At 41.1% G+C, this 144179-nt stretch overlaps 2 protein-coding genes and 2 pseudogenes across 3 annotated transcripts; 3 read left to right on the top strand and 1 right to left on the bottom strand.

Annotated features, from left to right (window-relative positions):
• Positions 1 to 38380: 38380 nt before the first annotated feature.
• SH3BGR (SH3 domain binding glutamate rich protein) lies at positions 38381 to 100454 on the bottom strand. 2 transcript variants are annotated; one of them, XM_057697575.1, is made up of 8 exons: positions 100173 to 100441; positions 93037 to 93222; positions 78086 to 78166; positions 57238 to 57312; positions 56611 to 56703; positions 47258 to 47287; positions 42053 to 42214; positions 38381 to 38814 (listed from the first exon to the last, which is right to left on the bottom strand). In XM_057697575.1, the coding sequence occupies exons 1-7, from the start codon at positions 100428 to 100430 to the stop codon at positions 42086 to 42088; spliced, it is 852 nt and encodes a 283-aa protein (XP_057553558.1). In that variant the 5' UTR covers positions 100431 to 100441; the 3' UTR covers positions 38381 to 38814; positions 42053 to 42085. The 2 variants fall into 2 exon arrangements, with proteins under 2 accessions (XP_057553558.1, XP_057553559.1); XM_057697576.1 differs by lacking the exon at positions 78086 to 78166 and having other exon boundaries at positions 100173 to 100454.
• Positions 100455 to 106752: 6298 nt separating this feature from the next.
• On the top strand, positions 106753 to 107611 carry LOC130830367 (U2 small nuclear ribonucleoprotein A'-like; annotated as a pseudogene).
• Positions 107612 to 108259: 648 nt separating this feature from the next.
• On the top strand, positions 108260 to 142628 carry LCA5L (lebercilin LCA5 like). The gene is made up of 11 exons (XM_057697574.1): positions 108260 to 108346; positions 109134 to 109180; positions 110647 to 110712; positions 120809 to 120965; positions 126061 to 126389; positions 132592 to 133106; positions 135736 to 135873; positions 136125 to 136209; positions 137590 to 137696; positions 137861 to 137978; positions 141898 to 142628. The coding sequence occupies exons 5-11, from the start codon at positions 126071 to 126073 to the stop codon at positions 142626 to 142628; spliced, it is 2013 nt and encodes a 670-aa protein (XP_057553557.1). The 5' UTR covers positions 108260 to 108346; positions 109134 to 109180; positions 110647 to 110712; positions 120809 to 120965; positions 126061 to 126070.
• LOC130830369 (protein tyrosine phosphatase type IVA 1-like) lies at positions 117613 to 118217 on the top strand (annotated as a pseudogene).
• Positions 142629 to 144179: the final 1551 nt, after the last annotated feature.

Here is a 144179-nt window from a genome sequence, read left to right as displayed (position 1 = left end):
TACACCACATTAACAAACTGAAGGATAAAAACCACATGATCATCTCAATAGATGCAGAAAAAGCTTTTGACAAAATTCAACACCCATTTATGAAAAAAACTCTCCAGAAGGTGGGCATAGAGGGAACCTACCTCAACATAATAAAGGCCATATATGACAAACCCACAGCAAACATCATTCTCAATGGTGAAAAACTGCAAGCATTCCCTCTAAGATCAGGAACAAGACAAGGATGTCCACTCTCACCACTACTATTCAACATAGTTTTGGAAGTCCTTGCCCCAGCAATCAGAGAAGAAAAAGAAATCAAAGGAATCCAAATTGGAAAAGAAGAAGTAAAACTGTCACTGTTTGCAGATGACATGATACTATACATAGAAAATCCTAAAGATGCCACCAGAAAACTACTCGAGCTAATCAATGAATTTGGTAAAGTTGCAGGATACAAAATTAATGCACAGAAATCTCTTGGATTTCTATACACCAACAATGAAAGATCAGAAAGAGAAATTAAGGAAACAATCCCATTCACCATTGCAACAAAAAGAATAAAATACCTAGGAATAAACCTAAGCAAGGAGGTAAAACACCTGTACTCAGAAAACTATACGACACTAATGAAAGAAATCAAAGAAAACACAAACAGATGGAGGGACATACCATGTTCTTGGATTGGAAGAATCAACATTGTGAAAATGATTATACTACCCAAAGCAATTTACAGATTCAATGCAATCCCAATCAAATTACCAATGGCATTTTTCACAGAACTAGAACAAGAAATTTTACGATTTGTATGGAAATGCAAAAGACCCCGAATACCCAAAGCAATCTTGAGAAGGAAAGACGGAATCGGGGGAATCAGCCTTCCTGACTGCAGGCTATACTACAAGGCTACAGTGATCAAGACAGTATGGTACTGGCACAAAAACAGAAATATAGATCAATGGGGCAGGATAGAAAGCCCAGAGATAAATTATGGTCAACTAATCTATGACAAAGGAGGCAAGGATATACAATGGAGAAAAGGCAACCTCTTCAATAAGTGGTGCTGGGAAAACTGGACAGCTCCCTGTAAAAGAATGAAATTAGAACACTTCCTAACACCATACACAAAAATAAACTCAAAATGGATAAAAGACTTAAATGTAAGGCCAGACACTATAAAACTCCTAGAGGAAAACATAGGAAGAACACTCTTCTACGTAAATAACAGCAAGATCCTTTTTGACCCACCCCCTAGAATAATGGAAATAAAAACAAAAATAAATAAGTGGGACCTAATGAAACTTCAAAGCTTCTGCACAGCAAAGGAAAATATAAGTGAGATGAAAAGACCACCCTCAGAATGGGAAAAAATATTTGCAAATGAATCAACAGACAAAGGATTAATCTCCAAAATATATAAACAGTTCATCCAGCTCAATATCAAAAAAATAAACAACCCAATAAAAAAATGGGCAGAAGACCTAAATAGGCATTTCTCCAAAGAAGATATACGGATGGCCAAGAAGCACATGAAAAGCTGCTCAAAATCACTAATTATTAGAGAAATGCAAATCAAAATGACAATGAGGTATCGCTTCACACTGGTTAGAATGGGCATCATCAGAAAATCTACAAAGAGTAAATGCTGGAGAGGGTGTGGAGAAAAAGGAACGCTCTTGCATTGCTGGTGGGAATGTAAATTGATACAGCCACTATGGAGAACAGTATGGAGGTTCCTTGCAAAACTAAAAGTAGAGTTACCATATGACCCAGCAACCCCACTACTGGGCATATACCCAGAGAACACCATAATTCAAAATGACACATGCACTCCAATGTTCATTGCAGCACTCTTTACAATAGCCAGGACATGGAAGCAACCTAAATGTCCATCAACAGATGAATGGGTAAAGAAGATGTGGTGCATACATACAATGGAATATTACTCAGCTGTAAAAAGCAATGAAACTGGGACATTTTTAGAGACATGGATGGACCTAGAGACTGTCATACAGAGGGAAGTGAGTCAGAAAGAGAAAAACAAATATTGTATATTAACACATATATGTGGACCATAGAAAAATGGTACAAATCAATCGGTTTGCAAGGCAGAAATAGAGACACAAATGTAGAGAACAAACATATGGACACCAAGTGGGGAAAAGCGGGGAGGGTTGGGGGGGGGAACGAATTGGGAGACTGGGATACCAAATTGCACACTCTAAATATATGCAGTTTATGGTAAAAAACAAAAAAATAAAAAGTTAAAAAAAAAAAGATGTGGTACAGATATACATATATTGGAATATTATTCAGCCATAAAAAAAAACAAAACAATACCAGTTCCAGCAACATGGATGACCTAGAGATTATCATATTAAGTGGAGTCAGAGAAAGACATATATCGTATGATATCTCTTACATGTGGAATCTAAAAAAATGGTACAGATGAACTTATTTACAAAACAGAAACAGAGTCACAGATTTAGAAAATAAATATATAGTTACCAGGGGGAAAAGAGGGAGAGGGATAAATTGGGAGATTGGGATTGACATATACACATTATTATATATAAAATAAATAACTAATAAGGACCTACTTTATAGCACAGGGAGCTCTACTCAATGCTCTGTAATAGCTATATGGGAAAAGAATCTAAAAAAGAGTGACACAACATTGTAAATCAACTGTACTCCAATAAAAATTTTAAAATAAAATAAAATGATACAACGTAGATAAACAACAAGGTCCAACTGTATAGCACAGGGAACTATATTCAATATCCTGTAATAAACTTAATGGAAAAGAATATGAAAAAGAATATGTGTATATATATATATATATATATGTACAACTGAATCACTGTGCTGTACACCAGAAAATAATACAACATTGTAAATCAACTGTATGTTAATTAAAATTTTTTAATTTAAAAACTTTTTAAAGAGTTTAGCCTATGGATTTTGCATAAATATAGAAAATGACTGCTCAAAAATGTTTGTAGTAGCACTATTTGTTATAGCAAATAAGTCGACGCTACCCCCAAAGCCTACAATATAAACCTGGTTAAGTCAGTGTAGTAATACTATTTGGTTTTTCAAATAAAACAAGAAAAATTTATGTGCGCTGATATGGAAAGATTGCCTGGATATTTTAAGTAGAAAGAAAAAATCAGAACAGAATGTAAATCCCATACTATGCTATATTTACTATACTATACCTAGTCTTCTTAACCATCCTACAACTTGGTTTTTCACTTATAGGAAATATATATTTGAATTCCAGAAGAATATATGAAAACTAATTTAATAGTTTTTATTAATTATGAGTAAATTACTAATATTAGCCATTATTAAATGGTTACTTCTAAGACTGGGAAAAGGCTCAGCAAGAGAAAGGGAATTTTGACTTTCTCTTCTGTTTGGACTGTTTTTTTACCATGAACATGTATTACATTTATAATTTTTTTTAACTGATGCTAATATTGAAAGGGATGCCAGTGGTGGAGGCTCAGTTTGTAGGTCAAGGGCACTTGGTACAAAATTAGAGGATTTTTTCCTGTAAGTCCTTGTTTATTGCTATCTCAACACAGTTTATACCCACACTTTGGGGCCTTTACCCCTTCAAGAAAGTTCTTGACTTTCCTTGGGTTATTACTACACACGTGTACAGTTAATTGGGTCTTCTTGAGTGTGGTAGGATTCGCCCCTGCCCTGTAGCTTCTTTTTTGTGTGTGTGTGGCGCACGGGCTTAGTTGCTCTGTGGCATGTGGGATCTTCCTGGATCAGGGATCAAACCTATGTCCCCTGCATTGGCAGGCAGATTCTTAACCACTGCGCCACCTAGGAAGCCTCTGCCCTGTAGCTTCTATTGCTGCATTACTGAGAGCATCAGAGACAGGGACAGAGAACTACAGACACCTCCCTATTCCCAGCCAGGTTCATAGAGGTGTTGGGTCCTGCCACAAGGATCTCTGAAGGCAGGATATCTAGGAGCCAACAGCCCTTAGCAAGCTGGTTACTTTTCCCAAACATGTTGCCCAGAGAAACTCCTTCAATTTTTGTAGCCCAAGAGGGTGGAAGAGGCACAACACTTGTGTCTACAGCCCAAGAGTTCCACAACTCCCTTCCACCCCATGCCAGCCCCATAGGGAACTCACCTAATTTGGAGCTCCAGGGGGAGTTGCAGGGAAGCCCTTGTTTTAAGGCAATGAGAAGCCCCCACCCACTATGAGGAAGCACTTATGCCTCATTTAAGCTGAGGGCTTTGAAGGCACCAAGAGTTGTGCTGGGCACTTGGAGTATATTTACATGTGATCCGCACATCGCCCCTGTGGGTTAGGTTCTAGTATTCTTCACGGCTCTCCTGATGAACCAAGGCTTCTCAAGCCACACAGCCACAAAGCAGAAGAGCTGGGAGGCCTGCCCGTTCTTCCCCAGGGAGATAGGCTCATGACATCACACAGGGGCTCGTGGCAGACCCCGTTCTTATGACCTTATAACTTGAGGAACCAAAACCCAAGTCATCTGCTGGAAGACACAGTCCAACTTCCAACTGTCTTCATGCTTGAATTTAGGAGCCACAGGATACTCTGCTGTCAGGGATTTGTACCCACAATTCTAGCCTCCAGGGATGGAAATGGGCTGGACCCTGGTATGATTCCCTGTCCTTAGAATTACCCTTAGTGTCCCCTTTACCTTGCTCTAGACCCCAGGCCAGCAGTTATCCAAGGAACACTGTGCATTTCTAATTCTCCTCTGTAGGAAAAAGAATTCCCTTCCCATTACCAGGGCAGAATCCTGTATAAGGAGCAGAATGGTTTTGCAATACCACAGTGAATCCTATGGTGAGGTGTCAAGTCCAGAAGTTGAAGCTAACATCTTGAATAACTGCCAATCCAAGCCAAGAGATAGGCTAACTTTTACTGTACACTTCTACCACCACATTCTCTACCGTATAATAGTTTCCAAAGAAATGCCACATGATCTGACAAATGTACCCAAAGTTGACCCATTAAGCATGTACTGGTTTTATAAAGCAGTGTTGAACCCTTACTGTCACAGGGCTAAGCACATCACACAGATTATCTCATTTAATGCTCACAATATTCTGAAGGGTGGTATTATTTTTATCCCCATTTTAGAACTCAAGAATCCAAAATATACAAAGAGCTCATACAACTGAAACAAAAAAACCCAGGACTTCCCTGGTGGTCCAGTGGTTAAGAATCCGCCTTCCAATGCAGGGGACTCTGGTTCAATCCCTGGGCAGGGAACTAAGATCCCACATGCTGCAAGGCAACTAAGCCCTCAAGCCACAACTGCAGAGCCCAGGCGCTCTGGAGCCCGAGCGCCACAACTAGAGAGAAGCCCGCATGCCGCAACTAAGAGCCGATGCAGCCAAAAATAAATACATAAATAAATAAATCCCAATTTAAAAATGGCTAAAGGAACTGAAGAGACATTTTTGCAAAGGAGACGTACCAGATGGCCAACAGGCACACGAAAAGATGATCAACATCACAAACTATTGCGGAAAGGCAAATCAAAACCACAATGAGGTATCACCTCACACCAATCCGAATGGCTGTCATAAAAAAGACAACAAACAAGTGTTGGTGAGGATGTGGAGAAAAGGGAACCCTGCACTGCTGCTGGGAATGTAAATTGGTGCAGCCGTTATGGAAGCCGTTGTGGAGATTCCTCAAAAAATTAGGAATCGAACTATCTATTCCATTTCTGGCAGTTTATCTGAAGAAAACAAAAACACTAATTTGAAAAGATATATGCACCCCCATGTTCACTGCAGCATTATTTACAATAGCCAAGACATGGAAACAACCCAAGGGTCCACTGATGCATGAACAGATAAAGAGGATGGAAATTTATTCAGCTATAAAAAGGAAGGAAGTCTTGCCATTTGTGACAACATAGATGGACCTTCTGGGTATTATGTTACGTGAAATGTCAGGTGGAGAAAGACAGATACCATATGATTTTACTCATATGTGGAATGTGAAGAAAACAAACAAACAAACAAAACAAAATGGAAACAAACTCATAGGTACACAGAACTGCTTGCTGGTTGCCAGAGGGGAAGGGGGCTGCAGGTGGGCGAAGTGGGTGAGGGGGGTCAATTGCCTGGTGATGGATGCTAGCTGGACACATCGCACTGATCACTGTGTAGGGTATGCAAATGTCAAATTATAGTGTTGTATACCTGAAAGGTATAAAGTTGTATACCAAGTTTGCCTCAATTTTTTTCAAAAAGAAATTGCCTAAAAAGGGGTTAAGTAATTCATCCAAAATCTTACACATGGAAAATAAAAAAAAAAAATGCAAGATCAAACCACAAAGCCTGGGATTCAGGATTCACCATTGTAACTTCCAACATAGCTGTTGTCATAGATCAAAATGAACTGGAATTCAGACACATTTTTACTGTCACTGAAACTTCCAAACTTAGCAATTCTCTTTCTTAATTCAAAATTAGGGACTTCCCTGGTGGTTCAGCAATTCTCTTTCTTAATTCAAAATTAGGGACTTCCCTGGTGGTTCAGTAGTTAAGAATCCATCTTGTGATGCAGGGGATGCCAGTTCGATCTCTGGTGGAGGAGCTAAGATCCCACGTGCCGCCAGGCAACTGAGCCTGCGAGCAGCAACTACTAAGCCCCTGTGCCTCAACTAGAGAGAAGCCCGCGCTGCACCTAAGACTCGACACAGCCAATAAATAAATAAATAAATAAATAAATAAATAAATAAATAAATAAATAAAGTAAGTAAGTAAGTAAGTAAGTAAATCAAAATTAAACGTCTTTTCAGGCTCAATACTTCCCATCCCAAACATTTTATTAACTTGGGATCTATTTTTCTCTTGAATTTGTAACACACTGATTATCTGTTAGTTGACAATTAACTCCCTAACCAATGGGACTAAAGTAGACAACTTTGGAAATCACGCATCATGAAAAAGGTACTACTTTTTTTTAATTTTTATTGAAGTACAGTTGATTTACAATGTTGTGTTAGGTTCAGGTGTACAGCAAAGGGAAAAAGATGCTACTTTTAATCCTACTTCATTTCTGAGTGGGGACCTGGTGGCAAAACCAGCTACAGCAGCACCTAATGGAAGCATAATATTCTCATAGTGGGGGTTATTTTAAAACAAACTCTGTAGAGAAGACGGCTTTCACAGTCCCTTCTAGACATTCGAGACAGGTTTAGCTACTGTGCAATTTGCACATAAAATGAGAAATAGTTAAAGAACATGTCCAGACTCTGTGGACCATCAAATGCGCTTATGTGGTAACATGTCAAATGAAGCAAAGATAACCTTTTAGGAGAGGAGCCCGAATCACATGGGGACATTTATTGGGTTTGCTGGCATTTTTCATTCATCTTTTCATAAAAGAAGTAATGGTGCAACAATTAAGACTCACAGTTTTCTCTCATGAGTCCTCGGGCTGAAGGCTTGTCATGCTCACTGTCACAGCCTGTGGCTTTCCTGGGTCCACTTGAACACAGAAAAGACCTTGATGTAGGAATTAGCCTCCCAGCCTGAGCCCCTTGAGCTCTGAGAGCCATTTCACTGTGGCAATGCTGTTGCCATAGTTACCAGGCCCTCCTAGGGTGCTTTCCAGATTACAGATATTGCTTGAAAATGAACTGGCTTTTTGGTTTCTATTCGCACAGATTCTACAGTTTTACTCTTGGATGAAAAACCATCGTGACCCTCTGACATCAAAGAAGAATCTGTCTCGGTTCCAGTATTCAGGAGTACTGTGAGCGTGGTATGATTTTATCAACCATGGTGCACACTGCTTGGTTTGACAAATGGAATTTATGCCTTTACGTAAATGTCTTTACATTCTGTCTATCTCACGTCTTGGTGGAGCTTCCTGCTGGGGAATTCTGTGATGAGTTAACATCAATAAGCAAAAGAAAAAAAAAGAAAAACACTCCTCTTCAAACACGTATTACTAGACTTCCTAGGTGGCACAGTGGTTAAGAATCCACCTGCCAATGCAGGGAACACGGGTTCAAGCTCTGCTCCAGGAAGATGCCTCGGAGCAACTGAGCCCATGTGCCACAACTACAGAGCCTGTGCTCTAGAGCCCGTGACCCACAACTATTAAGCCCGTGTGCCGCAACAACTGAAGCCCACACACCTACAGCCCGTGTTCCACAACAAGAGAAGCCACCACAATGAGAAACCCACAAACCAAAACAAAGAGTAGCCCCAGCTCACTGCAACTAGACAAAGCCCAAGTGCAGCAACAAAGACCCAACTCAGCCAGTAAATAAATAAATTTATTTATTTTTTTTAAAAAAAACATGTATTACTGATATAATAAAGTAAAAACTGCAGTGACACACTAAAAACCATCATTTATGTCTTGCAGGCATAAATTCTTTCCCAGTAGTCAGCATTGCTCAAGGTGAAGCACAGATGGACCATACTAGGTCTTAGAGGAAAGCAAAGATCCCTCGGGAGTGGCAGTGGGGTGGAATCATCAGTGTCACTTCAGCAGCCCCAGCTCCAGGGAGGAGTCTCTCAGAGAGAACCTGCCAGAAGCCGGCCCCACACACCAGCCAAGCTGAGGGCGGCACACGCCCGTGTGGGCACCGGGTCCCAGAGGTCATTATGAAGTTAAATCAACCCAATCCACACAAATATAAAACAATACCAGGGGCATTATTACTGACCTTGGAGTTTTACAAAACTTTCAAGTCTGGAGCACCGCTGAACCCATGCCAAGAGGGAAAGCGACATGCTTTGTTTTGCACGATTAAGATTTACACATAAGTGGCTATCAAAGCCCGGTGCTCAATGATAGTTAAGAGCACCAGCTTTGAAGTCAGGCAAGTCTGGGGTCGAATCCCAGCCCCTCGCTAGCCCTGAGGACTTAGGTGAGCCACAGAATGTTTCTAGGTGCCAACTTCCTCATGGCAAAATGGGAATGACAATACCAGTCGTATGAAAAACTGTAAAGAGATACTGTAGGTAAAACGCTTGACGCAACACTCAAGACACAAAATAATAAGCATTTGGTAAGGGGTGGCTGTAATAATAATAATGAGAAGAAAGAAGGCCAGGGAGGAGGAGGAGGAGAAGCAAGGGGGGCAGGAGGGGCGATGGAAGGAGGAGCACTGAGCAGGAGGAAGAAGAGAGAAAGAGGAAGAAGGTTCAGAAAAGGCGTATTTACAATGTTTAGAATCTCTGTCATGTAGAAACAGGGATGGAGATGGTGAGTCACGGCCTTAAGATAGGGAGTGATTTGTACATATCCTGACTCTGACGTGTATATATTCATGACCCTTGAAACATCTCTATTAGTTTCACCTGCCATTTAGACCATATAGATTCACTTCTCTGCTTATAGTTTAACTAAAGGAAAGAATCCACCCAACCACCCCTAAAGTTAACAAGAATATTATTTAGAAGATAAAACAAGGATCCAGCTTTAAGAAACTCTCAGTTTCGCCCACTTTCTCTGCAGAACAGTCGCTCTGTCCCAGTGTCCATTCTCCAGAGCATAGCCAAGGAGGAGGCCTCAGAGGCTGGGTTGTGACTCAGAACTCACTGGGGCCACTTAACCACCATCCTCATAAAATTGGCGCCTCCAAGTGCCACCAGGCACCAAGGGGCAGTAAAATCAAGTATTGGCTGGACTTCAAGGAGCAGGAAATATAAGAGGTCACCTGCTGCCTTTTGCAGCATTTGTTGGCTTCAGAACTGAGCCTGGGAGGCAAGGACTAAAGATTACCAAAGAAACAAGGCTTAGGAAAACAACGCTGCCCTGATTTTCATCTTTCACTGACATATTTCCCCAGCATATTTCCTTTTTTTAATATCTTTTTTTAATAAATTTATTTATTTATTTATATGGCTGCTTTGCGTCTTCGTTGCTGTGCACGGGCTTTCTCTAGTTGTGGCAAATGGGGGCTACTGTTTGTTGCAGTGAGCAGGCCTCTCACTGCAATGGCTTCTCTTGGTGCAGATCACGGGCTCTAGGCATGTGGGCTTCAGTAGTTGTGGAGCACGGGCCTACTTGCTCTGCAGCATGTGGGATCTTCACAGACCAGGGATCAAACCCATGTCCCCCGCATTGGCAGGAGGATTCTTAACCACTGCGCCTCCAGGGAAGTCCTCCCCAGCATATTTCAAGCTAAGAAGCAGGGTTACTTCCCTGATTCAGAGAGCAGGGCAGCTGTGCCATTTGAGGAATCTGGAGTGGCAGATCCAACTGTGTGTGTGCATGCATGCAAGTGTGCCCGCGGGCGTGAGTGTGCGTGTGTGTGTGTGTGTGTCCTAAGCATTTGAAATACAATTAGCAGTTAGAAATTGTTATAAGTCAACTCTCACTTTTATACACATCTACCACTTTATTTCATAAAGATACATGCTGGCCCAAATAGCAAAGAACAGTATACATTCTCAACCTCCAACAGATCGACTTGAACAAGTCTAAAGGTACACAGAGTAATAATGTCTGGGTGTTGGCCAAAGTTGTAGTGAAGAGCTCGTAACTAAGCTCCCTTATTTTACAGTGTGCCTGGAACAGATAACACGTAAGCCACTGGGAACATTATAACCACTGTAGGACACAGGTCCCTGGAAACTTCCAGGATCTTTTCAGCATCCTCATAGACTTAAGGTTCTTATACACTTGGCTTGTTCTATCTGGATAACAGCCAGTCAATCAGACAAACAGATTTACTGAGCACATACTGTATGCACTATTCTAGGCTCACGGAATACAACATGGAATAAACAATGTGGAAAAAAATCTCTAATCACACAGAATTTATAACCCACTAAGGTGAGACAGATAGTACACAGATTAAATGGTAGAGTAAGTTGAGATTAGCAGGAAAATAAAGCAGAAAAGGGAGATAATGAGTATCAGGAGGACAGGGAGTTCACATGTTCCTTTTAGAACAGCTTTATTGGGACATAGTTCACCCTTTAAAACTGCCCAGTTCTGTGGCTTCCAGCATATTTACAGAGTTGTGCAACCATCCCCACTATCTCCTTGCAGGACATTTTCACTACCCAGCACCACCACCCCCCAGCAGACACTCCCCACTGCCCCCTCTCCCCAGACCCTGGCAATCACAGGTCTCCTTCCTGCATATTGGATTTGCCTGTTCTTCACATTTCATATAAATGGAGTCCTACGATATGTGTCCTTCCGTGTCTGGATTCTTTCAATCACATAATGTCTTTAAGGCGTGTCCGTGTTGGAGCCTGTGTCAGCCCTCCATTCCTTGCTGTGGACGAAGGACACCCCGCTGTATGGAGAGACCACCACCTGTTTATCCAGTCATCAGTGGACTGAGCATCTGGAGTGTTTCCACCCTGTGGTTATGCAGTAATGCTGCTGTGAACATTTCTGTTCAGGTTTTTGCATGGACATATGTTTTCCTGTCTCTTGAGGATGCACTTATGAGTGGAACTGCTGGGGAAAATGGTAACTCTTGCTTAATCTTGGGGGAGAGAGTTCCATTTTAAAGGGAGTGGTCAAGGAAGGCCTTGTTGACAAGATGACTCTGAGCCTATGGAGGTGCTAAGATAAAATCAACTGTACGTGGAGGCAGAGGGAACAATGCCGGGCAGAGGAGAGCAAGAGCAAAGGCAAGAGCACACATGGTGTGTCTGAGCAACCGCCAAGTACACTTTTGTGGCTGAAATAGAACAAGGAGGAGACCACACGTCGACCTACAGTGCCGACCACCGACTGGGAAACATCACATTGAAGTACAACCTGTTAATGTTTTTGAGCAAGTGGGGCTGCATAGTCCAGCCTCAGGACCTGAACTTTATGACTCGGTTTATTCATAATTGTCTCCTTAATTCATGGATTCCAACTTCATCCAGTGTCATCCATGATCCGGCCTTCTCCTGACGTGTTTTATGAAGGAATACATGTAACGTAGGAGCACAATGACTGTAGAACAAAGAGGTCACTCTGTGTTCGGGGCTGGCGTGGACAGGTACCCCACTGCCCCAGCCAGGTGAAGGAGGTGGACTGGAAAGCCCATCACCAAGTTCTGGCAGAGCCCACTGTTTCCCAGCCCTGGAGAAGCAAACCAAGTGAAAGTTCAGAAACTGCTGCATGAACACAGACCTCAGCAGGCTGAGATGGTGGCCACTACGGTCCCTGGATCACCTCTTCATCTGCGCTGGTCAAACAAGACAACTAATGAGTCAGCTGATGGGCTCACCCACTCACTCCTCTCGGAAGTATTCACTGCGGTGGCCATCACACAGCTCTCCCAGGAAGGCCTTGCATTCATAATTTCACAAGGTGATAAGAATTCTAAACAAATGGTGTGTGTGAACGGCTAAGAGAGGCTCACTGGACACGGGGGACGTGGGGAAGGGCTGCAGTCAGGTGAGGCTGCACTGAGAAAATGATGTGTTGGCTAATATCTGAACAAAAAGGTTTTTCTAGATATGAAATGAGCCACAGCACTCTAGGACAGAGAGCAGCAGGGACAATGGCTTGGAAGCAGAAGAGAACATGGGACCCTTTTTAAAAAAGCAATTAACTATGGCTCAAGTGGAATGGGGAATGCAGACAGAAGACCAGCCCTGGAATTCACAGCCTCATTGTAGAGCCTTTTTGGACACACAGAGGAGTCTAGACTTCATGCTAAAAGCAATAGGCAGGAAAGGAAGGCTTTCAAGCAGGGAAGTGACATGGTAAGGTTTGATGTGGCTGGTAATAGAATAAACATAAGCAAGACCAGGGGCGAGGCATTCAGTTCTCTCCATGACTTTGGGCCGACTGAGCATGCCACTTTGGGATGTCCTACTATCCAGATTTGAGTCCCACTTCCGCCACCAATTCTATTTACACTAAAGAGTGTAAACACTCATTGACACGATAAATACTGAGCCAAAATGACAAAGTCAGACCAGTCCAAATTCAGTCACATGAATGCTGTAAATATTTTGAAAAAGACCCATATGAAGAGGGTTTGTTTGGCACTTCCCTGGTGGCCCAGTGGTTAAGACTCCATGCTCCCAATGCAGGGGGCTGGGCTTCAATCTCTGGTCAGGTAACTAGATCCTTCATGCTTCAACAAATATTCTATGTGCCACAACTGAAAATGATCCCGCATGCCTCAACTAAAGATCCCATATGCCACAACGAAGATTTCGTATGCGGCAGCAGAGACCTGGTGCAGCCAAGTAAACAAATAAATAATTTTTTTAAAAAAAAAACAGAGGGTTGATGTGCCTTCCCGTCCTTGCTGACTCATTCTTTTTAACTTAAAAATTATTTCAATCAAGTGAAATTATGCCACTTGTCTCATAAGGCAAAGCAACCATAGCAGATATGTGTGTATATACTCATGTTATTTGCATACAGAAACATACAAGCATTGCCATTTGGCTCTCCACTAAACATTTCATGAAGATAAACTTTTGCTTTGGAAACTTCTCAACAGGGGATGGGCTTTCTTCCATGAATGAAACGAGGGTTTGAGCCAAATTTAAGTAGATCGTAAAGGACAGCTACCCTTAGCTGACATCGAGATTATACTGGGGAAAGGAAACAGAACTCTGGGACCTCTATTGCATTACTATTTTTCATAAAAACAAATAAAACATTATCCGCAATTGCATCTTGGAAAAAAAATCGCCCATCATCATCACTTACCAAAAATATCTTTCCTTTTCTTAGGTATATTTCTAGTTTCTTCCTTCTCTTCCCCAAGATACGTCAAATGAACTATTAATCAAGAATAGGTGTTTACAAAAGAAGTATTCTTATATGAAAATGGTCATAATCTTTTAGAAAACTTGATCTGCCATCTATATCCATTGACCCTTGGGTCTGTGTGGATGAAAGAAGAAGCAGTGGCTCAGTGCACTACCATTGTGAGGACTGTGCATTTGATCTGCAAGCTCCCTGCTCTCCACTTCTTGCTCAATGTTTCCATCTCTTCAGTATTATTATTTTCTTCACACACGCACACACGCACACGCACAAACACACACACACAAAGCTTATCTTTCCATTTTATTTCCTGACACTTTTAGAATGAAAGCTGCTATAGCTTTTGCCCTTAAGGCCATGCCTGTCACATAAGATGACCAACAGGCACATGAAAAGATGCTCAACATCGCTAACTACTAGAGAAATGAAAATCAAAACTGCAGTGAGCTACCACCTGACAACGGTCAGAATGGGCAACACCAAAAAGGCTACAAATAGCAAATGCTGGAGAGGATGTGGAGAAAAGGCAACCCACCCACTCTGTTGGTGGGAATGTAAATTGCTGCAACCACTATGGAAAACAGTATGGAGGTTCCTAAAAAACTAACAATGGAGCTACCATATGATCCAGCAATCCTACCCCTGGACATATGTCAAGAAAAGATGAAATCTCTAATTCTAAAACATGCACACTCCCCAATGTTCACAGCAGCACTACTTACAATAGCTGAGACATGGAAACAACCTAAATGTCCATCAACAGATGAATGGATAAAGAAGGTGTGGTACATATACACAATGGAATATTACTCAGCCATAAAAAAGAATGAAATAATGCTATTTGCAGCAACATGGGTGGACCTAGAGATTATCATACTAAGTGAAGTGAGTCAGAAAGAGAAAGACAGATGCCATACGATATCACTTATTATATGTGGAATTTAAAATATGACACAAATGAGCTTATCTACAAAACAAAAACAGACTCACAGACATAGAGAACAGAACTGTGGTTGCCAAGGGGGGTGGGGTGGAGGAGGGAAGGATTGGGAGTTTGGGATTAGCAGATGCAAGCTATTATATACAGACTGGATCAACAACAAGCGCCTGCTTTGGAGCACAGGGAACTATATTCAATATCCTATGATAAACCATAGTGGAAAAGAATATGAAAAAGAATCTGTGTATGTATATGTGTAACTGAGTCACTTAGCGCACAGCAGAAATTAACCCAACATTGTAAGTCAACTGTACTTCCGTAAAATAAAAAAAAAATTTTATAAAGCTGCACCTGACATTTCAATTCAGAAGCACAGTCTTACCAAGGAGAAGAGCGGCCGGGCAGAATAGGAATCTCGACATTTGCCATTAATTGTTTAAAATCAAAGACTCAAACCCCAAGGAATTTGCAGGGTTCCTGCCCAGGAAGCCACACATCTTTGCCTTCAGTTGATTTTAGATGCAAGGCCCACAGTGGTCGCCTCCTTCCCTCCAACTCTATAGGCAAAAAGAGTAAAGACCAAAAACCAAAAGTCGAGCATTAAGTTTGTCTTTCATTTTTAAAGCCTGTTTTCTCCTTACTTTCTACTATTTTGAATCAATTAACCCTTAGGGAAAGAATCTCTGACCAAAATATGAAGGCAGAAAGGCCTGGAGCTGAAATCAACCACGACAAAGATGGTCTCAAGCCATAGAAGAAGCTCTTTGTCCCAGGAGGGAGGGGATATGGGGATGTATGTATAAGTAGAGCTGATTCACTTTGGTGTACCTCAAAAGCTGGTACAAGAGTGTAAAGCAATTATATTCCAATAAAGAGCTTTAAAAAAAAAAAAAACCTCTTTGGGGGGACTTCCCTGGTGACGCAGTGGTTAAGATTCTGCCTGCCAAGGCAGGGGACACAGGTTTGATCCCTGCTCCGGGAAGATTCCACATGCCACAGAGCAACTAGGCTTATGTCCCTCAACTACTGAGCCTGCTCTCTAGAGCCTGTGAGCCACAACTACTGAGCCCTAGTGCTCTACGGCCCATGTGCCACAACTCCTGAGCCCACATGCTGCAACTACCAAAACCCGAGCACCTGAAGCCTGTACTCTGCAACAAGAGAAGCCACGGCAATGAGAAGCCTGTGCACTGCAACCAAAAGTAGCCCCCGCTCTCTGCAACTAGAGAAAGCCTGCACACAACGAAGACCCAATGCAGCCAAACATAAAAATAAATTTTTTTTTTATTATTTTATTTTATTTTTTTGGGGGGTACACCAGGTTCAATCAACTGTTTTTATACACATATCCCCATATTCCCTCCTTTCCTTGACGCCCCCACCTCGATTCCCCCCCACCCTCCCTGCCCCAGTCCTCTAAGGCATCTTCCATCCTCGAGTTGGACTCCCTTTGTTATACAACAACTTCCCACTGACTATTTTACAGTTGGTAGTATATATATGTCTGTACTACTCTCCCGCTTCTTCTCAGTTTCCCCTTCACCCCCCGCCCCCTCCCATACCTCGAGTTCTCCAGCCCATTCCCTGTATCTGCTTCCCTGTTCTTGTCACTGAGTTCATCAGTACCATTTTTAGATTCCGTATATGTGAGTTAGCATGCAATATTTGTCTTTCTCTTTCTGACTTACTTCACTCTGTATGACAGATTGTAGTTCTATCCACCTCATTACATATAGCTCCATCTCATCCCTTTTTATAGCTGAGTAATATTCCATTGTATATATATGCCACATCTTCTGTATCCATTCATTTGTTGATGGGCATTTAGGTTGCTTCCATGTCCTGGCTATTGTAAAGAGTGCTGCAATAAACATGATGGTACAAGTTTCTTTTGGGATTATGGTTTTCTTTGGGTATATGCCCAGGAGTGGGATGACTGGATCATATGGTAGTTCTATTTGTAGTTTTTTAAGGAACCTCCAAATTGTTTTCCATAGTGGCTGTACCAACTTACAGTCCCACCAACAGTGCAGGAGAGTTCCCTTTTCTCCACACCCTCTCCAACATTTGTTGTTTCCAGACTTTGTGATGATGGCCATTCTGATTGGTGTGAGGTGATACCTCATTGTGGCTTTGACTTGCATTTCTCTGATGATGAGTGATGTTGAGCATCTTTTCATGTGTTTGTTGGCCATCTGTATGTCTTCTTTGGAGAAATGTCTATTTAGGTCTTCTGCCCATTTGTGGATTGGGTTATTTGCTTTTTTGGTATGAAGCTGCATGAGCTGCTTGTATATTTTGGAGGTTAATCCTTTGTCCGTTGTTTCATAGGCAATTATTTTTTCCCATTCTGAAGGTTGCCTTTTAGTCTTGTTTATGGTTTCCTTTGCTGTGCAAAAGCTTTTAAGTTTCATGAGGTCCCATTCGTTTATTCTTGATTTTATTTCCATGATTCTAGGAGGTGGGTCAAAAAGGATGTTGCTTTGATGTATGTCAAAGAGTGTTCTGCCTATGTTTTCCTCTAGGAGTTTGATAGTGTCTGGCCTTATATGTAGGTCTTTAATCCATTTGGAGTTTATTTTTGTGTATGGTGTTAGGAAGTGTTCTAATTTCATTCTTTTACATGTTGCTGTCCAATTTTCCCAGCACCACTTATTGAAGAGGCTGTCTTTTTTCCATTGTATACTCGTGCCTCCTTTGTCAAAGATAAGGTGCCCATATGTGTTTGGGCTTACTTCTGAGTTCTCTATTCTGTTCCATTGATCTTCCTTTCTATTTTTGTGCCAGTACCATACTGTCTTGATCACTATGGCCTTGTAGTATAGTTTGAAGTCAGGAAGCCTGATTCCACCAACTCCATTTTTCCTTCTCAAGATTGCTTTGGCTATTCGGGGTCTTTTGTGTTTCCATACAAATCGTAAGATTTCTTGCTCTAGTTCTGTGAAAAATGCCATTGGCAATCTGATCGGGATTGCATTAAATCTGTAAATTGCTTTGGGTAGTACAGTCATTTTCACGATGTTGATTCTTCCAATCCAGGAACATGGTATATCCCTCCATCTGTTTATGTCATCTTTGATTTCTTTCATCAATGTCTTAAAGTTTTCTGCATACAGATCTTTTGCCTCCTTAGGCAGGTTTATTCCTAGGTATTTTATTCTTTTGGTTGCAATGGTGAATGGGAGAGTTTCCTTAATTTCTCTTTCTGCTCTTCCGTTGTTAGTGTATAGGAATGCAAGAGATTTCTGTGCATTAATTTTGTATCCTGCTACTTTACTAAACTCATCAATGAGTGCTAGCAGTTTTCTGGTAGAGTCTTTAGGGTTTTCTATATATAGTATCATGTCATCTGCAAAGAGTGATAATTTTACTTCTTCTTTTCCAATTTGGATTCCTTTAATTTCTTTTTCTTCTCTGATTGCTGTGGCTAACACTTCCAAAACTATGTTGAATAACAGTGGTGAGAGTGGACACCCTTGTCTTGTTCCTGTTCTTAGAGGGAATTCTTCCAGTTTTTCTCCATTGAGAACAATGTTGGCTTTTGGTTTGTCATATATGGCTTTTATGATGTTGAGGTAATTTCCTTCTATGCCCATTTTCTGGAGAGCTTTTATCATAAATGGATGTTGAACTTTGTCAAAAGCTTTTTCTGCATCTATTGAAATGATCATATGGTTTTTATCCTTCAATTTGTTGATATGATGTATCACGTTGATTGATTTGCGTATATTGAAGAATCCTTGCATCCCAGGGATAAACCCCACTTGATCGTGGTGTATGATTTTTTTAATGTGCTGTTGCAGTCTGTTAGCTAGTATTTTGTTGAGGATTTTTGCATCTATATTCATCAGTGATATTGGTCTGTAGTTTTCTTTTTTTGTGACATCTTTGCCTGGTTTTGGTATCAGGGTGATGGTGGCCTCATAGAATGAGTTTGGGAGTGCTCCGCCTTCTGCAATATTTTGGAAGAGTTTGAGAAGGATAGGTGTTAACTCTTCTCGAAATGTTTGATAGAATTCGCCTGTGAATCCATCTGGTCCTGGGCTTTTGTGTGTTGGGAGATTTTTAATCACTGCCTCAATTTCTGTACTTGTCATTGGTCTGTTCATGGTTTCTATTTCTTCCTGGTTCAGTCTTGGAAGATTGTATTTTTCTAAGAATGTATCCATTTCTTCCAGGTTATCCAATTGATTGGCATATAGTTGCTTGTAGTAGTCTCTCATGATGTTTTGTATTTCTGAGGTGTCCGTTGTGACTTCTCCTTTTTCATTTCTAATTCTGTTGATTTGCATCTTCTCCCTTTTTTTCTTGATGAGTCTGGCTAATGGTTTATCAATTTTGTTAATCTTCTCAAAGAACCAGCTTTTAGTTTTATTTATTTTTCTTATGGTTTCTTTCCTTTCTTTTTCATTTATTTCTGCTCTGATCTTTACGATTTCTTTCCTTCTGCTCACTTTGGGGTTTCTTTGTTCTTCTTTCTCTAGTTGTTTGAGGTGTAAGGTTAGGTTGTTTATTCGATCATTTTCTTGTTTCTTAAGGTAGGACTGTATTGCTATAAACTTCCCTCTTAGAACTGCTTTTGCTGCGTCCCATAGGTTTTGGGTTGTTGTGTTTTCGTTGTCATTTGTTTCTAGATACTTTTTGATTTCCTCTTTGATTTCTGTAGTGATTCCTTGGTTGTTTAATAGTGAATTGTTTAGCCTCCATGTGTTTGTATTTTTTGCAGTTTTTTTCCTGTAATTGATATCTAGTCTCATGGCGTTGTGGTCTGAGAAGATGCTTGATATGATTTCAATTTTCTTGAATTTGCTGAGGTTTGATTTGTGACCCAAGATGTGATCTATCCTGGAAAATGTTCCGTGTGCACTTGAGAAGAAAGTGTAGTCTGTCGTTTTTGGATGGAATGTCCTATAAATATCAATTAAGTCGAGATGGTCTAATGTGTCATTTAAAGCTTGTGTGTCTTTATTTATTTTCTGTTTGGATGATCTGTCCATTGATGTAAGTGGGGTGTTCAAGTCTCCCACTATAATTGTGTTACTGTCGATGTCCCCTTTTATAGCTGTTAGCATTTGCCTTATGTATTGAGGTGCTCCTATATTGGGGGCATAGATATTTACCATTGTGATATGTTCTTCTTGGATGGATCCCTTGATCATTATGTAGTGTCCTTCCTTGTCTCTTTTAATAGTCTTTACTTTCAAGTCTAATTTGTCTGATATGAGTATTGCTACTCCAGCTTTCTTTTGACTTCCATTTGCATGGAATATCTTTTTCCATCCCTTCACTTTCAGTCTATATGTATCCCTTGGTCTGAAGTGGGTTTCTTGTAGGCAGCATATAGAAGGGTCTTGTTTTTGTATCCATTCAGCCAGTCTGTGTCTTTTGGTTGGAGCATTTAATCCATTGACATTTAAAGTGATTATTGACATGTGTGTTCCAATTACCATTTTCTTTATTGTTTTGGGTTTGTATTTGTAGGTGTTTTCCTTTTCTTGTGTTTCCTACTTAGAGAAGTTCCTTTAGCACTTGTTGTAAGGCTGGTTTGGTGGTGCTGAATTCTCTTAACTTTTGCTTGTCTGGAAAGCTTTTGATTTCTCCCTCAAATCTGAATGAGATTCTTGCTGGGTAAAGTATTCTTGGCTGTAGGTTTCTCTCTTTCAGGACTTTCAGTATATCCTGCCATTCCCTTCTGGCCTGCAGAGTTTCTGTAGAAAGGTCAGCTGTTATCCTGATGGGTTTTCCCTTATATGTTGTTTGTTGCTTTTCTCTTGCTGCTTTTAATATTTTTTCTTTGTGTTGAATTGTCGTTAGTTTGATTAATATGTGTCTTGGTGTATTTCTCCTTGGGTTTATTCTGTATGGGACTCTCTGTGCTTCTTGGACTTGGTTCATTATTTCCTTTCCCATGTTGGGGAAGTTTTCCACTAGAACCTCTTCAAATATTTTCTCAGACCCTTTCTTGTTTTCTTCTTCTTCTGGGATGCCTATAATTCGAATGTTGGTACGTTTAAGGTTATCACTGAGGTCTCTGAGGCTGTCTTCTAGTCTTTTTATTTTTTTATCTTTTTCCTGCTCTGTGGCATTTATTTCTTCCATTCTATCTTCCAACTCACTTATTCGTTCTTCTGCCTCAGTCATTCTGCTGGTTAGAGCATCTAGAGTATTTTTAATTTCAGTTATTTTGTTATCCATTGCTGTTTGTTTTTCTGAGTTCTTATGAACTGTTTCTTGTACTTTCTCTAATTTGTTATCGAGATTTTGTATCATTTTTACTATCATTACTCTAAATTCTTTTTCAGGCATTTTTCCTATTTCCTCCTCATTTATTTGGTCTTGTGGGTTTTTTTCCTGCTCCTTTGCCTGCATGGTGTTTCTTTGTTTCCTCATGGTTGTCCAAGCTTTTGGGGTTGCTTGTCCTGGTGATAGAGGTGTTTATAGAAGACGGTCCAAGCCTCAGACTAATGTCCAAGTATTGGATTAGACGAATATTCAGTCTAGGAAACACATACATGTATAAGACACACAATTATTGAATCCGTTAGGACATAAGGCTCTAGAAAGACCTGACAGAACCCCAGTGTGCTATCAGATATTCAGAGAGAAACCCAGCAGAAATTGACAACTGAAACAGAACAAATCAGAGACAAAAGCAAAAGCAAACAAACAACAAATAACACCCTACACATACAAACATCAATCCAGGGAGATTTTGTAAGCTAGGATCAAATATAGAAATGAGCTGGAGTACCACCAGAGAGAATGGAGATTCTCAGAATGTAATTAGACAACTGTACTAAGAACTAAGATAAAGACAAAAGCCTAATATTAATACCAAGGCAGTGCATCATCTGGAGAATAGAGCAAGGAGTCTGAGCAGACCAATAGTGTTGCTTATAAGTATGTTAAGATAAAATACACTTAAAATGGCTGGAAGAAAGGGGAACAGAAGAGCGTAATGTGGTTGGAAATATGCAAAGAAAAAGAAAGGAATAGAAGTGTATAAAAGAAAGGGATGAAAGGAAAGTATGAAAGATATTTTGTCCGTACTACCAAAAACTTAGCTAGATATAGAAGTATTTTAAAAAGCAAAAAAAAAAAAAAAAAAAAAAAAAAAAAAAAAAAAGAGTAAAAAATATCCTTATAAAATTATGTTGTAAAACTTGTAGATCCCTTAGGGCTAAGATCGTATTTAATAAATCAAAAAAAAAAAAAAAAAGAGAAAGGAAAAAAAAAAAAAAAAATCCAGAACTGATCCCCGAATGGACCAGTTCAATAGGTATTGATACTACTATTTCTGTTTCCTTAGCGTCTCAGCTGTAAGTGTCCTTTTCCTTGCCTTGGGTTTTTTTTTTTTTTTGCGTTATTCTGTGACCAGCAGAGGTTCCTTTATTGTTCGTCTGTAAGCCTCGGTGTGTGGGGAGGGAGAGGGTGCAATAGTGGCTCCTTCTCCTGGGAGGGAGTGAGCAGTGGCACACTGTTGCTTCAGTCAGGCTTGGAGGTGCCTGTTGCAGAGGGCGCTGGTGGCTCAGGCGTACACAGAATGTCTTAGAGTTGGGCCTCTCTCGGGGTTTTTTCTTTTTGATGCTGGTTTTTTTTTTTTTTTTCTCTCGGCAGCCTCCCTGCTGCTGGCGTTGCAAGGAGTTTTAATCTAGCCCCGCCCGAGCGCCTGAGGGTGCTTGTTATCCCTGAGCGCCTTATGTGGCCCCGCAGGGCGTCTCTCCGCTGCCTGTTGCAGAGGCGCAGAAAGAGAGAGAGAGGCTATGCGCGCGGCTCCTCCCCCCCGCCCGGGAGCCTGCAGCCTCCAGCCGCCATCATGGCCGGGCAGCTCTCAGGGATCGGCACTCCTCTCCGCGGACCTCCTCCCTCCTGTCCTCTCGGTCCATCACCCTACCGGCAACAATGTTTCTCCCCCGAACCAGCTCTCCGGTTCCCACGCTCCCGCTCCTGGACCCTCCGTTCAGCCGCGGATCGATGTCTCGGTCCGGGAACGCTGAGCTGCGCTGCGGACCCTCCGTCCATAAAAATAAATTTTAAAAAAAAGAAGCAGCTCTTCTGGAATTCACAGCTACAGCCTCCAATATCTGAAAAGAGCACTCACTGAGTGAATCCACAAGAATTCAATGGAAATACAGTGGCCAACACGTTGAGAGCACTTGATGTGAGGTCTTTGCACCCATTAAGTCATTTCTCCCCAACAGCAATTGTGAGGTAGATATTACCATATCCATTTTACAGATGAAGAAACTGAGGCACAGAGAAGTTGACTCACCATAACTCACTGGAGATCACACGTGCTAGGAAGAAGAGAACCAGGAACCAAAAGAGAAACTGTCTGACCCCAAAATCTGTGCTTGTAACTGCTATGCTATAATGTCTTCTTGTGCTTTGGCACAACCTGAAAAACTTGGAAATAGACTTTAACCAATTGTTTATGCCTAAAGTATATGCAAGCATCACGAAAGGATAAACAATGGGTTGTTGTTTTTTTTAATAATGAGGAGTACGTTCCGTATATATGAGTTAGCATACAATGTTGGTTTTTCTCTTTCTGGCTTACTTCACTCTGTAGGACAGACTCAAGGTCCATCCACCTCATTACGTATAGCTCCATTTCATTCCTTTTTATAGCTGGGTAACATTCCATTGTATATATGTGCCACATCTTCTTTATCCAATCATTTGTTGATGGGCATTTAGGTTGCTTCCATGTCCTGCCTATTGTAAAGAGTGCTGCAATGAACATTACGGTACATGTTTCTTTTTGGATTATGGTTTTCTCTGGGTATATGCCCAGGAGTGGGGTTACTGGGTCATATGGTAGTTCTTTTCTTAGTTTTTTAAGGAACCTCCAAACTGTTTTCCATAGTGGCTGTACCAACTTACATTCCCATCAAGGGTGCAGGAGAGTTCCCTTTTCTCCACACCCTCTCCAACATTTGTTGTTTCTAGATTTTTGTATGCTAACTCATATATACGGAATCTAAAAAAAAAAAAAATGGTACTGATACACCCAGTGACAAGACAAGAATAAGGATGCAGATGCAGAGAATGGACTGGAGGACACGAGTTTGGTGGGGTGGGGGGTGAAGGGGAAGCTGGGACGAAGTGAGAGTGTAGCATAGACATATTTACACTACCAACTATAAAATAGATAGCTAGTGGGAAGTTGCTGTATAGCAAAGGGAGATCAACTCGATGATGGGTGATGCCTTAGAGGGCCAGGACGGAGAGGGTGGGGGGGAGTCGCAGGAGGGAGGGGATATGTGGATATGTGTTTAAATACAGCTGATTGACTTTGGTGTACCTCAAAAACTGGTACAAGAGTGTAAATCAATTATATTCCAATAAAGAGCTTTAAGAAAAAAAAAACATTAGGGTAAGGATATGATTGACCTGGTGCCTATACATTTCTGTTCTGAAAATGACTTTTAGCCAGGAGTTATGTTCTAACTACTTAAACAGTTTCATGTCATGGGGGCCAAACGGTGAAAATGGACAATGGCCAAAACATTGGAACAGGGTCCTGGGGCCCCCTGCAGAGACAGGTGTGGACACTTGAGTCACTGGGCTGTGGGGCAGGGGAGAGGACGGTGTCCCAAGGGAGGAGCCAGGGCAGTATGCTATTTACCTTCTGCCGAAGACGAGTTTCAACATTTTGTTCATCCATGTGAGCAAACCAGGGACTTCCCTGGTGACCCGGTGCCTAACACTCCGTGCGTCCGCGGTAGGGGGCGCAGGTTCAAGCCCTGGTCAGGGAACTAAGATCCCACATGCCACGTGGTGCATCCAAATTAAAACCTATGCATATATATATTTATAACCAAACCAGTGCATGCCAGCAAGGTCAGCCCCACTTCTAGCCGACCCTGTCCTTACCGTGGTGCTGTGTGCCACGCTGAACTCTGGTAGCAACTGCCCTCCTATATTTCATGCCCACTTGAAGGAGGTGGATGGATATAGAGTCTTGAACACTGGACCCCACAAAGATCACTTTTTTCCCCCAAAAGATTCCCACAGCTCAAGAAAAAGGCTCCAGAATGCAGAATAGCCAATGAGCAGGGTGGGAGTGTTATTTATTGTGAATCAGCACGTGAGGAGCCAGATAATTAAATTTCCACCAGGTGCCAGTGGAGAATTCGTTTCACAGCAAAACGCTGATAACATGGACAATGCCGGTAGAAAGGGTAATCCCAGCTGATGAGTCCCTTATTTTCAACAGCATATCGTTTACAATAGTAAATGATACAGCGTCCCAGGGTGATGGGCTAACCCTTAGATGTCACTGCAGCAGGGTCTGACTTGTGTCCATGGCCAGAAAGGTTCTGCTCACCCCACAGAGGTGCTCTGGACAATTCAAGGATTCCCCCACAAATTGCGCTGCCTTAGCTGCTTGAGGAGGGGCCAAAAATAGCAGGAGAAAGTAGACCTGCCCTTTGGAGTCAAACAGAGCATTTGAACCCCAGTTCTACAGCTTCCTAGCTGTGTGCTCCTGGCCTGACCACCTAACGTTTCTGAGCCTCGACTTCCCCAGCTGCAAATAAAATTCTGTAAAAATAGCACTTAGGTCTCACAGTCATTGGAAGAATTAAATAAGGCAATCCATGAAAAATCCTTTAAAGGCTATCTGCACCTAGCAAACATCCATTAGGTATTAGTTCCCTTTCCTGCCCAAGAAATTCACTTAATGCTTGGGCTCAAGGCGCTGTGCTCTGGATCACAAAGGTGAATGACACGTGCATTCTGTCCTTAGAAACCTACAATTGAAACTCCCCTACTTGGTATTTACTCAAAAGACAGAAAAAGCATTTGTGTACAAAAAGGACTTGTCCAAAAATGTTCGTGGCAGCTTTATTCAAAGTAGCCAGAAACTGGGAACGGTTCAAATGTCCATCAACAGATGTGTAAGTACGCAAACTCTGATAATCCCATTCTCAGCACTGGAAGGGTACAAACTGCAACAGGAGGGAAGGAGGCAGGGCACAACCTGTAAAAAATGACATAGCCAGCACTCCCCCTTGCAAGAGCACCGGAATTACAACTAAATGCTGAACAATCATTGACAGAAAGACACTGGAACTCACCAAAAAAGACACCCCACAGCCAGAGACAAAGGAGAAGCCACAATGAGACGGTAGGAGGGGCACAATCGCGTTAAAATCCAATCCCATAAATGCTGGGTGGGTGACTCACAGACTGGAGAACAGTTATACTGCACAAGTCCACCCACTAAAGTGAGGGTTCTGAGCCCCATGGCAGGCTTCCCAACCTGGGAGTCCAGCAACGGGAGGAGGAATCCCCAGAGAATGAGACTCTGAAAGCCAGCGGGATTTGATTGCAGGACCTCCACAGGACTGGGGGAAACAGAGACTCCACTCTTGGGGGGCACACAAAAAGGTGTGTTCACCAGGACCCGGGGGGAAGGAGCAGTGACCCCATAGGAGACTGAACCAGACCTGCCTGCTGGTGTTGGAGGGTTGCCTGCAGAGGTGGGGGGCAGCTGTGGCTCACCGAGGAGACAGGGGCCCTGGCAGCAGGGCTTCTGGGAAGTGCTCATTGGCGTGAACCCTCCCAGAGTCCACCATTAGCCCCACCAAAGAGCCTGTAAGCTCCAGTGCTGGGTAGCCTCAGGCCAAACTACCAACAAGGTGTGAACACAGCCCCACCCATTAGCAGACAAGCAGATTAAAGTTTTACTGAGCACTGCCCACCAAATCAGATTAAAGTCTTACTGAGCTCTGCCCACCCAGCCCTACCCACCATCAGTCCCTCCCATCAGGAAGCACCCACGAGCCTCCTAGATAGCTTCCTCCACAAGAGGGCAGACAGCATTATCAAGCAGTATCAGCAGTATTTCGTCTTGTGGAACTGAAAACCACAGCCACAGAAAGAGAGAGAAAATGAAAAAGCAGAAGACTTTGTACCAGATGAAGGGACAGGATAAAAAATGACATAGCCATAGGACATGACAAAAACTGGTTAGAACCAACCAGGTTCAAGATGGCAGGAGAGCTGACTTCCAGTGGACCTTGAGCCTCATATACTCATTGTAATACATCAGCACAAGCTAAGTGGCACACCCATTGGTGCCACGACAGTTCTGAGGCCAGCCATCAAAGACCAGAAAGTGGGCAGTGGCCCAATTCCTAGAAACCACCCCCTTCCCCAAAATACTTGGAATCATCCTCCCGCTCATCAGCCTATGAAATTACCCAGCCCATAAAAACTAACCACCCCCTGTTCTGGGGCCTCTTACCTTCTGAGATGGCCCACACTCTGTAGAGGATGCTTCTCTCCACATAAATCCTCTTCTTACCTATCACTTGGTCTCTCACTGAATTCCTTCTGGGACAAGATATCAAGAATCTGAGCTTTATTTATTAAGTCCTGAGGCCAGGTGTGTGATGTCAATTAAAAGAACGTGGGTTTGGGACTTCCCTGGTGGTGCAGTGGTTAAGAATCCACCTGCAAATGCAGGGAACATGAGTTTGAGCCCTGGTCGGGGAAGATCCCACATGCCGCGGAGCAGCAAAGCCCATACGCCACAACTACTGAGCCTGTGCTGTAGAGCCCACAAGCCACAACTACTGAGCCCACATGCCACAGCTACTGAAGCCTGCACACCTAGATTCCGTGCTCCACAAGGGAGACCACCACAATGAAAAGCTTTTGCACTGTAATGAAGAGTAGCCCCCACTCACCACAGCTAGAGAAAGCCCACACATAGCAACAAAGACCCAATGCAGCCATAAATAAATAAATACATACATATATACATACATAATTAAATTTATTTTTTAACAAAAAAGAACATGGGTTCAAGTCCCAATCTGGGTTGTGTTACCGAAAGCCTGGCCTCTCTGTGCACTGGTGCCAAATCAAATCCTGAGAGCATTTTGGGTGAAGTAGAAAAGGGCAGCTTTATTGCTTTGCCAGGCAAAGGGGACACACCGGGCTTCTGCTCAAAAAGCTGTGTCTCAACCCCAGAGGATTTGGTAAAGGGTTTTATAACAGTGGTTCAAAGGTGGGGTCAGACAAGATTAGGGCATAAGCAGGGCTTGCACTCCCTTAATCTCATCTCAGGTGGTCATCTCTTCTCAGGTGGTCTTCTAGTCTCCTAATCTTCATGAGCTTCTCTGATCCCTTTAATCTGCCCTCAGGAGGTTTCTTGGCTGTTCCTTTGGAACTCAGGGAAGGTCATGGAGGCTGGAGTCTTGCCTATAGGAAACAGTGGACAAAAGAAGGCCTCCATGGCCGGCCCCACTCAGTTCCAGTGCTGGTGGCCCCACAGGCACTGTGAACTTCCCTTTTGAGCAGGGAAAGAAGTCAGACCAAAAAAAGTAAATAGTTGTTTTACTCATTGATATGAAGTTCAAGAAAGGGAAATCTATAGTGTCAGAAAGCAGTGTCTGGTTGCCTGGGGATGAGGTGGAAGGGAGGGATTAGCTGCAAAGGAGCATCAGGGAATTTTACCAGGTGATAGAATATTCTGTATCTTGACAGGGGTGTTGGTTATATAAATATGCACATTTGTCAGAACTCTTCAAACTGTATGCTTCAGATGGCTGCTGTGGTACAATATGAAATATTTCTGGTCTTTGTCTCCTGTTCTGGGCACAGAGCTCCCAAAGCCCTTGGAATTTCCTTAGCAATAAGAGTGGATCCAAAAGACCCCCTTTGAATCATGAGATGCCTCATGAGGAGTGGAAGGGGGAGTCTAGATGACTTCAGGATGGGAGCTGATGGCCAAGAAAACCAACCATGTGATTAGAAGGTTAGAACGTTCATCCCACCCCACCCCACCTCCCAGGAAGCGAGAGGAGTTGGAGATTGAATTCAATCACCAGTGGCAAATGACAATCAATTATGCCTACGTAAAGAAACCTTGATTTAAAAATAATAACTCAGATAAGTTTGGGGAAGCTTCCTGGTTGCTGAACCCGATGATGTACTGGGAAGTGGTGTATCCTTACTCCATAGGGACAGAGATGCTTCTGCTGGGGATGCTTCTGGACCTTGCCCTGTGTAGCTATTACCGAACAAACTTCATGTGCCCAATGCACAGTGAAGCCAGATAAACCGAAACATCTGAGTTTGGAGCAGAAAAAGGCTTATTGCAGGGCCATGCAAGGAGGGCAGGTGGTTCATCCTCAGAAAAACCCAGAATCCCCTGGTGGTTTGGGGGGGGGAAGTTTTTATAGGCAAAATTTGGGATGAGGGTTGCAGGGTGTGTGTCTTTTTTCTGATTGGCTGGTGAGGTAAAATGGTGGTGTTCCAAGAATCTTGCACTCAGCCTGAGTGTAAGGCCACCTGGGAGGGGGCCTTAATGATGCAGAAGAACTCAAAGATACCATGAGGGTGAGTCAAAAATTATCCACACTCTGGCTGTAGAATTTAATTTAACTTTTAGAAAAGACAAATACATCATTTTTTGACATAATCTCCTTGCTTTTCAATGCACCTTGTCTATCTGTCAACAAGCTTTCATATTCCCTCATTTAAAAATGTTTTAGGCTGCGCTGCGAGCCACAAATGCACCGCTTTTCCTCAGCAGAAGTGAATCTTCATCCTCGTAGGACTGCTTTCAGGGGACCAAACAGGTGAAAGTCTGATGCAGCAAGATCAGGACTATAGGGAGGATGCTTTAACACCTCAAAACGAAGTTTTTGCAGTGTCGACAGAGTGGGCAGACGTGTGCGGATGTGCATCACCATGCAAGATCACAATGCCCTTGGATAACAGTCCTCTGCGTTTAACCCGAAGTTTAGGTTTCAGCACAAACTTTTCGAAACCTAAGTCTGTCCTGGATTATTTCATAGGTAGAGCCATGGCTGATTTGCAAATGATTTGCCACATAATCCACTGTCACTCATCTATTTGACAGAATCATTTCACGTGTACACTCAATGTTGTCATCAGCCGTGGACGTGGACAGGCGTCTGGCTCCTTCTTGATGGTTAACACTTGTACGACCTTCCTTGAATTTCTCTAACCATTCATACACACTTCTTCAAGACAAAACACTTTCTCCATACTGCGCACAAAGCCTTCGATAAATAATGGCACCAGGTACACCCTCAGACCACAAAAAATGAATCACTGCATGCTGCTCTTCTTTCATGCAAATCACAAGTGGGACATACATTTTTGCTGGCACTGCAATTACAAATGAACTGATGTAACACGTTCACACCTGCACAGCAGTGACTGGGGAGACAGTACCCTTGAATGGAAAGCACTGATAAGACAGTGCAGCCAACAGAAATTTTCATATAACTGGAGTGTGGATAATTTTTGACTCACCCGTGTATTTACACTGTATTCCTTAAAGGGGAATCAGGACCCTGCCCCAAGGCTGCACTATTGTTTCTTGGCCGCTCCTTCCTTGTCTCTGTATCCCTTCCCTTCCCTGATGAGCAACTGTGTGAATCTGCCCTTTGGAACTCAGGGCTGGTCAAGGAGGCTGAATGAAACCTATTTCCTACCAACAAGGAACAGGACACAGAAGGCTTTTGTGTCCAGGATCCCCATAGGTTCCTGTTTCATACCTGTTCATCTGGCTGTTCCTTTGTATCTTACATAATAGATTATAATTATATGTATAGTGCTTCCTTGAGTCTTATGAGTCATTCTAGTGAACTGTCAAACCTGAGGGAGGGAGGAGAAGTCTCTGGATTTGTAATCCCCCAGACAGAAATGCAGAAAGCCTGAGGACCCCATCTTCTGCTGACGTCCAAAGTTGGGGCAGTCTTATGGGACTGAGCTAACCCCAAGAGTTAGTGTCAGAATCAATTTGTAAGACACCCACTTAGCGTCAGAAAACTTGTGAATTGGCTAGTGTTGCAAAAACAGCACAGGTGCATATTATTGTGTAAATTAAACCTCAATGAAGTTGACTTAAAAAGAAAAATCTACAACCAAGCAAAGGGTCTTCAAATTGTACTCTGAATTGAGTCCCCATGGAGGTCAAGGTCTCCTTAACTATACTCAAAGCAGCTCTTTCCGTCTGATTTTTATATGGAGATCCACTTAAACAAGGAGTTCCATGGCTTAAATATATATATATTTGAAAACCCCTGGTTCCTTTGTAAAAGCCCATCAGGACTGATCAACTTCACTGTCCCACACAGGTGAGGGAGAAAAAATTGGGTGTTTCCAGGGTCTGAATGCCTCCTGGCCTGCATTTCTTAAACCCAGCTTCACATTTCAGTCATCTGAGGAGCTTCTAAAAACACTTTGGAGCCTAGCCCCACCAAGAATCTTCATAGTGAGTCGAAGATGCCATCATTGTACTAAAAACATCCCAGGAATTCACGCCAGGTGGAGAAGCATCGACAGGTGTGTTGAGGAGCCAAGCAAAACTCCCATTCTCCTATCTACACATTTCACAGACAATCTCCACATGGCGGGGAAATTCTCCTGAAAGCACCCTGAAACACAGTCAAGGTGCATTTTTAGTGGATGTGACCTACCAGTACTTCAAGGTTTAAATCTCTATGAATCTAGTTAAAGGCTGCAGAAAGTTATCTATAGAGATACCTATCTAAGGACTAGTCCTTAGAGAAAAATAAAGCCAGGTTGGATTCCTCTGCTTTATTTTTACAGACTCTGAGGAGAAATTAGTCTGTGAGTGTGATGCTTTCTAGTAGGGGCTTTATCTTCCTCCCTAGATAACTTTTGTTTCTTTCCAGAGGTAAAGAAAACAAACGTTTTTTAAAAGATTTATTTTTGATGATCATTTTTTTAAGTCTTTATTGAATTTGTTACAATATTGTTTTTGTTTTATGTATTGGTTTTTTGGCCCTGAGGCATGTGGGACCTTAGCTCCCTGACCAGGGATCAAACCCACACCCCCTGCATTGGAAGGTGAAGTCTTAACCACTGGACTGCCAGGGAAGTCCCAAAAAACAAACATTTTTTATAACAGAGCGCAGAGAAAAGTGCCCTGCTACAAAACAAACTAAAATTCACGTCCTGGGACTAAGGTTTATTTTACCTCATTAAGTCATTGTAGGAGCCCGAAGGAACCATCCTCTCAGCTACAACTACCGTGAGGAGCTGGCTACTGTTGGTGCATCATTGGACTGCAGTGATGATGGACAGGTAAGCCCGGAGGAGTTCTGGGCACCCCTTCAGCATCAGTGAGTAGAGTGTACCTGAGGACAACCAGACTGGAAAAGGCAGATGACAGTGTTTAGTTTTCCCTCTCTGCAACCTAAGACTTGGGGTCTGAGGCCACCGATCAATTCCTAGAGTATTATCAGCTGACAGTGGTTCAAATCCCTCTAAAATTGGGGCTGGCATTGGTGGCCACCATGAGCAGCCCAAAAACTTGAGAATGAGGGGAATGGAATTGCCCTCTGATGTTTTTTTCTGTTTGTTTTTGGGGGATTCTTTTTTTGCTTGTTTGGCCATGCAGATTGCAGAATCTTAGTTCCCCGACCAAGGACTGAACCCAGCCCTGGAAATGAAAGCGCCAAGTCCTAACTACAGGACCACCAGGAAATTCCCATTTTATCTGATCTTATCTTATCATTTTATTTTATCTTATTTTATTTCATTTTATTTTCCTTTTTTAATTTTTAACCTCTTTATTGGAGTATAATTGCTTTACACTGTTGTGCCAGTTTCTGCCGTACAACAAAGTGAACCAGCTACATTTATACATATATCCCCACATCCCCTCCCTCTTGAGCCTCCCTCCCACCTTCCCTATCCCACCCCCCTAGGTCATCACCAATTATCAAGTTGATCTCTCTGTGTTATGCAGCAGCTTCCCACTAGCCATCTATTTTACATTTGGTAAGGTATGTATGTCAATGCTACTCTCTCACTTTGTCCCAGCTTCCCTTTCACCCCCCACTCCATGTCCTCAAGACAGTTCTCTACATCTGCATCTTTATTCTTGCCCTGTCACTAGGTTCATCAGTTCCACTTTTTTAGATTCCATATACATGAGTTAGCATACGATATTTTTCTATTTCTGGCTTACTTCACTCTGTATGACAGACTCTAGGTCCATCCACCTCACTACAAATAGCTCAATTTCATTCCTTTTTACAGCTGAGTAACATTCCATTGTATATATGTGCCACATCTTCTTTATCCATTCATCTGTTGATGGGCATTTAGGTTGCTTCCATGACCTGGTTATTGTAAATAGTGTTGAAATGAATATTGTGGTACATGTATCTTTTTGAATTATGGTTTTCTCAGGGTATATGCTCAGAAGTGGGATTGTTGGGTCATATGGTAGTTCTATTTTTAGTTTTTTAAGGAACTTCTATACTGTTTTCCATAGTGGCTGTACTAATTTACGTTCCCACCAACAGTGCAGGAGGGTTCCCTTTTCTCCACACCCTCTCCAGCATTTATTTTTTGTAGATTTTCTGATGATGCCACTCTAATTGGTGTGAGGTGATACCTCATTGCAGCTTTGACTTGCATTTCTCTCATGATTAGTGATGTTGAGCATCTTTTCATGTGCTTATTAGCCATCTGCATGTCTTCTTTGGAAAAATGTCTATTTAGGTCTTCCGCCCATTTTTGGATTGGGTTATTTGCTTTTTTTGATATTGAGCTGTATGAGCTGCTTGTATATTTTGGAGATTAATCCTTTGTCAGTTGCTTCATTGGTAAATATTTTTTCCCATTCTGATGGATGTATTTTTGTCTTGTTTATGGTTTCTTTTGCTGTGCAAAAGCTTTTAAGTTTCATTGGATCCCATTTGTTTATTTTTTATTTTATTTCCATTGTTCTAGGAGGTGGGTCAGAAAGGTTCTTGCTTTGACTTATGTCATAGAGTATTCTGCCTATGTTTTCCTCTAAGAGTTTTATAGTGTCTGGACTTACATTTAGGTCTTTAATCCATTTTGAGTTTATTTTTGTGTATGGTGTTAGGAAGTGTTCTAATTTCATTCTTTTACAGGGAGCTGTCCAATTTTCTCAGCACCGCTTATTGAAGAGGCTGTCTTTTTTCCACTGTATATTCTTGCCTCCTTTGTCAAAGATAAGGTGCCCATATGTGTGTGGGTTTATCTCTGGGCTCTCCATTGTGTTCCATTGATCTATATTTCTGTTTTTGTGCTAGTACCATACTGTCTTGATCACTGTAGCCTTGTAGTATAGTTTGAAGTCAGGGAGCCTGATTCCTCCAGCTCTGTCTTTCCTTCTCAATATTGCTTTGGCTATTCAGGGTCTTTTGTGTTTCCATACAAATCGTAAAATTTCTTGTTCTAGTTCTGTGAAAAATGTCATTGGTGATTTGACAGGGATTGTGTTGAATCTGTAAATTGCTTTGGGTAATATAGTCATTTTCACAATGTTGATTCTTCCAATCCAAAAACATGGTATGTCCCTCCATGATACATCTGTTTGTATTGTCTTTGATTTCTTTTATCAGTGTCTTATAGTTTTCTGCATACAGGTCTTTTGCCTCCTTAGGCAGGTTTATTCCTAGGTATTTTATTCTTTTTGTTGCAATGGTAACAAAATGGTAATTTCACTTTCTGATCTTTCATTGTTAGTGTATAGGAATGCAAGAGATTTCTGGCATTAATTGTGTATCCTGCTACATTACTAAATTCACCAATTAGTGCTAGCAGTTTTTGGTGGCATCTTTAGGGTTTTCTATGTATAATATCATATCATCTGCAAAGAGTGACAATTTTGCTTCTTCTTTTCCAATTTGGATTCCTTTTGTTGCTTTTTCTTCTCTGATTGCTGTGGCTACAACTTCCAAAACTATGTTGGATAATAGGTGAGAGTGGGCACCCTTGTCTTGTTCCTGTTCTTAGAGGGAATGCTTTCAGTTTTTCCCCATTTAGAATGATGTTGGCTGTTGGTTATTTTTTGATGGTTTAGCTAAGAAATCAGCACACAGTGGATTACAGCCAACAAGTATGAGTCACCTTACTCCAGGGCCTGAACGTCTTGACCGTGGCAACAAGTATAAAGACAGAACACATAGACCAGAGAAGCCCAGGGAAGGAGGTGCTCTGAGGACAAGGCCCCCACTGTCCCACCACCAGACCAGACACTGTCCCAGGGGTGTGACTGTGGTCAAGGGCAGAGAGGAAAGGGTTGTTGGGAGGCTGGTCCTTGCCTTGTATGGGGGACACACATACATCTCCATCCCAGAGTGTAACCTCACAAGAGGACTGAACATCCCCTTGCCTCAGCTTCCTCATTCGTGAAATGGGTACCATTTCCACCTCGCCAGGTTACTCCACAGATCCTGTGGAGCCCTTAATATAGAGCCCGACTCACTGCGGCTACCCGATAAACGTCAGCAAATAAAAGTACTATGAAACACAATAACCAGCAGCCTAATTTTAATCCTAAACTGTGAATTTGCTTCCTGTGAGTCAGTGAGAAAAGGCGTCATGCTCCTGAGTTGACAAGATGTGTGTGCTGGACTTGACCAAGTTCCCTGCACGTTCTTCCCTGATTCCATGACCCCTCCACACTACTCACACCCACCTGGCAGAGCCCTTTCCCAATCTGAATCTTCCACCCCAGAGAGCATTGCTTCTTCTTTAAACAATCTCCAGAGGTCTGCTTCCATTAGACCTACCCAACCTACTGATGTGTTTTAGAGATTTCACAGCTTATTTTTTTCCTACTTACGAGAAAGTCCTTCCAAAGCAAATAGTCAAAAAGCCGAGTATTTCAGGCACCCGTGAAAAGAAGGCTTTTGTGAGGGACATGAGTCTATTTCCAAATATTTGGAGATATGTTGTATTAGGACTAAAGGGCTTGAAACAGAGGAAGACAACCATCCTCTTGGCCAGTCAGGGTTCTGTCTACACTTCTGTGAGGAGCTAGAGCCATTTACAGGCTAAAGGACAATCCCATATCTTGAGCAAAATTGTCAGTAGGTATTCAGTTGTTGACCCACTTTAGACTCCTTGTATGTGATGCGAGAGTGTAAAATTCAAACCATCAATGACTGGTTTTAATGGCTTTTAAGAATGCACAACATTTTGCCCAAAATAAATTGTCTTGGATGAAAGCATTATAAATGACATACTAATTAACTGACCAATGGATGTGGAGGGGTTTTGTTTGTTTTTCCTCTGTCTAGTGGACAAATACTTTATGCCCACCTTCCTTTTTTTTTTTTTTTTTTTTTTTGCTTTGCTCGAATAACTTTATCCTTGGCATGTATTATAAGAAAACACTCCAATATCAAATGCTTTACACACAGAGAAGTTTGTCATAAAATTAACTGTAAGTGTAACGATGTATGCCCACCTTCCGACCTCAGCAGTATCCTAACTCGGCACACAGAGCCAGAGGGGCTCCAGGGACAGCAACGCTGTATCAAGAAGCTTGCCTTTTATCGCCATCTAGTGGCCCTTCTCTATTATTACAACTCACTAGGGTCACCTTACACTCACCACCCTTGCACAGGTTTGACACGCTGTTTTTTAAAGAAAACCTTTCTAAATATTCCTCAAGGAACTCTGTAGGCAATACATTCCACTCCCTTTCTACACCTGTCACATTTAATCTAGAAAACCCAATGGCGGGCTTCCTAGGTGGCGCAGTGGTTAAGAATTCGCCTGCCAATGCAGGGGACACGGGTTCGATCCCTGCTCCAGGAAGATCCCACATGCCACGGAGCAACTAAGCCCGTGTGCCACAACTATTGAGTCCATGTGCTGCAACTACTGAAGCCCACACGCCTAGAGCCCGTGCTCCACAACAAGAGAAGCCCCCGCAATGAGGAGCCCGCGCACAGCAACGAAGAGTAGCCCCAACTCACCGCAACAAAAGAAAGCCCACGCACAGCAAAAGAGACCCAACACAGCCAATAAAATTAATTAATTAATTTTTTTTAAAAAACCCAATGGCAACAATAAACCCTCCTTATTGCATATCTTGGGTACTTGTACCAAGGGAAGATTTCAACCCAAAGAAATGCAAGGAAACCCCAAAGGGGAAAAAATAAAGAAAGCATTTACAGGTCAATGGTTAGAAAAATGCACTCAAATTTCTGTGTACGTGCTTTTCAAGTTAAAAACTAAAAAAGAAACAGTTACGTTGACTGTTCAGGCCTCTGTAGACTAAACAACTCTACGAACCTCTATTAGCTTCAGATCATTGTAGACTTATTCCATGTCTCTGGTCTTTTCTCTTTGTTTTTGCAGAAGGATTTTGCTTATTCACTTGAGTTTGTTGTTTGAGTTATTCTTTTTTACATATTTATAATGCTGTTTAGTTTCTAGAAACTTGCTACATTTATAAAATGCGGATTTTTTAACTATATTTTGATATCACACAGCCCATATTTGTCACTGTGTCTCTGGACTCACTAACCATTGGAGGTTATAGGTGAAGCCAAATCTGGAAGAGAACTGATACAACTTACATGGTATTATCGATGTAAGTGATTTCTGCATTTTAATAATACTTGATGGAAAATGAAATGTGAGTGAATACAGAATATTTACTAGACTATTAATTTCCTGACTACAGAAAGACAACACAAGAAAAAATTCAATTTAAATAAGTCATTTACTCTGCGTATTATTAGCACAAATATTTATCATCATTTAAAAATATCAGAAATAGGAGGAAAATTGGCACCTACCTAAATAAATCTATCTCCATCCTTCTCCACCACAAGAGATAAAGACCAGCCAAAGCAACAGCAAAAACTTAAGGCCTATTTGGGTGTGAAGCTGCTTTAACATTGTGATGCTTTTTAGATAGGACATAATTTAATGCAACAAAGTACAAAATAGAAACTAATTTTCAATCATACGAATTTCCATCCCACCGCAGTCTCTCACCTTGTGTTTAACTAGGGAGAAAGGTCTTCAAAGTAGTCTACTTCAGCAGTTTGGAACAAAATCATCTTAATTCTCTTCAAAATGCCTTTTTGTTACTAGGGTAACAAGAAAAGAGCTGTTTGCCAGAGTTCCTGTGAGCCACACGACTTCTGCCCCCGGAGACTACATTCCCCAATGACACCAACAGGCTTAGCGGAAAAATCAATAGGCAGACTCTCAGGAGGAGGAAAAGTTTATGGCCATTCCAAGCTGATGGCCATCATGGTCCTTAATTAGGAAAACAACACGGAGAAGGGCCCTTCTGACCGTACAGAAGCAACGTTGGCTGCAAGAAAAATACACGAAGCAGCACATACGCAGATAGGGAAGAGATGTCAGCAAAATCTTACCAGAAAGAAAAAAATAACTACCAGACACTGAGATGGGGCAGGTGAGCAGAGAAACGCTTCAAACCTACCTGGTGAACAAGTCATGGCACCGGACCAGCTCTTGGTGAACAGACACTAAGCATCAGGAGGCAAAATTACAGTCACGGGCTCTGCACGTAGCAGCCATGGCTGCAAATCAATCAACGCAGGAGAAGCAGAAGCAACCACTTCCTCCCGCGTAGAAACTAGCAAAGGGCACTGGGCTGGCAAGCTGATTTTTCTGCATCATGACCCCTACACATGTGGACGGTAGTGACATTTAAACAAGGCTTCAGAGACGATGTACACAGCGGCATGAATAATACAAAATACGACATAACGAGACAATCTGTGTCATTTGAAAACATGGACCAAATAATCAGGACAACGAGAAGCATCCATCCTAATGGAGATGGAAAAGTTCTGCTGAGGATCTGGACTCTGCAACACACAGACTGAGTTCAGGTTATACACGAAGAGACTAGAAATGAAATCTGCTCCTTGGGACCAGATATTTGCTACTCATCTTTATTTCTATGATTGTTCTCTGGAAAGCTCTTTATTTTCAAAGCTAATTCTGAGAAAAGTAGCCTAAGGCGCATACCAAGAAATACTTTTGTCATATCACAAAGAGAAGTGCTATATTTTGAATTCATTTTTTTTCAGGGTATTAGAAGGTCTATTCATGCAGAGGAAAAAAAAAAAATTAAGCAAAGGCCACAAATGTCAGGCCCATGAAGGTATATGCATGTGTTGTCTTCACGTCTGATTTCATATGGATGTGATTAAGTAGGTACACGCATGGCGATCTAACCGTGTCAGATCACACAATTCCTCGGTGAACCCCGGATGTACTGACAGACGTGTGCTAGCTTCAGGCCAAAGCATTTTGTTGAATTTGGTTTGGTGGGAGACAGTTGAAGTGGTGCTTCATGGCTTGGGTTTCCTAAAAGAGAGGGGAAACATTAGGGAGGAGACCATTAAAGAGAAGCAGAGAAGGTTTACCACAAACTTAATTAGTTAACACGCAATCAAGGGAAGTATTGCATTTTATTCTAGAAACTGCTACTCATCAAGGGCAAAGAGAGGAAATTAAATTTTTTCTCACGGAAAACCAGACGACGTTTATATCCTTTCTCTGTACTAACCTATCAAACATCAGAAGGAAGCTGACATCTTCCACAGATGTAGAGAACACACTTAGGGACACCAGCGGGGGAAAGGGTGGAGGGATGACTTGGGAGATTGGGATTGACATACATACGCTAAGATGTATAAAATAGATAACTAATGAGAGCCTACTCTTTAGCACAGGGAACACTACTCAGTGATCTGTGATGACCTAAATGGGAAGGAAATCCCAAAAAGAGGGGATATGTGTATACATACTGCACTTTGCTGTACAGCAGAAACTAACACAACGTTGTAAAGCAATCCAATAAAAATTAATTTAAAAAAAACATTTTTAAATGCCAAAAAAAGGACTTGAGAATGATTAGAAGGAAAGTGTTAGGTAAATACTAAGCAGATATTATCATAAAGGGATGCAGACATTGTCTCCTAATACTGGTAGGAATGTCTATGGGCCGCTTCTCTTATACTTTTGAAATTCAATGGTCATAAAATACCATTGCTTCAGGCAAGAAAATGTAAGAATGTAAAAATAAAGACATACAGCCTTTGGAAATAAAATTGGATTTCAACATTAAAAAAGAAGAAGAAGAAGAAGGAGAAGGAGAAGGAAGTTGACCTCTTCAATTATAGTTTCCCCACTGCACTTTCACGGAAAATTGAGAAGCTGAATTTACAGCTTAGTCCTGGGGGAGGAATTTGAAAAGGTCCACGGTTAGACTAGTGGACAGTATTAAGCAGCAGCCTTTTAGGAGACAGAGCTCAGTCTCAGACTATACACTGTTTTTCCTGGGGCATCAATTTAGCAACAAACACAGGAAAGGAGAAATCTTTCATAGTTCCATTCGTTGCCACAGTCTCCCTAGAACCATCTTTTCAAATAAAATGCCTGGCAGAACCATGAACTATGAGATGGGTTTGTCTTTAGATACTGAATGGTTTGCCCAATGAAATGCATGATTTCACTGCCATGCTGCATTTTCAAGAAGGACATTGGATCTCTCTGGGCATCAGGGATGGGATTTAGGAGGCTAATTCCCACCTTCACCGTCAGGCATTTTGACCTCACGACAAACTACTGTGGACTAAATTCCAAACTAGGAGCCATCAGAGAAACAGGCAAAATGGGCTGAGTGCAGCTGTATTTGTCTCTTTTTTTTTTTTAATCAGCCTATAAAACCATCTAGCTACGTGAAGCACTCCCTCTCAGCTTGTCATTTCACATTCAACATGTTTTTATAATTAAGTTGCATAATTTTAAAAGAACTTTACAAGCGGAGAGAATAGAAATGAATTTAAACAGTATTCATGAGTCTTTTACTGTTGGGGGGGCGTTGTATAAATATCAGCATATTTTCCTTTCCCATCATTCTTCAGATAAAATTTCAAAAGTAAACTTGACAGTTTTCTTTTTTTCAAAACTGAGTCCCAATCCATTCCTTAGGAACAGGATTGGGGACACTAATCAGACGGACAGCAGACTTCTCAACAGTAATTTTTTATTTTCTTTTATTTAGAAGAAAGTTAAAAATAAAAGAAATGAGATTGCTTCCAAAAAGACAATCCTTCGGCCCTACAATAGAGGTCTATATGTCCACAACACAAAAGAAACCACCTGGGAAAACATCACATGATGGGCTGGATTTGCTTTGTAATTTGAATAAAGGCGTGATGAAACTTTCATGATCCAATAATAAAATGTCATGGCTACTCCCCATCAGCTCCAAGATTTCCTAAAAATATATTCTTTTTTTTTTTAATATTACTGTTTTATGTATAAGTATATTAAGACAGGAGAGTCATGCTATTCAAATTAGTGTTTGGTACACAGAGTGGAGCTGTTTGTTAGCCAATATTTACAAGCACCAGCGGTTTCTTTCTCCTTCTCCAGCTGAACCCTTTTGTCTGCTCTTCACTAGACAGGCTCCGAGTGTGACCGCAGACCTTAACTGAAGACCTGCTGTGCGTCCAGTGCTCACTCCCTCATTCTCTTTTTCCTCCTGCTCCCCTGATATCAACAGCCCCCAAATCTATCTTATACGTTTCAGTGGAGGCATAATATGGACAGAAAGGAGACTAAAAAACATTTTTAATTAACAAGAACTCAGCACCAGTGCAAACTGTAAGCCTCACTGCCCTACAGAATAAACAACTGCCCTCAAATCTGGTTGCTAGGTCAAATAATGTCAACAAAAACATACCGTTTACACGGGTATTTGCTAAATGTCTGTTAAACCAGATATTTTCATAGCTGTTAATGATCTCTTGGTGTTTTCATACCTACCGTCTTCTCTGTATGGCCCACAATATTTGAGCACTTCCCCTGTGTTCTCAATATCCACTATCAGCATCTTATTAATAGATTTATGTAGCACTCACCAAACTGCTAAGAACTACATAATTCTTGTGCGTTGTCAGCAGAAGTTTAAAATTACAAGGCAGCAAGCGTGCTTGTCAAACATACCTCAAGTGACTTCACCCTGTCCCAAAGCGTTTCTACATTAGTGTTCTGGCTGATGTTGAATAAGTGAATATTTTGGTATAAATCAATGAATGTACGTGAGTAAATGTAATATCAAGCACTTACGACTGAATCTCTGGTAGCAATATTTTTTTTCACGAGCAGCCAGCGTGGTGATTTTTTTAGGTTGTAAGTTATTGCTGTCGTTGAGAACATGGATTGTAAACTCCCCCAGGGAAGATGTAAGTATGTTGGCTGGCAAAGGAGGCCATGTGATAGAACGCTGCGAACAGAGCACATCCTGTGCTTTCACTTAAATACAGAGGAGGAGCAGGTACAAAACAAACTCCTCCTTACCTCAAAGCTATGCCTTCTCCTAGAAGTCACACCAACCACAGCCTTCCTCGCCCTAGCACCCAGCAATGGGTCCAGCAGAGTTCACCAGCCCTGTGGCTCCAGGAAGGGGCAGTCCAGGGCCTCGGGAAGACAGGCAAATAGATCGAACTGGAATCCATGTCTGTCACCAAGTGGAATGTGATCCAGACAGCAGACTGTAATAAACAAGGCTTCAACCCCAGAGCGAAGTGGCTACCTGGACAAGTTGAAGAATACAGCACGAAAGGGCCTAAGAATCTTCTTCCTCCTCTTCTTCTTCTTCTTCTTCTTCTTCTTCTCCTGGCTCCTCCTCTTCCCCTCTTCCAGCTTCCTCTTCCTCTGCTTCCCCTTCTGCTCCCTCTGTGGTTACTTCCTCTGTCTTATTTTAACAAAAATTACATTATTATTGAGAAGTGTAAGGGTCAACAGAGACAGTGAGGAAAAAGAGCGTAAAATATCAGAGTAGATTTGAGGGCCTCCCACAGTCCCCAACCCAACACACACAAACACACAACACACAACATACACAACACACACACACACACACACGTATCATCTTCCTAAACACAGACCCCTAATCTAGGATGGCTCTGCAGGGCAATGCATTAATTCTAATGAGTTTCATGGTTCCTCTTAAGCATATAGTCTTTACTCATATTAACAGACTGTTCTCCTCCAGGTACCTTTAAAAATTCAGAAGGCAGTTGGAAGAATAAAATACAAAAAGAATCTCAGGAAATAGAATTTTGTCAGAAAGAATGAAGCTTTTAAATGTATTTAAGCTGGTTATATTTTGTTATAGCAAGCTAATTTCTTGAAGTCAAAGTTATCAGCAACCTACATATAGTCTGAAACTACCTGCAAATTAATAACGTTTGTCTTATTTAAACGAGATTTTAAAAAATGGAAGCTTGCCGAACGAGAGAGAAACTAAAGAAATTATTATTGGAAAGATATAATATATAGATATTAAAAAGTCACTGTAAAGAATAGGCTAAAAATAACTTTGAGATCTAAGAATAGGGATTAGTTTGATAAATAATATTAAAAATAATGAAGCAGATCTATATTTACCATCCCCCCCAAAAATATGTAGATTAATTACATGAATAAAAATAGATTACAGAAGAGTATTCATCAAGGTTTGATAAGTGTGTGTGTGTATGTGTGTGAGAGTGTGTAGCTAGTGGTTCTCTCTGGCAATGGTGTTATAAGCTGTTTTTATTTTCTGTTGTTATCTGTGTTTTCTAAATTTTCTATAAAGATCATGAATTTTTTGTAATTTCAAAAATCCAACAAAAGTTTTGGGAAGGAGTTTCTCTTGACATTTGAGACCTTCTTTAATGTCGATGACCTTCCACTGAAATGCCTGGACAATATATGTGACTTTTGGTAAATATTCTGTCTTTGAGTTTTCCATTTTAATTTAGCTCTCTTATTAGCATTTTTAAATGATTAACCCCAAAATGTTGAAAAACAGTCTTGATTCTTCAAAGTCTTGATTACAGTGAAGGTCACTGAGACGTAGCGAACATGCACGGACGGAATAGAAGTAAGGCGAGTCCAAGAACGTCACTCTGGACCTGCCCCCAGAATCCACTAACATTCTCGGAACAGGTTCACCCACATGTTGACATGGTTCCACCCCTGTTGGGGGTTAAAGTTAAGACTTCCCACCACCCAGCTAACGAAGTGCAGATTCAGCAGGCACGCATTTGGGCGAGCATCTCAGCCCGGCTTCACTTGGACCCGTAGTGCCTCTTCCCCAGTGTCAGCAACACAGAGACAGCATGCTGGCCTCGCCACGCTCAGTTAATGAAACTTATCACAAAGCTCCTCATCATGCAATCCTCCCCCAGGGCCGCTGAGGAAGCACAACAAAATTTCTCAACAAAAAAGGGACCATTCTTTGAAGCTTTCAAAATAAAACTAGTAGAATTCAAATGTTTCAACAAGCAGGGAGAGAACAGGAAAGGAGAGGGTTCATCTGTGAAAACTTAGATGGAGTTAAAGACCTTCCTCGGTCTTGGAAGCCTTCTCTTTCTCCTTACACGTTTTCTATTACTCATTTCAGTCACCAAAAGAAAATTAAAACCTTTTTTTTTCAACCAAACACAAGTTCGAAATGTAAAAGAAATATTATTGAGCTTGAAATTGGATGGACTTTTTATTATGAGCATCAACACAGTAGGCGTTCTTGCCCTTGACCTCCACACATGGGTCACCTAGGACCTATGTTCTAATCCAGTGGTTCTCAGCCTTGAGAGGGCATCAGAATCACCTGAAGGGCTTCTCAAAGCAACCTGCTAGGCTCCACCTCGGGGTTTCTGATTCAGCAGATCTGGAGCCAGGCCTGAGAATGTGTATTTGTAGCGGTCCCCAGGGGAGACTGCTGGTGCTGCTCTGGGAACCCCACTTTGAGAACCCCTGCTGTAGTCTATATTCTCTCTCTTCAATCACACTGGTTGATTAAGGCACAGTGAGTGCTCACAACCAGTAGGTTTGGCATCACCACCCACCAAAGTCTTCATTTACCAGGGCGAGTTACGTTTGTTCCCATGCTGGTGTATCCAAGTTAGTCTTCCTGTAATTACAATTTTAAAAAGCATCCTGGAAATCAGTGAAATAGGAGCATAAAAAGAACTTTTTCCCTATGTAAAATTAATGGAATACTTTGAAAAGACCCATACATTTAATCACCTTAAATACTTGTCATCAAATGAAGTGTCAAAAACCTTGGGTGGCAGGGGGCAGTCATGAAATCCAAAGAGATTTATGGGGACTTCCTGGTGGTCCAGTGGTAAAGAATTTGCCTTGCAATGCAGAGGACACCGGTTCAATCCCTGGTGGGGGAACTAAAGTCCCACATGCCGTGGGGCAACTAAGCCCTTGTGCCACAACTACTGAGCTCGCGTGCCTCAAGAAGAGAACCCACATGCTGCAACTACAGATCCCACATGCCCTGGAACCCACACACCACAACTGGAAAGAAGCCCTCACACCACAAAGAAGAGCCTGCGCACTGCAAGGAAAGATCCAGCATGCTGCAACTAAGACCTGATGCAGCCAAAAAAAAATTTTTTTTTAATTAAATAAAAATATATTTTTTTTTAAAGAAGAGAGAGAAAAAGATTTATGCACCTAGAGTGCTTTGCAAGTGTCTTTAAATTTCTGCTCTACTTTAAAGAAGCCAAAACTGAAATTTCTAGACACATAAATGAATATGTTTATGTTAGAAAGACGAGTAGTTCTAATCATTGGACTATTATTTAAAGAAAAGTTCTTTGTCCCGCATCCAAAACAACAGACAGTGAATATACATTTATATATTTCAAGTTAAAATAAAAGTTTAAGGCCTCTACACTTTTATGATCTACTACTTTAACTGAATTCTTCAACTGGTCCAATAACCTCTGGTTCCAAACATGGGATACGATTTCTTCCTGGGAATGCTGGTTATTATTTAAGCATAGGCCCTATGAACAAACATGTCAGCCAGCCCAATAATCGTTTAAATTAACATGTTACTGAGGAAAAATTTTATTCCTTTAAACTTTATCCTTAATAATAGTAATACTGTTTTCTAATCTTTCTTTTAATGTTTTAATTATACTTCTAAACTTTATATCTTCAGCAGTCAATTTTTTAATACTTATTCTTTTGTATAGTTATTCATCTTTTATCTTGATGAACTTGTTTCCCTTCTATTTTAGCTCCTCTTTTTCTACCTGTATTCACTAAGACATTTCTTTCTTAAATTCGTTAACTTATTAAATGTATGTGTTTCTTTTACATTCCTAATTTTAATTTATTCCTAATTTATAATCTTTTTCTTTCCTGTTGTTGCTGTTTCCTCTCATGGGCATAGGAGGGAAGCAAAGGGGAAGGCTCTGCCCCAAACAGGGAACTGCAGGCTCTTTCATCTCCATGTTTATCTCTGTGTGATCTCTCATCCCCTTCAATCCTAGCCCCCTAAAATGAAGACTCCCCACCTCAGCCCTATAGACGACCCGAAGGCACGCTAAGCCCTGGAGGGTCTTATTCACTGGGTGAGGGATGCGGGCTTCTGAAGGTTCAAAAACACCATGGGTGATTCTAATCCACACCAACAGATGAGAACCACTGTTCTGCTATAAAATCAAATTGGGGGGTCAGGTTAAAAACTCTTTTCAAGTCCATAATGCTCCCTCTGCGGGGAGGGATAAATTAATACTTTGGGATTAACATATATGCACTATTATGTATAAAATAGATAAATAATAAGGACCTACTCTATAGCACAGGGGAAAATACTCAATATTTTATAATAACCTATAAGGGAAAAAATCTGAAAAAATATAGATACACACACACACATAACTGAATCACTTTGTTGTACACCTCAAACTAACACAACATTGTAAATCAACTATACTTCAATTAAAAAAAAAAAGGCACACACACACACAAAATAATAACAATAATAATGCTTCCCTTGGGGTACTAGAAATCCTAGAACCATGTGGTTACCTAATGTCACCTGTCTTCCAGACACTAAATGATGAGCTGCATGTTTAAACTTCATGATGTCTAAGGTACACACCTACGGTGCAAGACCTAAAATTAAGACTCCATGTTATCTGCTGCCTTAACATCTGGTAAAATCAGGAAGACTTAAAATGGCTTGACCACTGGTTCCCCTCCCCTTCTGCTCCCACAGATTAGGTCTCCCACCCAAGCAGCCCCCTTTATCAAGGGATGAGACACAGTGCTTGCTCACCCCCCAGAATTATGCAAACAGGCCAATCACATCCTCCACGCGGCCTCTTGATACTACAAAGCCTGCGTCCCACAGCCCCCAAAAGTTCACACTGTTCCCAAGGGACCCCCGCCCGCCTCCTGTGTGACCCTGCACTGTGCGGACGGCCTCATCCCCTGGGCTTGGAGAACACGTAACTAATAAACTGCTGTCCATCTCACCTGTCCAGTGGCAGGTGTTGTGGGTCAGCCGTTCCCATAACCAGAGGGAAAGAATCCCTCCCTCACCAACGAGGTGAATAGGAGACAATCAAACAACACCCGTAAGCACCATGCAAACTGCATAAACTGTGCACTATTCAATGAGGTGGGAAGGAAGAATGGAGAAGAAATCTCCACCAAAGGACTTGGCCTGGCCTGGCCTGACCGCTGACGACACCTTCACCATGGGAGGCTCAGAAATGGGTCCAGGGCCACCTCCCTTTGATAAGTGTAGCTACAACTTATTTTCTCTTCTCAGAAGGCTAAAGGAGGACTTTCTGCGAGTCCGGGTTGCATCAGCTTCTCTGTATCATGAAGAACAAGGAGAAATGTGGCTAAAGCTGCAATTCTCTCACTTAAAAGGGATGCAAATCACAAACCACGTTTGTTAAACACAACACGACTGTGAAATATGCTACTGTACCTCTTCCGTGGCTGTCTCTCCCTCTTCTTCCTTAAGCCCATAAGCAGAAATTAAAGAAAAATAGAAATTCACATAAGTTTTAAGTTGAATCTAAAAATTAAGCACACTAAATAGCCAATATTTTATAATAACTGTAAATGGAAAGTAACCTTTAAAAATTGTGTAAAAATAAAAACATAAACGCTTTTAAATTTCAAAAATAAATGAAAATTAAGCGAACTATTATAAAATGCATGTTTATCAAAATGAAAGACAATTTATTGAGAAAACATATCAACAGCAAAGATATGATAACTGAGCAATGCCTACTTATTTCATGCATTATATTTCAAGCCCTTGGAATATTATGACATTAAAGACATATTTTCATCACTCCTACTCCTGAGAAAATATAGCTAATTAGTAATATTGCTTAATTATACGTTTAATCCTGTCTCTATACCCAAAGCGTATTGCAGACCTATACAGCTATCAGGGAAAATTCAGACCATATACATAAGCAATTAGAAAATTTGAACAAAATTATGTCTTTTCTGCTTTTATGTCCTTATGAGTATACCTTTACTTCAGTCCTGAACCAATTAATAAAAGCATATCAAAAACTTTTCCTCCATCAGAACAAAATGATAACATTTCTGAACCGTGTAGTATTTAAGCACTGATTTCTGGTTAAAGAAAGAAACTTCAAGGTAAGAAAGGGTGAGGCCATCCCGGGCTCAAACAGGTCTCCACTCTGCCAACCCACTGGAATTTCTCTTTTCCCCGGATCGAAGTAGAAGTACCAGACGGTATCTCCTAAAATTGCAAAGAAATAAGAACCTTCCCATCTCCTCCCAAAATGGCCCTCCGATGAGCCTCTCTGGGCCTAATTCAGTGGAGAGATCTGGTTCTACAGAGCAGTCCCTAAAAATTCCTAACGCCTTACAACACAAGCAGTGAGCTCATGGAATTTTGAACTGAGGGAGTTGAAAGCAACCTCATATTTGCTTATGTCCTCTTACTCAGTCCCTTCTCTGGACAGATGAGGACACCAAGACCACAGAGTTATGTAATTTGCCAAAAATCAGAGGCCAAATACGAGGGTGAGTCCAAAATTATCCACACTCTGGCTGTAGGATTTATTTTACTTAACTTTTAGAGAAAACAAATACATCCTTTTTTTGACATAATCTACTTGCTTTTCAATACACTTTGTCCATCTGTCAACAAACTTTCATATTCCCTCATTAAAAAATGTTTTAAGCTGATCTGCAAGCCACGAATGCACCACTGTCTTCACTTCTTCATCAGAAGGGCTGCTTTCAGGGGACCAAACCGGTGAAAGTCCAATGGAGCAAGATCAGGACTATAGGGAGGATGTTTTAACACCTCAGAATGAAGTTTTTGAAAACTGTCGACAGTGTGGGCAGAAGTGTGCGGATGTGCATTGTGATGCAAGATCACAACGCCCTTGGAGAGCAGTCCTCTGTATTTAACCCAAAATTTAGGCTTCAGCTCTTCGGTAAGCATCTCCATCCATTCACACACACTTCTTCGCAACAGAACACTTTCTCCATACTGCGCACAAAGTCTTCGATAAATAACGGCACCAGGTACACTCTCAGACCACAAAAAAAGTGGATCACTGCACGCTGCTCTTCTTTTATGCAGATCACAAGTGGGGCATCCACTTTTGCTGGCACCGCAGTTACAAATGAACTGATGGAACGCGTTCACACCTGCACAGCAGTGACTGGGAAGACAGCAAACTTGAATGGGAAGCACTGATAAGACAGTGCAGCCAACAGAAGTTTTAATACATCCGGAGTGAGAGTAATTTTTGACTCACCCTTGTAAGTAACACAATTGGGACTCACTTCGAGACTCCTGGTTCCTAATTTAGTGTCCTTCCTATTCTACCACGCTGCCTCTCAAGATCATCATGGAAGGCAAGTGATGGAGGATGTTGTACACTGCCACCTTCTCTGGCCGGGCCTCAAGTTCTTGGCCAGTTCCAGAATAATACTCTCAGATTTCTGAGATTGGCAAAGAAAATACAAAATGTGAAAACCCGATCCAGTCGGCCAAGGCTGAGTCAGCCCAAGCGGTTTCCCAGCACTGGGAATCTCCAAATTAATTCTGGCAACACTCCAAGTTTTAAAGCTAAAATAAAGTCCAGGAAAAGAGAGTCTTGCACTTGTTGCAAAATTCAGGTGTTGGCTTCTCAGCGATGTGTTGGTTGCAGCTCTTTAATAGTGTCTAATTCTGCCCGTGCCTTGTCCTTCCTTTGCCACGACCACCATCTTCTCTCCCCGGGGTTACATCACCTCTAGCCTTCCTTATCTCCAACCTGTTCTCCACACTGTAGCCAGAGATATCATCCTAAAAGACAGCCCACCTTACCATGCAACTTTCCATCTTTTCAAGATAAACCCATACTCCTTGGAACAGCTGAAAGGCCATCATGATCTGGCCCCTGCTCACCTCTTTAGCCTCATCATTGTTTTTTATCTATTTATTCATTTATTTATATATTGACTGCGTTGGGTCTTCGTTGCTGTGCACAGGCTTTCTCTAGTTGCGGCGAGCGAGGGCTACTCTTTGTTGCGGTGTGTGGGCTTCTCATTGCAGTGGCTTCTCTTGTTGTATAGCACAGGCTCTAGACACATGGGCTTCAGTAGTTGTGGCACATGGGCTCAACAGTTGTGGTTCGCAGGCTCTAGAGCACAGGCTCAGTAGTTGCGGCGAACGGGCTTAGTAGCTCCGCAGCATGTGGGATCTTCCTGGACCAGGACTCGAACCCGCGTGCCCTGCACTGGCAGGCGGATTCTCAACCACTGTGCTGCCAGGGAAGCCCATAGCCTCATTGTGTTTTATTTCAGCCAACAGTCACATGCAACTTTCTCACACTGGACACACTTTCCAGGACACTGCTTAAAAATGATAGTTTCAAGGAAGACTTTCCTGACCCATAAGGCTGAGTCAGGGCACCCCCTTATTCACTCCCACAATCATCATTTACTAATCTGTCTCCCTTACTAGTCTGTGTACTCCTTGGGGCACAACCTGTGTCTTTATTCATTTTTGGATCTCAAGGACCCAGCCACTGTCTGAAGCCAAGGTACGAGCTCAATCAGTGTGTTAAGTGACTGGATAAATGAACCTATAAAGTCTGCTAGTAACTCTTTAGAACTCAAAGAACATTAATTCTCTTCTCATCTACATGAGACCAAATTAAAATTCACAATATGCAACAGAATTGTCAGCTGTGTAGAGTTTTACATTTTTCTAAATCCAATTATTTTTATTAATTGTGTATAGCTGAAACAAATGAATTAACAAGATACCCACACTCAATATGGGGTTATGCTTAGAGCTAGGCTAGAGGGCAGGAGGCGTTCCCACAGGAATAAGTGCTCATCTCAGCTTTTATAGGGTAGCTAGCAGCAACTACTGAGCGACCTAGGGCTTTTATCAATATCTGAATTGACCTCAATTTCTTGAAGGAGACATTAAATAGAGAAAGTAATTGCTCAGAGAATTTACAGAAATACTTAGCCTCAAAAGGTCAGGTAAGCTTTGAAGAACCTTGGCTATGACCATCACCAGCTCTACCAGAATAGAAGCTCATTTTCATTGCTCCATCCCCAGTCCCTGAACGCCCGGCATGTGGTGGCACTCAATCTGTCAACAAGGGCTTCCTAGGTGGCGCAGTGGTTAAGAATCCGCCTGCCAATGCAGAGGTCACGGGTTCGATCCCAGCTCCAGGAAGATCCCACATGCCGTGGAGCAACTAAGCCCGTGTGCCCAAAAAAAAAAAAAAAAACAAATCTGTCAACAAAATGCTGAATGAAGGTATCCATGTTTGCCGCTCCTCCCTCAAATATTTCTTAGGAGGAGGTGGGATACGTTAATTAAATTAAAACTTAAACATCCATCCATTAGCGCACAGAATCATAAAGTGTCTGAATTAGGCAGATCCTTAAAAGTCATCTGTATACAACGCTTGAATTGATTGTTACGGTTGGCAAATAACTGTATTGGCAAAATGTTATTTTTAAGATAATTATAATCACATGGTCAATTAAGCTGAGATTTTTGCAGGGTCTTAGGATAGGGTATGAATCATTCGCTTGACAAAGCTACACTGAAAATCATGTTACCTTGTTGTTCTTCTAAGGGAGCTAATCAGAGGAAGCCTCCAAAGTCTTAGAACCTCACCAGCAGCTATTTCTGCTGGGAACTTGGCCAGGGAGGCAGGCCGCTGACGAGGCACGTGGCCAGGACTAAGGACAGGTGTCGGCCGTGGTGAGTGTCAGGCAGCGGCTGGTAGGACAAGCGGCTGGTGTGGAAGGAAGGCGGGCAGCAGCCCAGAGGGATCTGAGGAGGGCAGCCAGCCTCAGAGCAGCTGGAGGTCAGGGGCAAGAGCAAGGTTCTCTCCATCCGCAGACAGTACAGGGACACAGCCTTATTCTCACCAGCTCGTGGAGGACCTATACTAATGCCACCCTCTTGGTTGAGCAACTATCCTCAAGACAGATTTTGGAAGAAGCAGAGTGGGGAAGATTTATAGACCACAATCATGTAGTCAGCCAAGACAAGGTCTTAGAAGATTTTGGAGAGGGCCATTGAGTTGGCAAAGAATACAATATAGGACTTCCTTGGTGGTGCAATGGTTAAGAATCTGCCTGCCAATGCAGGGGACACAGGTTCAACCCCTGGGCCGGGAAGATCCCACATGCTGCAGGGCAAGGAAGCCTGTGCGCCACAGCTACTGAGCCTGTGCTCTAGAGCCCATGAGCTACAACTATTGAGCCCATGTGCTGCAACTAGTGAAGCCCACACGCCTAGAGCCCATGCTCCACAACAAGAGAAGCCACTGTACTGAGGAGCCTGTGCACCACAAGGAAGAGTAGCCCTGGCTCAGTGCAACTAGAGACAGCCTGCACCAAGCAACGAAGACCTAATGCAGCCAATAAATAAGTAATATTTTTTTTAAAAAGGATACAGTGTAAAATACTTTGACCTCAGTGAACACCAAACACAAAGATGAATAAGCTGCATCTTTTGTTTTCAGGGTTTCACAAAGTTCTCATGACACCCCCAGTCTGCAGTCCCCTTCTCAGTGTGCCCAGAAGCTGAGGTGACCTGCCTTCCTCCTTTACTCCTCTGGTACCATTCACAAGCCTCCCCTCTCCTCCTGAGCCCCTCATCCCTTCCTGGGTCATCAGGGAAGGGGACCATGCAGTCCCCTCTCTACAAGGGGAATGAAGCTACAGGCGAGATCTTCCTAGGCAGGAATGAGTGGTCTTTTCAGCGTGCACCATCTTGTCTCCTAAATGTTGCACCGACCTCTCAGCAAGTAGGTGATATACACCTCAGCACTCTGTGTTGTAGGAACCCCAGAGGCTTGGGTTGGTGGTGAGGGGAAGTCCATCTCACTAAAGGAGATAACAGTTTCTTTCCTCATCTCTTTTTTTCAAATCAATGTGATATTCTTGGATAAATATTTTCCCTATTAAAGTGGCATCCTTTGAGCATTTACAAGTGTGTACTGAGTAAGCACGTGCAGTAGTTGAGATCAGGTGAACGAGACACTTAGCTGGTCTATCACGCGTTTTAACACCACCAGCCGCTAGAGGGAGCTGTTACCACTGCCCACTTGAAAACGGTTCGTAACACACAAAGGAATGGTTTTTAACACACAAATGAAAGGCTTGGAAAAAATGGCCAACCCTGAAAAAGGCCTGTAAGTCTACTTTCAAAAGATGCACCAATGTCATACTCCTGGTTTCCATCTCCTACTGCAGCCATCTGAGATGCCACTGTTGACAGAAGCCAGGTAAAGGGCACACAGGACTCTGTATTATGCCCCTGTGAGTCTGTAATCATTTCAGAATTAAAGGTTAAGATACATTTGTATTCCTTGTTAGGAATAGTGTGGCTGCATATACCAGGATATGAATTCTCATTTTGTTCTCCCTACTACCCAAAAATAGAGGGAGGGAATAGAGTTACTGTCCCTCCCCACACTCCAAGAAGACTGCCGCATAGTTGTTCTGGTTCTCTGCCCCTAGGGAAGACGTTACATAGGGCCTTGCTTTTCAAAACCCTGGCCTGAGACAGGCGAGGAAGCTAGATGATCCCTGGAAAAACGAGCTTGGAGCTTAGGGCTTGGAGCTGAGGAGATGAAGCAGCCAGAAGGAGGTGGGTGTTCCAGGTGGTGCTACCCAGGCCCTGCTTGATGTAGAAACTGAGCCAGGGACCACTGGGGCAACTGGGTAGCACCTGGGCACGGTGCACAGCGAAGCATCCGACTGCGGTCGGAGGGCTGGTCACTCTCAGAGGCGTGGCCACAGCCAGCCAGGGCAGAGGGCCTGAGCCAGGCCGGGAGACCAGCATCAAGAGCAGCCAATAGGCAGCAGGGAACGCACGGCACACCGTGACCACCCAAAGAACCAGAGCCCTCTCCCCTCCGGCCACCGCCGAAGACCCCAGGATGACACTAAGTCCCCGCGGAGGAGTGAGTCTCGGAAACGCTGCACCTGGATTGAATCTCCTGCCAGCCAGGAGGCGGGGGCATGGAGCACATGTTATGACGTCCAGAGAAATCAATGAAGCTGACCGTCCACACCCACAAGTCTTAGGAACCAAGTCTTGGCCCACAAATGTTGTGTTCTTTAAATCCCTGACGGAATGTGGGTTAGAGAAGAAAGCACAGGGAGCTGCTATTTAAATACAACGAGCTGGAGGAGCAAAAGGTAAGAATCCATGAAATTTCCACAAGATGGTTTCAATAGTCAGAGATCTTATCTAAAAACCTTGGATTTATCTGAGTCGTAATGTCTAGAAGAACCTACTGGATGTGACTGGTGCTTTAAAAATTCATGTTACAAAGGTAAAACACAGTGATCTAATGGGCCTTTCTGTTCATCACAAATAAACCCATCTAAGCCTGGGTTCACAGCCAGGAGAGATGTGATGACAAGTAGCTGAGACAGCCTTCCCGTCTTAACCTTGAAAAACAACCCCCAAGCCAGAAAAACAGACAGAAGGTTCCTGAAGCACAAAATGCAAGCATTCTAAATATCAGATCGTTTTCGTCTCTTTTTCAAATTTCACTCGTCTTCTATACATTCAGTCCCAAAGCTAATCATGTCATATTTAACATTTACTGACACATCATGGTTTTTTTCTTATTTAACTAAATTACAGTACATCACAGAGCCCGTATTACTTGTCAAATGGGAAAAAATCAAAATCTCTCTTTATGTAAAATAAACATTATTAAAGAGTTGCTCATTAATGTTAATACTATATTTATCTAAAATAAAAACCTCTTCTAAATTTAGTCATTTCTTCATCACAGCCCACGCAAAAATAACAAAATGATTTTTAAATTCCTATGAGGATTCAGAAGATTATAATTTACTCTGTAAAGGGCTCACAATTTAACAAAGAGAATCCCCAGCTGTAAAGCTTTTCACTTCATTGAATTACCCCGCCCAGCGGCTGAGAAGCTGAAGCCAACCCTGCCCTCGCTGTAGGAGGCAGGCTCTGATTCTAAAAATGCTGTCTTCCTCTTGGTCTCATGGGAGAAAGGGACTGGGGTGTAATGTTTTTACCTTTGTCTGTCTTAAAAGTAGCAAACTGAATTTCAACGTATAAATCAATAATGCTGTAGCAGTGCATTAGGTAATTCATGCAAAGTTCAAATTATAAAATGTTTTTAAGGATTTTTATAAATTACAAGATAATTAAATTGTCACACTATTTCATCTGAAATTGATTATTTCTGGATTATACAGGCTGCCATGAAAACCTACCTAACTTCTAAGTCAAGATTGCAGATTTCATCTTTCTTCAAAACAGAAACGTCAAAGGGTCTTAAATTATCAATGTCTTGAAATAGCAGTGTTCAAACGTAAGGGAATTTACTGCCCTGATTCCTTCCAAATTTAAATTCCTTACGATAAAGGCAAACGGATGCCACCTCCATTTTCCACAGCATGTTGTCAGCCTTGGCCCCTTTCCCAGCCACACTCCATCTCCTGGGAACAAGGGTGCAGTGATCCTAAAAGCTGTCCACACCTCTCCTGGAATCAATAAATAATTATAGACGCAAACCATCGGGGTTTGGTAAATAGTCTTCGCTACAATTGGCCCAAGGCAAAGCCCACTGAAATTCCCCCAGGAGGAGACTCAGCCTATTCAGGCTCCCTGCCGCGGAGGCACCAGGGTCTCCCCTTTGCCTGGCTTCCCAGCCACATTTTCAGAATTCCTTGAATAAGCAGCCTGTCTGATCCACCATTATCTGAGCTTGGCATTTCCAGAACCACAGTCTGTCCTCGGCCCTTTACCCTGCAGCCCCTGCCTTGGAATCCTTTAGAATGAGCTCACAGGCCTAGCATCGGCCGGGCCCCGCAATTCCCCTGATTGGCTTTGAGCTGGTGTCAGTTTCCCTCCCCCAGGACCCCTCTTATCCTCAGCTCCGGTTGGCTTCCCACAAATCCTCTCGGTGGAAAATGCCAGCTACACACGGGCACTTGCCATCTGCCTCTACGAGGATTAAATCATGAGCCGCTGCAGTTGCTGACCTTCCACACCCCCTGAAAGGCGCTCAGGGTGGAGATCAGAAACAAGGCCCTCACTCTGGGCTCTGGGAAAAACTGGCAGAACAGGTCCTCGGATAGTTAGGTGTTTTCAGGAGCCGATTTTATGAGGCCAATTCTTGCATCTCCTCATATCTAGAAAAGCACTACATCCCTTCCTAGTGACATCTGCTCTTCACAACTAGCAGTAACCTTCATGAGACGAGCAGAACTTTCTGCAAAAAATATGTGCTTGACTGCATGGACTCTCCCTTCACCAAAATCACAGGTATACTGACTGTCCTCCCTGCCTCTTTGGAGCAGTGTCTCAGAGCTCTCTGGGATGCTGTCTCCCAGGCTACAGTCCTCATTTTGCCCCAAATAAAACTTAACTCACAACGCTCACATTGTTCATTTTTTTTAAGTCGACAAGTATGCTAGGAGTCTGTCACCACTCATGACCCAGGCAGAAGGTCCCTTGTTTTAGAAACATGAACCCGACCAAACCCTAACAACATAAGGACAAGTCATTAAAGCTTTGTATAGCCTGTCACTCCGGGCCTGGGTTCAGGGTCCTTCCTCGCCTTCCTATCCACCTCAAACACAGCAGTTAACACATTAAGTGAAAATTACCTGCTGCCTCCCGGCTAAAGCCTCAGTTCCTTACTTCCACGCTCACTGTCATGTGCCCAGAAAGTTGCTGGCACCTGGTAGGAGCTCAATAAATGCTTGTTAAACAGAACTGAATCCAGTGAAACTACAGCAAAAAAAGCAAACACTCACGTTCTTCTCTTGGGATCCGGCGACGGCGCCTGTGTCTTCACTGCCCTCTTTTTGTGCCTCCTGTTCTCCACTTTCTTCAGTCTTCTCTGTTCCCTGCTCACAAAGGAAACCCATGGTATCACTAACCTCTGGTAAGCTTCCAAGGCAACACCAGACCACAGTGCTGCGGTTTCTTTATTTAGATACAGTATATAAAAGAAGCAAACAGCAAATGCAGACCTCTATTTATTTAGTCACTTAACCCCTGAAGGATAGATCACTAACCCTCGACATTGAGATTGGATCTGTCAGTGTAAGTCAATAGGTCTGACTCACATGCATGGTAGAGTAATAAAGACCTTAATAGGAGTTAATTCACCCATTTAAGGCTTGTGAAGAGAATTCCAAAAGATTCCATATTTAGGGAGTATTTGTTTTCTATGGCTTATGTGGAAAGAGGCTTTATAATCTTAGAGATTAAAAGAGATAGAAAGAGATAGATGATTGATTGATAGATAGATAGATATAGATAGATAGATAAATAGATGAGGTAGGCAGGCAGACAAACAGATATGGCAAGATTAGAACCCAGTAGACATTCTGAGTAACCAGGTCACAGGGAAGATGGTTCAAAATACCAGCTCTTACCTCTGCGGTGCTCTGAGCCTCTCCTGACACATCACCATTGGGAAGGGAAGATGCTTCCTCGGGCGATTTTGTCACCTGCACCATAGAAGATGAAAATGACTGCAATTTTCTTGACCATAATAGCTTGCATTTCAACACCATTTAACTATCCAGATTAGGTTTGTCTTCACCTCCCATTTTGTCTTCACTACAACACTGTAACCTAAGTCCATAGAGCAGTCACCACCATTCACAGCTTAGAGGCAAAAAAATAAAGGCAAAAACTGTCACACTGCAAGTTAGTGGCAGGGCTAGGATACACCTTCTACTTGACGTTCTCTTGACTTATCCAGTGGTTCCAAGTCTTTTAAAACACCAGGTTATTTTTCTCATCAGAAGGAAAAAAATTATAACTCTGTGAGGTGATGGATGGTGATTGTTTCACACTATCTACAATATCAAATCATTATACTGTACCCCTTAAACTCATACAATGTTATATTTCAACTATATATTAGTAAAACTGGGGTTGGCGGGACGATTCGGTGATTTTTATTACAAAGGCACTTCAAGCTTGTGGGAACAAATTGAGCCATAAACACACCCTCCAGTCCCAAGCTCCTGATACTCAATATTGAAAATTTTAGGACTTCCCTGGTGGTGCAGTGGTTAAGAATCCACCTACCAATGCAGGGGACACAGGTTTGAGCCCTGGTCCAGGAAGATCCCACATGCTGTGGAGCAGCAAAGCCCAAGCACCACAACTACTGAGCCTGTGCTCTAGAGCCCGAGACCCACAACTACTGAAGCCCGCACACCTAGAGCCCGTGCTCCACAGCAAGAGAAGCCACTGCAATGAGAAGCCCGCACACAGCAACGAAGAGAAGCTCCCGCTCACTGCAACTAGAGAAAGCCTGCGTACAGCAAGATCCAAGGCAGTCAAAAATAAGTAAATAAATAATTAAATAATTAAATATATAAATTAAAAAAATTTATACATATCTAACTATTTAATACATACATAGAGACCATCTTTGTTTCATTTTTGTGGTTTTTTTTTTTTTAAACAGAAACGGGAACATACTATGAACAATTTGATTATTTAGCTTAGTATATCATGGGCATTTGTCCAGATTAATTCATATGGTTTAACTCATTCTCCTCAACATCTGCTTAATATTAAATATACAATAATGTTCAAATATTTCCCAACTGATGGTTATTCAGAAAGTTCACGTTTGTGCCCCTGCAAACAACACTATACTAAACTGAATAAAATGGTGGGGAGAATTCAATTTCTTCCTAAAAAAAGAAACTGTAGCAATTTACATTCCCATCCTACCATAGGTCTGGCCCCTTTTCCTTTATCCTCATGACCCCTGAAGATGAATGCTCTTTTTAACCTTTGCCAACCTGTTGCAGAGAAAATGGAATTTCATTTTTGTTTTAAGTTATGTTTTCCTCATTACTGAAAAGGAAGGGCATATTTTTCATGAGTTTTAACCACTTATATTTCCTGTTCAGGTAAGTACCTTCATATGTTTTGTCTTTTATTATCACCATTTTTACGAGTTGTTTGTCTTTTATTATTCATTTTCAGAGGTTCTTTATACAATAGAAATATTACCCCTTTGTTAGGATGAGGTTTTTTTCCAGTCTATAACTTTTTACAAATTTTGTTGGTTTTTTGTTTTGTTTTGTAGACTTTTATATATACAAATTTATCTAACTTTTATTCTCTGTAATTCTGGTATTTTGTATTAGTTATTAACATCTAGAGATTTAATCCACCTGGAATCTAATTTTGCGTATAATGTAAAATAGGGCTCTGTTTTCTTCCAGACAGATGACAAATTATGCCTGTACCATTTATATACCATTTTCCTTCAAAATAAGATGTTATTTTTATCATTTATATTTTTGTCATTTATTAAGTTCTCTATATATAGTTAGATCTGTTGATATATTATGTTATGTATAAAGATAAAGTATATCCATGCATATATTTACCAGTTCCCAGGCCAATATATACCTTTATCACTACAGCTTTTAACGTGAATTTTAATATTCAGAAAGGCAAGTTGCTACACAAAGTCTCCTTTTTCGAAATTTTTTTGGCTCTTCTCAGACATGTATAATTCCAATACATTTCAAGATCATTTTTCTTGTCAAAAATTCTTAAATAGGCTTTTCATTGAAATAGCACTGAATATATTTATTAGTTCAGAAATTTTTCACTTCTTATTAAGTCATCCTACCCAGGGCATCATAGGTGTCTCCATTACTTTAGACTTTGTTGGTGTCTTTCGGACAAATTCATTCCTAAACATTTTATAGATTTTTATCACCATTGTGAATGGAATTTGTTTTTCACAATTTAACTTCCTAACCTTATAGCTGACAAATAAAAGCTACTAATTTTTGTATTTTTTAATCCAGAAACCTAATAAACTATCTTATTAATTCTAATGGATTTTATTGGAGTTTGTTGAGATTTCTAGGCATATAATTACATCATACACATATAAAGATAATTTATATGTATATTACATGCATATGAGATATTTCATTTTCTTACTTTATTGTAATAACTACAACTTCTAAAGCAATGTTTAATAATACTAGGCATGCCTATCTTTCTTCTGATTTTAATAGAAATGCTTCAATATTTCATAGTTCATTAGGATACACTTTTGGTAACTAGTTTTTATCACATTTAATCAATTTCCTTCAACTTATATTTTAATCTATGTTTATTTTAATTTGTAATATCTGATGAATTATATAAATATCTTCTTGGTATTTATGGACACAATCTTGGTATTTATGGACACAATCTTACTTCTCCGTTAGTAAGTTCATGTAATGAACTATGTTGATAGAATATAAATTCTGCTCTAATTTGGTGCATTACCTTTAACTTTAATTTATTGCTGGATACAGTTTGCTAATATATTATTCAGACTTTTCCCATCTGAATTCATAAAAGAAATTGATCTGGTATAACTGAAAGTTTTCTAATATATCAACCAGTCAGGGGTTTCATTTATTTCATTTGTCTGTCCAAATTATATATAGTCAAATTACATATAAATGTATTCAAATGTACCTAAATTGTAGACATATATAGACACACAGACACACAGACACATACTTTCTCTTTTGTATTAAATTAATCTTGGTTTTTCTTCACTGCCTATTCTTTTATTTTGTTTTTCCTAATTTTATAAGTCAAATATTTATTTTACTAAGCTTTTACCTTTCTGTTTTAATTATAAGAATATTTAAAGTTAATAATTTTCCTCTGTATAGAGATTTGGCTATATATTGGGGTTTGTGTATGAAATAATATCTTCTGCTTATTATTTGATGATTTGTAATATCAGTTTTGTCTTCCATTGGATGTGGAGTTATCTCAGATGGTATATGTCTATTTCTTAAGTTTTTATATTTCTCTTTCAGACTGTAATTCTATACTTAGGGTAAAAATGTATCCTGTAAAATCATGCTTTTTTGAAATTTATGAAGGTTTCCTTTGTGACCAAGAGTGTAATAGATTTGGAGACTGTTTAATAAGTGTAAGAGAAGAATACATTCTATTAATATCTATCCAAAATATCCTTATTCTTGTTTGTGTATACATATATCTATTAAATTATTTGCTGTCATAAAAGACCCTAAGTAGCCAAAATAATCTTAAGAAGAAAAGACAAACCTGTAAGTATTATGCTCCCTGGCTTCAAACTATACTACAAAGCTACAAAATCAAAAAAGTATGGTACTGGCACAAAAACAGACATATAGATCAGTGGAACAGAATAGGGAGCCCAGAAACAAACCCACACACTTATGGCCACTTAATCTATGACAAAAGAGGCAAGAATATACACTAAGGAAAAGACAGTCTCTTCAATAAATGGTATTGGGAAAACTGGAGAGCTACACGCAAAAGAATCAAACTGTACTATCATATTCTCATACCACATATAAAAATAAACTCAAAATAGATTAAAGACTTAAATGTAAGACCTGAAGCCATAAAACTTCTAGAAGAAAACACAAGCAGTATGCTCTTTGACATCAGTCTTAGCAATATTCTCTTGGATATGTCTCCTCAGACAAGAGGAAAAAAGGCAAAAATAAATAAACTGGACTACATCAAACCTAAAAGCTTTTGCACAGTGAAGGAAATCATCAACAAAACAAAAAGGCTGCCTAAGGAATAGAAGGTATTTACAAACAATACATCTGATAAGGAATTAATATTCAAAATATACAAAAACTCATATAACTCAACATAAAAAAATTCTTAAATGGGCAGAAGACCTGAATAGACATTTTTCCAAAGAAGACATACAGATGGCCAACAGGCACATGAAAAGATGCTCAACATCACTAATCATCAGGGAAAAGAAAATCAAAACCACAATGAGATATCACCTCACACCTGTCAGAATGGCTATTATCAAAAAGAACACAAATAACAAGCATTGGTGAGGATGGGAGAAAAGAGAATCCTCACGCATTGTTGATAAAGATGTAAGCTGGTGCAGCTACTAGGGAAGAAAGTATGGAGATTCCTCAAAAATTAAAGCTAGAACTGCCACACAATCCATCAACTGTACTCCTGGGTAGCTATCTGAAGAAAACGAAAACACTAATCTGAAAAAATGTATGCACCCAATGTTTGTTGCAGTACTACTTACAATAGCCAAGATATGGAAGAAACCTAAGTCCCCATCAATAGATGAGTGGATAAAGAAAATACACACAATGGAATGTTACTCAGCCATAAAAAGGAATGTAATCTTGCCATTTGTAGCAACATAGATGGACCTAGAGGGTGTTATGCTTAGTGAAATGTCAGAGAGAGAAAGACAAATACTGTATGAAATCACTTATATGTGGAATCTAAAAAATAAAACAAATGAACAAACATAACCAAACAAAAACAGAGTCATAGATACAGAGTACAAACAGATGGTTGCCAAAGGGGATGGGATAGAGGGAGGAGGGAAATAGGTGAGGAAGACTAAGAGGTACAAACTTTCAGTTACAAAATAAATGAATCACTGTTATGAAATGTACAATATGGGGACTACAGTCAATAATTATGTAATATCTCTGCATGATGACAGATGGTAACCAGACTTATCCTAGTTATCATGTTGAAATGTACAGAAATATACAATTACTATGTTAGTCAATTATACTTCAAAAACAAACACATTGGGGACTTCCCTGGTTGTGCAGTGGCTAAGAATCTGCCTGCCAATGCAGGAGATGTGGGTTCAATCCCTGCTCCGGGAAGATCCCACATGCCTTGGAGCAACTAAGCCCATGCACCACAACTATTAAGCCCGTGTGCCGCAACTACTGAAGCCCATGTGCCTAGAACCTGTGCTCCACAACAAGAGAAGCCACCACAGTGAGGAGCCCACGCACCACAATGAAGAGTAGTGCCCACTCACTGCAACTGGAGAAGGCCTGTGTGCAGCAACGAAGACCCAACACAGCCAATAAATAAATAAATAAATTTATTTAAAAAAAAAAAAGCTCATAGAAAACAATCGTGGTTACCAGAGGCAGGAGGTGGGGGGAAGGAAATCGGATGAAGGCAGACAAAATGGAAAAATTTCCAGGTATAAGATAAATACGTACTAGGGATATAATGTGCAATATGATAAATATAATTAACACTGCTGTGTGTTATATACGAAAGTTGTTAGAGTAAATCCTAAGAGCTCTCACACAAGCAAAAAAAAATTTTTTTCTGTTTCTTTAACTTTGTATCCATATAAGAAGATGGATGTTCATTAAACTTACTGTGGGTCATTTCATGACATATGTAAGTCAAATTATTATGTTGCATACCTTAAACTACAGCGCTGTATGTCAACTATACCTCAGTAAAGCTGGAAGGAAATTTTTTAATTTTTAAATTTTTAAAAATTAAGTTTGCTGATTACATTTGTTTGTATGCTTTGTGCCTGCTATGTAATACGTACAATGTATTTATTAAAAAATAAGTTTTTAACAAGTTTTTATCCTATTTCTAGGAGATTCTGATTTATGTATTTGACTGCCAGGTAATGGTATGATCCACAAAGATCCTTGACTACTATATTTTCTTCATAGATTTTTACCATTTCTCTTTCTATAATACCTCTTTTACCTAGTTAATGCTTTTGGTCTTAAATTCCTCTATTGCTGATATTATTAATGCCACTCCAGCTTTCTTTTTGTTTGTTTATGCCCTTCCTTTCAATTTTTCTTTGAATTATTATTTTTTTATTATTATAAATAACATATGTCCCAATCTTTGTTAAAATCTACTTTCTTTTTTTTAAATAAATTTATTTATTTATTTATTGGTTGCGTTCGGTCTTCGCTGCGGTGCATGGGCTTTCTCTAGCTGCAGTGAGCGGTGAGTGGAGGCTACTCTTCGTTATGGTGCGCGGGCTCCTCATTGCTGTGGCTTCTCTTGTTGCGGAGCACTGGCTCTAGGCATGCGGGCTTCAGTAGTTGCAGCACACAGGCTCAATAGTTGTGGCTCACAAGCTCTACAGCATAGGCTCAATAGTTGTGGCACATGGGCTTAGTTGCTCTGAGGCATGTGGGATCTTCCTGGAGCAGGGCTCAAACCCAGGTCCCCTGCATTGGCAGGTGGATTCTTAACCACTGCACCACCTAGGAAGTCCCAAAATCTACTTTCACTGACAACTCCAATTTAAGTATAGGCAAGTAATCTCCTATATACACTCTAACAGATACTGAGTATAAACTCTGGGTGAAATTTTTAAAAATAAACTTTCTTTAAAACAGAAGTAAAGGAAAGACAAGAGGAGAATGAACTAAAACAAGAAGATTCAAGAGGAGGTTGACTTAAAAGGTGAGAATGATTTGCACATTCAGGTCCACAGCTGCATTATTCACAATAGCCAAGAGGTGGAAACAATCCACATATCATCAGTGGGTGAATAGATGAACAATATGTGCTATATACATACAACAGAATATTATTCAGCCTTAAAAAAGAAGGAAAGGAAATCCTGATATACACTACAACACAGATGAACCCTGAGTACATTATGTTAAGTGAAATAAGCCAGTCACAAAAAGACAACTACTGTTTGATTTCACTCATATCAGGTAACTAAAATAGAAAAATTCATAGAAACAGAAAGTACAATGGTGGTTAACAGGAACTGGGGATAGGGAGAAATGGGGAGTTTTATGACTACAGAGTTTCAGGCTTACAAAATGAAAATGTTCTGGAGATCTTTTGCACAACAATGTAAATATACTTAACACTACTAAACAGTAGTGTTTTTCAAAATGATTTTTAAAAAGTGAGAATGGTACTGGGTGAGTTGCTGTTCTCAGGGCTTAAGTCTGAGAATAAGCAAATCCTGTGAGAGACACAAAACCACAACACTAAACCCACAGGTTTTGTGGGGGGATTTTTTTGGGGGGAGGGGGTTTGTCCTGTTTTGTTTTTTGCCTGGAAAATCAAAAAAAAAAACAAAAAAAAAAACAGAATCTGGGGCAATCACAGCCCCAAGAAGATGAGGACAGAATCCTGGACAGGAGAGAGGTAGATGGAGGAGCCCAAATTCTGTTTACGAACTGCCAAAATCTCCAGCTGAGCCCAGAACAAGGTGTGCATGGGATGTGTTTAAGCTAAAGAAAAAGAACTCAACTCAGATTTAAGCTGCTACTAGAAACATAAAGTTTGCAGTTTGAGTACAAGAAAGTAAATGCCTACCTACTGAAACAAACATAATCAACATTTTTCAGAGGAATGTAACAAAACAGTCTGCACAACAGAACATTCACTATGTCCAAGTATCCAAAACACCTGAAATATATAGAACAAGGAAAATGTGACCCATCCTCAAAGAACAAAAAGCACTAAATAGAGATCAGTCCAGAAAGAACCCAGATGTTGGAATTAACAGATAAGGATTTTAAAACAGCTATTATAACTGTGCTCAAAGATGTAAAGGAAAATATGCTTACAATGATGAAACAATTGGAAACAGCAGAGAAATAAAAACTATAAAAATCAAACAAATGGGACATTCTAGAACTGAAAAAATACATCTGAAATTAAAAACTCACTAGACTGGATTCAGAATGAAGACAACAGAGGAAAAAATAAGTGAACTTAAAGACAGACCAACAGAAATTATTCAATTTGAAGACTAGAGAGAAACAAGAGTTTTAAAAAATAAAAAAAGCTTCAGGGAAATATGAGATAATGACAAAAGACTTAACCTGTAATTAGAGTGTCAGAAGGGGAGGTGAGAAAAAAAATAGGGCAAAAATAAAATTTGAAAATGTAATGGCTGAAAACTTCCTAAATTTGTTAAAAGACATATATCTACAGATTCCAGAGTCTCAGAAAATCCCAATAAGAACAAACACAAAGGAAACCATGCCCAGGTACATCATAATCAAATGACTAAAAGCCAAAGATAAAAAGAAAATCTTGAAAGCTGCCAGAGAAAAATGATATATTACATACAGGGAACAATGATTCAAATAACCTTCATGTCTCATTAGAAACTGTGGAGACCAGAAGACAGAAGGAAAAACCTTTTTAAAGTGCCAAAAAATTGTCTGGGTAAATATAAAAGACTATATTTCCTCTTATGTCTTAAAAAATATATACAGTCGACTATTCAATGCAAAAATTGTAATATTACATAGTTGAGTTGATGAGGTACAAAAATGTAATATACATGATACATATAGCATAATAGATGGGGGATGGTAAATGGATATATATGATTGAAATGTTTCTTCGTATTATAAATTGTTACAAGATTAGACTGTGAAATATTAAGAACGTACACTACCATCACTAGAGCAAGAAGCTAACAAGCGAAAAAATAAATTAAAAGGGAATTCTAAAGTACATCCAAATAACCCAAAAGAAAGCAAAAGCACATAGAATAGAGGAAGAAAAGGAGAGGGGACAAACAAAAAATGAATAATAAAATGATAAATCTAAACACAATGAATTCAATGATTACTTAAATGTTAATAAACTAAATGGTCCAGTTGACAACAGAGATTATCAGAATGAATAAAAATGCGCAAGACCCAATTCTATGTTGTCTACAAAAGAGACACTATAAAGACACAGGTAAATTGAAAGTAAATGGGTATATATCTTTTATATACCATGGAAACAATAATCATAAGGAGTCTGGAACGGCTTTGTTAAAATCATAATATACAGATGAGAAGACAGAGTGTTACAAAGTTTTTTTTAAAAAGACATTTGATAATAAAAAACAGGCCAATCCATTAGAAAGTCATAACAGTCATCAAAATGATTGTGCCTTTAAAATATATGAAGCATAAATTGGCAGGATTAAAGGGAAGAGCAGACAATCCACATAAATGGGGATCTTAACATCCCTCTCTCATCAACTGCAAAACTATTCAGGAATCCAAGCTAGGAAATTTCAGCCACTTCAAATTTATTAGAACAACTGATAGAGCTGGTTTGATTCTACCATATTGACTCATTAGAGCTCATCTGTCTTCTGTCATGCTTTTCCTTCCCTTCATTTTACAGACTTAAGTTTCTCTTCATTCTGTTTTCCTCAGTTCTGCACCATCCTGCCAATCTAAATGTCCTGAAATGTTTTTCTATTTCGCTATTGTTCACCTTTCTGTTCATAAAGCTTACAGTTCCCTCTTAATAAATCACAGTTACATAAATACGTATGATTCCCATCAAAATGGTTTACCTGCCCTCCCCACATTGAGCCCAGACCTCAGAACATCGGTATTTCCCTTCTTTTCTCCATATCCCCAACCCAGAATGGTTATTCTCACATATGTCATTTTTCACTTACGCCTTCCACAACTCCTGGCTTTTTCTGAGGTTGTTTAAATTCCTGACGTCACTATTTTGACATGGTTTTTCTTTACAGAGGTGGTTCTCAGCTTTAGGAGCACCTTTAAGGCACCTGGGACCTTCCCGCCCAGAGACTTCCATTCAGTCCATCTTGGATGCAGCTCTGGTATCTCCTGGTACTAAAACAGCTCCCCTGGTGCTTCTGCTGTACATCTAGAGGTGAGGCTGACAGCCAGGGTCTGCCATCCTCCCAGTTGTTCAGGGGCCTGCCCCATCCCCCCTTCCAATTCACACTCACCGCTCCTCCCAGGGGAGACCCTTCTGTGGGCCATCGACCACTGCTGAGACTAAGGACAGGATGGAGGTGGGGTGAGAGGGGTCCAGCTGCCAGGCTGCTCCAAATCAATCACTGCCCAGAGCCCCTCCTGCAGCAGGAATGCCCACCTGGGACCTGGAGGGCCCTGAGAGTTGCACCCACCTTTGCCAGCGCTGGGGCTTGGGTGCTTCTTCAAACCAGTCCTTTCTGCATTCCATTTTGCAGGGACTCTTGCCTAGTTTCTGGTCCTCAGACGGCAGCCTTTGGTTCGCCTACACAGTCGGGAGACAAGGGGCTGGAGGGGAGGCCACAGCATCACTGGCAAGTGGAGGGCCCTCTGCTCTCTCTTAGTCATGAGTTCCTTCTCCCTGCTCTTCACTTTCTTCCCCCACGCTTTTAATTTATTTATTTATTTATTTTCACAGTAGGTCTTTGTTGGTTATCTATTTTAAATATAGCAGTGTGTACATGTCAATCCCAACTCCCTAACTATCCCTCCCCACCACCACCCTTCCCCACTGGTAACCATAAGTTCATTCTCTAAGTCTATGAGTCTGTTTCTGTTTTGTAAACAGGTTCATTTTTATCATTTTTTTTAGATTACACATAGAAGCGCTATCACATATTTGTCTTTCTCTGTTTGACTTACTTCATCTAGTGTGATAACCTTTGCTCTTTCCGGAACCCCTCTTGTTCACGTCCTAGGTTTCCTGTGGCTGACTTCCAGACTCTGGCTTTCCCAAATGATTTCTGTTTCTTTGCATTTTATTTCATGTTGGAGGTATTTCCTTCTGTTGATCTTGAACCACAACGTGGGCCTCAATCACATCTGCTCTTTCTGCTGCTCATCTTGCAGGTTCAAATTAGGAAATTTCAGAATGTTTGTTTCTGCTCCAGATTCATGTCTTTTACTATTCTCATCAAATGTCTCTGTCTCCCTCTGCTTCTTCCTTTCATGCTCCTTCCTTTGAAGGCACCTGGATCGTCTGTTCGGCCTGGTCTTCTTCCGTCAGGTTACTGGGAAATGCTGCACTCACTGAAATATTTCTGCCATGACTCAAAATCGCTTTCAACAGGAGCTCACTAATCAATCAGAAAATGAGGATCAAAACTTTTAATCACACGTCATTTTTGGCCCCAAATTACATTATCCAGACATATTATCTGCACCTTCTTCACCAGACTTGGATGGGTCCTAAGAGAGAATCCATCTTCTGCTAGAGGATGCGACCTTGACCCCAATAGACGAATTGGAATCCTCTTGAGAGATGTCAGTGTCACCGTGGGAATGTCAGGACATCCTGAGGTGGCTGCCATGACAAAAGTTCCACTGGGATGTTCACTCCGGCAGCATTCTGCAAGTGTGATGCTTCGACATTGGTACTTATTGCTACCAGTTGCAGGAAAATCTAATTATTGATACATACACATACAACTGGATATTTTCCATTGGTATCTTATTAACACTCCCCCAACTAAAATAATGTATAAAAGACAATGACCCTAGTGCTTCCTTGCCTGATATTTGACGACGATGTTCTAGGTTATCAATCCTAACCTTAGTTATTTGCTTTAAGTGTTAACTTTGTCATATCTTTACTACTTCAATTTCAATCTAGCATGGTCTAGGGCAGTAGTTTTCAATTAGAGATTCCCATCACCTACTCATATAGTTTCATTAATATATAGATGTTCAGGATCTACACCAGACCTACTGGATCTCATTGCTTGATATTGTTTACATATTCCTACCATACATGCTAAGAAGGTGCTTGTCATTCATAGTATATGGCATGGTACATATGCTTGGTATATCTGCAGTATAGTTCTTTGGAAAATTTTGTTATATCAAGATTTTTCCTCTATTCATCTGTTATAAATAAGATACAATGACTACTGTCATCTGTGAAAGTAAGCTTAGTGATTATACTTTGCCTAAAACTTTTTTATATTGACTTTATTATTTCATATTGCATGCCACAGAAACAGCCAAATTTTTTAACCTATCACCAAGTACTTCTTTAAAAAATGTCTGAGGTAACACGGATTTATAACATTATATAAGTTTTACATATACAACATTAAACTTCTCCTTCTGTATAGCCTACAATGTCCTCACCACCAAAACTTTAGTTTCCATCCATCACTGTATAGTTGACCCTCTTTACCCATATTGCCCTCTCTACCCATATTGCCCTCTCCCTCACCCATCCCCTCTGGTGACCATTACTTTGTTCTCTGTATCTACACATTTGGTTAGGCTAGTTCATTTATTCTGTTTGCTTGTTTGTTTATTAGTTTTTTATATTCCACATACTGAGTGAAATCATACAGCATTTGTCTTTTTCCATCTAACTCATTTCACTTCTCCTAATACCTTTAAGATCCATCCATGTTGTCACAATGACAGGACTTTGTCTTTTATATATATATACCAATCACATCTTCTTTATCCATTCATCCATTGATGGGCACTTAGGTTGCTTCCATATCTTGGCTATTATAAATAACACCACAATGAACATTAGGGCACATATATCTTTTTGAATTAGTGTTTTCTGTTTCCTTTGCATAAACACCCAGAAGTGGGATGGATGGATCATATGGTAATTCTATTCTTAACTTTTTAAGGAATCTCCATACTGTCTTTCATAGTGGTTGCACCAATTTACATTTCCACCACCAGTGCACAAGGGTTCCCTTTTCTCCACATCCTCACCAACACTTGTTATTTGTTGTCTTTTTGATGACAGCCATACTGACAGGTGTGATGTGATATCTCATGGTGGTTTTGATTTGCATTTCCCTGATGATTAATGATGTTGAGAACATACAGAGCCTGTTGGCCATCTGTATGTCTTCTTTGGAAAAATGTATATTCAATTTTTAATTGAATTGTTTGTTCTTCTGATGTCAAGTTATATGAGTTCTTTGCATATTTTGGCTATTAATCCCCTGTCAGATATATTGTTTGCAAATATCTTCTCCTATTCAGTACAAGGGAGAAGTAGGTTTTTTGTTTTGTTAATCTTTTCCTTTGTTGTGCAAAAGCTTTTTCATTTGATGTCATCCAGTTTATTTTTGCTTTTGTTTTCCTTGCCTGAGGAGACAGATCCAAAAAAATATTGCTAAGACTGATGTCAAACAGTGTTTTCTTCTATAGTTTTATGGTTTCTGGTCTTACATTCAAGTTTTTAATCCATTTTGAGTTAATTTTTCTGTATGGTGTGAGATGGTGGCCTAATATCAATTTTTTTACATGTGGCTGTCCAGTTGTCCCAATACCACTTATTGAAGAGACTATCCTTTCATTTTTTGTTCTTTGCCTTTTGTTGTAAATCAATTGTCCACATATGCATGAGTTTATTTCTGAGCTCTCAATTCTGTTCCATTGATCTGTGCCTTTTTTCCTCTAATACCATGCAGTTTTGATTGCTATGGGTTTGTAATGTAGTTTGAAAGCAGGGAGTGTAGTACCCCCTTTGTTCCTTTTTCTCAGAATTGCTTTGCCTATTTAGGATCTTTTCTGGTTCCATACAAAATTTAGAATTTTTTTTTTTTCTGTCTCTGGAAAATGTCTTGGAATTTTGATAAGGATTGCATTGACTCTATAGATTGCTTTAAGTAATATGGACATTTTGACAATATTAATTCTTCCAATCCATGAACATGGAGTATCTTTCCATTTATTTGTGCCTTCTTCAGTTCCTTTCACCAACATCTTATACTTCTCAGTGTATAGGTCTTTCACCTCCTTGGTCAAATTTATTCCTAGGTATTTTATTCTTTTTGCTGCAATTATAAATGGAATCATTTTCTTAATTTCTCTTTCTTCTAGCTCATTATTAGCATATATAACCAAATTTTCTTGTTAGGCGCATTATTCTTGTTATCATTTTCATCGTCTTTCAAATTTGAAAATTATCGATAATAAATTAACCACAGTCATTTTAAGTCTTTTGTCATACACAGATATTTTTCTCAGCTTCCCCAGAAGCTTTTGTAATCAGCTATAAGAAAGAATGCTTAATGTACTCTGTAGAATGACTGCTCAGCACGCCACAGAAAAGGATTATACGTCAAGTACTTTGGGCTATAGGCTTCTAATGGCATCAGTTAAAGAACTTTGAGACTATACCACTGGACTGAGTCAGAATTTCCAGAACTCTAGTTGAGATGTAGATGGATTCCTGAGACTTCCAGTCTCAGTTCTGGTGGAACAAGAATTATTTACATAGGACAGAATGAATTAATGAGGGATGACTGCAGTTTTTGTTTGGAATATTGTTAATGTTACTTTAACACCCTATTTCCTGGATATGTAAGGAAGCCCTCTGCTTTTGGTTTCTTTTATATATATATATACATGTATATATATAAATTTATTTATTTATTTATTTATTTATGGCTGTGTTGGGTCTTCGTTGTGGTTGCTGTGAGGGCTTTCTCTAGTTGCAGAGAGTGGGGGCTACTCTTCATTGTGGTGCTCAGGCTTATCATTCCGGCGGTTTCTCTTGTTGCAGAGCATAGGCTCTAGGATGGCAGGCTTCAGTAGTTGCAGCATGTGGACTCAGCAGTTGTGGTGCACGGGCTTAGATGCTCTGCAGTATGTGGGATCTTCCTGGACCAGGGCTCAAATTTGTGTCCCCTGCATTTGCAGGCAGATTCTTAACCACTGTGCCACCAGCGAGGGCCCAAACCCTCTGTTTTTGCTTTTAAGCTCTTTATAAATCTTAACATTGTAGTAGACTCTACTTTTGTACATTGAAATGAAACATTTGTAAATGACACTCTCTCCGCCTGACCCCTACAGAATTCAAAAATTTTAATTGAATCTTTTTATTTTTTATGGCAATACAGTTATTTGCCTAAGTTCAGTAAGAATCTATGTTCCTTGTTACCAGGGCATGATTGGAAACTGATTATGCAACCAAGGCCTTGCCTGAGTATGGTATTAAGAATGCTGCTCATAGGCAAAACATCCTCTAACATGAATCGTACCAATGTCTTCTTTGGTCAGTCTCCCAAGGCAATAGAAATAAAAACAAAAATAAACAAATGGGACCTAATCAAACTTACAAGCTTTTGCACAGCAAAGGAAACCACTAAAAAAGAAAAGAAAAGAAAGCAAAGACAACCTACAGAATGGGAGAAAATATTTGCAAATGATGCAGCTGACAAGGGCTTAATCTCCAAATTATACAAACAGCTCATACAACTCAACAACAAAAAACAAACAACCCAATCGAAAAATGGGCAGAGACCTTAATAGACATTTCTCCAAAGAAGACATACAGATGGTCAGTAGGCACATGAAAAGATGCTCAATGTCACTAATTATTAGAGAAATGCAGATCAAAACTACAATAAGGGGGGCTTCCCTGGTGGCGCAGTGGTTAACAATCCACCTGCCAATGCAGGGAACATGGGTTCGAGCCCTGGTCCGGGAAGATCCCACATGCCGTGGAGCAACTAAGCCTGTGCGCCACAACTACTGAAGCCTGCGCACCTAGAGCCCACGCTCCACAACAAGAGAAGCCGCTGCAATAAGAAGCCCATGCTCTGCAATGAAGAGTACACCCTACTCTCCACAACTACAGAAAGCCCGAGTGAAGCAACAAAGACCCAACACAGCCAATAAATAAATAAATTTATTTAAAAAAATACAGTGAGGTACCACCTCACACCTGTCAGAATGGCGTCATCAAACAGTCTACAAATAACATATGCTGGAGAGGGTGTGGAGAAAAGGGAATCCTCCTACACTGTTGTTAGGGATATAAGTTGGTGCAGCCACTGTGGAGAACAGTATGGAGGTTCCTCAGAAAACTAAAAATAGAATTACCATATAATCCAGCAATCCCACTCCTGGGCATATACTCAGAAAAAACTATAAATTCAAAAAGACACATGCACCCCTATGTTCATAGCAGCACTATTCACAACAGCCAAAACATGGAAACAACCTAAATGTCCATGACAGATGAATGGATAAAGAAGATGTGGTACATACCCTCACTATTGCATGCTTAGGTACATGAGGTACTAGACACACACCTGTGCTATATCCTTACACTCCTTTCCAAGTTCATAAACCCACCAGTTATGTTGCTGGGGATGGGGTTCATCTTATAATGAATTTAAGGATACCCCTTTCAAAGAAATGACAAAATTGTCAGTTACATTTTTTTTTCAGTTACATTTTAAATTGTGCATGATTTTAGTTCTCTCTATGCAATGTTTGATGGATACATCTTTAAAAAATGGTCAAATGGCCTAACCTTTTAGCAATAAAATTGTGTGCAATAAAAATGCTTACCAAACTGTCACAGGTGGGAGAATTATTAAACCCCACAATTCTGTACCGCAAAACCAAATTTGTAGATTTTTTTCAAATAGAAAAAAAAATCCAGAAAATTAAATGGAAAGACCTGCAGTAATGAAATATTAAATTCAATTTCAAGTGCACAAAAAGGTCAGAAGCCAAAAAAAAAAATAAATTTCAGGAACAACATTAATTTTCTTATACCTCATGTATGCCTGAGCTTAAATGCCCCAAGAAACCAGCCAGACCCAGGTTGGGGAAGGGGTGGGGATGCACAGGAAATGTAGGAAGAAGCAGCCCAGAATAGGAAGAACTAAGAACTAAGAGTAATGAAAAAAGTCAGATAGAAAATATTTCATTTGTTTTCAATTTCCAAAGTTGAAGTCATACTGCATCAACACATATCAACACCAGCAGAAAGGCATACAAGCAAAAGCAAAAGTACTGGACTTCAACCATGACATGCCCACAGTACCCAAAGTTCAGTCTGATTCTTGGTTCCTTGCCCCATTACATTTCTGGGCTCCTGTTCTTAACCTCACCATAACTGTACTTCAATTCTGGCCAAAGATAACACGTCTTATAGAATGGTTTGGTGGGCATTTGGACTCAGCCAGTTGAGATGTGTCTACATGAAGAGGACTACTGTTAGAAGCAGTCACCGAAAATCTACAGCTTCAGTTGCAGGACCAGCAGTAATAATTCATTTTAGCAATATGTATTTAGGAAGGGATGGGGGACATCAGAGAAACTTTAAAGGCAACATTTTAAAATAAAAATCATTGTGTGAAAAAAGAAAGATGTGGTAGATATATACAATGGAATACTACTCAGCCATAAATAAGAATGAAACAATGCCATTTGCAACAACATGGGTGCAACTAGAAATTACCACACTAAGTGAACTAAGTCAGAAAGAGAAAGAGAAAGACAAATACCATGATATTGCTATTATGTGGAATCTAAAATATGACACAAATGAACCTATCTACAAAACAAAAACAGACTCACAGACAGAGATCAGACTTGTGGTTGCCAAAGGGGAGGACGGGAGGGAGAGGGATGGACTTGGAGTTTGGGGTTGGTAGATGCAAACTATTACATTTAGAATAGATAAACAACAAGGTCCTACTGTACAGTACAGGGAACTATATCCAACCTCCGTGGACAAACCATAATGGAAAAGAATATTAAAAAAAGAATGTACATGTGTGTAACTGAGTCACTTTGCTGTACAGCAGAGATTGGCGCAACATTGTAAATCAACTATACTTCAATAAAAAATAAAATAAAAGAATGATACTCATTGAATCAGAAATGACCAGATACTTGTGAAGAACTAAGGCTGAATTTTTATGGAGACAATTCTTACTTACAAAGGTCTCTTGGAGAAACCGGCCTGGTACTTGGCCTGGTATAGCCTGCCTAGGACAAGAAAACTGTTCTACAAGCAATAATGCTGCTTATAAGACGTAATATCATTTAATGAGCATACATTTTCTCCTTAAGAGTCAAGAGTGTCTATTTTTAGCTTAAGCAAGATTTATTTCCTTGCTGACACTTCTCCACAATGTTGTTTACTACAAGACGATACTGTGACAAATAATATCGTTTCCATAAATCATCAAGTGTCTGTTTCCCAAAGGATACTTGAACGACTTTGCTGAGTACACACGCATAAACACTTATAAACCCAAGCAATGCACCGAAGGTTCTAGCATGGACTGGGCTTCTAATTAGTGGAGTATCTTTGTGAAAATCACCTAAAGTTCTTGGGTTTCGAGTTCCTCCTTTGGGAAGAGAAGGCTCTGGACTGGATGTTCGGTCCCTCTACACTGGGCTTTATAATTCCATCCGTTTCTTCCATTTAGTGAAAGAGAATTTCACGCAATATGACAAAACCTAAGCACAAACCAGGGTGGGATCTAAAATCTGAGATTAGGTCATTTTTCTTTTAATGGGACAAGATGAAACAGAGCAGCGGGTGAAATAGAATTATACATATTGGTGTGGCTGTATCTCAAAACATAATGAAAGAAGCAAATTGCAGAACATTCCAAAAAATATGATACCAATTAAGCATTAAAAATACAAAACAACACATGTATTGCTTGTGGAGATAAATACAAAACTGTACACATATTAATTGGATAAAAATTAAATTTTAATATTCAAAAAATAGTCTTTTCATGAGAAGTGAAGATATACATTGGGTTATGAAGATGCATTTAAGATAAAAACTCATCACAGTACAGTCCCCCTTCAGAGCACAACAAAATCAGAAACCAAATTTTAAAACAGAATCTATTGGTCCTAAAATCAAGAAGATTAAACCACTTCGTTCCTGATTCAATCCTTCAGCAATTCATACCAATTCTTCCTCCAAAACAGATACTGAAGTCACCCACTTCTGTACTGTTCCAACCCCACCATCCCAATCCAAGCCGCCATGACTATAGTAATTTGTGCCACTTCAATCCATCTGTCCAATTGTACCCAAAAAGAGTTCTACGGAAGGAAATAAGCTTACTGCCCTGCCTAAAACCCTTATGATGTCTTTGCGGCACCTAAGATAGACTCCAGAGCACTGCTGTGGCCCATGGGCCTCCCACCTGCTGCTCCCACTTCTCACAGTGCCCCTTGCCCTCACTCCAGCAACTCAGGCCTCATGGCAGCCAGGGTGGCTCTTAGGAATCTCCAAGATCTTTCCTGCCTCAGGGCCTTTGCACTTGCTCTTACCTTTGCCTGAAACACAGTTCCCTCCACCCTTCCTTTCCTTCTTCAAGCCCCAAGTGACCTGAGTGTCCCCACCAAGAAATATACCTTAACACTAACGCACTATCTCTTAAACATAACAGCTAAACTAATGTGACCCAGTTAACAAACTCCTATACCAAATAAAAAAGATTAAATTGCATATAATAGCTTTTAGCACTTTTTTAAACTGCTAAGAATGCGTATGAGATATGTTGCATTTAAGTTGACCAAAGCCAGAAAGGTATTTCATTAAAAGGGAAGATTTTATCCTCCTATAGAACCATTAACCAACTGTGAAATCTGCATGTTACATTTGGAGAAGGAATTCATGCTTCACCTGCTCGGGTTAACCTAAGCACTAAGAGAACTCAGGTGTCATTACCTGAAGAACGCAGACACATGGAAGACAGCACATCCATAAGCCTCTGAGACACACCCATCTCTATAAGATAGGATTTTGAGTTGTGTCTCCTATGGTGAGAATGAACTTGGACTCAGTCATCACAAATCTCTTTTGAAATGAAGCTGGGCACAAACAAATTAATTAAGAAATAAATGAATCAGGGACTTCCTTGGTGGCGCAGTGGTTAAGAATCTGCCTGCCAATGCAGGGAAACAGGTTCAATCCCTGCTCTAGGAAGATCCCACATACCACGGAGTAACTAAGCCCGTGCACCACAACTATTGAGGCCATGTGCTGCAACTACTGAAGCCTGAGCGCCTAGAACCCATGCTCCACAACAAGAGATTCCACCACAATAAGGAGTCCTCGCACCACAATGAAGAGTAGCCCCCACTCACCACAACTAGAGAAAGCCCGTGTGCAGCAATGAAGACCCAATGCAGACAATTAAATAATTAATTTTTTTAAAAGAAATAAATGAATTAGACAAATGTGTGCCTGTCTTGTATCCATGGAGAATCATGTATGAGATGCTTGGTAGAGGTAAGGATGCAGTGAAGGCAAGGAATAAAGCCAGGTGATCTCCATCAGACATTCACCTTCGTGGTATTTGCTTCATTAGCATAATTCTTTATTTAATTGACATAATTATACATAATCAATGCCAAAACAACACCAGAGGGGGAGAAAACACAATATTTGCGACATCATGACAAACTTGATTCTTGTTCTAGAATCTAGATATTATTGTTCCCTCCTTATCAAGTGAAAAAGGCAAAATTCATCTTAAATAAGAAATAATTAATATAGGAGTACATATCATTATAAAATCAACTAACAAACTATTATGAGAAATTCATAACAAAATAATTTCATAGATATACCTTGAGAATTTATATTTTTATATATTTAATTAATGCACTTAAAATTATTTCATGCAATGCTTCTTAACTTAGGTATTGTAAAGCTTACTATAACAGGGTGTAAACAGAGCAAAAATAATAAAAGCATAGTTCTGAAATGTGTTAGTAGAAACCATGCATTATATCTATGCATAAGAGTTCACCAGAACAAGCAGTGTAATAAAATCATGTTAATTTAAAGATCATCACTTATTAAACAGTCTCCATGCTGATTTTATCCTCACTTCTTAGGAGCTATATTGGACCCTAACGGGGTTTTCAAGCTTACCTTTGAGCCCGGAGGGGGAGCCAAGCCAAGGAAGGAATAAATAATATTCTCTTCTTTTGCAGAGAAGAAAGAGTCAAAATCCTTGAAGCAAAGAAAAAGAATGATTAAACCCAATGCACACTTGTAAGCCAGTAAATTGACCTAAGTTAATCTTTCTTATTTATCAGTCATTAAGTGAGGAGCTAACACAAAAGTTTATCCCCGTTTGCTTTGCCAAAGATGATCGACCCCAAAACTTAGGAAATCAAACCCTGAAGTGTACCTTTGTTTTTACACACCTTCATTGTGCTATTACAGAACAGTGAAAATACACATGCGCACACACGCACACAAAATGTTCCTGTTCAGGAGTTGCTGACAAGACTCAAACATACACAGTGAAACCCTTCTCTAAAAGTTTCACATCTTTAGCTGGTTTCCTTATAATTTGGTCTATGGATTTGGACCCCCATTAGGGTCCAAACGACACAGGAATAAAACAATTAAACCAACACAGCATCCCTCTGCTGTTATTATGGTGGCCCTCTAAGGGCCCAGACCTGTCTCAGGTCCTTCTGATACCAGGAGCCACAAGATCATGGAGGGTTTAGAAAGGTGCTTGTTTTGCCAAAATAGGAAAAACTGTAGAGCGATCTGACACCTGGTAGCAGATGGAAACCCGAAGCTCAGCGAAGCTCCGCCCCCCACGCCAGGCCACACCCAGGTCAGTGCTTCCCCAGGTGGGTTCAGCCCTAAACCAACTCTCCAGTAGTGTGGTTGTCAATGACACGGAAGAGTTTCGCTTTTTATCATTAAAACATAAAAGATACTCCCCCGGGGCCACTTTCTTAACGCCAATCTTGTCATCGGGGCTGTGATCCAGTTTCAACAGTGTTCCCCAAAAGGCTCAGAAGGTACGAAGTTAGTCTGGCCTAAACCGAACAGGACACTCAAACCAACGTGGTTCGGCTATAGCCTACCCTCCTCTTATGTGTGTTAAGAGCTTAAAACCAAAGACAGGCTGCTATATTGAGAAGAAAATGTTATGTAATTCCTGTGCTTCATCTTATCCAAAGCTTTGTTATTTTCCTACCTGTAGCCCTGATTCTCTCAGTGATTAATTTTATGCTTTTGTACTGGATGTATTTTTGTAAGCTGCCTCAAATCTTAGTTGAGGGAAATATAGCATCGTAAGTGATTCTTTGGTATCAGAAAGTCTCACTGATTCCTGGAGCCCACACTTACTAGGTGTCGTTAAAGATTACATGATAGAAGGCATTAGTAGTAGTAGTAAGCAGGTAAAAGGTAATAAACTAAATTTATGCCAGTTTCCAAAAATTCCATAGATATATATCTGATGATCTCTAGTTGCCAACTCTAGAAGCTTTCAAGTCAAGATAGGTTTTCTTATAACTGAATAGATTTGTGTTTTGCTTCAACTTAAGTACATATAGCTTCTTCAGAATTTCAGGGGACTGAAGAACAGTTTGTCAGTATTTTTTACCTGATGTTAGCAGATAGATATAGAAAATAATGTGTGAAATGGTTTTTCAACTTCAGATTATGTTAGTGTGGCAGATTAGATGCCCTGAAACACCAACTTGAAAAAAAATTTTTTAAGCCAGATTAAGAAAAAAAGTATAAATGCATTGCTAAACTGGTACCAAAAAAAAAAGAGTATAGCCAAGTGCAATCGAGAATCCTAAGAATAAGCACACACCAAGCCCACCATCCATGCTGAGGGTGTCTTACAAAACCAGGAGATCTTTATTTTCCATTCTGATACCACAGAGAGAAAAGAGGGAAGTCAATAAAGCCTGGGCCTCCTCGAGGTGGGGAGTTCTATAAAATACACACACACACACATGCATGTGCGCATACAAACACATGCATGCATCATATATACATACATGTGCACATACAAACATATGTGCATACACATGTGCACATACACCTGTGCACATACATGTGTGCATACAAACACATGCAGACCCATATACACACATGTGCACATATATATACACACACATGCACATGTATACATATATACACAGACACACACACTAGAACCCCACTGAGGGCTCTATCCTCAATGTAAATATACACGGGAAATAACCTTGCCATGAAAAATAGAATGAAAGAAAACTTCCCTGATTCAACTTTGGTGTTCAGTGAAAGAGAAAATAATCTTCTCTGAGCATTCATAACCACAAGCCAAAATTCATGAGAGTTTTTGATTCAAATTTCCATGAAATGTATGATCCAGAAAATCTTCAAAGAAAATCAATTTAAAAGTATTCTAACTTTAACAGAGCCCCCAGGAAACTAGCAGAAACAAATTCCAAGCCTCAAAGAGTATCCACAAATAAAGTTTTTTTTAATGAGCAGTTCAGAGTCAAAAATTACAAAATAAATAAGGAAATAAAAATATACCAAGAGTGAAAGCCAGCAGAAATAATGGAAAGCAGAATCAAATACTGGAATTATCAGGAAGAAAATATCAAATATCTATATTTAATATCCATACAGCAATGAAAGAGAAGCTTGAAAACACAAAGAAATAAACAAACTGGAGAACAACTAAACAAATTTGGAAAAGAACCAAAAAGTCCTCCTAAAAATGAAAATGTGGATTAAAGAGCTAATAAGACACTTCAGAAGAAAAAAGAAACAGCTAAATGGGAGATTCAGCCAAAGACATTATCTGGAGAGAGAAAAAAAAAAGGATGAGAAATGCGGAAGAAATATTATTATAGGAAGACAGAGTGAGAAGGTCTAACACATCTTATAGGAGAAGCTAACAGAGATAACAAGGGGAAAGCCACACCCAAATGTATATGGCTAGTAGTCTTCTAGACTTGGATAGATAGAAAGAACTCTAAACCTACGCACATCCTGGAGAAAGATTATTAAATGCACCTTGGGGAAGGAGGAGGAGGAGAGAAAGAAAAAGTCCCCCCCCCCCCCCCCCCCGCAAAGTATGGCAATAAGATTAACAGCTGGCTTCTCAATAGCAATGCAGAAGTCAGAGCAAAGTAAAATAATTTCAATATTTACAAAAAAAGAACCCTGGATTCAGAATTCTCGACTTAGCGAAACAATTTTTCAAACATAAGAGTGAAATAAAGACACTTGTATGGAAAATGTCTTTTTTAAACAAACAAAAATTTAGAGAATTTACCACCAACAGACCCTCACTTAGAGAAATTTTTATAGGACACATTCAGGCAGAAGGGAAATGATTCCAGGTGGACTATCTAAGATGCAAGAAGAAATAATGAGCAAAGATACTAATAAGTATGTGGGTAAATCTAAATCTAAACAAACCTAGACTATAAAAGCAACAAGTAGAAACGTTGTGCGGTGGAATAATGGCTAATAAACTAAAATACTAAAATAACCAAACACATGTAAATAGGGAGAGAGTGATTAGGGTTAAAGACACAATCTTCACTAATTTAAATTAAGTATGGTTGTTAAAATAACTAAGGTAACCACCAAGAGAACAGATAGCTTATACTACGTAAAGGGGGAAGTACAATTAGGAAAAAAGACTTTAGTCAAAATAAAGTCAACAAAAGATGAAAAAAAGAAACTGCAAAAGTTGGAAAAATAAAAGGTACATAAGAAAATAATAGAAGAAACTCCAAATATATCCAAATTTCAATGCATGGGTCAAAAAAGAAGTAATATTATGGACTACAAATGTTTTAGAAATAACAATGAAAATATTGCAAATCAAAATACATGGAATGAGCTAACGAAGTACTCAGAGGGGAACTTATAGCCTTCAATATCTAGATTAGAAAAGAAAAAATGTTTAAAAGTAGTGAGCCAAGTATTAAAGTTGGAGGAAAAAAGAAACCAAAGAGTATGGAAGGAAAAAAATAAAGATGAGCATTTACCAAATAGAAAGAAAAATTATATATAGATAGATGTGTATAGATATAGGTCAGTAAGAATCAATAAGACAAAAAAATTGAAAGTTGCTAACAGAATAGATCATATAAATTCTCATCACAAGGAAAAAATTGTAACTACACGAAGTGATAGATGTTAACTAAACTTGTGGTAATCATTTTGCAATATACACATATATCCAAAACATTATGTTGCACACCTAAAACTAATATAAAGTTATATATCAGTTACATCTCAATTTTTTAAAAAGAACTAAGGGTAAATTTTTAAATAATTATTTCAATTTTTTTAAATCACCAGTTATTTCATCCAATTGTTTCATCCACATTTATTAAAAAAATCCATTCTTTCCCCATCTATCTGCAATGCCAGCTCTGTCATAACCATTTGTGTATTGTGTGGGGTTCTGTTTCTGGACATTAGGTCTACCTGTCTATTTATGCTCCAATATCACACTGTCTTAATGATCACAGGTTTTTTGGGGTGGTTTTTTTTTTTGATCACAGGTTTATAATGAGACTTGCTTATTTTCTTTTCTGTTTCTTGTTATTCTTAGACCTTTCCTTTTTCATCTGAGATAAATTATCTTGCTTGGTTCTACAAAAATTCCTGCTGGGATTTTGATTGAAAAAGTATTGGATCTATAGATCAACTTGGGAGGAATTGGGATCTTTAAGATACTACCTTTTTTTTTTTTTTTTTGGGGGGGGGATACACCAGGTTCAATCATATGTTTTTATACACATATCCCTGTATGCCCTCCCTTCCTTGACGCCCCCCACCGCTCGAGTCCCCCCCACCCTCCCTGCCCCAGTGCTCTAAGGCATCTTCCATCCTCGAGTTGGACTCCCTTTGTTATACAACAACTTCCCACTGACTGTTTTACAGTTGGTAGTATATATATGTCTGTGCTACTCTCTCGCTTCGTCTCAGTTTCCCCTTCACCCCCCACCCCCTCCCATACCTCGAGTTCTCCAGTCCATTCTCTGTATCTGCATCCTTGTTCTTGTCACTGAGTTCATCAGTACCATTTTTAGATTCCGTATATGTGAGTTAGCATACAATATTTGTCCTTCTCTTTCTGACTTACTTCACTCTGTATGACAGATTGTAGTTCTATCCACCTCATTACATATAGCTCCATCTCATCCCTTTTTATAGCTGAGTAATATTCCATTGTATATATATGCCACATCTTCTGTATCCATTCATTTGTTGATGGGCATTTAGGTTGCTTCCATGTCCTGGCTATTGTAAAGAGTGCTGCAATAAACATGATGGTACAAGTTTCTTTTGGGATTATGGTTTTCTTTGGGTATATGCCCAGGAGTGGGATTACTGGATCATATGGTAGTTCTATTTGTAGTTTTTTAAGGAACCTCCAAATTGTTTTCCATAGTGGCTGTACCAACTTACAGTCCCACCAACAATGCAGGAGAGTTCCCTTTTCTCCACACCCTCTCCAACATTTGTGGTTTCCAGATTTTGTGATGATGGCCATTCTGACTGGTGTGAGGTGATACCTCATTGTGGCTTTGACTTGCATTTCTCTGATGATGAGTGATGTTGAGCATCTTTTCATGTGTTTGTTGGCCATCTGTATGTCTTCTTTGGAGAAATGTCTATTTAGGTCTTCTGCCCATTTGTGGATTGGGTTATTTGCTTTTTTGCTATTAAGCTTCATGAGCTGCTTGTATATTTTGGAGGTTAATCCTTTGTCCGTTGTTTCATAGGCAATTATTTTTTCCCATTCTGAGGGTTGCCTTTTAGTCTTGTTTATGGTTTCCTTTGCTGTGCAAAAGCTTTTAAGTTTCATGAGGTCCCATTCGTTTATTCTTAAGATACTACCTTTTTATAGAGATGTTCAACCCAAGGATATGTTCTATAGCATCATTTACTTGTCTTCTGTAACACTTAAATTTTCTCCAGACATCTCTTGTTAGATTCTTTTGGAGGGATTTCACATTTTTTATGTTCTTTTAAATTTTACTAATATATATAATATATATTATGTAAATTATGCATTTACTTTATGTAAAATATATATTTACTTACTAATACATATAATATATATTATGCTTGCCCCTTTTCCATCATAAGGAAAAGGCAATAGTTCAACAGAAAAATGTTCTAAAGACCTACAGAAAAGGACACACAAACATGAAGAGCTACACAGTCGCTTTACTAACGGCCATAGTCCAAGGACACCTCTTGTGGGGCCTCCATTGAGCTGCCGCAGGAAGCCAGAGCAGACGGTTTAGAAAATTTTTTAAATGCGAGAGGGGTTGAAACAGAATTGATGGTTTATCTTGTTAAGGAGCAAAATTTTTTTAAATTGTCAGCCACTGTCACCATTTTTTTCATAAAAGTGAAAAATATATTTTATCAAAAAAAGTGGTAAAATTGTGCAACTCACAAACGTTCCACTACACTTGACCCCAGTCCTGACTCTCAGGCCCTAGAAGGAAGGCCAAAAACCTTCTTGGAGTGACTGGAAATGTGGGGATGATCTCACCAGTGCCTCAGATATCCACGATGCTGTCTTCCCTCTCCTGGAATCACTGCCATTGTTAGTTTTGAAGTGTGACCATCCCTCAGCTTAGGTTTAAAAAACACTTTGTATTGTCTATTAGAGCTAAACATACTGAGAGTGATGACCAAGGTCATGAGGGTGGAGCCCTGCTGAATGGGATTAGTGCCCTTGTAAGAGGAGACCCCAGAGCTCCCTCACCCCTTCCATCATGTGAGGACACAGCAAGAAGGCACTAGCTGTGTACCGGGGGGCATTCATCAGAAGTCAAACATGCTGGCACCTTGATCTTTGACTTTCCAGCCTCCGGAACTATGAGAAAGAAATTTCTCTTGCTTAGAAGCCACTTAGCCTGTGGCATTTTGTTACAGCATCTCAGACAGACTAGGACACACACCAATGTCCACTTTGGAGCAGTGAAAATGAACAAACAAGGAGCAACACTAATCAATATGGTTGTATCTTTGAAATATGTTTGTGAAAGAAGCAACTCAAAAAATACAGATACGGACTTCCCTGGTGGCACAGTGTTTAAGAATCCGCCTGCCAATGCAGGGGACATGGGTTCAGTCCCTGGTCCAGGAAGATCCCACATGCCTCAGAGCAACTAAGCCTGTGCACCACAACTACTGAGCCTGAGCTCTAGAGCCCATGCGCCACAACTACGAAGTCCATATGCCACAACTACTGAAGCTCGCACACTCAGAGCCCATGCTCCACAACAAGAGAAGCCACTGCAATGAGAAGCACAGCACACCACAATGAAGAGTAGCCCCCAATCTCTGCAACTAGAGAAAGCCTGTGTGCAGCAACAAAGACCCAATGCAGCCAAAAAATCAAAAATTTTTAAAAATCATAAATTAAAAAAATCATAAATAAATAAATAAAAATACAGATATTATGAATCTTTTTATGTAAAGCTCAAAAATAGGCAAAACAAAACAATGTATTCCTTGGGTATTTATACATGGGAGATAGAAGAAAAGGAAAGGAATGGTAAACACAAAATTCACTACCCTGGCTCCCTCTGGTGCAAAGAGGGCTGGACGTGATCGAGGAGAAGCACGCAGGGTGCTTCTAAATTTCTGGAGATGTCGTGCTTCTCAAACGGATAGTGTGCGCATGGTTGTGTGTTTTCATTCCTCTTTAAACTACATATTTTTATCATCTACGGCATATTTCACAATAAAGTTTTAATAACATACAATAGCTTGTTCAACACTTGTGGCTGCCAAGAAAGAGGGCGGTAGGGAGGGATGGAGTGAGAGTTTGGGACTCACAGATGCAAACTATTATATAAAGAACAGATGAACAACAGGGTCCTACTGTAGAGCACAGGGAGCTATATTCAGGATTCTGTGAAAAACCATAATGGAAAAGAAAATGAAAAAGAATATATATGTAAAACTGAGTCACTTTGCTGTACAGCAGAAATGAACACGACATTGTAAATCAACTATACTTCAATAATTTTTTTTAAAAAGCAAGGAAAAATTGCCCATAATGGCAAAACAAAAGGTAACTTTTATTAACATGTTGTTGTGTGTACTACCAAAGTTATATATAAGATATAATAAAATTGTGATCATACTGAAAAAAAATTTTAATTAAAAAAATAAAATAGCTTGTTCAGTAACATCAATGTGCTGAGAACGCCCTCCCCTGCCCTAACTGGGGGGGTTTGGGGGGGCGGCATCCTGAGTCCCCACAGATACTTGCCTCTGCTGAATGATCAAAGTCCCCTTTGGCTGCATCTAGGTCCAGGCAGGCACCCCAACCCCTCACCTAGGCGAAAATGCACAGACTCTGACTTGGCATCAACAGACAAGTCGGCTACTTCCTGTTAGTATTTTTCTGCCAGGCGGGTGACCTGGCCTCCACTGCGCCTGGCTTCCCAGTGGCATCCCCTTTCTGTAGCTAACAGTTGTCTGCCACACCCTCTTAACAACATCTTCATCTGTTCTGCCCAGAGCAGCAGGAGATCAGACTGGCAGGGACACGATGGTACTCAGAACTACCCCTGACACCCAGCCCTCTCACTGCCCTGATGCAGAGAAAGCCACTGCTCGCCCTTGAGGTCCCCTCTGCCTGCTGCCATCACCATGTGTGGCACATGGGTGATCATTCAAGAATCCAGAGTCCAGTGATTCAGCTTCAATGATAGCATTATTCTGACAGCCCACATTTCAATCATGTGGAAAGATACAATGACCATCCAGGTTTATGCCACTTTATTTTTTTAAAGCAGGTTTATCACTTTATTATTTTAATTTTTATTTTATATTGGAGTACAGTTGATTTACAATGTTGTATTAGTTTCAGGTGTACAGCAAAGTGATTCAGTTATACATATACATATATCCATTCTTTTTCAGATTATTTTCCCATACAGGTTATTACAGAATATTGAGTAGTTTTACTCTATTTTAAACCTGACATATCCTTCAGAACCTCTAAGTCTCCTTTTAAAATTGGAACCTACAATACAAATAGTCATTTTTACCTACTTTCTGAAAACAGTCCTTTGCCTCATTGATACGCCTTTGTTAAGAATATCCACAGACTGCGGAAAAGCAAATTTAGCAAAGCTGCTAGTAAGAAAAAGTTCTGAAGGCAGAACTGAAAATAATTAAAAACAGTTAAACATAAAATAATTTGTATGCTTATCTCATTAGAGCCATACTTGTAACAGGAAAATACATCTTAAAAATAGAAGTCTTTTTTCTTACTTGGGAAATCTCTTTTTATTCCACAGTTAAAATGGAAAACATTGCTAGATCACAGCAAAATGGAATAAGAAATTCCTCTGAGGTTTTATTTTTATAGCAGAAAATAACTACAGAACTTTTACCCTGGGAGTTAACATTGGTTGAAAGAAAACACTTCAATATTGTCTCTACCGTAACTAGCCTTGATTGAAAAGGACAGTTAAAATAAGCAAAAGTAAGAGATTTTAAATCCTATGTTCAATGGAAAAGTACTGGAAGAAAACATGAGATGATTCACAAGATGATTCCTTTGATGATTTTAGCATGCAGAACAATTTTCTCAACAAGACAGGAACAATTCTTAAAAGATTAACAAATCTGCACAAAAAAAATGTAAGTCCTTCATTCCAAAAAAAAATCACTTTAAAAAGTCAAAAGACAAATAAGAAATGTGGGAAAATATCTGCAACATGGTAGGTAGTGAAAGGGCTACTTTCCTTCATAAGTAAAGACTTACAAACCAATAAACATTACCTGGAACCAAACAGGAAAATAGCAAGTCATAGAAAAAAACACAGAGAGCTTACAAACAGAGGAAAAGATGTTCTGCCTCACCCATGAAGACAGAAATCCAAGTCAAAACAGTGAGAACACATTTTTCATCTAACAGATTGGCAAAGATCTGAAAGTTTGCATATAGAGTGTTGTCAAAGTCACAGGGAACCAGCCACACTCAAATTATGTTTGAAAACATAAATTTGTGCAACTATGGCCAAGGTTTAATATCTACTGAAATGTGAGATGCATATATGCTCTAACTCAGCACACCTTCTAGGAATTTATCCTATACATACACTCAGACTGAATACAAAGCTCTGTACGCATATAGAGGTTTCCTGCAGCATCATTTGTAGCTAAGACCGAAAACAACCTGAATGGTCCCCATTAGAGGACTGTGCCAATAAATTATGTCACATCCAATTCTGCAGCCATTAAAATAAAGAGTATGTGATCCTGCAATCCCACTCCTGGGCATATATCTGGAGAAAGGCATGACTGGAAAGGATACATTCACCCCCTGTTCATTGCAGCACTATTCACAATAGCCAGGACATGGAAGCAACCTGAATGTCCATCGACAGAGGAATGGATAAAGAAGATGTGGTGCGTATATACAATGGAATATTACTCCGCCATTAAAAAGGATGAAATAATGTCATTTGCAGCCACATGGATGGACCTGGAGATTATCATACTAAGTGAAGTAAGTCAGACAGAAAGACAAATATCCTAGGACATCACTTATATGTGGAATCTAAAAAAAATGATACACATAAACTTATTTACAAAATGGAAACAAACTCACAGCCCTAGAGAACGAACTTATGGTTATCAGGGGATAAGGATGGGGGAGAGAGATAGACTGGGATTCTGAGGTTGACATGTATATGTTGCTATGTGTAAAATGGATAACCAACAAGGACCTACTGTCTAGCACAGGGAACTCTACTCAGTACTCTGCAATAACCTAAATGAGAAAAAAATTTGAAAAAGAATAGATACATGTATATGTATAATTAAATCACTTTGCTGTACACCTGAAACTAACACAACATTAGTTTCAGGGGGCCTGGGTTCGATCCTTGGTCAGGGAACTAGATACCACATGCCACAACTAAAGAGTCCATGTGCTGCAACCAGGAAGCCTGTATGCTGCAACTAAACATGCCACAACGAAGATCCCACGTGCCACAACGAAGACCCAGCGCAGCCTAAATAAATAAATAAATATTAAAAAAAAGAAAAAGAAAAGAGAAAAGAAAATTTCTGGAAGGCCAAATAAGAAATTGCCAACATTGGTTGGTCAGAGAAGGACCAGCTACATAATTTGCAGGGCCTGATGCAAAACAAAAACAAGGCATCATCCTTTGCTGAAAAATCGTGATGAATTTCAAGGCAGCAACAGTAGCATGTTAAACCAAGTGGAGAGCTCTGTTGAGTGGGGCCTGGCGTGACTTCCCAGATGGCAGACCCGTGAAGCTGGCCCACCTCAGAGGAAGGAACTAGAGGGGCTGAGATGGGATGGAGAATAATCTTCATGGCAGGCAACTTTGTAAATATTTTAATTTTTCCATGTGCACATGTATTAACTTTTCAATTATTAAAAAATTCTATAAAAAATAAAAATTTCCCATCACCACTACCACCACCTCCCCCCCCCAAAAAAAACTTAAGCTCCCTTTCCTTATCCAACAAGAGCCACAATTCTTAGAAATTCAGGTCAGGGTGGAGGGATGTCCAGAAGACAGGAGGTCTGGAGAGTGTGGGGAGAGGAGTGTGGGATGCAGGGGAGGGACTATTCCTCACAGAGGAAATGCTCTCTACACTCAGGGAAGCCCCAGCATCAATCCCAGGAGAGCTGGACTGGACCATATGTTCCACTAAATAAGTACTCACCACATGAGGACTGTTTGAAAACACTCCCACACCCTGAGGACTTTGAGCTAGGCCTGTGAAGAACCTTAACATTGTCACGTAAATTCATACAGACCGTACTGTCCCCCACAGAACCGGAACCACCCGGAACCTCAGGAAGTGACCTTATGTGGAAATAAGGATATTTACACATGTAGTTAGTTATGACAAGGCCATGCTGGATGAGGGTGGACCCTATTCTGATAATCATTGTCCTCATAAGAAGGCCATGTGAAGACACAGAGAGACCCCCAAGAAGAGGGCCGTGTGAAGGCACAGAGAGACCCCCAGGAAGAAGGCCATGTGAAGACACAGAGAGACCCCCAGGAAGAAAGCCATGTGAAGACACAGAGAGACCCCCAGGAAGAAGGCTGTGTGGAAACGGAAGCAGAGACGGGCATGACATGTCAACAAGCCAAGGAAGGCCAGAGATGGTTGGCAGCCACCAGAAGCCAGGAGAGAGGCATGGAACAGATCTTCCCTCAGAGCCTCCAGAAGAAACCAATCCTATTGACACCCTGATCCCAAACTTCGGCCTCCAGAACGGTGAGAGAATGAATGTCTGTTATTTTAAGGCACTGTAATAGTCAGCTCGGGCTGCCGTAACAAGATGCCACAGGCTGGTGCCTTAAACAACAGAGCTGTGTTCTGGGTGCAGCATATTTGGGTTCTGCTCTCTTCCTGGCTTGCAGACAGCTGTCTCTGGCTGTTTGTTCATGTGGTGAAGAGAGAGGGGTCTCTCTGTCTTCCTCTTCCTGTAAGGGCACCAATCCCATCACCGAGGCCCCACCCTCAGGACCTTGTCTAACCCTAATCCCCTCCCAGAGGCCCCGTCTCCAAATACCACTGGGCATTAGGACGTCAACATATGAATCTGGGGGAGACACAAACATACCATCCATAAGAGCCACCAGCTTTGCTGTGTTCTGTTACATCAGCCCTAGAAAACAAATATAAACCCCCACCAGCAAGACAAGTCACGCTTCAAAAGAGAGGCCCCAAATCTTTTCTGTAAATGGGCAGAATGTACATGTTTCTGGCTTTGTGGATCATGTGGTCCTGTTGCAACTGCTCAGCTCTGCCATCATGCAAAGTTAGCCATACTCACCAAGTGAGTGAATTAGTGCAGACTTTACCAAAACAGGCAGCTGCAGGCCTGGGCCCTCTGGCTATAGTTTGATGACACCTTCTTTAGGTGAGAAATGTAATAAAGAGAAACTGAGCTAGAGGACCAGCAGTTTCGTGTAGCAAGAAGAGAAGAGGTGAGTGAAGATTCCCACACCAGGCTCCAGCCTTCAGAAGCAGTACAGGCCTGAGCAACTGCTTCCCTCTGCCTTCCAGAACCCTGACTGCTGTGTCTGAGAAACGGCCTCAAAGACTTAGATGACCCCTAAGATAACTCCAGTTCTCATGCTCCAAAGCCCTCTGAGTTTTTAAATGTTTCTCTTCAACAATTTGATTTACTGAGCAGAATCTATAAATTCTGAGGAAAAAGTGGTTTTAAAATGAACTATTTTATGTCTAAAATAACTATTTTATGTGTAAAATGAACTATTAAATGTGCAAAATAAAATTGCTCCTATAATTAAATGTCCAGAACCGTTTTTTGTTTTTTGTTTTTGGGTGGTTTATGAACAACAGACATTTATTTCTCACAGTTCTGGAAGTCCAAGATCAAGGCACCAGCAGATGCAGTGTCTGGTGAGGGGCCCCCTTCCTGGTTCATAAATGGGCATCTTCTTGCTATGTCCTCACAAGGAGAAAGGGTGTCCAGAACAGTTTTTAAGCCATTTAGATACAAGGGTAAGTCAAAAATTATCCGTACTCTGGCTGTGGAATTTATTTTAATTAACTTTTGGAAAAGACAAATACACCATTTTTCAACATAATCTCCTTGCTTTTCAATACACTTTGTCCACCTGTCAACAAGCTTTCATATTCCCTCAGTAAAAAATGTTTTAGGCTGAGCTGTGAGCCACGAACGCACTGCTCTCTTCACTTCTTCACCAAAAGTGAGTCTTCGTCCTCGTAGGGCTGCTTTCAGGGGACCAAACCGGTGAAAGTCCAATGGAGCAAGATCAGGACTATAGGGAGGATGCCTTAACACCTCAAAATGAAGTAATCCATGACAGACTTAGGTTTCAGAAAGTTTGTGCGAGATGGTTACCGAAACAACTCACGGAAGAGCACAAACAGAAGTGTTTGGATATCTGCAAACAAAATTTGGACTATAATCTAAGGAAGGTGAAAGTTTCTTAAAGAGAATCATTACTGGTGATGGGACATGGACTCATCACTATGAGCCTGAGAGTATGGGATGGAAACAGCCTCAATCGCCAACCAAGAAAAAGTTCAAAAATCAACCATCAGCTGGAAAATTGATGCTTACAATTTTCTGGGATTCTCAAGGGCCAATACTGGAACATAATCAGGAAAAAGTTTCAACAATCAACAGTGCTCATTATAGTGAGATGCTTACTGAAGAGCTGAAGCCTAAACTTCAGATTAAATACAGAGGACTGCTATCCTAGGGCGTTGTGATCTTGCGTGACAATGCACGTCTGCACACTTCTGCTCACACTGTTGACACTCTGCAAAAACTTCATTTTGAGGTGTTAAAGCATCCTCCCTATAGTCCTGATCTTGCTCCATCAGACTTTCACCTGTTTGGTCCCCTGAAAGCAGCCCTACGAGGACAAAGACTCACTTCTGATGAAGAAGTGAAGACAGTGGTGCGTTCGTGGCTCGCAGCTCAGCCTAAAACATTTTTTTACTGAGGGAATACGGAAACTCGTTGACAGATGGACAAGGTGTATTGAAAAGCAAGGAGATTATGTCAAAAAACGATGTATTTGTCTTCTCTAAAAGTTAATTAAAATAAATTCTACAGCCAGAGTACAGATAACTTTTGACTCACCCCCGTACATTTCGTACATTTACACAAAACTTTAGTTCTGCAAATCATTCTTTACAAAAGTGAAAACATGCCCGATGTCTGTGTGGGTGTATGTATGTGTACTCTGCAAGGTTGATCAGAATTTCTTTCCAACTAAACGCAAATTTTGTTTGAACAAGTGGCCTCATCTCTTCAAAATATAATTAAGAACCTAAAAGACCCCCAAGAACTTCTGAATCATCCCTTTATTGTTTCCATCATTTTGTAAATCTTAACTATTTATTCTCCACCATAGATCTACCATCCAGGTATTGAATGCTAGAAATTAGACCATGACCTGAAAAATGTCAACAAATTTAAATGCTGCCTCGAAATCAATCTGCTTTAAATGATTTCTGATAAACACACATGCAGATGAATTTTCCAAGAAATCAAATCTCACCCCACAATACTGCTCTTCATTGAATATCTGCGGCGGCAGAGGAATCCCATTTTGAGGTTTCTTTTCTCCAGGAACGTTCTCTCTCATCCACCTCCTATTGTCTTCATCTCCAGCAATATCGAACTCCTTAAAATCGATTTTATTAGCTTCCAAAAAGCCCACTACTTCTTGCTGTTTCTTCCTAATCTGGTCAAGAGTAGAGAAAGATTACTATTAGACTGTTTGTAAAAACCGTTTGCTGATATTTACATAAACTAAGCCCTTTCTCCAATTATGCCATACAACACAAATAATATTGCTAAATATTTAAACAAGGAAATCCATAAAATCACACCTCTTCATTCCATAGGACCAAAAGAGTTATAAAAATAGGAATATGAGTCACATTGAACAAAAGCAGTTTTAGAAATGATAACAATAATACAGGAAACTGAAAAGCCCACATGGAGATTATTGGAAGAGAAAGGGCAGGAAAAAAGCCAGAAAAGCTGGTGGATACTTCTCCCAGCATATTGAAGAGTAAAGAAGTAAAATAACCCTGTTCTCACACAGATTTCTCCTTTCCTGCTCCCACCCAGCTCTTTAACTGAGATCAGAGTGCCAGCCACACCTAAGAGAGGACATCCAAGGGCCCTTTTCTCTACCCATGGTTCATGTACAAGGACTGTATCTACCAAATGCCATTTCTTTGTGACTGTGGCCATCTTGAAAGCTTAGAACTCTTTCCTCAGAAACAATAACAATTTTCTCTCTTCAATCAAAGAATTCACTCCCAGAATGCACCATGCCCTCTTTTATAAACACTGGTAAACAAGTTGCAGCAGACTGTGGACCACATTTGTAAGAACTCTGGGAGAGACTTCAGAGTGATCAATAGAGTAAACCAATCAATACTTATTTATCGATCCCTGATCGATGGTGCCAAGCTCTTCGCATGAATAGATTCATAAGATGCTTATTCGGGTGAAAAAAAATGTCAAGAACTCATTTGCACACTCTAGATACAGAACATGCTCAAGATGATAAAGAGGGAAAATAGGGTCATTTCTTAAAAGTAAGATTAAAATTTTAAATTAGTATTTTCTTTGACATGAAAATATCTGATATCTTAATTTTAAGCCCTCTGAATATAATATTGTCTCATAATGAAAAGAGTCGTTAAAAATGTTTTATAGGGTTTGAGACCCCACGTCGTGTTCACGTAATTTGTTTATCAGCAGAAGGACTACATTTTGAGGATTCCAAACAAATGCTGTAAAAGGTATATGCCCATCCCAAACCCAATGTCTAGATTCAAATCCTCTTTTATTTGAAACCAATTCATTTTGTAAAGACTTGTATACCGCCCCTCCAAAATTCTTTTACTCATTTTTGCCAAAATGAATGATTCTATCAATGACTTGTGAATAGAGAGTTTCTTTCTTTCTATAAGGAAAAGTAAGGCTCACACGGATGCTTAAACCCTGGAATGAAGTCACCACCCAAAACAAATTCTATGTAATTTGGTCTGGGTTGTGACTTGATTGTATATATTAACCATAAGTATAATATTTGGATGATTTGGACTTCCCTGGTGGTGCAGTGGTTAAGAATCCACGAGGTTCAATCCCTGGTCCGGGATGATCCAACATGCCATGGAGCAACTAAGCCCGCATGCCACAACTACTGAGCCCACACACCACAACTACTGAGCCCACACACCACAACTACTGAGCCCATGTGCCACAACCACTGAGCTCATGTGCCACAACTACTGAAGCCTGTGCACCTAGAGCCTGTGCTCCACAACAAGAGAAGACACCACAATGAGAAGCCTGCACACTGCAACAAAGAGTAGCCCCCACTCGCCACAACTAGAGAAAGCTCACACACAGCAATGAAGACCCAATGCAGCCAAAAAAATTTGTTTTAATTTTTTAAAATATTTAATGATTTAAATTTAATTAATATGTGGTAAATATAAATTACATATAAATTTTTGTGTATAAGTTGCATATATACATATATATAAATGGTAATCACACATTTACTTCTTAAGATTTATACCATCAACATAACAAAGATAATGCAACTAAAAGCATTAGATTAATAAATTAAAGGTTGTTCTTAGCTACAATGCAACACTTTATCAGCAAGACTCAGGCCAAGATATATATTTCAGTTTGGGATAAGCACAGACAAAAAATAAAAATAAAAGTCATACAGAAAGGTATGGAATGATGGAATCTCCATTAAGCTTCTGGCATGAGCACTCTGGCACATTCCTGAGTGTCACATCTCTCAGAACCAAAGGACAGGCTGCATATCTCTTGACCGGCGTGCCCTCCCCCAAGGCTCTGCTGGGGGAACCCTCAGACCTCCTGATCCTCGTTGTGGAAACTGGACTCCAAATGCCATGGCTTCACAGCTGAATGTCTAAATATTACAAAATCCCAGCAGACCTGATGACAGGTTGTTGGACTTAATTATTATTTTAATTAATCATGTTTTCTCTACATTCTTTCCAACCTGTCCATAATTACTTGTGCCACTTTATAACTTACTTACTCCTGTAGATATTTTCAGCGATAACTTTGCTGTTTCGAAGAGGAGAGACATCTTCATTTCAGGCAGATTTACTTTTAATTCAATAGTCAGAAGGCAACATCCTTTATTCTGTCCAAACTCCATCTTCCTTCCCCCTCAAATACGGTCTCAGGAGCCTCAGCCTGGCCAAGGTCCACTCCCACACCTGCCTTATTTCCATCGCTATTCATCTTGCCTCAGGACTTAACTGAATCACTGTGCTGTACCCTTGAAACGAACACAACAATGTAAATTACCTACACTTCCATTTTTAAAAAAGAACTTAAAAAAAAAAACATGCCCCAGAACTTGAGGTGGGATGGAAAAGGATTTCATTTTATTCCACAATTTCTAAATAGGTGAAGAACATTTCCCCAAGTCCTGACTTAGGTTTCTTCTTCTGTAAAGTCAAAGAAAGACGGAGAAAACAGGATAGGAAGATCTGTTTACTATTATTCCTCTCAAGACAAGCAATTACGTCTACAGGAAATTGGCTCACTGTTGGATGCATGATACGGTGCTAAATTTCATTTCTCAGCACCTCACCTAAGAAAAGAGAAGAAAAATAAAATCTGTCCCTCCGGATACCCCAAACACGGGTAATTTACACTGGGTCAAAAGCATCGCTCTGCTGGCGATGTTTGGAGCATTTGACTTCTGCCTGGGACTGGAGAAGGGTCTTAGGATGAGCCCAGAGGAGGGAGAGGGAAGCAGGGAGCGCGTGAGCTCACCTGGCTGGCACTTGGCCTTTGCCCACACGCTGATGCCCAACTGAGTGGGGGTGCACCCCCCTGCAGCCTCCCCCTTTGTTGGGTCCTTTCTCAAGGAGCCTCACTAGACACTCCGCTGCCCCACACCCCCACAGTCAAAGTCACAGCTCTTCTCCATGTGGCCTCCTGAGCTGACCCTCGGGACAGGGCATCAGCCCCCAGAGGGCACCTCCCCTTTATGGCCTCAAGGGGGGGGGCATGCACAGCCCCTCAACCTCAATAGCCGTTGCCACAGACACACTCCCCCCTGCACCTCTCACCCCTTCTCCCCTCTCCAGGGAGCCATGGCCAATGCTGGTCCCACAGGCTACACCGTCCTTCCCGGCAGCCCCTCTGGAGGATCCAGGGTCCTTGGGGTCTGTGTCACTTGGAGACATTGGGACCTCAGTGGAGGCTCAGAGAACTCTGTTTTCCTATCCTGTTACATTGGGGATTCCCTGGAGGTGCAGTGGTTAGGACTCCGTGCTTTCACTTCCTATTCTGTTACACTGACTCATAAGGATGGACCATTCTCATAGAGGACGGACTTGTGGTGGCCAAGAGGGAGGGGGTGGGGGAGGGATGGACTGGGAGTTTGGGGTTAGCAGATGCAAACTATTATATATAGAACAGATAAACAACAAGGTCCTACTGTAAAGCACAGGGAACTATATTCAATATCCCATGATAAACCATAGTGGAAAAGATTCTGAAAACTGGATCACTTTGCTGTACAGCAGAAATTAACACAACATTGTAAATCAACTATACCTCAATCAAATAATTTTTTTTTAAAAAAAGCGTTATTCTCTGTCCTGAAGTCACCAGCCACTGTTGGTGACTGGTGTCAGAGTGATCTTTGGGTCACTCGCTTGGCACGTCCCCTTTACTGTTTTGTATAGATAGGAACCTTTCCAAACGAGGTCACTGTACTGTAGTAGAAAGCACACTGCATTTGAGTGAGAGGTGACCTGTGTTTCCATCCTGGCTGGGAAGGTTGCTACGTGAGCAGAAGCTCTGCTCGTCCATTGCCTCATCTGCAAAACAGAGAGAACACAGCCTTCCTCCCGGGTGCTGGTGAGAATTGAGGAACGCAGGCAAAAAGCATTTTGCACCACAAGTGGAGAAGCTGTGCAGTCAGGCACTCTGGCATGACTCGTCCTGTCTGCCATGCCAGGCAAAAATTCTGATCACCATTTTAAGATAAAGCTGAGGTGCCAGTGAATTAAAGAATTTTCCAAGGTTCACATCCAGATCCATCTAATTCAAGAGCCATGCTTTTCCCTCTATGTTTACACTCAGTCAAGAGTGGAAAAAAGCATCGAGAAATCCAGGAGCCACCAACAGGGTCTGTCCTTAAAGATGGTGGCCCAGGGACTGTGCGTCTTGAAAACAATGAGGACTGTCCTCTCTCCCTTTGTCCCCTCACCCTTGTGGCAATGGCCTTCAGGAACAGAGAAGGGTCATCCACAGAGATACAACAACCTTCTCCTACTCACAGGGTCTCTTCAACCAAATCTGTCCGTCAAGTGGTAAAACATGGAAGCACGCTTTGGCATCAACTGTTAAAACAGAGACGTGATACACACCCACATGCGTGTATCATGTCTCCACCCTCATCAAGAGATTACAATTGGCTTTTTCCTTTTTCACTTATTTCATTCATCCAACAGAAGTCATAATGCCCTCTTTGACAAGGTCACAGGCAAGAACCTATTTTTAAAGTATACAGACTGAAGAAATAAGTAGTAAAGATTTTGTAGACCAACCACCACACACATAGCATAAGTACTGGCAGCTGCTCTGGGGTTGTCCTGCAAAGGAGCTTCTGGTGAAATTCCCCCAGCCAGGAAAAACCATTAGCACTGACAGAAGTTCTTCCATTTACGTGGCTTGAGACAATTCTTCTGAAACATCATCATAGATACAGATCTTCTAATATTAACTAATAATTATAACAACTACACTCATACTGATTAATATTAACTAACATTAACTAATAATTATAATAACCCATAGTTATAATTATAATATTAGCTAGCCATAGCTGATAGTTATAACATTAACTAACAATGTTAATATTTATTCAGCACTTGACGCCCTGCTGGGCACTCTTTGCTTAGTTCCTAAGTCCTCATGACAACGCTATGAGATGAGTACTATTCTTATCCTCATTCCACAGATAAGGAAATTGAGGCTGAGCAAGGTGAAATAACTTTCCCAAGGTCACATAGTCCCACATGGTACCAAAACATTTGCTTACGGCAGCAGAATAAACTTGGATTTTCCAAGATCCTGGAACAAACAGTACCCCTCCAGATCCTCCCAAGCTAATTAAATCATGCTCCCAAACGTCAGGAATGCAGGCCATCAGATAATCCTAAGAAATCTATCTGTTTGTTCACTGTCTCCGGAAGGATGCATAAAGCCACTCAGACCTGACCTATGGAATATGTAGAAGATTGGCAGTTAGTGGTAAACGTTTCCAGCAATGAGTGTGTCAACAGCATATTTGAAGCCCATGAAAGCCATTTGCTTAAAAAAAATTTTTTTTAATCTAAACAATCCAACAATGTGCTTTTCGTAGATGAACTAAAAGTTTCTGAGGTCATCAACAGCCATGAAAGATTTTGCAGTTTCACATCTGGAATCGTTCCTCATCGTTTTCTGTTAAAAGATGTTTGCGAGGTCACTAAACAGTTGCCCATCAGCTGTGCTCTGAAGGAACAACCAGCCCCCTTTCTCCTGTTTCCCTCTTGTCCTCTCTGGAAACCACGAGAAATTTCAGGGCTGCAGGGGCTGGGGGTGGGGGGCGGGTGGCATTCAGGAGCTGCCATTAGGACTGTTCCCTGGGCCAACCACTTGTCTAGGGTATCATCCCTGGCTGAGGGACCACTGAAACCCAAGCTGCAACCCGAGAAGTTCCAGGAATCAGATATAAAAGGAAACAGCCCCTTTGCTGGTCTTCACCTCTCAGGATTAATAAAACTGTTTTCTCTCCCCAGCCTCCTAGATGCTATAATGCTGGTGGAAATGTCAGTCCCAGATAGATACTGCAGGTTCAAGCCTCAGGTCAAAGCCTGAATTGTTTCCAAGGATGTGAGTCCCTCCCTTACGCCTGGTTTCTTAAGGCACAGAATGAAGGCTGGACTTAGACGGATGGGTGATTCCCAGCCTGGTCCCTAGGCAACCAGACAAAGCAGTGTTTTGGGGGTCGGTTCTTAGTACCTATTTTTGGTCTCTTTCAAGTTCTAGAGCATTTACATCTGTAGCCTTAGAGACATTTCTTCTTGTCACTGTGACATCATTACCCTCAAATAATAGTATTACACATGCTAACTTTACACTTTCACTAGGATTACATGGAATACACAAGTAATTACACCCAGGGGTCATTTTAGTAATCCAGCCCATCATACTCTCCAAATATTGTTACACAAAGTGTCGTTTATTTGCAATTTGAAATTAGTCTAAGCCCTACAGAATAAATGGCAGAAACATTCCACCCAAAAAAAGCCTCTGATTCTGTCACCCATGCCACACAACAGACACAAATTAGGTGTTAAACGGTCTCGTATCAAACACGCCCCCTTCCTTGAATCCCCTTCCACACGCAGCTGTCCCGGATCACACATTTTGCACACTTCTTCAACACCATTCAAACCAAGGCGGAAAGCAAAGGGCTCACAGGCTTACTTACACACGCCTCAAAAAGAAAGGTAAGGCCAGCGCTGGGGCACACCCGGCTCCTTCTACTTCCAAGTCTGAGCTATTCAGAAAACAGGACGGGGAGAAAGCCCCCGAGTACCACCAGACACCTACCGCTATGGACCCAGATGATGTGGCCACAAACACTTTGATAACCATTTTGAGTGTCGCAAAGAGGACTCCCCCCAACACACCCCTGCGAGGGAACGCGGAGCTAGACAAATCCTGACAGCGACACAGACGAGTGCCAGGTGGGGGCTGGCGGGGGCCCAGGGCTGTCTGAGCGCCTGCCTCTCGCCTCGACTTAAGCCCTGCCTCTCCCAGGAGCGGCCCAGGCATCTTGGGCTCTCCCCTCCATTGGCCCGGGAACATTTGGAGATCTGTCAGGAAAATGGTTGATTGGCTGATAAAAGCAGCCGCTGGACCCTTTCCCTTATCACTTTAAAAGCCCAACACTCCCTAAAAGGCAAGGCTGCGCTCTGCACCAATCGCAGAGCTGCGGGGAGACGCCTCGGGGCGGAGGGAGGTGGGGCCCGGGTAGCAGAGGAGGAGAGACGAGGAGGGAGGCGCTCCCCGGAGCTGGAAAAGCCCAGGGAACACCGGCTCGGTCCCGGAGGAGGCTTTCTTTACAGGGCTTTTGGCAACCACACAGGAAGGGTCAGTACAGTCACAGAAGACTTTCCATAAGTAAAGAGCTGCTTCCGTCCTTTAAAATCTTCTGGCAGATTAAAAAAAAAAAAAAAATGAATGACCTTCAACTGCAGTCGGCTTTAATTAATCTCCACTTTAATTCTGTGATGCATGTCATGCTTTTTATGCTTTTGCTTCAGATAAATTTCACTGAGTAATAAAAATAAAGGGAGAAAAGTTAGTGAAAATTTACTCAAGAAGTTGTTTGTCATTAATACAAATGATAGGCCATCTGGGTCAGCCGTAGCCGTCTGTCACTAAAGAGTTTTTAACGGGTGCATGATTTTTATCCCTAAACTGCTCGGCAATGACACCTAATGTACAAAGCGTGTGTTTTAATCAGAGAAGGGCATGCTAATTAAGCAATATTTAATAATGGTTCATTATCATTCACGAATACACACCTTTTACCATATTCAAGTCTATTCTGAGGAATACCTAGAAACTTAATGAAACCTTCAAACACAATTCCTATGGATAGGGTTAAAAAGTAAAAATAATGATTGTTTTGCATTGAAAACAAAATTTCAATGAACTGTCATACAATAGATTCCTTTAGGAGTGGCCTGTTTCCAGTTTTCTCCCTTTACCGCCTGTTTCCCCTAAAGAACAGAAGCCAACAAGCAGAAGACAGTGTCAGGTTTCACTGATATCCCGGAGCAGGCAGGGAGGTAGCGGCTGGCTTACAAGCAAATTGTCTCCACTATTTTAGAGACCTTGGGAGAAAAAATGATCTGTTTGTAACAGGCTCTGTCTTATTAGTATAGATAATTTGAAATGCGTTAAACATTAGAAGCATTAAAAATCTACTAAGAAGTCCAAATGGTAGCCACCCAACTCTCTTGATGGGTTTCAAAGTCAAGATCAAGGGCGTCAGGGGCGGAGACTGGAGGGTATGTTTGGTCTTCTTAAGATAACTAAGTCTCTCTCTTATTTTAAGTCCCTTGCTGCTCATGGAGGATGTGGCTGTGGGATCCCAGGAGCAGGGAGAGATCTCTTGGGTTTCTGCATCCAACCCGTTCATCAGAGCCCAGGAGGCCTGGCGGCCTGCTCCCCTCCCCCTCAGGTCACCCTGACCCTAGAATATAGCTCAGATTCATTTAGATCAGGATCAGTGGTTGAGATGACCCCATCACAATTGAACTGAGGGCATGCAGTGTTTACTCCCCAAATTAGGTGAAGATGGTTAACGGTTCCTCAAATTTAAGTCACAAGCATTATAAATTTTATTTTAAAAGCCCACCAAAGATTATACATCATTTTTGCTTTTCTTCTTGGCTGCATTTTCCAAAATTTCTACAGTGAGTATACACTACTTTTGTCATACAAAATATTTTTTCAAACCTTAGTTTTAAGTCCACCACATGAGCACACTATTTTTGCTCCAAATATTAAATAAGCTCTGTGTATTTCTTTTCTTTTTTTTTTTAGTATTTATTTATTTACTTACTTTTGGCTGCATGGGGTCTTAGTTGTGGCACGTAGGATCTTTTAGTTGTGGCCTGCAAACTCTTAGTTGTGGCATGCATGTGGGATCTAGTTCCCTGAGCAGGGATCAGACCCCGGCCCTCTGCATTGGGAGTGGGGAGTCTTACCCACTGGACCACCAGGGAAGTCCCTCTGTGTATTTCTTAATGACTTTGTAAGGTAGTAACATAAACTACAGCTTGTGTGCCCTAGAGAATATACATCTGCTGATCACATAGCATAACTGAGCAGGAATGGATGGGGCCTTCTGGGGACAGACAGCTCCCCCCACATCCTCTGCCTGCCTCTTGTTTGTAGAAAAGCTATAGGCCTCCCTTGAGTTACAAAAGCCTGGCTCAAGAATTAAAGACTGAACGGATGTGAACATGTAGTGACAAAAGTAGCAGTTGGGCCAGGAGAACTGGTAACAAGTTAAACAGTAAATCAGCCACATGGCAGTCACAGAATCTTTAGTTCCTCCCTGAAGTACCTAGATAACAGTATTTGATGCACACTCCTGAGTTGTTTTACAGATGCTAAAGCCCCCATCAAGCGGAAGAAGCTAACTGCATGATGACCATGAACACGTAGCCCCCAGACTGACTGGAGCTTGAGGATTAATGAAGTTAACACCTATGAAACCATCAACCAATCAGGTAATTGTGCATGAGCTGATCACCCACCCTGCAGCACCCCCCTCCCTCATTTTACCCTTAAAAACAGTTCTCTGAAACCCATCAGGAAGTTCGGGGTTTTTGACCATCAGCTGCCCACACCCCTTGTTTGGTGCCTGCGATAAACCCTGCATGTTTGTATACCACAACCCCACGCGTAGATTGGCTTTACTGAGCATGAGGCCAGAGGACCCAAGTTTGGTTTGGTAACAATAGAGCAAAACTGCCTTCAAGCTTGATACCCCTCCAGCTGCCTGCCCTAGGGAGAAACAAATTTCCCACTTGAAATAATAGCTAACAATTTTGAGGTGTTTGCCGAGCCAGACCTGCTCCTAACGGCTTTGCATAAACCACTCCCTTAATCTGCACAACAGCCCTAAAACCAGGTTCTATTACTATCCGCCCTTACAGGTGAATGGGAGGTGAGGGAATTCCCTGGCAGTCCGGTGCCTAAGATTCGAGGCTTTCACTGCCAAGCGCCAGGGTTCATCCCTGGTCAGAGAATTAAGATCCCACAAGGCTTGAGGCACCACAAAAAAAAAAAAAAAAAAAAAAGGACATGATGGAAAAGGTATCCAGGATTTGAATCCAACCCCATTTATGTCCACACTGCACTAGAAAAACTCCTGACTTCCTACCCTCAAATTTCTAGTGCTCCTTTATTTCACTATGAATTATTTTTAGAAGATGATCCCTTTAGTAATTACCATGAAAATGTAAATATCAGAAATTTGAAAACTCTAGCTGAAAGATCTTTTGTTACAGTGACATTAATAGGAATACTAAACATTCCAAAAGAGTCTTAAAGGAAAGCGCGATCAATCTTCGACTTTGAAAATTCACTTCAGAAATAAGTTGTATAATCAAGTGAAGATGCAAGAGGCTAGTCATTTCAGATCTCTAGTTCTTGATGTTAACATCAAATAACAATACTTCAGATCTGACCTAATTTTTTAACAGAATTTTTTTTCAGCTTTATCGAGGTATAGTTGACAAATAAAATTGTAAGATATTTAAAGTGCACATCGTGATGATGTGATATATGTATACATTGTGAAAGGATGATTTGACATAATTTGAATGATAAAAGTATAAGGTATTGCCTCCAAACTTTGCAGAGATCCTCAAATGAGCTTACAATAAATGATACCAGATGCTATGTTTGGTTTATTTATATAACTTTACAGATAAAATAAAATGAGAAATTTTTTAAAAATGAGAAAGGTAAAGACTGATTTTTATGATGTAGAATAACAGTGGTGACCACCATAGTAACAGTTGTGGGTGGAATACTGTCCCCTCAAAATTCACATTCCCCCAAAACCTCAGAATGTGACCTTATTCGGAAATAGGGTCTTTGCAGATAAAACTGATTGAGGATCTTGAGACAAAATCATCCCGGATTTCAGGTGGGTCCTAAATCCAATAACTGATGTCCTTATGAGAAGAGGAGAAAACACACAGAAAGACACAGAGAAAAACACTATGTGAAGACAGAGGCAGAGATTGGAGTGATGTGGCCACAAGCCAGGGAACACCAGGAGCCACCAGGAGGTGGAAGAGGCAGGAAGGATCCTCCCCAGGAGACTTCAGAGGGGGCAGAGCCCTGCTGACACTTTGATTTTGGATTTCTGGTCTCCAGACCCATGAGAAAATAAATGTCTGCTGTCTTAAGCCACCAGCTCTGTGGTAATTTGTCACAGCAGCCTTAGGGAACTCACACAGAGCAATAAAGGCCTATGTTAATACGTAGCATGATGGAGGTGACCGCCATAATTACTAACAGGCAGTTACTAATAGCACACTGAAGGCCTCTCCCCCTTCCACAACACACAGACAGAAAAGAAGCACCTCTTTCCAAGGCAGAAACAAAGGCTATAGACTGGAAAGAGCTAGCAAAAAAGAGAGGCAGAGACAATTCAGACGGGAAAGGACATTCTGCGGAGCCTCCATCTTTCAGGTTCCGCCAGTCCTGAGCCAGGGTTGGGACGTTCCCTTAATAACAAACGGCCACTTTCATTACTGACTTGAGAGTGCCACTAGCCATGAACCAGCCATCTTTCCATAAATGACATGTCTAGGGCACCACTTGTCTACTGTATGTCCACCTGGAGACGGTGCCCAGCTCACCCACAGCAAAAACCACCAACCGCCTCATAGGAATAACTCACCACCCAAGGTTGTAAAAACACCGCCTGCCAAAATTAAGCACGGGCCACTCTAACAGCATAGGGAGGAAGCAATGGTGATGGGAACGGAAAGCCTTGCTCCACACCAACCCCTAAAAAAGCTAGAATTAAATGGGGTCTGCTTGAATCCCACTCCCAGGCATATACCCAGACAAAACTATAATTGGAAGAGATTATGTTCCAGTGCTCTATGTTCATAGCAGCACTATTTACAATAGCCAAGACATAGAAGCAACCTAAATGTCCACCAACAGATGAATGGATATAGAAAATGTGGTGTGTGTATATACACACACACACACAATGAAATATTACTCAGCCATCAAAAAGAATGAAATAATGCCATTTGCAGTAACATGGATGGACCTAGCAATTACCATACTAAGTGAAGTAAGTCAAAGACAAATACCATATGATATCACTTACATGTGGAATCTAAAAAAGACACAAATCAACACATTTGGGGGGGAAAAAAAGACTCAGATATAGAGAACAGACTTGTGGTTGCCAAGAGGGAGGGGGGTAGGAGAGGTAAGGAATGGGAGTTTGGGATTAGCAGAGGCAAACTATTATATACAGGATGATAAACAACAAGGTCCTACTGTAGAGCACAGGAACTATTGATATGTTCAATATCCTGTGACAAACCATAATGGAAAAGAATATGAAAAATAATATATATATGAGTCACTTTGCTGTACAGAAGAAATTAACACATTGTAAATCAATTTGTACTTCAATAAAATTAAAAAAAAAAAAACCAAACCAAGGTCTGCTTGGAAATGCCCACTGCCCCTATTACATAAAAACCAAATGCTGGGACTTCCCTGGCAGTCCAGGCGTTAAGACTCCGTTCTCCCAATGCAGAAGGTGCAAGTTCGAGCCTTGGTTGAGGAACTAAGGTCCCACATGCCATGCAATGAGGCTGAAGAATTAAAAAAAAAAAAATGCAAAAACCATAAAAGGAAATGTGATAAATTTGAACTATACAAAATACACTGTAAACAAAATTAAAAGGTAATTGACAAATTGAAGGAAATATTTGCAACACATACCATAGCCCCAGTTTTACCTAACGTCAAAAGTTCTAACAAACCAATTTTTACAAAGATGAACACCAACTGAAAAAGTGGGCCAAAGGCCAAAAGAGGCAAATCACAAAATAAGTACAAATGGTCACTAAAAATATGACAAAAATGCTTATCCTTCCTAGTAATCAAAGTTGTGAATAAAATGAAAGTAAGGTGTCACTTTTTGACAAGAACACGGGCATACATTTTTAAAACAAATAAGATGATCCGCAAATGTGGGTTAAGGATTGAAGACCTTTGCCTGGAAGGCAAACTTTCGTACACCTTCAGAAAGCCTCAAAGTGGGCCTATCCTTTGATCCTTCAACTTCGCACGAAGGAATTTATCCTAAGAAAACAGTCGGGGTGCCCCCTAGGATTCGTCTACAAGGACATTCAACAGGGTATTGACACAATGGGAGGGGGAGGAGGAGGGGAGGAAGAGGAAAAAAGAAATAACGTTCATGTTCGTTAATTATGCCTACGCAGCACTAAAAACTCCTATGCAATCACTAAAAATCACCTATAATTTTTATACGGTTAGGGTTAGGGTTAGGGACAGGGGATTTTTTACTTTTTCTTGGCGCTTTCCTGTACGTGGTAACTTCTCTACACCAAACATGCACTGCTTTGTGATCGGATTTTTCTCCCACCAAGAACTCCATGTGTGTAGAGGTTGACAGGAGCGCTCTGCTCTTAGTCCACGGCCCTTCCAGGCTGGGAACAGGACGGGTGCATCGGACTCGGGTTCCAAACACCCGCAGCGGACGGGCGGGCGGCGCCCACGCCCGCATCCGGCCGGACCGCGAGCCGGACCTGCGCGGGTATCTGGGTGCTACCCTAGGCCAGTTGGATGCCATCGACTTTTCTGACAATGCAGTTAGGAAACTGGACGGTCTTCCTTAGCTGAGAACACTGAAAACAGTATCAGCGAACAACGACAGAATACGCTGTGTCGGAGAGGGACTTCATCAGGCCCTGCCCCGTCTGACACAACTCGTTCTCACCAACAACACTCTTGTGGAACTGGGTGATCTGGACCCTTCGGCATCTCTCAAATCACTGACTTCTCTAAGGACCCTAAGAAATCCTGTAACAAATAAGAAGTATGACAGACGACATGTGATTTATCAAGTTCCACAAGTCAGAGCACTGGGTTTCCAGAAGGTGACACTAAAAAAGTGTCAGGAAGCAGAGAAAACGCTCAAGGGCAAACGGGGTGCCCAGCTTGCCAAGGAGACTGCCAGGAGAAGCAAAGGTTTCCATCCAGGTGCTGCTGTGCCAACGGACGAAAACAAAGGTGGGCCACCTCCAGGGGACGCGGCCACAATGGAGAACGCTACCGCGGAGCGGCGGAAGGGCTCGGGGCGGTCGGCTGAGCTGCCTGGCGGGGAACGCAGACGCGGCCCCGCCGAGGATGGAGCCGAGGAGGTGGAAGACGACGCCGTGGCAGGTGGGTCCTGAGCGCGACGGCCTCCGAGCATCTCAGGACGCGTCCACCCCGGGCAGGCCCCGCTTTCTGGAGAGCCTTGTTTGCGTCCGCAAAGGAGGGGCCATAAGCCTTGTGGAAATGCCTAACGCTGCCGCTGGTATTCTGTGATACAGATTTTGACATCTAAATGCCAGTTTTCTACCCATAGTGCAAATAAAGGTCACTCGCTGTGCGGCGGGCTGCGGGTCCTGGGGGGGGGGGGGGGGTGTGCAGTGAGGCGTGGAAATGCAAGACGGCGGCCCCCGTGAGTGGGCTTCCCAGTCCTCATGAAATGTTTAGGGTTTTAAATTCATAATAAAACAGGATTAGCTGTAAAAAAAAAAAAACACACACCTAGGTGAGAAAAGAAACCGCGGGACCTCCGTGCCCACGGGGACGCCGCGGGGCCGGCTCGCTCGCCCCGGGCGCGCGCAGGACGCAGGCGGGATCCCGGGCGCCGAGGAGGGGCGGCGGGAGGCTTGTTGGCCGACGTCTACGCAGCCAGCTCAGTTCAGCCTCACGGAGGTGTCCGGTGGATCGGGACTCAGAACCCGGCCCTAGAGACGCGGCCCCGAGTGCGCGTGCGCGCGGCCCTTGCTCCTCCCCTGGTTCCTCCCCTGCCGGCCGGCCGGCCAGTCCCAGGAGGCCCCGCGCGCCGGTTTCCAGGGCGACGTGTCTGATCCCGGAGGCCGCAGGCTGGGCGCTGCCGCGGAAGCCGGGCGGAGCAGGTAACGGCCCAGCACCCGCGGCGCCCCGAAGCCCGAGGTCTCTGCCCAGCCCCAGCCCAGCCTCCTGCTACACTTACCGAGCCTGCCGGTGTCGCCCGGCCACCCCGTCCCGGCCCCCGCCCAGCTCGGGCCTTGCTGCCTGGCTCTCGAGTTGGTAACGTAGCGGGGTCGTCAGGCCGCTCCCTTCTGCACAGCGCGACCCAGTGAAGAGCGGCCCTCGGCGTCCTCCTCCCTGTTCAGACGCTGTGACGGCGCCCGCGCTGCCTGGGGACCCGCGGAGCCGCCCGCACGCGCCCTGGCGGCTGGAGGCTTTCGGGCAAGGGGCGGCACAGAGCTGGCCCGGGTGCGGCCGGAGGGAGGGGTCGGGCCCAAGTCACCCCACCCCACCCTCCAGCCCCATCACGCGGGGTCTGATTTCACCCCTTCCCCAACTTGCAGGCTTTCGCCATTTGTTTTTTGTTTTTTTTTTTTTGTATCTGAATCCGATACCTTCAATTTTGCATCTACCTGGTTGCTCTTGCTTTGTTTTGTTTTTTCCTTCTAACCTTAAAGCTGACGTTTCCCTAATCCCCATCCCCGGGAAATCTGAATCCTTTGCACTGTCTTCTGTGTGTTTGTCCCTCACCCGCTGAACTCAGCCTTGGAGCTCTCAGTCCACAATTTCCCGGCGGTGCTTTAACATTTCCTTGCCACACTTGTGCCAAACAGGTAACTTTTTCAGACCAGTTTTTCATGGCCAAACATGACCTTGAACCTTTTTTTTTTTTGATCTACACTCACTTTCTAGATGAATTAATCCAGTCTCATATGCCGAGACCAGCTCGGCGACTTGAGGTGAGTGACGGGTGCCGCAAGCTTGAAGAAGACACAGACACAGACTGAGGAGAAAAGTGGGACGGTGGGGCTCAAGACCTCTCGGATCAAGAGCCCTGCTGACTCATCCCAGGTTGCTTTTATTGAGTTCGAGGGCTAACATTCTCAGGTTACAGCCATAAACAATCAAAGGCCTCACATGACTGAGGCAATTATCTTTGTTTGCTTCCTGGGTCCGAGTTGAGCAGGTGTGGATTTGAGCTGGGCCTGGAGAGCAAAACAGCCCTGGGGGCAGGAGACCTCTCTCAGATATTGGGGGTGGGTGCCCCACCCCTGTTGGCCCCTCTACGACTGTGCCTGTCTTAGGTTGTTCCTCCCTTGAGGAATCTTACCCGTCTCTGGCTAACCAGTCATCCTCCAGGGCCAAACAGGGTGATATAAGGAAGGCTCTATGCACCACCCCTGTTGGCCCCTCTACGGGTGTGCCTGTCTTAGGTTGTTCCTCCTCTGAGGAATCTTACCGGTCTTTGGCTAACCAGCCGTCCTTCAGGGCCAAACAGGGTGATATTAGTCTCCACGCCCCGCACCCTCAGTTCCTCCACTGCTCAAGCAGGACATTCTGAATCCCATCGCTCGGCCCACATACTTTAACATTTTCAAGGTTTCAGAAAGGTTCCTGAATGTCTTCCCACACTCATAGACTCAAAACCCACCTAAAATGCCAGTGAACCCCACTTGTGTATCTCCTGTCCTGACCCTCCTCTGAGCTTCAGACCCGTGTCTCCCGCCCACATCTCTGTTTAGATGTCTAAGGCATCTCCAGCACAGCAAGTCCAGCACATTCCCCCAAACCTGCTCCTCCCACGTTTTTTCCCACCCCAGTTACTGGGAACCATTCTCCCAGTTGCCTGGGCATTAGTGTCCTCCATGACTTCTGTTTTTCTCCCTCCCCACATTCAGTCTGTCAACACATCCTTCAAAATGTACCCAGAATAGATATCCAGTCCTACCATTTCTCCCAGCCCCCACTATCACCACCCTGGTCCAGGCCTGGATCATTTCAGTAGCCTTCTAATTGGTTTCCCTGTCTTGAGTAGACAATCTTATGCTATTTTCTTTTTCTCTGTTATTTCATGTAAGGTTTTTGTTTTTTGTTTTTGAAGGATATAAATTTTATAGCTTCCATAGATAAAAAAATACATTTTTAGTATGCATTTTGAGACATCACATGCCTTCAGAATTGTCTACTTTTAAACCAAGTAGACATCGCTACGTAAGCACCTTACGATTAAGCTAAAAATTGGAAAGATGCCCTTTAGTTTTCTGAGGTCTGTGGCAGTGCCTCTGGGTAGAAGCATGGCGAGAACTTTAAAACTGACTTTATGGAAGAATGAAAGAATCCATAGACTTCTTTCAAGTGAGAAAAATAAGTCACGTAGGAATTTACGCTCTGTCTGTTCCACACTCTTTCTTTTTTGGTTTTTTAGAGAAGCACCAAAAGAGGCAAATTGAAATGGAGACAAGTGAACATTCCTGTGCTGATCACATTGATAGTAAGTACCTGGGTGCTGGTACTCCAGTCAGTCTCAGAGTGATGCAGTGACTGACATGACAGGTCTCTGCCCTAAGGGAGCTAATGGCCCCAAGGGAGTAATGGCCCCACACACCTGTCCCCTTGCCAGTCGCAAACCCCCAGCCTCTGTTTTCTCTTTTTCCAGGTGAAACCCAGACTGACCAAAGTAACCGTGGGGCAGCTTGCAGAGGGTCCATTGGGTGCTCCCCCATCCCACCTCCCCTTGTGCTGTCACTTCACAGAGGCTCTTAAAGCCACCCAAGGGGGATCGCCTCCATCTTCAGCTGCCACAACTGCAAGACCCCTGTGTTCTGGATCTCACCCCCTCCCACTTGCTGTCACTCTCGGCTGTCCATTCTCTCACCTGTGTCATTGCCTCTTCCCTCTTGACTGGCTGGTGCTTTCCCTTGGCTTTGAAACATGCTCAAGACCTCCCATCACAAAAGAAAGAGAAACAAACTCCCTAACCCCAGGTCCCCTTCATTTTCCAATTATTGCCCAATTTCTCATCCCGCTCAACAGGCAGACTTTGCGAAAGTGTCGCTGTATTCAGTGTATCCCTTCCTCACCTCTCATTCCTCAACGTGCCCAAGTCTGCCCTCCGCTCTCATCTCTGCACTACAACAGAAACCACTCATCAGACACTCCCAGCTGTGCCTTGCTCAGTCTCTCAGCAGCGTTTCAGCTGGACGCCGCTGCTCCCCTCCTGCTCTCTATGTACTGTCTTCCCTGGGCTTCTGTGCCCTCAGCCATGCCCAGCCTTCAGTCTTCCTGCTCTCATCCCAGCTCACTCTCTTTTTTACTTCCTGAAGTTTATAATAGTATGTTTCATGTACATTTTAATAGCCTGCTTTTAGTCTCTTTTGATCCATGATGTTTTTCAAGATAATCTCTATTAGTTTCCTTTTGCTGCTCTAACAAATACAACAAACTCTGGCCTAAAACAACACAGATTTTATTCCCTTATAGTTCCAGAGGTGAGAAGTCTAAAATGAGTCTCATGAGGCTAAAAGTTAAGGTATCATCAGAGCTGGCTCCTTCCAGGGACTCCAGGGAAGAATCCATTCCCTTGCCTCTTACGGCTTCTAGAAAAGGCTGTATTTGGCCTGTGACCCCTTCCTCCATCTTCAAAGCCAGCAGGAAAACATCTGTCTCTGACCCTTCCTCCCTCACCACACTGATGTCTTCTGACTCCTCCTGTGTCCCTCTTATAAAGGCCCTCGTGGCTGTATCAGGCCCACATGGGTAAACCAGGATAATTCAGGATACTCGCCCCACCTCAGTCAGGATCCTTCATTTGGGCATCAACAAAGCCCCCTGTGCTCTGTGCAGTAACAGCTTCTGTTCACATGTTCTGGGGATTCACAGGTTCTGAGGATTAAGATGTGGACATTCTTGGGGGCATTATTTGGTACTAACGCACTGCCAAATATAAGTCTTAAATCTTAAAAATGAGATTTTAACTCCTTCCATTATGGCAGGTGATGAGCAACATGTAGACGTTGATTAGGAAATGAACACGTCTTGGAGATCTTTACATATCCAAATATACAGAGATATACTCCAGTCTTCCATTTTTTTAAACAACTCTGCAGTATCAGCATTACTATTAATTATGGTTACAATAACTAACGTTTCATCCAGTTTTTTAATTTTTGCCATTCTAATAGGTGAAACTGGAATCTACATGTTTTAATTTGCATTTCATTAATTTAGAGCAAGTTTGAAAACATTACATATTTTTGGTTGTGTGTGTAGCTATAATGTGCTTGTTCTGTAATGTGTTCATACCCTTTGCCCATTTTACTTATAGATTTTCATAAGAGTTCTTTGTAAATTAAGGAATTCACTCATTGCCATATGTGTTAAAAATAGTTTTCCCAGTTTCTAATGTGCCTTTCAACTTTATGATTCTTTCTCTTATGGAGAAGGTTTAAATTTTTTATATACGCACCCAACATAGGAGCACTGAAATGCATAACAGACATAAAGGGAGAAATTGACAGCAACACAATAATAATAGGGGACTTTAACACTCCACTTACATTGATGGACAAATCATCCAGATAGAAAAATCAATAAGGAAAACTCTGGCTTTAAATGACACATCAGAACAGATAGACTTAATAGATACATATAGACATTCAACTCAAAAGCAGCAGAATACACATTCTTTTCAAGTGCATATGGAACATTATTCAGGATAGATCATAAACTAGGCTACAAAACAAGTCTCAGTAAATTTAAGAAGATTGAAATATATGAAGCATCTTTTCTGATCACAATGCTATGAGATTAGAAATCAACTACAAGAAAAAGAGGGGAAAAGGGACAAAAACACATGGAAGCTAACCAATATACTACTAAGCAACCAATGGGTCACTGAAAAAATCAAATCAGATATAAAAAAAAAAAAAACATACTTGGAGACAAATGAAAATGAAAACACAAGGGTCCAACATCTATGGGATGCAGCAAAAGCACTTCTAAGAGATAAGCTTATAGCGGTACAAGCTTACCTCAGGAAACAAAAAATATCTCAAAAAAAAAAACAACTTAACCTTATATCTACAGGAACTAGGAAAAGAACAAACAAAACCCAAAGTTAGTAGAAGGAAAGAAATAATAAAGAGCAGAGCAGAAATAAATGAAATAGAGACTAAAAAACAATAGAAAATATCACTGAAACTAAGAGGTGGTTCTTTGGTAAGATACACAAAATTGATAAACCTTTAACCAGACTCATCAAGAAAAAAAGAGAGGGCCCAAATCGAAATCAGAAATGAAAAAGAAGTTACAACTGACACCACAGAAATACAAAGGACCATAGGAGATTACCACAACCAAATGTATACAAATGGGACTTCCTAGATGGCACAGTGGTAAAGAATCCGCCTGCCAAGGCAGGGGACACGGGTTCGAGCCCTGCCCTGGGAAGATTCCACATGCCACGGAGCAACTAAGCCTGTGCGCCACAACTATTGAGCCTGTGCTCTGGAGCCCGTGAGCCACAACTACTGAGCCCATGTGCTGCAACTATTGAAGCCCACACGCCTAGGGCCTGTGCTCCACAACAAGAGAAGCCACTGCAATGAGGATCCTGTGCACCACAATGAAGAGTAGCCCCCGCTCTCAGCAACTAGAGAAAGTCCATGTGCAGCAACGAAGGCCCAGCACAGCTAATAAATAAATAAATTTATTTAAAAAAATGTATACCAATGAAATGTACAACCTAGAAGAAATGGATAAATTCCTAGAAATGTACAATCTGAATCAGAAAGAAATAGAAAATATGAACAGGTCAATTACTAGTAATGAAATTGAATCAGTAATTAAAAGAAAAAAAACAAACTCACAGTAAACAAAAGTTCAAGACCAGATGGCTTCACAGGTGAATTCTACCAAACATTCAGAGAAGAGTTAACACCTATCCTCAAACCATTCCAAAAAGTTGCAGAGGAAGCAATGCTTCTGAACTCATTCCACAAGGCCAGCATCACCCTGACACCAAAACAAGACAAAGATATCCCCAGAAATAAACAAAAAAAAATTACAGGCCAATATCACTGATGAATATAGATGCAAAAATCCTCAACAAACTATTAGCTAACCAAATCCAACACATCAAAAGGATCAAACACCGTGATCAAGTAGGATTTATCCCAGGCATGCAAGGATGGTTCAATATCCACAAGTCAATCAATGTGATACACCACATTAACAAATTGAAGAATAAAAACCATATGAGTATCTCAACAGATACAGAAAAAGCTTTTGACAAAACCCATACATAGATTTATGATAAAAAAAAAAAAAAACTTTCCAGAGAGTGAGTATAGAGGCCCAACATAATAAATGCTATATATGACAAGTCCACCACTAACATCATAATCAATGGTAAAAAGTTGAAAGCATTTCCTTTAAGATCAGGAAACAGACCTGGATGCCCACTCTTAGCACTTTTGTTCAACATAGTATTGGAAGTCCTAACCACAGCAATCAGATGATAAAAAGAAATAAAAGGAATCCAAATTGGAAAGGAAGAAGTAAAACTGTCACTGTTGCAGATGACATGATACTATAGATAGAAAATCCTAAAGATGCCACCAAAAAACTACTGGAACTCATCAATGAATTCAATAAATTTGTAGAAAATTAATATACTGATTAATATGCAGAAATTAAAATACAGAGGTCTGTTGCATTTCTATGCATTAACAAACTATCAGAAAAATTAAGGAAAGAATCCCATTTACCATCACATCAAAAAGAATAAAACACCTAGAATAACCTACCTAAAGAGGTAAGAGAACTGTACTTGGAAAACTATAAGACACTGATAAAAGAAACTGAAGACAACACAAACGGATGGAAAGATATACCTTGTTCATGGATTGGAAGAATCAGTCTTGTCAAAATGACCATACTATGCAAGGCAATCTATAGATTCGATGCAATCCCTGTCAAAATACCAAGGACATTTTTCACAGAACTAGAACAAATAATTTTAAAATTTGTATGGGGGCCCAAAAGACCCCAAACACCCAAAAAAAATCTTGAGAAAGAATGGAGCTGGAGGTATCATACGCCCTGACTTCAGACTATACTACAAAGCTACATTAATCAAAACAGTATGGTACTGGCACAGAACCAGACACATAGATCAATGGAACAAAATAGAGTACCTGGAAATAAATGGGAATGTAAATTGGTGCTGCCACTGTGGAAAACAGTATGTAGGTTCCTCAAAAAACAAAAAACAGAACTGCCATATAACCCAGCAGTTCCACTCCTGGATATATATTTGAAGAGAATGACAACATTACATATACATGGAATACTATTCAGTCACAAAAAAAGAATGAAATATTACTGTTTGCAACAACGTGGATGGACTTGAAGGTTATTACGCTAAGTGAAATTAGTGAGACAAAGACAAGTATTGCATGGTATCACTTATATGTGGAATCTAAAAACTAAAACTAGTGAATATAACAAAAAGAAACAGACTCACTGATATAGAGAACAAACTAGTGGTTATCAGTGAGGAGACGCAGTGGAAGGGGCAAGATGGGTAGGGGATTAAAAATAAAAATTATTATGTATAAAATAAATAAGCTATAAGGACATATTGTACAGCACAGGGAATATAGCCAAAATTTTATAATAACTATAAATGGAGTATAACCTTTAAAAATTGTGAGTCACTATGTTGTACACCTTAAACATATAATATTGTAAGTCAACTATTCCTCAATAAAAAACTTTTTAGAATGTCATGCAGCCATTTTTACTAATTGTTTCCTTTGTGGTTTATGAGCTTCATTTCTTGCCACACACCATGTTTTCTTTTAAGATTTGTTTTTAACCTTTACGTTTTTAATTCATCTAATATTTATTTAAATGTAAGAAATGTAATAGGAAGCCACTTTGTTTTGATTTCCAGACAGATGTCTAGCCTGTTGCCCCCACCCCATCATTTCCTGAATGTTTACCACCTTTATCTTACACAAGGTTTCCATATGTATTTGCTTCTGTTTCTGAACCCTTTATTTCATTATATCACTCTATCTACTCAAGCACTAGTATCAGGCTCTTTTAATGACTGTAGCTTTATATCTCAATAACTGATAGAGGTAGTCCCTTCTCATCTTTTTTTTTTTCAAAATCCTTTTCTCATTTATTTTATTCATATTCATAATTATATGAATTTAGTATCATTTTGTCAAATTTCTAAAAAATTATTTGACATTTTTACTAGGAGTACTTTGATTATGTAGACTAAATTAGGGAGAATTTACATCTTTATCACCTTGGTCCTTCTTAGATAAGAACACTATATGTCTCTCCACTTATATAAATCTTTTATTTCTTCCAGTAGTTTTAAAGTTTTCTTCATATTATTTGTATTAAACCTGTATCAGATTTTTTAAAACTTTTACCTGATATATAGGAAGTAGGATTGTTTCATCTATTTTCTAAGTCATTTTAGTTAACATATAGAAAATATTCATTTTTATATCCATTTAATAGGCTATAGCTTTATTGAATTCTATTTATTTTATACTTCTGTATGGGGTTTTGTAAGTTTAAAATCATGTTACATGCACATAATCAATAATTTGCCTTTTCCAATATTTATACCTTCTTTCTCATGTCTAATTTCACTGGCTAGTACCTCCAGAACAATATTAATTAACAGACGTGATTGTTGGCATCTTTACCTTACTCTTTATAGCAGTGTAAATTATTGTTTCACTGTTAAGCATGAGGTTAGCTTTCAGTGTGAGATATGTATTTCACTATCGTATTGGGAAAGCACTCATTTAGGGCATCTTGAGTTGGCTCAGCAGCAGGGAGAAGTTTGTCAGGAGTAATGGATATGGAGACTGGAGTTAACAAACATAGCTTCGGCAACCTGACAGTGAAGCTGCAGGCGTGGACCTTTCTTGGAATTACCAAACCTACACCAAGAGAACCGGCTGGAGAGAGGCAGTCCTGTGGTGTTCTTGGTCACACATTTATGGAGTTTCTGAAGGGCAGTGGAGATTACTGCCAGGCACAGCACGACCTCTATGCAGGCAAGTGAACTGTAGATACTCATTACTACTCCACCAAGAAGCCCCCATGCGAGTGGTTAACCTGGGCACAGAAGTGTTGCATTGAAACCCACTAAGCGTTTTTTACAAGAGTTCTGACCTGGATGGGGTAAACCTCAGTGCACTTCCTTCCTATTGCCTCAGTATTACTGGACTGAAGAATTGCTGCTGCTTCTTAGGAGGTTTGTTTCATTTCCCATTACTCCCAACTTCAGACTCAAAAGCACTGAGAATTTCAAGTGGAGTATATTGAAGTTGACTCAGTTTCCTTGCATCATTTCTGTATTCAATTTTTTTTAATTCTTTCACAACCCTATTGAGTGTTTTTTAACTAAATTAACATGGCCCGAATGAACTGCCCAGCTCCTGTGGAAGTCATTTACAAGAACATGAGATTCCTTATTACACACAATCCAACGAATGCGACCTTAAACAAATTTATAGAGGAACTTAAGAAGTATGGACTTACCACAATAGTAAGAGTATGTGAAGCCACTTACGACACCGCTCTTGTGGAGAAAGAAGGCACCCATGTTCTCGATTGGCCTTTTGATGATGGCGCACCACCGTCTAACCAGATTGTTGACGACTGGTTAAGTCTTGTGAAAATCAAGTTTCGTGAAGACCCTGGTTGTTGTATTGCCGTTCATCGTGTTGCAGGTCTTAGGAGAGCTCCAGTGCTTGTTGCCCTAGCATTGATTGAAGGTGGGATGAAATATGAAGATGCCGTACATAAGACATAAGACAAAAGAAGATGCCGTACAGTTCATAAGACAAAAGAGCTTTTAACAGCAAGCAACTTTTGTATTTGAAGAAGTAGCGTCCTAAAATGCGGCTGCACTTCAAAGCCTCTAATGGTCATAGAAACAACTGTTGCATTCAATAAAACTGGGGCGCCTGATGCCATTGCTTAGAAGTGGAACCTGAGAGGGGCAGAATTTGTCGTACATATTAGCCAGCATGTTGGCTTGGTGGATAAGTCTGATGAAGCTTCCATAGGAGTGTTGAAAAGCAGTTTTACCCGGCCACACGCCTGGCAGGATTGCAGCCTCTATGTTTGGGTTATGATCAACGTGTTTGGACACTTAGCAAAGGATTCTTTCTGTTCAGCATTTTAAATGTGCTTATCATTTGTACCGATTGACTTTCCTGAAATCATGTAGTATTGAGTCATGTCTTTAAATCTGTTTCCATGCTAGAATCTTACCAATATATAAATTTAGAAAGACTAGGTGCCAAAATACTCAGCACAATATTTGTGTATTTTTAGTATCACATAGAGCTAAAATCCCAGAAACTATGAAAACTCTGGACCTTATGTGGTTTATTCCTTCCATCATTTCGAACATAGAAAGTAGAGCCTATAAGGTTATTTGCTCACAATATGTTTACATCTCCCACATTCATACCAGTATACATCAGATTTGCTCCTTTTGTCTTTTTTTTAATTAACCAAGTCTTACAGTGATTATTTAATGTCTTTCTATAAATCTCATTTTGTGCTGTTATAGAAGACCTCCATTTTGAAAAATCTACATTGTACAGAAGCACATATCTTTAATGTCTCCAGACAAAAAAGCCTTACAGTTAATTTTAATGTTTGCACTTTGGGGTGCAACTTACAGGGAGTGCCTGAAAAAGAATGGGAGGGGGCTATTAGGTATTTTTAGTGAAATGTTGCCTTTGTCTTATGCAGAACATGTAGAATATGTGCTTTAATTTAGTAAATATTTTTTAAAAGGTAGAAATACTATTATTGTAGCTACAACAACTCAATCATAAAATTTATGAAATTCTTGTAATTTTTTTATACTTATCTGAAGTTGTTTACCAACTTATTTTTGCTTGAAGTGTGATTTGCAACCTCTCTTGCAAAAAAAAAAAAGTGGGTTTCTGCTAATGAATTGAGCAGACATTTAATATTTTATATGCCTTTTGAGCTGTGTAACTTAATATGTGGATACTTGACAATTTGTTTTATTATGTAATTGATAAAATGGTGATGTGTATTAACATTAGCTCAACCATATATTTATACTGTCTGGGAACATGTGGTTATAGTTCTGCAGGAGAAATAATTTGTCAGTGTTCACCAGGTTGTAAAAATCTAGTGTGAGAGCTTAAACATTAAATAAATGATGAAATGAAAAACAAAAACAAACAAACAAAAAAGAAACATAGGGGCACCCTGAACATTAATTTATTCAGTCAACATTTATTGAACACATATTTCCCAGGAACTCTTCCAGGCACAGGGGTTACAGCATAGACGAAACAGTCAAAAATACTGCCATCATGAAGCATACAATTTAGTTGGAAAGTCGGGCAACAAATCAGACGAATAAGTGAAATACGTATGAAATTAAACTAATCACATGTGCTAAGAGGAAAAATGAAGTGGGAAAACAAATAGAAAAGTGTTGAAAATGGATGAGAGAAGAGGGAAAATCTGTATGTCAAGCTACTATGTCCCAGGAAGCAGGACGGGTTAGGAATACAGTTACCTGCCCATGCAGTAATTTGGGTTGGGAAGCATAGCTGTGACCATTTGAAAACTAAATGGTCCCTATGAATTAATTATAACTTCACTACAGAATATTTACCTTTAAGGATTAGGATTTTCTGGTTGTAATAAAAGCCAAGAATCTGACAAGTTGTGAAACTGATTGTTGAGTCAGAAGGATACATTTCAGTAGATAAGACTAAAGTCTATCAGTGCTTCTAAGATAAGATCCAGGGCCCACCAGTAGCACCTGAAGGGTGTTATTTTTGTTGTTTACAGGTAAGTAATACATAATCCAAAAACTTTCATTATTTGTGTTCAACTTTGTCCTAGAAAGAAAGAACAGGCAGGTGGACCACACGATCTTTTGTTTTGTGCCCCGCATTTTGAGAGGCACTGCTCTGTTGTGGCTCCTTCAAGTCTTATGAGCACAGCCATGAAATTTCCCAACAACTGCCACCAGCTGATTCACTTTGGTTTTTGGTTTTTTGTTTATTTATTTATTGGCTGTATTGAGTCTTCGTTGCTGTGCGTGGGCTTTCTATAGTTGCGGTGAGCAAGGGCTACTCTTCATTGCGGTACGCGGGCTTCTCATTGCGGTGGCTTCTCTTGTTGTGGAGCACAGGCTCTAGGCACGTGGGCTTTAGTAGTTGCAGCACAGGGGCTCAGTAGTTGTGGCTCTTGGACTCTAGAGGGCAGGCTCAGTAGTTGTGGCTCACGGGCTTAGTTGCTCCCCTGCATGTGGGATCCTTCCGGACCAGGGGTTGAACCCATGTCCCCTGCATTGTCAGGCTGATTCTCAACCACTGCACCACCAGGGAAGTCCCAGCTGATTCACTTTGATAGAGGTATAAAGCGACCCACAGGCAAACAAATATGCATAAGTTCACGAGTACTGGTTCAGAACTTTTAACTTCTTATGTAAATGTTTATTGGTGAGCTCTTAACATTTTCCTTTTGTAATATCATCCTAGGTTTTTTGAAATATATTATTTTCCTAAAAAGAGACCAAAGCATGTCAAAAAAACAATACCCTGGAAACCTCATAAATACTACAGTGTGAAGAACCCTCCACTCAGGACGTAAAGCTGATCTTCATACACCTTAGGAACATTTGGTAAAGGACGGCAGGTATGCGTTGATTCATTTTAACACGTTTTTGCGTGTTTTATGTTTTGGTTTACCTTGGTGTAAAAGCAGAATTAAGCAACTACACAACATTGTAGTATTAAGAATTATTCAGATGTATATCTCCATCTTGAACAGTCTTATTTCTCATTCTATAATTAAATGAACGTGATATACATACAAATTTATTGTATATATAAAGCAGCCAACCCTTTTCACCACAGTGCATTCCAGGAGGAACGTGTCATCAACAGGGTCACACTTTTCCATTAGTGGGTTGTATTCCTGAGTCATAGGTAATAGCAGAGACACTACTGTAAACCCTATAATGATAGAAATTGTGAAATCATGCTTCAAGTGCAATAAAATGGGCACCGTTACACTGTAAACACTGATTGTTTAAAACATGAATGCTGCCAAAAATCTGAACTATAGACTATCATAAATTTCACATATCAATAACTAGTATGCTAACTATATAATGTGCATTAATTACATAATTACTGTTTATTTTCAAATCCTTGAAGGCAGATTTGCCTTCTTCCTAACCCCAGCGCCCGGCAGATACTAAATAAATTACCTTTCACTCAGCATTTTAAATTAATTGATCAGTTTATTAAAAAGAACATTAGATGGTTGGCTTAAAACCCAGATTTTTAAATAAAACACTGCATAATCAGAAATCCACATATGTGAAGCCTGCTTACATCTTTTTATTGATAACAATGTGGTTTAGCCTATTTATATTAATATAAAGATACTCTAAAACAATGTAATCAACTTAAAGGTAGTCATAGGCCTGATACTAGTCATCAATCAGTTTTTAACAGATCAGTGAGAAACCTACTATTTAGCAGACTGAATATTCCAGAGAGCTGCTTGATACATGCTTTCAAGGTACATCTCATTGCTGACCAGTAACAGCCAAAAATCAAACTTGCTTTTACCTTGCTGATGACTCTCAGATTCAGTTTCATGAATTAGAATGGAATTCTCACAGCTGAACCCAAACAAACCCATATTCAGGTCACATTTTAGGTAGACATTTTAGAACAGTTCTGGAGTCCTGGGACTTTCAGAATTCTAAAAATGTTCTCTCTCCCTGGTGGATATAATTTATGTTAAGCCCAAGTAATTCTTTTGGAAACTGAGCCACCCTGGGAAGATACATCTGAGTGTATGTTACCTACGCCTGTATAACAAATCACCCCAAAATTTAACAGCTTAAAACAACAGTGTGGTTGGCCACCACTCCAAAAAACTACCTTGGTAAGATCATGATTTGGTTAAAATTAATGGATTAGAGATAGAGAAAATATGGCATTATATAGTTTTTTTCAAAATTAAGTAAATACGTTCTAGAAAGCATCTATTAACCTAAATAAACTAAGTTGTTTAGCATAAAATCCTGTTCTTCCATTTTTCTGCAAGATCACTGTTGGTTTTGTAACCTCCTGTGGTAGAGTCACACAGAAGTTCGCTGTTCTTTAAGTCTGTTTCCAGTTCCCAAATGAACACTTACTGGCTGAAAAATGACGCACGTTCATTATTCTGTGAGTCAGGAATCCAGGCACAACTGGGTCCTTTGGCTCAGGATGTCTCTCAAGGCTGCTTTAGCATGTCAGCTGGGCTGCAGGTGGGGGCCGGGGGGGAGTTCCAAGATTCCGAGCTCCCCCAAGTGGTTGGTGGTAGGATTCTGTTCCCACAGCCTACTGGCCGGGGTGGGGGGGGCCTCGAGTCCTCCCTGGCTGTAAGCTTGAGGCCTCAATTTCCTGCCATGTATGCTTCTCCATGGGTCAGCTTATAGCATGGCAGCTGGCTTCCATCAACGTGAGCAAGAGAGAGAGAAAAAGAGAGGGTGTTTAAGACGGAAGTCAGGGTCTTTTAGTTACCTCATCTTGGAAGGGACATCTGAGTCACGCTCGAGGGGAGGAGATTATACCAGGAAGTGGGGATCCGTGCAGGCCATCTTAGAGGCTGCCCACCATGCTGTTCTAAAGACACCCTCAGAAAGGTACCTGATAAGTCCCTTCTTCATCACTCTCTAGGGAAGGAAAAGTGGCTACATGTGGAGGAATCACCTGGTTGTTTTCCCAGCTGAGTGAATGTCTGCAGTTAGGTGATCCTCACCATCCAGCAGACAAGCAGTGAGGAGCTACCTCTACCTCTTGATGGCCCGTGGAGAGGCCTGTATCTTCCAGACAGTGCCTGATCACCCTTTCCCAAAGCCAAACGCAGTTCAGACTGAGTCTAAGGAAGCTCAAAGTGGTTCTTACAGAAAGATCCAGGAATAGAACTGGTTTGGGAACTTAAAGCATCTTTTCTTTGTTCTAACATGTAGTTCCTTCTCTACTGTACAAGGTGGATGCCCACTTTCTCAGCCTGGGTGGAGAAAAGTTTATTTAGGTGGATATTTCCTAGGCCTTCAGCAGGAGCCCAAGATGAACTTCCCTCCTTTCCTAACTCTCTCTCTCTCTCTCCCCCTCCTCCCTGTTGTTTATTTATTTATTTATTTATTTATTTATTTATTTATTTATTGGCTGCATTGGGTCTTCATTTCTGCACACAGGGTTTCTCTAGTTGCAGCAAATGGGGGCTACTCTTCATTGCAGTGCTTGTGTTTCTCACTGCAGTGGCTTCTCTCTTGCTGCGGAGCAAGGGCTCTAGGTGCACGGGCTTCAGTAATTGTAGCACATGGGCTCAATAGTTGTGGCACACAGGCTTAGTTGCTCTGTGGCATGTGGGATCTTCCTGGACAAGGGATCAAACCACTGTCCCCTGCACTGGCAGGCAGATTCTTAACCACTACACCACCTAGGAAGTCCCTCCCTCTTCCCTTTTATCTGTTCCCTCCTATCTTGATATCCTCTCATCCTACTTTCCTCCCAAGATTCACCTTACTTTCCTAGATAAATAATGAATAGAAGGGAGCTTCCTCAACATGATAAAGGGCATCTATGAAAAACCTACAGCTAATGTCATACTTAATGGTGAAAGACTTGATGTTTTCCTCCCAAGCTCTGAAACAAGACAAGGACATCCACTCTTAACACCATGTTCAACATTGTACTGGATGGTCTGTCCAATGCAATCAGGTAATCAGACAAAAAAAAAGAATTAAAATTTCCATATTAGAAAAGGAGAATTAAACTCTGTTGGGAATTACCTGGTGGTCCAGTGGTTAGGTCTCCGTGATTCCACTGCAGGGGGCATGGGTTCGATTCCTGGTCAGGGAACTAGATCTTGCATGTATGCCACAACTAAAGATCCTACATGCTTCAACTAAAGATCCCGCATGCTGCAGTGTGGCAAAAATAAATAAATAAACTCTCTTTATTTACAGATGACATGATCATTTATGTATCAATAGAAAGTCTGATGGAATATACAAAAAAGCTACTAGAACCAATAAGTGAGTTAATCAAGATTATAGGATGCAAGATCAATGTGCATATGTGAATTGTATTTCTATATACTAGCAGCAAACAATTGGAAATTGAAATTAAAAATTAATACCACTTACAATAGCAATAAAATACCAATTACCATCAAAAAATATGAAATACTTAGAGATAAATCTGAAAAAAAGATGTAAGAGGCTTGTGCACTAAAAACTACAAAACACTACTGAGAGAAATTAAAGAAGACAATAAATGGGAAGTGTACCTTATACATGGATAGGAAAACTCAATCTTGTCAAGGTGTCAATTCTTCATAAATTTATTGACTCAACACAATCCCAAACACAGTTCCATTAGGTTTTCTTGTAGGAATTGACAAGCTGATTCTAAAATTCCCATGGAAACTCAAAGGGTCTAAAATAGCCAAAACAACTGTGAAAAGAAAGAACAGAGTTGGAAGACTAACACTACCTCAATTCAAGATTAATTATAAAGCTGCAATAACGAAAACAGGATAGTATTAGTGTGAAGACTGAGAAATAGACCAGTGGAGCAGAATAGAAAGCACAGAAGTAGATCCACATATGGACATCTCAGTTTTCAGGAAGGTAAAAAAGCAATTCAGTGGAAAAAGAAGAGCCTTTTCAAGAAATGGTGCTTGACATGAAAAGATGCTCAACATTGCTAATTATTAGAGAAATGCAAATCAAAAGTACAAGGTACCACCTCATATCAGTCAGAATGGCCATCATTAAAAAGTCTACAATACAACATTGTAAAGCAACTATCCTCCAATAAAAACAATGTTTGTAAAAGTCTACAAATAACAAATGCTGGAGAGGGTGTAAAGAAAAGGGAACCCTCCTACACTGTTGGTGGGAATGTAAATTGGTGCAGCCACTATGGAGAACAGTATGGAGGTTCCTAAAAAAACTAAAAATAGAGTTGCCATATGATCCTGCAATCCCACTCCTGGGTATATATCCATAGAAAACTCCAATTCAAAAAGAAACATGCACCCCAAAGTTCATTGCAGCACTATTTGCAACAGCCCAGACATGGAAGCAACCTAAACATCCTCAACAGTTGAATGGATAAAGAAGATGTGGTGTATATATATATGTGTATGTGTGTGTATATATATATATATATATATATATATGGAGGTTGGGATTAACAGATACACATTGCTATATATAAAATAGGTAAACAAGAAGGACCTGCTGTATAGCACAGGGAATTATACTCAATATCTTGTAATAACCTATAACAGAAAATAATCTGATAAGGAATATATATATACATACACATATATATGTAACTGAGTCACTTTGCTGCACATCTGAAACTAACAGAACATTGTAAATCAACTATACTTCAATTTAAAAAAATCCCAACAAACAGCCGGCCTTAGAGAATGAGAATGTAACTCACTAATTTATAAACTGTTGTCATCGTTGTTGTCTGATGTGAACTTTATATTTCCTGTGAATGTAATCTTCCCAAAGTCCAGTCTCAGGGGTCTTATGTTTCTGACAGAAAAAAATATAAAAACCAAATTGAAATTTTTTCCAGAAAATACTTCAAAATAATGTGTTGCTTTGCATTCCTAATTATGCATTTATAGTTAAATATAATAAAGCATTTTTATGTTAATGTCAATAGCTGTGAATCTAAAAATGCTTTTTTTCTTTTAGGTTGTTTACTATGTCACTGGCTGATCCAACAGAAAGAAATTTCGATGGACATTTCCCCAGTGTGGCCTTAGAAAATGGCAGGAAGTCTGCAAAATGCGAGAGCGGCAGCCCAGGTTTTCCCAGGAACAGCCATGGGTCCGATAAGAGTGTTGATTACAGCAGATCTCAGTGTTCCTGCAGAAGTTCAAGTTCTCACTACGATTATTCAGAAGACTTTCTCTCTGAATGTTCAGAAACCAAAGCTAAAAAAAATTACTTAGGGAAGCCTGTAGTAAGAGAAATAAAGGAGAAGAAAAAGTATAATGTTTCAAAAATCTCCCAACCTAAAGGTAAGAAGCAAAATCTCCCAACCAAGACCAAATTTCTGGTTATAATGACATTATTATTTAATGCACTAGTAATCTGAAGTGATCCATATTCAGTTTTATTGTTTTTCCAGGTTGCAAATTATAAGTATTATAAGTGAATTTTTATAGAAGGAATAAGAAATAGAGAAATTAAGAATAATTACAAAATAACATAAAGTTAGGCTTAAAATGTAAGCCTAGCCCCCTTGCACAGCTTACCCTCCCGGAACCCCCTAGTGAGGTTAGTTCCGTTTTTAGTTAACAGGTGGCCTTGGTACAGAGTACCACAGTACTTGGATTTCACTGGCTTCCTGCCTTTCATCTCAGCTGAAGAATCAAGGTTTCAGTCACCAATGAAACGTACATATCTGTCTCAGCACCCCAGGAAGATGGTCTTCGAGTCCGGTGAGGCACATTGGCAAAGATGCTCTTTAGAAACAGGGATGGTTCAAAAGGCTGTTAATAATGTCATTTCCTTGCAGATTTTGAAAGTACAAACACCATCAGCTCCTTCCTAACTGTCCAAACTGCGATTAGCTTTGCGACATCCTAGATCTCCTCCTTCCCTGCCCCCTGCCCAGTGATTACTCCCAGGCAGACAATCCTGGGCTTAGAAATATTCCTGACGGAGAAATAGCTGGAACTCTTTTCCCGCCGTGACCCTCAGAACGGCCATCAGTCAGTGGCTGGAAAATAATTAAGAGCCTGCTCTATGTGGACACATCTGGTGTCACGTTCACCCAGTACCTGCTTCCCACTCCCCAGCCTGCCATGACCAGCTGTGCCTGGGACCTCCTGTAAAGGTCTATAATCTTCGGTTGCCCTTCTTCCCAGCTATAGGGCAGGGATTCTTCGTCTAAGACCCATGTCTGAGAACCCCAGGGAATCCTTTGCATTTTTTTATGTCTTTTTGCATTTGTGAACTTTCCAGGGAGAAGGACCCATAGTTTTCATAACAGATTCTCGCAAGGTTAATAGCCCATTCTCTCGAGAGTCCTGCACCCCCTGGCAAGGCCCAGGGCAGAAGACTCTGTCAGGGGAAGTCTGTTCGGGCATTTGTAGAGATGATCACATCAGGACATACATCATGGACAGGCTCTACAGTTCTGCTCCCTTAGCCATATTTGAAATTTACAAAGCTCTAAAAACCAAGCATTTTTCATATCTTTGGCACCAACACTGATTTGGCAACAAAAACCTGATTTGAATTGACATGAGACTGATCTTTATTTATTTCACTTTGTGTGAAACATAATCATACAAATTTCACTACAAAAATAAAGAGTACTGGGACTTCCTAAGTGGCTCAATGGTTAAGAATCGCCTGCCAATGCAGGGGACACGGGTTCAAGCCCTGTTCCAGGAAGATCCCACATGCCGCAAAGCAATTAAGCCTGTGCGCCACAACTATTGAGCCTGTGCTCTAGAGCCTGTGAGCCACGACTATTGAGCCCATGTGCTGCAACTACTGCAGCCTACGCACCTAGGGCCCGTGCTCCACAAGAGAAGTCACTACAATGAGGAGCCCACACACCACAATGAAGAGTAGCCCCCACTCACAGCAGCTAGAGAAAGCCCATGTGCAGCAACGAAGACCCAACAAAGCCAATAAATAAATAAATTTATTTTATAAATAAATAAATAAAGCGTGCTGTCCCCAGCCCTACTGGGCGTACTTTGGAAAATACTATATATGCATCATGAAGAATAAACCCCCCAAAATTCAGAAACAGTTTGGCCCAGAGAGTTTATGACAAGAAATCATCAGACTACATCTTACACGGAATCCGGGCTTTCGTGGGCCTGCGTGGAAGGCAGTTAGCGTTTATAAAACTGTTTCTACAGGAAACAAACTGCATTTTGAGTTCTAAGCACCTTATAATTCGACTTTTAAAGACTGATTCCTCATTTATTTATTCCATGAGTATTTATTGTGTCCTTTACGCAAGACATCTGTTCATAAATTGGGAGCAGCCTAAATGCACTGTCACTTTACAGTGGACCAGAGCCTAATTCCATGATCCAAGTGAGGACTTGCTCTCACCTGCGTACCCTTTTGTGTATGAAAACTCTGAAATTATTTTACATAAATCTTGGCTGCATCTTTAACCCAAATTGTATGTCCCTGAGGATCCTTGTGCCAGGGTATGATGACCTTAAAGCACTCATTGTAACATCAAGCTTTGTCACAGAATGATAAAGGTGTCTCTTGGTTTATTCTTTTATTCTTTTGTTCTCTCCCAGCTCGTGTTTTGCAAGTGTTTCCCAAAAAATTTAATGAGCAAGTAATTAATGAATTAATGCTGGGGTAATGTAATTCTAACCCAAAGCAAAAAGGTGTTACGTTTTAGCCAGTGCAACCCCTCCTCGAGTGAAGGTTCAATTTCTGGCCCACTTTCCAATAGCTAAAAGTAGCTCTCTGACGCTCAGGGGCTGGTAACACTGGATAAGGAACCACCTCTGCAGGCCCAGATTCATTCAAGAATAATAACATCAGAGATTATTTTCAATTCCCACCTTAGAAAAGCAAATTTTATAGCAGAAAAACATTTCACAGAGAAAAATTATAAGGATAAATGAGGATTTCAATTTGATAGAATTTTTCTTTGGTCAGATATTGGAGATTTACTTAAATCAATGTAAATAGTGAGCAATATATTTCTATAATTTGATTTTCAAAAAGTGGTTCTTTTTTTGTAGAAAAAAATGTATTCTCAGAATTCCTTCAGTTATATGTCCTTCCTTGATGCTTTTTGTCAATAAAATGTCAAAATGTGTGACAGTCATTCAAAAATTGGTATACCAGAAAGATGTCATCTTACTGCATTCAGTTGCTTCAGACACCTCTTGCCCTATTTTCTTTAGTAGGGGGTATGTGGAAGCCCTAAGGTGGGGTGGCAGTGGTGTGCTCTCCATCACTAACACTGGAGCTGCAGGGAACAGGAAGGGGGAAGGCCTGCCTTTGAACCTCTTCTTACCCTGGTCCTTGGAGGAAGTGGGCCACCTCTTTTAAGGTGCCCTGGAAGAGAGAACAAACCCAACAGAGGCCAGAGCCAGGGCCAGAGGGAATCTGGCTCAGGATAAGGAACAGAACCAGACTGAGGTGTGGACAACCAAGGGAACGGAGTGGAACCATGAGGCCCAAGAGGAAAATGACCAGGAGACAGGACTGCAACAAGGCCAGGGAGGACGGGGAAGATACTGCATGGGCACAGCAGTATGACAGGAGGACAGCCATGCTTTGAAAAGGAGGGGTTGGGGTGAGGATGCACCTGGTGAAATGGATGGGCTGGAGCCCGTGAAGTGGCAAATGTGGGGGTGTCCTTAGGTCTGTTCTAAGGATCACAGTTCACTCTTCATAGTAGGAAGGCACGCCTAGTCTTAAGTAATGAGAAGAGTCCCTTTTTGACTAATGATGGTCTTAAATGTACATGTTTTTGGTGAATTAATTTAAGTGTTTTAGCTTAGTGGTTGAACAATTAGGTATCTTAAGAGTAGTTTAGGGACTTCCTAGATGGTGCAGTGGTAAGGAATCCGCCTGCCTATGCAGGGGACACGGGTTCGAGTCCTGCCCTGGGGAGATTCCACATGCCACAGAGCAACTAAGCCCATGTGCCACAACTATTGAGCCTGTGCTCTAGAGCCCATGAGCCACAAATACTGAGCCCATGTGCTGCAACTATTGAAGCCCATGCGCCTAGGGCCCATGCTCCACAACAAGGGAAGCCACTACAATGAGGACCCCACACACCACAACAAAGAGTAGCCCCCGCTCGCAGCAACTAGAGAAACCCCGTGTGCAGCAACGAAGACCCAACACAGCCAATAAAAAAATAAAATAAAATAAAATAAATTAATTTTAAAAAAGAGAGTAGTTTAATCATTTAGCTAAATCTGCCTTATTGCATAAAATGGGACAGAAATTGTAAACTTTACCATTCTTATGTATAGGTTAGGATAAGGAGATATAAATCTTTAAGGATTAAATTCTATTTTAAATTTCCATAACCTTTATTATTATACAAGTATGCATGACATATATAGTATGAATTTATTCTACACCGCTTAAATGCAAGTGGATATTTACCTCTCTGAAGCAAAAAACTCTGGTTCATTCTCTCACACACACCCACCAGGGTAGATAAGACATTGACTCTCAGTCGAGTTTGAGGAATGAATGGAGTGTGGGGGCCTTACACAGACAAGGATGTTTGGGGAAGGGTCTCTGGCCCTTCCATTTTCATCACTTACGTGTTTCTCGTCCAGGCGCATGTGATCTTTAAAAGGCTGACACTTCCTGTTTCTGAAGCACCCAGGTCCTCTGTGCACATCTTGACCTGGGGCCTTGGCCATGGCCATGAGGTTTAGTCCCAGGCAGCCGCTCATGCTGACTCTGCCCTCCCATCACTCGAGTCTAGCGCAAGATGGGACACAAGCCTCCACTGCCCAAGGAACCCACCACCCCTCATCCGCCAGGCTCAGGGAAATCTTTGTCTCCTCCACGGTCACACCACCCGAGAGCTGGAAGACGTTACAAGTTGGGGTTCAAGTTCAATCATGCTGGACATGGTGTGGAGCATGTCAGCCCCCACCCACCCCTGTCTTCATCCAGCCTGATCCACACTGCCTGGGTCTAGAGCTCCCCCAGCCACTGCCTGAGGTATTAGAGTGTCTGACCTTGACACAACTACAGACACCTCTTCACTGGCCTTCTAGGAGGTGTCTTGGAGTTTGACTTCTGCTTTCCAGTTATCAATGTGTTCAAAAGCCTATTCCAAGATACTCAAATATTCAAGCATAGCCCCTACTAAATTGTTCCTGGTGGGAAAATAAAAACATTTGGAGGCATAGTTGTAAAGACAGTCCACCAGTTGTTGATTTGATACAGATACTGTGATCATTGTCAAATCTATATGGTCCGTCATACTCAACATTCAACTGCTTTATCCCCAGAAAGCACCTTCTGTTTCTGTTGTCTCATTGTTTCCATCACAGGCAGATTTGCCTAGACCAAAACCTGGACCCAACACACTAAGCCATGTCTCAGATGATGTGTCCACACTTGGGCCAATATCTCAAGGTTAGGACCCCAGTGACTTGGCCACTAAGGACGTTTCTCTCTCCAGGATGAGGACCATATTTTTTAGAGTCTAGAATCCAATTTCAATCTCTCTGTCTCAAAATTTAGCTATACTAATATGTACACATGCCCACACACATATTTTTACATACACAGATGTGCATATGGTTATCATACAGATGCACACACAATACATACGGGGCAATGGCAGAGGCACACAGACCTGGGTCTGCCTCACCACTTACTAACTGTGTGCCCAAGTGACGTCACTCGGCATCAGTTTTTAAAATGGGATAATAATACAATGAGGTTACACACATATTTGGCATACTCAAATTCAGTTATATAAGGTTCAGTAATATCATTTAGGTGCTTTTTGTTCAAAATAGACTCCTGAACACAAACCATCTCACTGGTTAAGTTAGTGCCCACCCAAAAGTAACAGAGGAAAAATTGGCTGTGTTGGGTTTATTAAGAGATGGAATACTTACATGAATAGTTTAAGCAGTTTAATGACTTTTTAAGGGTTTTTAAATATGTGAGATCTTCATAGATAACATTGGGTTCTAATGTTACATTCTAATTGCCTCTTTTTTTGGAAGGATTACATCAGATAATCTATATAAAGCATTTAATTCAATGCTTAACATATGGTAAACCCTTAGTAAATATTGTCTATTATTATGGTTTTTTAGTATACCTTTTTTTTTGGGGGGGGGGGGTACACCAAGTTCAATCATCTGTTTTTATACAGTATACCTTTTATAATAGAAATAAGTACAGGTTTTAGAGTCAGAGAAGACCTGATTTTCAATTTATGTCACTTTGTAGTTATGTAACCTTGGACAAATGACTTATAATCTGCAGCTATAAAATAGCCTACTACTGACCTAAAAGGATTGTGTTAAATGAGCTATATAAACATAAAGTATCCAGCCTAAAGCATGGGTATTCATTCAGTGTTAGTTCCTCCCCCTTCTAGCGTGCGTATATGCCTGTACATGTGTGCCGGGGGTGGGGTATATTACACACACCTGCATATTTACATATCTGCATATCTATATACACATTACTAGTAACAAACTGCATTGTCTGCTTACACAGGCCAGAAGGAAATCTCGGTGGAAAAAAAGCACCACTGGAATGCGCCACTTTTAAATTCTCAGATCAGTGTGGCTGCGCAGAGACGAGATGCCATGGCTCGCCGCATCCTGTCAGCGAGGCTTCATAAGATTAAAGAACTGAAAAATGAGTTAGCTGATCTACACCGCAAACTGGAGGCCATGGTCATAGAAAACCAGTTTCTGAAACAACTCCAACTTAAGCACTTGAAAGCTATAGGAAAATACGAGAATTCACAAAATAATCTACCTCAAATTACAGTTAAACATCAGAACGAAGTAAAAAATTTAAGGCAGCTACTCAGGAAATCCCAGGGAAAGGAAAGAGCCGTGTCTAGGAAACTTAGAGAAACAGACAGCGAGCTGTTGAAGACTAAAGATGCCTTGCAGGCACTGCAGAAACTTTCTGAAGACAGAAATCTTGCAGAGAGGGAAGAGCTTACTCAAAGGTTGTCTGTTCTTACAGCAAAAATGGAGGCAAATGACAAAAAAATACAGGTCTGTATTTCAGAGGTTTAGAAACATTAAGTTTCCAGAGTCAGTACAGAGAGGGTATGCAGTCATCATATTTGCCAGTGGAGTGAAGCACTACCAACTGCTGTGCTAGGCAGAGCATACGGATGATGGTGTCTGATGGAGAGAGGGTGGGACGGGGAAGGGGAGGTGCACAGGAGAGACAGACACAGCCCCCTCTGTTGTGGACTGAGCAAGAGCTCCTCCTGTGGCTGTGTTACCCAGCCTAGCTTGGGTCCACTTGCCCACACGCAGTAAAGCCAATCTACTGACACCAGGTGGTGGTGAAGGAAAGTGCAGCCTTTATTGCAAGTACCAAGCAAGGAATCCAGGTAGTTAGTGCTCAAAAGGCCCAAACTCCCCAATGGATTTCAAGGAAAGATTTTTAAAGACAGGGTGAGGGATGGGGGTTGTGGGGTGTGTGATCAGCTCGTGGACATTCCTCTGATAGGTTGATGGTGGAGTCAACATCATCAACCTCCTGGTTCCAATCAGTCTGGGGTCCACGTGCTTACGGGCAGCATACAGTTAACTTCTCCAGCTGGTGGGGATTTCAGGGTCTGCAAAACAGTTCAAAGGATATGGCTCAGAATATTATCTATAGCCCTATAGCCCTTGAGGAGGAACTAAAGGTCCTTGACTTTGCTTAATGGCTAAACTATTATTATTTTGTCTTCCTTGACAATTTTCCTTTGTTTCTGCATTTTCTCACTTCTCTGATTAATTTATGCTCTGGAACTCAGGAAAGGACTAGGAGGATAAAATTCTTCTACAGACAAGAGGCAGGCAGAGGACACGGGGTGTTGGGGGTCTGTCCTGGGAAGGCCCCATACGGTACTGCTCAGTTATGGCTGGGCTCATTTACCTGGAAATGACCATTCTCTAAAACAGTCTAGCTACCAGGGTCAGGGGAGTTTGTTCACATGCTGAAGGGGGTTGTGTTGTGTTGTGTTATGGGAAACCTCTCTTGGAAAGCAAGCCTTTACTCCAAACTGCTTCTTAAAAGGCTACTTCCCTAAACCCTAAGTGCATCTCCTCACCCCCCACCTCCTTGTTCTCTCCCTCATCAGTCTGTCCAGTCATTACCACAGAGACATTTTTGATGCTCTAGAAATAGAAAATTTTCCCGGGTAATATTCCTGGAGACAGATAGGGAAAAGGAATTTGAATAATTGAAGAAATTAATAGATTGATATTCCTCAAGGGTGTATGGTGGTCAAAATCTCGGGGATTACATTACAAGGGATGACTTGGGAGAACACTGATCATATTGAGGATTCTGCCCACTTTACATTCAGTAGTTCTGATCTCTATGGACGTGAACACAAATGGAATTAATTTACTGTTTAATTCCTTAATGGTGGGAGACAACTACTTTCTATGATCTTGAAATAATAAGAAGATATCAAGTTCATTTCAGCCACGTTTTTTCTTGGTTATTTCTTTTGTGGTAAAAATCCTCCTATTTTCAAAGAGAATTTTCTCACATAAAAGGGATATGTGAGCTACAGGAAATAACACGCAACCTGGTTTTTCATCCATGTAAATAATGTACCAAAGTTCTAGTGTTTGGCCTTTCAGGTAGGATTGGACCCATCTTAGCTTCTGTCTGTCATGGGAAAGTAAGTGTATTTATATCTCATCTACATATTTTTACACATGCATGTTTAAGTAGCTCATGTTTTTATACTACAACCAAAACCAAAAGGAATTCGAGAACTAATTAGCTATTTTCTCATCTGAAGCACTTGGTTCTATGGGAAATTTCATTCGGTTGTAGGGCATTTGGTGGGGGAAAACATTTGTGGGCCAAAACATGTAGGTATTTTTTTTAATGTTAATATTTTAGGAAGTGGGATTTTTAGCGATTATTTCATCCTATTAGCTTACCATATTTTCCACTTTAATGAGAAAGTGTTAATATTATAATGAGGGAAACCACACTTTATGGAAAAAAAGAAAAGGAAAGGCTTTTTGGCCAAGCTCCTGTCAAAGTCCTGCTAAAACAGTTCTCATTCCAGAGAGAAGGCAAATATGCAACATGAGTCCTACGTATTTATAGATGGTTATTATGCTAAGTCAGTCATTTCATTGTCTTATAAGCCATCCATATGGTGTGGCTCTGTGAGTCCCCATCATAAGTCCCGGTCTCAGTTATCTGAGAATCACAGCTCACACATGACGGTCTGCACTGATGCTGGTCAACCCTTCAGCAAGAGAGACTTGAAAGATTTTTACGGCGTGCACCATGCCAAGTTAGCGGTGTACTTCATTTCAACAGAACTGCTTAGGTTTAGTTTTAAAGTATAACGCTGATTTTATTTATTGATTTTAAGGATCTGTTCCAAAAAAAATTTTTTTAGTCAAATTCCAGAGTATAAAAAACATTAGGCCGAAAACATGATATCTATTCCCTAGAGTTAGGATCTGGGATTTTTTCAGCTTTTGGTGTGTATGGTAATATTTAGTTCTAAGATGTTTCCTCTAGGTAAGGCATCCGCTAAAATTGTATTAAAATTTTGCACTTTTCATAAATGTAATTACTTCCATTACAGTTGAAGTTTTTCATAACACTACACTGGTTACAGAGAGTTGAAACATATGCTATTTTCAGAGCTTGGAGAAACAACTGCGACTGAACAATAAAGCCTTTACTCGGCAGTTGGCCTTTGAGAACCGGAAGACCTTAGCAGCTCAAGCAGCCTCGAAGACTCTGCAAATGGAAGTAAAACACCTTCAACAAAAACTTAAGGTACTTCTTTTAAAGCAAAATGTAACAAAATTTGTGAAATTCTGCTTCCCAAAATATCAGGAGCTACTTATGCCTAATATACCTTTAAATTACTCAGCTTCAAGAATAGCTTTCTCAAATACAACCATAGGAACAGATAGAGGAAGTCCCCACAGAGCTCACTTTAAATTTGTTTGTTTGTTTGTTTTACAAGAAATCGAGGTTGACAAAGCAAACATTTATCAAAATATTGATATTGTGGTTCTCTTTAGGAGAAGGATCGAGAGCTTGATATTAGAAACATCTATACTAACCGGATACTTAGACATTTACATGACAAAGAAGATTATCCAAAAGGTAAAGTATGTTTTAATTATTTTTGCTCGAAATCTATTTTGAAGTGTCTGGTGGGATTTTCTAACTTATATCACCAAGATAATAGACATTTTAAAAAATCAATTTACTAGGCATTGAGACGCATTTTGTGATTCTAGAATAACGAAACTGTGACGTGGCTGAAACAGCTAGAAAAGAATAGAAAGTCTTTCCTGTCTCCCCATCCTCCCCTCAGTTCTTCATGTCTTTACTCGGGTGAATGAGAGGGTAACTTTCAACTTGACGCCAAACGTCTGCCAAATACTAAACTTTCTAAGTAGATCTGTTAGTCAGTGTGTGGATTTTTAAGGTTAATTTTATTTAGGTACATTTACCTCAATACGATGCATCCATTTTAAGTGTGCAGTTCAGTGGGTTTTGACAAGTGCTTACATCCATGTAACCACCACCACCTCCCTCAAGATGTAGAACACGCCTGCCCATCTCCTCAGGAAGTGCCCTCTGCGACCTTGGCGGTCAGGGGGCCCCAGCCCCAGCTGAACCAAACCTCTGATCTCCCTCTGTCAAAACAGCTCAGTTTGCCTGTTCTAGAATTTCTTGAGCGGGATCACCCAGCATGTCCTCTCTGGTGTCTGGCTTCTCTTGTTTCAACGTAATGTTTTGGAGACTCATCTGTGCTGTGCTACCATCACTGGTTTGTACCTTTTTATTGCTGAGTAGTGCTTTTTCCTGTAAGACAGGATGTACTTATTCCCCCCCACCCAAGATCTCCCAGAATAAACTTCTGCTCAGAAGAGTTACGATAGGAACACACCCCTCTTATTCTGCTAGAAGTAACCAAGTGTTTATTTTTCAAGGCAACAACCTCAGATTTCCTTCCTTGCCTTCCTTTGTTTGGTTTTGGTTTATTATTCAGAATAACAGCCAGCAGAGAAGATGATAAAATCAAACACGGGGTCACTGAAATGGGATAACACTTCAAGGAAAGTGACTCCTAGGTTTAGCGGTCATGCGCTTCAGCGTGGGCGACCCAACCATTGATACCCAAGAGCTCCGACGCAGGAGCCGCGATGCGCACCCTCTCACAGTTGCACGGCTACGACTTTGAATCCCTTCCGCCAGCAGGGACCGCCGTGTCCTCCAGTGACAGTGCTGACCCACCCTAAGGCCTGCTCATTTGGTACTCTACCTCTGTGATACCCATGAGACAAAACAGGCCAAATGGTAGGGGGGAAAGTGAAACTGGCAAATGTGATCTATTTACTGAAAATCTTTAGAAAATATCTAGTATCGTTTGCTTTATTATTACATTACAAACTTCAGCTGTTATTTTATACTTAAAGTCATTATTGCTTCCAAATGTAAAATATGTTTCTTACATATAATGTACCTGTCCTGTAGTTTCTTCAACAAAGTCAGTACAAGCAGACAGGAAAAGTTTTTCATTCACAAGTATGCGACACCAGGCAAGCCAAAAATCAGAAGAATTTCCATCTCTGACAAGTAAGGTACAGAAAATTTGAATTCTTGCAGTGTCTAATTACACACATCTTTACAGAAACAGGCATTAGCCACTTTTTCTATACAAAAAGTACTTGTATTCGTTAAATAAAACAGTTGAAAATGATTTCTACTGCCAAAAATATGTTTTTGCCACTTTTCTAAATTACAGGGTAAAAAGACAACAGGAAACATTGGTCATAAAGAAAAATCGATTGAAATATCCTATGCAATTCCTCACTGTATCAGTAAACTACTAAACCAAGAGGATTCCAAGAGAAAATATGAAGGTAATTGTAACAACTTTCAAAAGTCTCCTTTACTTTTATTTTTTTAAGTTCTGAATTAGTGTGTGTGTGTATAAAAGTATACATAAAACAAATATATTCAATTTAAAAAACAGTTACAAAACCAACACCTGCATAGCCACTACCTTGCTTTAGACCCGGACCATTAGCGTCCCCTGGGACACCTGTGGGCCCTTAGTAACCCTAACCCTCCCACCGCCCATCACAAACCACCATGGTTTTCCATTTTACGCCAGGTTTTCCCTTACAACTCCGGATCCTGTGTGTACCCTTGAAAAACATGTTCGGTTTTGAAAAACTGCATCTCAAACCCAAACCCAGCTGAGTAAAGGGCAGCACTGCCCCTAAAGAAGACTCCAGAGCAGGCAGGCTGGAAGCAGACTGGCTGCAGCTTCCCTGAAGGCACAGGGGCCCAGCCAGGGCCGAGGTCCCGTGGGTCCTGGGAGCTGGGGACCCCGCAGAGCTGGACACAGGGGCAGGGCTGCTCTGCGGGTGCAGGGAGAGGTCCACGTGCTGGGCTCCCCAGAGCCCGCGGACAGAGCAGAGCGCTGGGAGGGTCCTCAGACCACCCAGGCTGCAGGCACCATAGGGAGGGAGACAGCTTGGCCAAGCCCCACGTGGTCAGGATGGATCCAAGGACGCTGAAGGCTGGGGGGTTAGCGGGGCAAGGGCTTGGTGACCCAGCCCTTAATGCATAAGCCCTTGGCCCTGGCCTGGTGCCCTCTGCCTGTGTGGTCCTGGGGCCTCCCTTCACCCTTCCTGCTGGTTTCTGTCACCCCTTCTCCACCAGGTCTCTCTTTCCTACCCTGTGTCCTCACCTTTCCTGGTAAATGCCACCCTCTCCCACAAGCACAACCTCTACTGGCTTTTTGAGAACACGTGCATGAAAGCAAATCTGTGTACCTTTCCTCTGGAGATGTCATGGTTCTCTCCTAGACTTGATTAGTAATTGGCTGGAAAGAAAATTCTAGGCTGGAGATCATTTTCCCTCAGAATTTTGAAGACACTGCCCCACTGTTTCCATGTTAAGTTATTGCTAAAGGGACATCTGGGCGGCCCGCACCTTGCTGGGCGAGCACAAGCTGCCTGGAAAGAGCAGCCCCCGGGGAACAGCCCCCGAGGGGCCCCCAGGGCCGAGCCTGGAGGGGCCACATCTTAGCTGTGGGGCCAAACTGGCCTTGGAATGAGGTTTAAGTAACATCCAGGTGGGGCAGAACCACCTGGAAAGCCACTCGGTCCAGCACAGTTTCTTCTGTGGTCACCGGTCTGTTTACGTCTTCCACGTATTTTTTAGTCCATTTTGGTAATTCTTACTGTCCTAGAAAGTTTCCTCGTTCACTTGACATGTGTCCTGAGCCAACACGCCCGCCCTCGGGAGCCCGTGCCCTGGGGAAGACCCGGGGCGAGAGGGCGTGGGCACTGGAAGGAGGGTCCCGGCCAGCAGGGGCGGGGCGGGGGCCGGGGGTGCGGACGGCGCTGAGGTCGAGCTCACGAGAGACGAGTAAGGAAGCGATCTACGCGGACCCTCCGCACCCCCGCCAAGAAGGGCAGGTCCGCAAACGCCCGGCGGAGGGGTCGCACAGGGAGTCGCGAGGTCGGAGGGGCGGCGTCCGGAGGGGAGGACACGACGAGGGAGGTCGATGGAGGAGAATAAGCACTTTCCCCCATGTTCTCAAATGTTAACATTGGCATCAGCTATCATAGGGCATAATATTAGCAGCTATTTAGAATTTATTCATTTCACTGGCTTCTCGGCTCAGCATTAATCCTTTTTTTTTAATCTATTTTTTTAACTTTGTATTTTATATTGGAGTACACCATTAATTCTTTTTTTATTAATTTATTTATTTATTGGCTGCGTTGGATCTTCTTTGCTGCACACGGGCTTTCTCTAGTTGCTGAGAGCAGGGGCTACTCTTCGTTGTGGTGTGCAGGCTCCTCATTGTAGTGGCTTCTCTTGTTGTGGAGCACGGACCCTAAGTGTGTGGGCTTCAATAGTTGTGGCACATGGGCTCAATAGTTGTGGCTCACAGACTCTAGAGCACAGGCTCAATAGTTGTGGCGCACGGGCTTAGCTGCTCGGTGGCATGTGGAATCTTCCCAGAGCAGGGCTCAAACCCGTGTCCCCTGCATTGGCAGGTGGATTCTTTACCACTGCGCCACCTAGGATGTCCCACCATTAATTCTTGAAACATACTTTCTCCTGCGAGTATTTTTTTCATTTTCCTAGAGTATAATTGAACAGTTTTATTCCAGAATGTATTCACATGAGAGAATGTTCCAACTCTGCACACCAGGCACTGTCCCATCCTCCCTCACAGAAGATGGCCTCGCTGACCAAGCAGTTCGCAGGGAGCGAGGCGGTGTCCTCAGAACCTGCCCGGGCCTGGTCACCTGAGGAGGGGAGGGCCGCACACAGGGCTTCCTCGGTGCCTGGGGAAGAATCTGCAGAAGAAAGGGAGGGCATCTTTCCATCCAGCAGATTCTACGACGTCTCTTTCTGGCCATGCACCACGCACATCCTCATTCTTTATGGTAACTGCCCAGAGTCCACAGACCCACGTGCTCTAATTCATTTAACCAGGACTCCTTCCCACAAGCGTTCAGGAGGTTTCACTCTTACTAAACCAGGCTGCAGTGAACATCCATAGACACAGTCTTTGTGTATTTTTGTAGGCTTTGGTTCTAGAAGTGTTGTTGTTGGGTCTAAGAGCATGTTCACTAAAAGTTTTGACAGATACTCCCAGATTGCCATCCAAACTACATACCAGCTTACATACCCACCAAGGGGGAAAAAAAGGATTAGTTTCCTCATGTTCTCCCCAACTCTGGAAATTATTTGCCAGTTGGATGGGTGAAGAATGTTCTCTTGTTTTAACTGGCACTACATCTAGCTGGTGGTGTTGAACATCTATTCATAATGTATTGGCTGTTGGTGGGACTGTAAGTTGGTACAGCCACTATGGAAAACAGTTTGGAGGTTCCTTAAAAAACTAAAAATAGAACTACCATATGATCCAGTAATCCCACTCCTGGGCATATACCCAAAGAAAACCATAATCCCAAAAGAAACATGTACCATAATGTTTACTGCAGCACCATTTACAATAGCCAGGACTTGGAAGCAACCTAAATGCCCATCAGCAAATGAATGGATAAAGAAGATGTGATATATATATACAATGGAATATTACTCAGCTATAAAAAGGAATGAGATGGAGCTATATGTAATGAGGTGGATAGACCTAGAGTCTGTCATACAGAGTGAAGTAAGTCAGAAAAAGAAAGACAAATATTGTATGCTAACTCATATATACGGAATCTAAAAATGGTACTGATGAACTCAGTGACAAGACAAGAACAAGGACGCAGATACAGAGAATGGACTGGAGAACTCGAGGTTTGGGGGGCCGGGGGGTGAAGGGGAAGCTGAGACGAAGTGAGAGAGTAGCATAGACATATATATACTACCAACTGTAAAACAGATAGCCAGTGGGAAGTTGCTGTATAACAAAGGGAGTTCAACTCGAGGATGGATGATGCCTTAGAGGACTGGGATGGGGAGGGGTTGCGGGGGAGTCGAGGGAGGGAGGGAATATGGGAATATGTGTATAAATACAGATGATTGAACTTGGTGTACATGAAAAAAATAATTTAAAAAATGTATTGGCAAAGTTTATGAATATCATTTTCTTTTGGTTTCATAATTTTCATATATCCAGTATGTTCTAGGAATGTATAACACTTCAAGCTTGTTAATAGCATCTTTCCCTGTATTTTCTTTCCTTTTTGTCATTTTAACATGCTTGCCAGGAGGTGTAAATAAGTGCTCAACTTGCCATCTTGAAATAGAAATCCATTGATTTTAAAGATCAGTAAATTAACTATTTTTCTACTACAGATTTATCAAAGGAAGAGGAACATTTGGAAGCACAACCATCTCTGGAGAATACTGGACAACAGAGAGAGAGAACAGAAGATCAAGAAAAGAAAACTACTTTAGTGAAAGAAGAACAGGAACTACCACCAAAAAGAATTCAAGTAATCCATCCCAAAGGGGAAAGTGGTCAGGAAGATGATACAGTAAATGACAAGTCTAAAAGAAGGCCAGAAATAAGTGACATGGGCAAAATGCCAGATAAAAATGCTGCTCCAAATATCAAAATACCCTTCAGACAAAGAAAGCATTATTCATTCACAGAAGCAATTGAAAACTTGCATCATGGGCTTCCTGCCTCAGGTGGGCTGGCCAATGCAGGCAGCACGAGGTGCACTCATAGCACAGGCAGGCACCACAGTCATGGGGAAGAACTGAGGCTGGAGCATCCTGCTGTTGCCTATGAACCCTCTTTTGGTAAATCTTCCAGGACAAAAGCAACAGACACAACTTTCAGAGAGAAGAAAAGCAATCTAATGGAAGAACTCTTTGGATCAGGTTATGTCTTAAAAAATAACCAAACAAGTACTGCTGTTATGAAAGAGCCTGAGGAGACTTTGCAGAGTAAGAAGATGCATCATCTACCCCCTAGTCAGGCCTCTGCCAGCAATGCTTTCGGAGATTCTAAAGTAACTGTGGTAAATTCTGTTAAGTCATCTTCACCTACAGAAGGAAAGAGAAAAATAATTATTTAAATATAATCCAATATCCTAATCCACTCTGGTTTGATATTCTGGTTTTATGTGCTTTTAATCTCGTAATTTTAGAGTGAGAGCGTGTGTGTGTGTGTGTGTGTGTGTGTGTGTGTGTGTGTGTGTGTGTTTGTTCTCAGTACTTAAAGTTGACTTTGGATAATTTTTTGTTTTACTGCTAATCTACTTCTTAAAAGTTCATTGTATATTAGCCAATGACAACATTTCAAATACAAAATTACATCTTTTTTTCCTACAACTGAAACATGTCCATTATCTTTTGGAAGACTGATTTATTACTTGGCTTTGGTATACTATGGGACTCCATAGCTAGTAAGTCTGAGTTAGTCAACCTAAGACATAGACGTCATACATGTAAGAACGGTATCAGGAATCAAATTACATTGTACCTTAAAAATATAGAAGCAGCTCTGAAAGAAAACAATATAAGACGCCTCTCTTTATTTAAAACAAACCAAAAAAAGGCACAGCGATTACCAAACCTGGTTTTATGAAAATTATTTTTGAGCGTTCTCTTATTCACCTAAACCAGGCACCTAATATCCTGCTCTTGTGCGTGACACTTTCCTCATGTCCACCCAAGGTTCATTATTTTTTTGTTTCATACCCTGTACCCTCACCCTTTTTCTGTTAATCTTGTTCTTTAAAAAGGGCACATTGATATAATCACTGTCCACTCAAGTTAGCTGCTCAGTCCTAATGAATATATTCAGTATACTTAGAATATTTTATATGAGGACTATACAGAGGAGGCTGTGCTCCCAGTGTTAATCAATTAGCTTACCTTCATTTATTTTTTTTCATTCATTAACTTATTTACTGACTGCATTCGGTCTCTGTGGCTGCACAGGCTTTCTCTAGTTGCAGAGAGCAGGGGCTACTCTTCATTGCGGTGCTCGGGCCTCTCCCTGCATTGGCTTCTCTTGTTGCGGAGCACCAGCTCTAGGTGCTCAGACTTCAGTAGTGGTGGCACATGGGCTCAGTAGTTGTGGTGCATAGGCTTAGTTGCTCCGCGGCATGTGGGATCTTCCCGGACCAGGGCTCAAACCTGAGTCCCCCTGCACTGGCAGGCGGATTCTCAACCACTGTGCCACGAGGGTAGTCCCTTCATTTATTTATAAGGGCAACATATTTACATTTAGACCATCCTATTTCCAAACATGTGCATGGGTTGCTGTGTATTACTGTCAACAAAAAAAATTAATCTACAGTTGATCAAAGAAAGAAATGGAAAACTTTATTCGAGCCAACCCGAGGATGATAACCTGGCAGTCTTTCAGAAAGTTCTGAGAACTGTTCCACCCATTAGAGGTCAAAGTGCAGTTATATAAGTTTTTGAGACAAAGGGCTATACATCAAAGGACGTATTATTGACAGTTTACACAATCCAGACCTACCCTTACAAAGCAAGTAGTGAATCATCATGACCCCTTATAAGATTAAGAAGGAAGGTTATCTTCTAAGCAGCTGTGACCCTTCCTGAGATTGAGAAGGAATGTTATCTCCTAAGGAGGTCTGGTTAATGCAGATGCA

The sequence above is a fragment of the Hippopotamus amphibius genome, chromosome 10 (genome assembly GCF_030028045.1).
Source record: "Hippopotamus amphibius kiboko isolate mHipAmp2 chromosome 10, mHipAmp2.hap2, whole genome shotgun sequence".
Lineage (NCBI taxonomy): Eukaryota > Metazoa > Chordata > Mammalia > Artiodactyla > Hippopotamidae > Hippopotamus > Hippopotamus amphibius.
This window is presented reverse-complemented; position numbering and strand designations above follow the sequence as displayed.

Coding starts and splice junctions, on each gene's coding strand:
- SH3BGR (XM_057697575.1), bottom strand. CDS start 100,430: ATGTTCCCGGGCCAATGGAGGGGAGAGCCCAAGATGCCTGGGCCGCTC. Junction 93,223..100,172: donor CATCATCTGGGTCCATAGCG/GTAGGTGTCTGG, acceptor ACTCTTGACCAG/ATTAGGAAGAAACAGCAAGA. Junction 42,215..47,257: donor GAGAGACAGCCACGGAAGAG/GTACAGTAGCAT, acceptor TGTTAAAATAAG/ACAGAGGAAGTAACCACAGA.
- LCA5L (XM_057697574.1), top strand. CDS start 126,071: ATGTCACTGGCTGATCCAACAGAAAGAAATTTCGATGGACATTTCCCC. Junction 135,874..136,124: donor ACCTTCAACAAAAACTTAAG/GTACTTCTTTTA, acceptor GGTTCTCTTTAG/GAGAAGGATCGAGAGCTTGA. Junction 137,697..137,860: donor TTCCATCTCTGACAAGTAAG/GTACAGAAAATT, acceptor TCTAAATTACAG/GGTAAAAAGACAACAGGAAA.